The 121,896-nt window shown below is 42.9% G+C and overlaps 1 protein-coding gene across 1 annotated transcript; it reads left to right on the forward strand.

The window, feature by feature from the left end:
- The first annotated feature begins 53,921 nt into the window (after positions 1 to 53,921).
- Positions 53,922 to 114,590, forward strand: KLHL14 (kelch like family member 14). Its single transcript, XM_059815729.1, has 8 exons — positions 53,922 to 54,859; positions 70,678 to 70,799; positions 99,568 to 99,657; positions 104,156 to 104,234; positions 110,624 to 110,814; positions 110,958 to 111,116; positions 113,813 to 113,970; positions 114,450 to 114,590. The coding sequence occupies exons 1-8, from the start codon at positions 53,922 to 53,924 to the stop codon at positions 114,588 to 114,590; spliced, it is 1,878 nt and encodes a 625-aa protein (XP_059671712.1).
- Positions 114,591 to 121,896: the final 7,306 nt, after the last annotated feature.

Consider the following 121,896-nt stretch of genomic DNA (forward strand, 5'->3'; position numbering starts at 1 on the left):
TAGAGGGGGTGCATCTGAGAGCAACCCTGGTTAACCTTGGAGTAGGCTCAGTGACTCCTCAGAAAATGCACACCCTTGGATTGGAAAACTGCTGGAAAGGCCAAAGAACAGTCAGTCTGAAGGCTGACTTATTCAGGGCTTAGGATCTAACTCGGAGGTTTGATGCATTGGAGGTATCTGCCAGCACACACAAGAGAGGCTGCAAGAACTTGTGTTTCTGCTGCTTTTCACTTCTCCTATTTCAAATGCAGGCTGAACCCTTGCCAACAGGGAGGGACAACACCACAGTACGCAGCGAGGAGCCAAGTCTCTCCTAACTCCCCAGTGAAGCATTTGGGAGGGGAGAGCACGTGGTCAGTGTTGTTTTCTCCACATTAAGGACAGGCAGCGGCAGGGGCTCTTCCGCTGGGGGACTGCCTCACTCCCCCCCACCTCAGCTCCCAGCCAGCCAAGGGCACCGGGCAAAAGACAATGTGCGTTTTCCTGAGTTTCAGGACATATCTCTGTCTGTGCACCGAGATGTGTGTGCCTGTGCCTGCGGTGAGCTTCAGAGACCACATGAACAGCCTATGCTATTTGTCTCTTGGCACCCCAGTGCACAGCCACATCATGCCACAAAAGTACCTCGCTCCCCTCCTGTAGCTCCAGGACATTCCCACCTGGCACCAATACCACAGCACCTTTGCTATGAATGGGGTGAAGGATATCACTGAGGCTAAGGAATTAGTAGGACTAGCTACTGCCCTCTTCTTTGGGCAGCACTGGTGGTGGCAGCAGGACACGCTGAACTTGGTGTAGTGGAGCTTGGGCTGAGCTCTTCGCTTTCCTGACAATTAGCCTGGAAACCATCCTATGCTGATCATCTGCTCCCCATATTAACTGGCTGCAGGATAAAAGCTGAGGGGAGAGGGAGAAAAGAGCAAACTGCCATTTCTCTGTGGCTCTTGCCTGTCTCACGGGAACCCTGGGACTTTCCTTTTCCCCAGGGAAAGCCAAGCTGAGCTTGACTGCTGGCAGACAGGAAGGAAATACTGCCGTGCCAAGTTGACCTACCCATGTAAAATACCAAACAAATATGTTTGCTTGTGTACCATCTCAGCAGCAAATGCTCTCATTCTGGTCATGTATGACCAGATGGTGTTGGTTGATGGTTGGACTTGATGATCTTACAGGTCTTTTCCAACCGTAGTGATTCTGTGATTCTGTGATTCTGTGATTCTGTGACTTTGGTCTCGTAAGTCTCAGGAGCTAGTTGGAGGCTGCAGCTCCTTGGGTTTCTCTCTGGGATCAGCAGAACCACAGGCAAAGACCGTTCACGCACTTACAAGGCTGAAAGGAAAACAACACATCGTGTTGCACGGGGCTTGGGAGAGCCCATGTCCTTCCACGGGCTGGCTGCCAGGACGGACAGGGTCTGCCAGCATCTCTGCCAGCCTCTTCCCGCAGGTCATGGCACACAGCTGGAGTCCCTGTGGGACCCACTCCTGGGAGATGCACACGCATAGCCAGAAGCAGCACAGGGTACATCCTGGCTCTTCACCTCTTGGTGGAGACCTCACAGCTCACCAGCTGGTCTGCAGGGCTCTGCATTCCCAACATAATCACCGCACAAGACCCACAGGAGGGACAAATGCCATGGGGGCCACCAGGTGCAACAGGATCCTCACCACTGACCCCCTCCAGGAAAGCACTGCCCCCAGCGGCACTGAGGGTGCCAGCCCTTGCAGTGGTCTGCCTGTCCAGCCCATCTGCTCAGCAGCAATGCCAACCCCATGGGCACGTCCCTGCGCTGCTTGCTGAGATGATGTCATATCCCCTCCTAACACTTACTATCTTGCTTTTATCCATGGCTTTCAATGCTGAGACGGATATGACTGCTGCTTCCAGCTCCCCCAGCAACGTGCCACCTTGGCTTTCCATAGTTCACTGCTGAGCTAACATCTCTCCGTGAGAAAGGAGGGAAGTTTGAGAAAAGAGGGATGAAACGGAGAAAGAAAACTGGTGTTCCGTATTAAAGCAGACAACATACAAAATTATGTGAATGTGACATTGGAGATGTGAATGCAAAAGACCAGGTAATATAGAAGTTAGGCCCCTCACTTTAAAACAAGCAATAAATAATGTATTAAATTGCAAAGTGGCAATACAAAACACTCTGTCTGTCTGACATGATCTCTGTTCATGGATTACTTTGGTACATGTAATTGAGGCCAGGAGGAGAATCTCTTGGACATTTCTATTAACATTTCTTCTTCTCTCACCATCACTCTTTTTGCTTTTATTCTGATGTCTCTTATAGTTGCCTTTTGCTTGGCAATAGCGACACAGCATCCATACAAGATGCAAAAGCAAGCAGTCTGACAGTTCACTAATAAACATCTACATTTTTTTGGCGAATTGCACAGTGCTACGTGCTTCATTTGGATATGTTGGATTCAACCTTGCTTTGGTTAAAGAGGTGTTTAATTAAAAGGACAAAATGTTAGCAATTCAGTAAATATCACATTAATTTCAAAGAGTGTAATTACTAAACATGCACTAGTAAAAGAAACATAAATTATACTCACAGTTGTTATTTAAAAAATTGCTTAGCTCTGATGAATGATTATACAGTGGTTACAGTTTGTCTTGTTATAGACATATTTCAAGTATTTTATAGTGGGTTACCTGTTCATCACCAGCCATCACATTGCAGCATCTGTGGTACAGCAGTCCCTCCACTCTAGTTGCCATTTAAACCTTTGCTATAACGAATGCTGCCGTGACACCTGCAGTATCCCCCAGGCTGCCCACCTGCCTGCAGGACCCTTCCTAGTGCATCAGACATGCTCCCAGTGTTCCCAGCAGTGCTGCGTGGACTGGTGGTGTGTGCAGTGGTAATGATTGCTGGTGAAGACAGGATCATGAAGGTGTTAACAGAGGCATCATAACGAGTGTGAGGTAGTTATGTATGGGTTTCTTAATGCTGCTCTTCTGGAAAAATCTGACATAGTGATACCTCTTTCCACAGGGCGTTTACATCACACTATGTCATACTAGAAGAAGTGTGCGATATAAATGCTGCTTGGTTCAATAGGTTAGTTCTTCAGTTCTCCAGAATTTAAATAATTCTCCAGTAAATCCCATCTGCTATTCAGAGTAATTTCTATTGAATCCCATTGGTTTCACCCCTATTATCTTCTCCAAGTTCCACTGCTCATGGTGAGTCAGCATGGTCTAAAAGTCTGAGTGCGAAGAGCCAGAAATGAGACATTTTTCCAGGAGGAAAAGTACATAAGCAGGATGTCCTTTCCAGATGCTGAGTTAGGGAATTTCATTTCACTCAGCTAAATTCCCCTTGCAGTTTCTGGTAGGTGCAAAATTTTTCTTTATGTTCTGTCATAAACTCCTCTTCTGTTGTGCACTGCTGAATACTTTCCTCCAGCTCCAGGTTGCATTGCAATGGTAAGCAGAGTCATATTTGTTTCTGTTTCTTTATGTTTGTAAATGCTTTGGAGCCCTTCTACATAAAGGTTCTGCATAAAGTGTAAACTATATTTTAGTATTATGAGCACCATCACTTGGAGGGGAAGCTCTAAATATATTTCACTCTCATTGTAGTCCATCAAATTAATGTAATGATGAACATGAAGGCTTTTTATAAATCAGCTGAAGGATGCAAAATTTTTTTTTTATCCAAATCATATAGGATTTATTACACCCAAACGCAGAGAGAGTTCACAAAGGCTCATCTTAGTCTCCCTAAGATCTCTCTCTAAGATTTTTGTTGCTCTTGGCTTTTTTCTTAAAAAAGTACAAAAAGACAGGCAGTGGTAATAGGTTTTACAGTGTGGCCAGGTAGATGGCAGAAAAAGTCACCTCTGGAATTCTTCTGTACAATCCTCAAGGGTGAGGAGGTGAGGTTGGGGTTTTGGTTTGGGGTTTTTTGGGGGGTTTTTTGTGTTTTTTTTTTTTTTTTTGTAAATTTGTAAATTGGGTGTATATATGACATGATATGTATATATGATTTGGAGAAAAAAACCTCATCACCTCATCTCTGAGGCCAGCTGAGGATGCAGGAGCATGTCTTCATGCTCTAGCAGTTTTCCTATTGTGCCAAATCTGTAAGCAAATAGGAGTGACCCTCTTGCTAGAGGTTGTTAGAGATTGTAGAGATCTTAGAGATGGTGGAGATTATGATCAAGGTGGTGAATAGCCCGAGTGTTTGAGAGCCACGTTATAGCTATGCTGTCCACCTGAAGCTCAACTCTACATTATTTGCTTGGGCCACATTTTTTACAACTTTATTTGATGCAAGTAAGGGATAGGGTTGGTTTATGACAATAAGAGGCCAAAGAAAGCTTGAAGAGCTGTGTGGGACAACATGAAGAAGGCTGCTAGGACTCAGGATGAATGCAAAATCTGTATTCTGAATAGAACAGGCCAGGGGCTGTTTACCAGTCCCAGAGCCACGTAGAATGGCACAGCTTGCATCCACACACTTGGGCTCTCTCTGGTCTCTTGTCCATCCAGGACAGCATGGCTGTACTCAGGAATGGCCTCTGGCTCATGATGCCACTTCAGCTGCGCTGGAGGACTGCCTGGGAGAGCACTCCCTGGCATTGCTCTCATGCCAGAGAGCAATGAAACAGTATGGACAGGAGTGGGTAGTGCTTGAGCCAGCCCCCGGCTCTGGTTTGATTACTAGTACAGACACAGCTGAAGTGGTACTCTGGAGACCTCCTTGGTCTCTGCACAGTGGCAACGGATGGTTTAGATTAGTGAAACTAATCATATCTGTGGATAAGATGGCCAGAGCTCTTGTTAATGGGGTAGACTAAGGAAGCCGCAAACCTCCAGCAAGACGAGGGAAAAGTCATCATGGCATCATGGTGCACTGCTGCTTTTCTCCCTCCTGGCCCAAAGAGGTAAAACAGCAGCTGCCCAGCCTTGCAGCAGGTCAGTGTGCTACACGAGTGTTTGTCATCCTTGAAATCTGTCAGCTTTTTCATATGCTGGTGAGAAAATCCACTCTATGCTTGCCTGTTCCCTGATACCACACACACACACACACTACAGGAAAGACATCATCAAACTGGAGCAAGTTCAGCAGAGGCCACCAGGATGGTTGGGGCTGGAGTACTTGCCCTGTGAGGAGTGGCTGCCAGACCAGTGCTTGTCCAGCCTGAAGATGAGACAGCTTCAGGGGCACCTAACAGCAGCCCTCCAGTACCTATGGGGAAGCCATCAAGAAGATGCAGCTGGTCTCTTTATAATGGTGCATGGTGAGAAGACAAGAGACAACAGGCATAAGTTGAAAGTATGACATCTTCACACTGATATAAGGAGAAAAATTTCCCCGGGAACACGGTGAAGCAGTGCCACAGGCTGCCCAGGGAGGTTGTGCAGTCACCATCCTTGGAGCTTTTCAAGACCTGACCAGAGAAATCCCCAGGCACCTGATCTGAGCTCATGGCTGAGCCTGGTTGAAGAAGAAGGTTGGACTAGAGACCTGCTGGGGGCCCTCTGACCTGAATGACACTGTGATCCTACAGAAAACTTCTTCCTGGCAGAAGCAGTAATACCACTGCGGCAATAATTATGGCTAAACATACTGCCACATCATGTTTACATATAAATGTTTTCCAGGATCGTGAATATTTCAGAATAATTTTCTTTCTAAAACCCCTTTTTGTAACTTGTCCAAACTTCTAAAAAAAAGTTTTCCTGCGGGATGAAATGGAAACTGTTAGAAAATTGGTTTGCATAGAAAGAGGGGGCAGTTAGAAGAAAATCAAACACTGGGTGCTCAGCAGGTGCTAATTGGGTGGTTAGTTGTGAAGAAACTGCTTTCCCCAGGTACTGGGGGATAAGGCAGCACAGAAATTACTTGAAATATGGATGTGACCCAATACCTCCCTTTTAATTCAATCTTTTTCCAGCCCATCGCTGGAATTTACACAACGTTTTATTGACTATGGTATCAGAAGCTATCAATTTGCTGCAGCCTCATAAAAATAAAATAGTGATACCGAAGAGAAACTGCTGTGTCAGACACACTTCAGCTATTCCCAGCTTTCCTCGACCCTTTCATTTACCCTCTCATCATAAACATCACTATTCTGTTTGCCTCTTTCTTCTCCTAACCATTAAAACAGGGAAACAAAAACACAGCCCAGAAGCTGTTAACACAAGACCCAGAAATGTGTCAAATATCCCGTGTCTGAAATATTTGTTGGCATCAACTAGTAGGAAGGAACAAACAAGGAAGCAAACAGCGTAAAACCAGGTGTGTCTGTGGGTAAGAGTGAGATAGCAGGGCTATATATTTAAAATGGAGCAAGAGTGTTGTATCATACCCTGATTGCTATGGTAATTACCCATTTTAACGCATATTAGTGCAAACAGCTGTGCAAAATTTGTATAAATGGTGGAACATAAGTAATACTCTTTAATTGAAAAAATTACAAGGCTTTTTTTGAAGGAGTTAAATGTATTTTGCTCATCATGCTTGGTCCCTTATGACACCAATATCTCCCAAGAACAGTAACAGGGGTGCACAGTAACTGTTCACCTCTTGGTTTAATTGCACATGTATTAAAAATACCTTGGTTTGATGAATTCAGTGGTATGTTTTGGAACAATACCTTTGGTTTGGCCCTGAAAATCATAGACCTTCTGCAATACCAATGCTGTTTACCATATTTTATGCATATGCACACATCAAAGACAGAGCATTTAGCAAAAAATAAAATAGTTTGGGTTTGGGAGAGTTACAACGTTTCTGTTGTGACCATGCAAAGCGGCTCTGGTAAAATATATTTAACAGCAGGAGACGCAGGTATTTGGACCAAAACTATAGCCCTGGCTGACTGAAAGCCCTGAGGTACCATGACATATTGTTTTCCATAAAGAGACAAAAATGTTTCGGACAAAACATAAGATGAGCTCCTAAAGGTGTATTTTAGGGTCTGTGCCTAATAACAGCTTGAGGGGAAGCTCCAGAGCGTGGAGCCCCTGTTAACCTCATTGCTCAAACACTGGGGCTTGCAAACTTCCCCCGGAAGTTTCAAGTCCTTCAGTACATGCATTTGCCGATGAGAATTGTTCCCTTAAGTATATGCCCAAAGAGATAAACTTTATGCCGTATGCCAACTTTATGATGTGATAAAAGTTTGTGTTTGAGGTACCTTACTGATTATCTGTTAGGTGGAAGAAAAAGAATAAAACAACCAATTAAACAGTAGCTCTTGTATCTGTATCTTAGCTAACCTGATAATTGAAAAATGGCCCCCATTTTTCCCTCCCCCACCCATTTCCATGTAGCATTTCAAGAACTCTGTCCAAGAATATCACTATATGAAAAAAAACATCATCTCAAAATTATTAAAATCTCTGTGGGAATTCATGATTAATTTTAAGGCCTGGCAGATTAAAATACATTATTATGTACACTCTAGTGCATCCTTTCAGATATTTTCAGAATCTGATTTTGCTCTCTTGATACACACCAATGATTCTACATGTATCTAGTAGATTGCAAGGAATAGATTAGCATTAAAGAGGCAGTATTGTGTTGTTAGGTTGTTATGTGTAACTTGTGCTCATACATTAAGAAAAATGTAGCTGGCATTCCCTTGGACATGACCAGACCCCTTCAAAAAAGGAGAGAATTATTAATAGTTGGTTGTAAAGCATTTGTAGAGCACTTCTGAAATTTTGACCTTTAGTACATTAACTGGCTGTTTTTATCCAGCTCCCGGGCAGAGTAAGATCTACAGTAGCCTGCTTAGGAAATGGAGATAATGGGTTTATTAGTAGGACTTGTTAAGCTTTCAGTTCCTGAACGTTCTACCTTTAGCTCTGGACCTAGCTTTGCAATGGATCTAGCGAGCTAAGCAGCAAAATCAACAGCACTCAATGTTAAGAAGACAGAAGAAAAATGGTTTTTATTTGGGACAGACTGACCAAATTGATCATTACTGCAAAGTCATTCATTCACAGTTCAGCTTTACAAATGTTAAGGTTCTAGCTTTGTCCCCAGCAGCTGGGTCCTGTTGTATTTCTGACTAGAAGACTGAGGACCCATCTAGTATCAGTTTTCCACCATTCAGAAACATCTTTGTCCTCCACCCTGAGAAGGTAAGTAGTTAGAGATCCTTAAGTCTTTTTTATTAAGGCATGTTTTCTCATGTAATTATAGTGTAATTATCTTTGACGCTCTTTCATGTTCCACCTATAGCTTGGTATCAGCCTGTCTGAATTGTAGACACATAAACTGGACAAAGGACTTTGACGGCATTATGTTTGACATAATCAAATCCCTCTGTCACTGCATAGTCTCTTGTTTATATGCTCAGACACCACACCGAGTGCAAGACCAGACTGGAGTTCACGCTCAGCTGACCAGTCATCATGGCTCCCATCTTTTTCACCGCCACTGTTACAAAGATGTCCCCTCTCCTTCAAGTAGATACTGCACATACAGCTGCACAGAAATTACACTGTTTGTTTCTGCCCATTGTCCTAGCAATCAGACCCTCCTGCAGCAGAGATCTCTCCAGTTCATTATTTAACATGGCCCCAAATGTCACGTCATCTGAAAACTTTATTGTAATGATTTTATGTTTTCTTCCATGTCACTGATAATGTTAAACGATACACAGCCAAGAACCAATCCCTGCAGAACCCCCCTAGCAGCAAACACGGTCAGTGGTGATTGGTGCTTATAATTACGTTTTGAGACATATCATTGAACCAGTTTTAATGCATTTAACGTGTGCCACATTGGTTTTGTATTGCTGTAGTGTGTTAATCAAAATACTTTGAAGTACCATGTCTAATACTTCACAAAAATTGAAGTATACTACATCAATATAATTATCAACTAAATTAATAATCTCATAAAAATGTTAGGAAGTTAGTTTTACAAGAAATGTTTTCTATAAAACCATGTTATTTGTCACTAATTACACCACATTATCTATTACTCAAATCCTCTGTCAATGACCCCATTTCAAAACTCTGGACTGACATCAGACTGAGAGGCCTGAAGCTAACGGAGTCATAGTACTTACTCTTTTTTAAACACTGGCACAACGCTGCCTTTCTGTTCCTCCTCTACAACATCTGGATTGTTTCAAAAACCATTGAAAATCAATGCTAACAATCTAAAGAGATCCTTGGCTAGCTCTAAATAAAACATCTGATGATTTTAAATATCTAACCTTTGTAATGGTTGCCTACTATCAGCCTTACATACTGTTGGGAATGCTGGAAAACAGTTCAGTGGCAGTTTCATATCATATGAATATAGATCTACTTTTTTCCCCAAATGAAAAAGAGAGATATTTCTTGAATGCTTCCACCCTTTCATATTATAAGTGTTTATTCTAATATTTCCATCTTCTTCTTTAAAAACACCCTTCAGTTCGGACCCTTTTGATTCCTCTAAGTCTAAAAAGATTCTTCTTTTATTTTTCTTTTAACTCCTTTATCCATAGGTTTCCTCTTCACGTCCACTAGCTTTATTATTCAGTTTTCTGTATTTTTCTCCTTTTAATGTATGTTCATTGCTATTAGCATCTCATTTTTTTAACTTTTTCTTTTTGTTTTGGTAATTATAGCTGTTTATACTTCCATGCTTTCTTAGCTCATACAGCCTTTCTTCTGGACTTATGTGAATTTGGTGAGGTAACTATTTCTCAGACGGTTTACTGTTATCATTCTTATTTTTCTGCTTAAATTACGTGGCTTAGATATTTTACACTGTGTAAAATACACCTTTTCTAAAGCACCAGATAGATGTATTGAGGGTTCGGGCTGTATTCTGTCTTCACATAACAAACACAGCCAATTTACAATCCTGAGCAGTTGTCAGATTTTATTTCACACATAAATTTCTCTTCTTCTGTTAGATGAACTCCAGTGTAACTTTCACCATGTTGGATACAACCGACATGGGTTTTCTATTTTTTTTGAAGTTATGAAGTTGTCATCCATGCTTTTAAAAAATTCCAAGGACATTTTAGTTCTGCCAGCCAGATACTTCCTGCACATGTCAATCAGATTGAAATCTGTTCCTCTAATACAGTTTTTCCCCCCCTACATCTTATATGCAGAAAGATGTTTAAGGGACTGGCCATCCTCTTCTCTTGTGTGATTGAGTAGCCCAGAGTAGTTGTCAATTGTCACTTCATCTTGTTCCTTATCTGCTATACCTTTGATCATAAATCTTATGAGGGGTGGCTGAGAGAACTGAGGTTGTTTAGCCTGGAGAAGAGGAGGCTGAGGGGAGACCTTATCTCTCTCTACAACTACCTGAAAGGGGGTTGTAGCAAGGTGGGTGTTGGTCTCTTCTCCCAAGTGACAAGTGATAGGACAAGAGGAAATGGCCTCAAGTTGCGCCAGGGGAGGTTTAGGCTGGATATTAGGAAAAATTTCTTCACTGAAAGGGTTGTCAGACATTGGAACAGACTTCCCAGGGAAGTGGTGGAGTCACCCTCACTGGAGATGTTCAAGGAACACGTGGACGTGGCACTGCGGGACATGGTTTAGTGGGCATGGTGGTGTTGGGTTGATAGTTGGACTTGATGACTGTACAGGTCTTTTCCAACCTTAGTGATTCTGTGATTCTGTGGTTGAGTCACCATCCCTGGAGGTATTTGAAAGACCTGTGGATGAGGCACTTAGGGACATGGTTTAGTGGTGGACTTAGCAGGGTTACATTAACGGTTGGACTTGATGATCTTAAAGGTCTTTTCCAACCTAAATGATTCTGTGATTCTATAAGTATTTGAGATCATTTCCTTTAGAGCTGCTAATGGCTCAGAAGCAAGCACTGGTGTAGTTGATGCAGAGTGCTTTTCTTCCTATTTCTTTGAGTGCTTTTCTTTCTATTCTTTTGCTCATCTGGTTCTTCCTAAAAAAAAAAAAATCTTAACATACCAGGCATGAAGTTCTTTCTATTTCATAAAAACCACTAGGTCAAATAAGAGAGTTGTTTAGTAAGAGGACTGGGATTTAAAATCATGGGTTCTGTTGCTACTGATTCGCAGAAACATTTTCTACATAGCTTTACTTATAGACTCAGGACATTGCCACACCGGGGGGACTGTGCAACATATGCTTTGGTCTCATTGTGCAGACATAAGTAACAGCAAAGTGCAAGACAATGCAGAATCAGGCTAAAGTGAGGGTAAATTACACACAGTGTTATTTTCAAAGGTGGCTCCCTTTCTGAGTGCCTCAGCCCCTGTATCTGAGCAGCATGAGGGTATCTGCACTGTCAGAGGCATTGTACATCCCAGTCCCACTGTAACTTATTAAGATCTCTGAAGTGCAAACTCTCGGACTGGACTTCATTCCCTCCTCTCTCAACCTTAGGTGTCCTCAAGGTAGAAGTCAGACACTGGCCATGTGAACTCTACCTCCAATCCCTACTCATGAATGCAAAATGGAGACTGTTTTTGCTAGTGTGGCTGTTTTCCTCCCTATGCTTCAATGCACTTGCTTCTATGAAGCAGAAATGGTGATAATGGAGGGTGTGGAGAGATAATACTGTAAGGGTTCTGACATCCGAAGAGATGAGCACCGTAGAAGTATGATTATGGGATGTGCTCCTGCATCTCCAGTGGTACCTTCTGAAAAATATATAATGTCACCTGCTGTGAAGGTCAAGAGCGCTGATGACACTTAGCATCTTGCAGGAAATGACCTATTGTCACCCATTACTTTTTTTTTTCTTTCCATTACCTTGCAGATAAGTTATGTCTGTGTCTTACCTAGTGCGGCTCTGAAGAAAATCTCTCCCTCCTCTGCGTTTCTAATTGCCTGAACTTTGGAGTTCAGCTGGATCGCCCCAGCATTTTGGATGATTCCCACAGCTAGGCAGATAGAAGGGGCAGGACAGTTTTATATCCTGTCACCCTCCCATAATGACCAGGTTGACTGAGCGAGCAAGAGGAAGGAAATAACCTATACCTCTTCACTCAGAGAAATAATGTATTTATCCCTAAATAATGGTTGGAGAAGCTACTCTGCAAGGCATCAGATCTTGGGTTAGAACAAATTTGTGACACTTGCTCGCTACCCAGATCTGAGACTTGCATCCTTACTACAGTTGTTAAATGAAAGACAGAAGAGCAGGTTGATGGGCTGATGCGGTATCCTGTGCCACAGGGCTCATCTCCTCACCGGCAACCACAGGAGAACTAGAGATCCAGGAAAAATGATGAAATGGTAGGGCAGTGATACAAGGTCAGTCCAGACACAGGAAAGAAAACAGAATAAAATCAATAAACAGATGTAGTGGTCACTTCTTGAGACGTGTCTGAAGGTGTGCTTTTGAGCTATACTGCAAATTAACTGAAAAGCTCTTTTATTTCTTTTTATTTTCTTGGCTATGTGGGTCAGAGGCTGAAGAAATGTACGCAAGAAAGTAAGAGGGAAAACTGAACGTAATCAGTCACGAAATGGAAATGAAGATTTATAAGAGAATGACATGAGAATCTGCCAATAATTCTTACAATCACTTTGATTTATAAAAAAATAGTTCTGGCATTGGTGTATATTTTATTGCCCTTGAAATATTTTGAAGAATTTTTTTTTATTTTTTATTAAAAAAAGCCCTGCAAGAACTCAAACAGTTTACAGTCTGGATTCTTTCCTCCACAATAAAAATGGCTGATTTTTTTTCTGTGTAGAAAACACAAATCAACACACTGCACCATCTGTCTGCTGCATCTCCAGGACTCTATCCACTTCAGACAGACCTCCTCTTCCTGCCAAACATGTGAGACCTCATCTTCTCCACCAACCTGTCCATGCCTGGGTGGGAGGTACCATTATTTTGTGCTGCTACTTTGCACCAAAACTGAACCTCAGTTTCATCTGCCAGGTGGGAAAAAAGAACTTTAGATATACAGCATCTGCAGTGACTCAATAGGTGCATTTAGTGCTTAGCAGCTTAAATATCTCCACAAGGAGTTTCATCCTGGGTACTTATCTGTCAGTGACCCAAATGGACTAGAGAGGAGGGATTTGGGCATGGAGGAGGTCAGGGTGTGGAAGTTATACTACTCGTGTCAGGAGGTGATCAGAAAGCTGATGCTGTGCACTTTCCGGCTCCTCAGTGAACTGATTCACTTTGAATGGTTCATTTATTTATGTGACCATCTAGGGGGAAAAAGTCTTTAATTGCAGGCTCCATAATGTGTTCTTCACATTAAATTCCAAAGTGCTGATTTCAGTTGATTCTGTTTAGAGGTCCATATAGTTTCGTTGGTGAGCTGTGCTCATTCTTTAATTCTCTTGGTTTTGGAGACATTATATTCTTTATAACAACATAAATCACCTTTAGAAGGCAGCTAAATATTATTAACCCCTTTGTACAGGAGAAAAAGAAGTTATAACACTAAAAAAAAGTAATGCTAATTTGCCCCAATATGATCTACATAGGGATAAAGTGTAACTCAATGTAGGAATAAGAAGTGAATTCTGTATTTTGGAGTAGAGATCACGTTCTCAAGCCCTAGTGTTCATGGAGGAAGATCCATATTTTGGCAAAGGTGGATATATTTCCTTCTCTTTCCTGACCCAAACTTGGACGCAGCACGCAAGACTTGTTTCTCAGAGGTGATCTGTGATTAGTTGCTTTGAAATTCTTCCCATGACAGCTTGAATATCCAGGAACTGTGCAGTGCTGTTGCCTCATCCCTCTTCCCACCCTTCAGCAAGTTGGTTTTTTGGCCCCCAAAGATATTATCTTTCCATGTGTTTCCACTGCTCTTGTAGCAATTCTTACAATAACCAGGAACAACTGTGCAAAAAGGCCATCTAAGTACTTACCTTCTTTTGCTGCAGCCAGGGATCAGTCTCCAGAGTGCAGAGAGACCGTCATAAGGACTAAAAAGCAAAGATCAGTCTTGGAAGGTCAGCTTTTCCCAATGTTAGAGATTAGTTCTTCAGGAAACAAAGCCCTGCCAAGGATTGTTCTGACACAAGGATGTTTATTAACGAGCAAACTTGCTCACATCTTTTTCCAGAAACCCAAATATTGTATCTGACACATGACCCATCTTCTAGGTTGTGAACTACACTTAAGCTTCTGTCAGAGGTGCTAAACTCAAGGGTGACAGAGAAAAAAACAGTAAGGTGATCTTGCCGTGCAGCTCAAGATTTTAAAAGCATAATAACTGTACTTTTTAGATAGTCAGAACTTAGTGAACCATTGAAAGTGACCCAGTTCATTGAGCGGAGCTGAACAGATGGAATTCCAACCTCGCCATGCTTGGGTGACTCTCTGAACAATACAAAATCTTCCTTCAAAGCTGACTCCACCAAGCTTCCTGCCTCACACACATAACATTTGGGGATGTTCTGGTCACTTCTCAGTTCAGCTCACCACATTTTGGGGTAGAGCAGTTGACAGACTCTCAGCATTGGGCTATTGCTTGGGGTTTTTCATTAGGGCTTTTAAAACTTCTGCTGTTTTGTTTCAGACTTTTAAAAAAAAAGAATCCTATAGCATGGTCTTTGTTTGCTGGAGAATGTCTCACCAGGCTCTAGACCCTGAAATGCAATGGCTATTTTTCTCTTTTTCCATTTGACTTGCCTAGCACCAAATGCTGACAAAACATATTTACTACATTTTTGTGATTTGCAGCAAGCCCCTTGCTCAGCAACTCTGAGGGACATGGTGGCCCCATGGCTGCCAGACAGAAACCACCAGCATCACCTGTGAGCTGGCTGCTACAGCAGGGACATGAGGGGGAAGATAAAGTATTTATGGGGAAAGTAAGAATAAATACGATCAGAAAGCTGCCATCACTTCCTATGTGACAAGAGCAGAGAAAGATGACAGATGGAAGGCTTTGGGTAAGGTATTGATTTGCTAAATCAGTGCTGAGCATGGCAGAGACCGCCTCTTGGAGCTGCAGTATTGCAAGTTCTCCTAAGAACAAAGTCTTCAGGGCTCTGATGCTCATGGACTGACAGCAAGAAGCAAGCTTCTGTGAGGCGTGCTTCAAGCTAAGTTCAGGAAGGTGTGCACAGAAATACTGTAGGGCTTTAATCTTCCCATGTGCCTGAATACCTTAGAAAACTGGATCTATTTCAGATTCATTCTGAAGTGCCTGTAGCAAGCTCTCCACTTCTCTTGGTTAGAAAAGTTTTAGGGTCTCAGTGTTTGTTTCTTTTATAGTAAACTGGGAGTTTATTGATTAGATATGGCTTGGGAAGAGAAGGACCTGTAGTAGTACCTCAAAGGGTGACTACGAAAAACCAGAATGACGAAGCCATGCAACCTGGAACATATTAGATCTTATAGCTGTGACACAGATAGGGAAATACTCATCCACTGTGCAAGGCAAAGGCATCATCTGAAATAGTGAGGTGATTAAAACCCCAACAAAGGAACATGGTCTGAGCAGGTGCAGAAAAAGGCTGGGAGGCTGGTCAGAGGAATGAAGATCTTTTTGTATGTGAGACCAGAAGGTATTAATTTGTGCAAAAACCAAAGGCTCTGAAGAGATATTTTCCCTCTGGTTGTGTGCATCCACAAGACAAGAAAAAAGATAAACATGGGGATGGAGAAGAGCTGTTTAATCTAAAGGACAGTGTAGGCAGAAGCACACATGGGTATAGACTGGTTAGGAGGGTTTCTAGCGAACTAGAAGGTGGCTCTGAACCACTGAAGATAGTTCACTGCCTTCCTGCTAAACTGGGGCAAGCAAGACCAAGTAGAGCTCAGTGGGTGTATCTGGCATGGCTTCTCACGAGGAGGGGCTCCCTGACCCCGGAGACCTTCCACTCCAGTCCTTGAATAAAGATGCCCGCACCTGTAGCTAGTACTTGGTATTTCTCCTAGTGGAGACATCTAAAAAAAAGACAAAATCTTCCCTCTTTTCTGGGTTGATGTGATGGCCCACTTGAGAGGCAATGCAGACCAGGTTTTGTCACCACATTTGCTATAGCCGTTCAGCAAATGCTTTTCACCTGCACTTTGTTCACTGACTTTTCTTTAAGAACAGGTCTCTGAAGTCTGTCTATGTGGTAATGGGAGACAGTAGAGGTACCTGTAATCTAATTAACCCCAGCACCAATAACAGTTGCTAATAACCTTAACTAGGTCCTCGGCATGCGAGCAAGTTCCTATCTTGCTGGAAAGGTTTTAATCAACTTGTACAAGTCTCTCCTCCTGTTCCACTTAGTGTGTACAACAGTTAGGTTACAGATAGCTCTGCTGCATGCAAACGGCTGCAGCCACATCTGTAACGGCACTGTTCATCACACAGCCTTGGTCAGCAGTCCCTCCTCGAACAGGCACCCAGTGCTGAGTTATGAGCACATCTGCTCTTTTTTGGGGAGTTGGCAGAGGTACCTGCTGTATTACCTCCTGGCTGAACCAAGAAGGGAAATTAAATGCAATGAACTTATTGATCATCAAAAATAGTAACTCACAGGAGAGGAGTTCTCCTCTGGTAGCTGTCAGCTCAGACTATAAAACACTGGAGGATGCTCCAGTGGCTGGGTGAGGTTTATATCCATCCCCTGAACTCACCAAGTACTCCTGTTTGGGGTACTGGGGGATTTATAAACACTAGGTCAGCCACACCAGAGCCCTCTGTGGTAGGCAAGGATCATACAGGTTTATTACCACACACCGCTCTGTGGCAAAGCTGAGGGTAACGTGGCCAGACAGGATGCTGGGGTAGCCTGACTACTGTCTCACAACCCTGTTTTCTGTCCTCTCTGAACCAGGACACTTGACAACAGGCTATCCTAGCTCCACTGCTACATGCAGCCCCTGAACCTTGCAGCAGGCACCCTGCAGTCCGGGGGGCAGCCATCACCAGCCCCCCACCATTGGCACAGCCAGGGTTCGACTCGCCGGCTCATAAACCCTTGGATGTGCTCTCCTTGCCAGACAGAGGGCAGGGGAGGCATTGCCGACTGCCCCTGTCCAGAGCACCTTCCCCTCTCGGTAGGCGGAAAATTCTCTTTTGGAGGCAAATAATCTTTGCTAAGCCTCTGCCCCAGCCACAGTGTATCCATTTAACAGATAGAGAGATGCAAAAAGCAATCATCTTGTTTGATCCAGCGGGAAGCTGGACAAGGAGAAACTATCCCCAGTATATTAATACTTGGCATGAGCCTAGTAAGTGTTATAATTAGGTGGCATTAATTAGTGCTGGAAAAGACTGTCTGTCATGTTTTATACCAAGCTTTTGGTTAAAAGATAGGAGCAGAATACTTTTCTTGAAAAAATTCCATGTATATTTTCTTGTTTTACTAGTAGGGATTTTTAATCAGTTGAATGAACTTGTATGTACTAGTTAACTTTGCTGGAGTTTAGTGGTTGTATTTAAAGCAGATTTTATCCTAGAATGATATTAATTTGATAGGATCCCTGATCTGTAAAACCATTGGTTATCTTGGTCTCTCCTGATAAGAAAAAAAAAGTGCCGAGGGTTTCCAGTTGGTGAGCACATTTGGGCAGAATCTTTCACACGTCACAAATTGCAGATGGGAGGCAGTGATCTCGAACATGCAGTCACATTGCGTGACCATCTGACACCTTCCATTTAGAAAAATAATACTTTCCTCACAGCATACGCTCCCTGCTGCAACCAGCACCAAAAATTATGCCTGGGAGAGCTGTTCCTCCTAGACTAAGGTCTTAAATATTTCTTAGGCTGCTTTTAAAAGATTCATGCAGCAGCACCACCTCACTCACATCCTGCTAAACCAGAGAAAATACTGAAATTCTTCCCCAGACAGTGTTAATCACAAAATAGCTGAAAAGAACAAAAGGGGGAAAAAGACAGCAGGAAAATTATATACTCACACTAGTGAGGTGAACAATGGAAGGCTCTTGTTGTATGTGTAATTCAAACATGCCCATGTAAAGCACTACATGGAGTTATTTCCTATCGCTACCAGTTTCTCAGCTGCATAAAATCCCACAACTGTGGGGAAGTTCAGCTTTCAAGCACCCTGGTTTTGTGCATAATTCCTTTTGACAATGTGGTGTACTGACGCTCATTCCTTTGAAATAGCAATGACCATTTCAGGGTGTCCTTTGCTATATATTGAGGTGTCAGTAGTGATAAAAAAAATCTTTACTGTTTAAGGACAAAGCCATGTGAATTTAAAGGCTGACATCTCGCACTAATCTATTGTGTTCTCTTTGTTACTATGTCCCGGTAAATACCAAGAATAAAAATTAACCAACACTCACTCTTTCTACCCAAATTACAAGACTGACTAGGAACACATTTTTTAGTCTATGATATTATCAGCATTAGGGTGGTGTGACCTGAAACAGGAGGCAGCTCCTGCTGTCCGACCTGACCTTACCAAGTGTAGCTATCTTAAAGACTGGGCCATGTCTTCCCGTTCATCTGCCGAGCAGATGTGCCCCAGCAGCCACGTCAGCCAAGCATTTAATTTCTGCAGAGTGCCTTCCTCCCCACATCACACCGTCACCATTTCAGGTCTGCCATTCCGTAACTCTGTTCAGTCTCTGTGTGCCCGAGTGCCATTGATATCCATGAAAAAGAGGTGCCCGTGTAGCTGTTAAAATGTGGGTGTCTTCCTAGAGAGTGGGGCACTGGTTGGTTGAATTTGAAACTGAAACTGGTGAAATTTAGCAAACTGATGGTAGGGCAAACATCTCTCCCCACTCTATACAGGGATATGCCCCTCTGGCTGCTGTGAGTGTGACGTGAGCCACGGCACAGCCCTGCAAGAGCCTCGCACACCCACCCCGGAGGGCTAACTCAGGCCCCAGAGCACGTCTCCTCCCACCCTCTCAGGGACTCCCCCAGCCTCCAAGAGTTTTAATGACGGTTTTGTCTCGCGGCAGATTTCTGGCCGTCAGGGCTGGCCTGAGCCCACCAAGCAGTGTTACAAACACACATCATGCAGAAACAGCAATTAGTGTCTGCCACCATGGGCCAAGTTTTGACTCACGGACCAGAGAAGAAAGGGTCTATCTTCTCTCCTGTCTTCTGGCACAGCCTTTCAAAGCCTCGAACCCTGAATCAGCTCTTCAAGAGGTGAATCTTGTACTTTCCAGCCAGGCCTCCATACACCTCCTTCTTCCCACAGCCTCCTCTCCTGCAAGGTCCTCCTTGCTAAGCAAGGTGTGATGCTGCAGCTGTATGAAGACTTTGTGCTGCTTTCCCAAGGCACACGTGAAGTCTGGGCATGGTGTTACCTCCTGCCTCACTCCCGGCTGAGGACGGTGAGCTCCCTCGCTGGCAAAACAGTGTGTGCTGCACCTGTGGGCTGAGGTTACATATGGTGTGTAGATGGTGTGTCTGTACCAGGACCTACAGGCTAGGGCAGTACCGTGCATCAAAGCTGGGAGGACGGGGAAGCACTGGTTCATGGCAGACAGCCAAGATCCATGTAAGGGAGGTGAGCAGCTGCTTAACTACTCCTCTAGCCCCTGCTGTGGACATGCACACCACCATGGCTGGTGCCAGCGTGTCTCTGTGCATCTTCACAGGTGGGCCTCACCTGTGTGTGTCTGGCTAGACAGAGGCTCCTTCCACTAACATTCATGCTATATATGCTGCTGCTTCTTAGCCCCACAATTAGCTCCTCCATCCAGCTACGTGTTCATGAGACTGCCTCGTCCAGCCTTCTCATAGAGCAGGGGTTGCAGTTTTAGGGTGTTACAGGACTAGTCCACTTTGGGCACCAAGACAAAAATTCTCCCCTTGGAGCCAAAAGTGTTAGATCCTGATGTATCTCCCTCCTGGGACTATTTAAGCAGACTATGGACTTCAACCTTTTTTTAAACAGTTTATAGACACCTATTTAGATCACCACAGCCCCTGACTGTTGCCTAGTGAGGGTTACAGGCTTTGGGTTTAGTTCCCAAAAGCAAAGGTCAAGCAGTGGTCCTAATGTTCATCAGAGAAAAAAAAGACCTAATGACTTCCCAGAACGAGCCCTCCTTCTCCCTGGTGGTACCACCTGCAGTGGGGAGCCTGGGAGGACTCAGAATGAGAGCCGACTTCTCCCTGTGGCTCAGAACAGCCTATGTTACTTTGGGGCAGATGGTTAGACACCCAAACCCCAGATTTTCCCCCCTTGAATCTCACTTTTGTGATCTGTTAGCTTAAAAGTTGTGACCTGCTGCTTATATCTCATTGTTGCACCTGCCAGGAGTCATTGCCGTGTCTGGATCAGTAAGGCTGAGCCAAATGGTGAATTTGTCTCATTATCTTCTTGCCGAAAACTTACAAGCGTTACTTATTCTTGGATACTTGTAGTATTTATGCTTTTCCTACCCAGAAGATTAGCTCAGGCATAGCAGAGCTCAGAACACAAACCCATCTTTTGGCATTAACTTAGCCTGGGCTGGCTGTCATTTTACAGTAGTTGCACAAAAAGAGTAACTAGCAACAGCACTTAGAAATCATAGATTATATTGTATTGGTTTAGCTCATATTGTTTGCTTTAAATTTATATTGTGCTTTAAACGTCAGCCATTAAAATTATTAGGGCAAGGTTTGCCCTCAGTTTACAGCCCCTCTCCCCAGCAGCTCGTAAGAGAAGCTGCTGTGCAGTTGTCGTCGTCTCACTTTAGTTGTGCAGCAGAAGTCAGAGAGAATGTCCAGAGAGTTGTAACACAGCCTGGAGCTGTTTCCCTTCCAGACAAGATTTGCAATTGGAAATCCACGTGCAGACTCAGGCAAAGTGCATTAGAAGGCTGCATTTCATTTGATCCACATATTCACCCCACCCTGACCCCCACCCTAAATCCTTGATGTCTGTCTGGGTGCAGTGATGCAAAAGGGAATAAGGGACTAAAAAGCTCCACCTTGTCTTTGCCGATAGGTTATTTTGAGTCGCCATCTAAGCCTAAGGAAGACCATTCATTCTTCTAGCGGAGTATTTTATTAATGTGTTCTTTTTGACTGTTATTATCCTCTCTCATGTGTTGCTTTGCATTTTTCTAGTCTGTCCTCACATTTCTTGTAAAACACAGTTCTTAAATAGCTTCAGCTGTGCATACAGAACTTTCTGTGGATGTTCTTCATCTGTGAAAACAAGATCTGTAGCAGAGAAACTAATGCAGCCCTAAGCACAAAGATGCCGGTGACACTTCTTCAGGGCCTTTAAACTGGTGAATATGATCTTATTTTGGCTTGTGAGAAATCCCAGTGATGAAATGTCAGCAGTGTTTACACAGAAGTCTCCCTATCACAGACAGTGCAGAATTAACCCTTTCCAGCACCATTGCCAGGACAGAACAGAGCTGTTGTGTTCTTCTGCGAGGATCAGGCCGGCGGAAAAGAAGGAAACAGGCGTGGAAGTATTGCCAAACGCTGACCTGGAGGGCAGAGACCCTGTGAAACTGACCACACGGTGTGACAAACTGCACAATATATGAGTTGCTTGAGAGTTGTTCCTGGGCAGAGTTTTCCAGACACACCTGGTGAGGACAACATCACAATTTGTCCAGAATTCCTCAATGGAAGTTTGAACCAAAATCACAGCTATCTTCCAAGCTCAACTTTGCCATTACATATGCGATGCCCAGATCTCTCAGCTTCCGTAGGATAGTTTAGGTGTGAGACAAAGCTGGACAAAGTTTCAGAGAGGAACTTGTAATATGTTTTGCCACGTAACCCTCCGACTGCGCATTAACAGCACACATGGTGGTCTAGGGACATAAAGGCAGACACAACCCATCTCAAGGAGCAGGCAGTGGAGAAGAAGCTAACAGGATCCCTCTGTTAAAGGTCCTGACTTTGTTGAGTATTAGGTCTACAGTGTGTATTATATCACTACAATGACTGAAAAAGTCCATGAGAGAAGCAGAGGATCTGCAAGAGCAGCAAGTGGGTAGCCAGAGCTAAGCGAGCTGGCTGGCGGCAAGGGAAGAATACACAAGTGGTAGAAAAGCACTAACATTTGCCTCAGGAAGAAGCCCGTCAAAAAGGCCTAGGAGAAGGTGGGACCTGAAGATCCAGTGGTTAGAGAGCCAGTGGAGGTGTCTAAGTGAGGAGAGCTGAAGGCGTCCGCACAGGGGGAAAGCAGCAGTGGTGCCCTTCGTGAGGTCAAGGTAAAGAGGCAGGCAGGAAAGGGAAAAACCAAAATGTTTTGTAGAGACATGACACAGATGAGAACTTTCTGTAACTGCAGCAGCAAAAAAAACCACAAGGAAAGAAGACGATTTTAGGGGCGTCAGAGAGGGTGAAAGGGTGGAACTGGGCCCCACATGGGCCTGAGAGAGCAGAGAGAGGACACCTCAGGTCTGTGTGATGGGGCAGCACAAGGAAATGGCAGCAGCCCAGCCATGCTGATGAAAAACTCCTCTTGTCTCATGCTTTTTGCTGGAGGTGGAGATGGAGGTCTGGCAATAGCTTTGGCTGGAAACTGTGCTGGAAAATCACAGAGCCTCTCCTGCACTGCAGCAGGAGCAGTTTGTGAACTGTGTCACCCTGAGGTCAGGAGATAACAGGAGCAGAGGATGCCTTGCACAAAACAGACAAACTTTGGGAGGCAGAAAGCCTTGTGCAAACCTGACATTTTAGTGTTGCTATCTAAAATAGCCTTAAAGCTGAATTGTAGGAATAGGCCAACTTTGAGCTTATGTAGCAATACACATATAGGATTATAGGCTTTGTTGCTTTCTTGTAGGCTTTGTTTGGGACAAAGAGGAGTGCTAGCTGTGCCTGGGAAGCTGTCATGTTCCTTAGACTGGTAAGGGAGGAAAGTGTTAACAAGGAAAAATTACTTAGTCAGAGCTATTATCCTAGCTCTTTCAGAGACTTTATTACAGCATCACCATCATTCTTCCTCCAGATGTGCTGAGCAATTCTAGTTCTTGTGAAAGTTTAAGGTAGGTACAGGCATTTAGTTGCTTTGAAAATTGTGCAATATCATACTCCCTATGTGAGCTCAGTCCTTAAATGCTGGATGGACACAACTGCCCTATGCCTCTTGACTCTGAAATGCAAGCTGAATTAAACATAACCACCAAAGGCAGCTTAGGTACATCCTCTGTGTCTCAGCTCATGCTTTGGCAAAATGCAGGCACCTTTTACACACAAACAAGTATGACAAAGCACAAAGCTTCATAGCTGATGCAAGACACACTGAAAAGCCAAAAAACAGTGAGAAGAAAGAGAAAAATAGCAATAGGAGGGCTAACAAAAAAATGGGTGAGAAAAGCAAAATGAGTATATTGAAAAAAAATTTCCTGTATAGGGATGGAGGAGAGGCACAGATAAGGGTCAAGCTGCTGCCGACAGGATCTTGTTGAAACATCCCATAAACTTTCCAGCGAGCAGGGAGCAGATGCTGCAGGGGCTGAAGCCTGCGGCAGGTGGGCAGGGCAGGAGCTCCTCGACCAGTCGCAGAGCCCGGCTGTGCCTGCCGGCCACCGCACAAACACTGCTTTCCGACTGGGGTGAGAGTCAGGAGGTGATTCACTATCACGGGTTCATTAAATTGTGTGATTGCATATCAAAAACATTCAACAAATCCAGCCAGTGTTCTTTGTGCTGTATGATATCACAGGGAAGAAATAGATGAAACATGTTACATTGGGGACAGGAGGCGTCTGGATGCTCCCTTCCCAACACACTTTTCCTTTTTCAGGGTTTTGCTTTAGGTTTCAAATGCCCTTTATCGAGAGAGAAACTGCAGTCCTGTTCCTGAGGCTTTTGGGTATCCACACTCCTCTCTCCTTGCTTTTTGGTCACTGCTTGTGCTCCTTGGAGGCCATTTCGTCATCTTGTAAGGTAAGACAAGGCTGTGACCTAGATTCTGGTCTCTTGGGTGCTGTGGCTCAGCTGCATATACTAATGCTGCTTGGGGTTTCACTGTTTCCACCCTTCCTACTGTTCTTGTAAATTTGATTTCCCACTGCAACACATAAAAAGCAACAATACATGCTCCGAGGCATCGTCTCTCACCTCTTTGTCCTCAGCCACGAGAAAAAGTCCCTTTTAAAAGCACTTTGATTGTATTCATTTGGCTTCTGCTCTTTTTCATATTATTTAAAATTTTCCTTGCATTTTTTCCTATGATTCTTTCCCCAAGTCCTTAGATAAACCACAGAACACTAAACAGAGCTGCAGTCACTTCCTAGGACAATAAAAGGTAAGGGTCAAATGAAGAAGAAAACATCACTTCAAGGTAGGCCTATAAAATCTCGTGCATTTCAGGGGCAGCGCGGGAATCTGCAGTACAAATGTCTGGCTAACAGCTGGTTGCCATGTCCTACAAACGCTTTTCCTGCTGCAAGAGTGTTGGAAGGAGTTTTTAAGGCTAGTGCCAGCTAAGGAGAGTCAGCCCAACAGGCAGCACCGAAGAAGCACAGGAGTCCTAAATGCAGAATAATTCCCTGAGGAGCCTTTTGTATTTCACATGTCATAGAATTCTTCAGAATTTCATAGTACTTTACACCAAATAACAGTATGTTTCACATGTGTGGTATTCCACATTTTTCACTGGTTCCTCAGAAGGCCCTCTCTGTCCCTCTCCACTTGTTTACTCAAGGGCAAGCAACGGGAATTACATATCCCTTGCACTCGTCAATCAAGAGAACGAATAATTGCCTGCACATCTTTCTGGTTACCTACGGAGCAGGGAGAGCAAAACGAGCCCAGTGCCAGGCACGGCATTAGAGGAGAATCCCCCTCTTTAGAGTTGTGGTCAACTTATTTATTGTCATGAGAGACAATAATAATGCTAAAGGTGAAACAGACATTGTGATGACAACTTTGGTTCCTTAGAAAGGGAAAAAGAATTTTAAAAGATTCCAAAATATTTTCCAAAGAAATCACTTTGCCCATGTCAGAAATGTGGCAATTGAGGTGGTAGGACACCACAGATGAGGAATAACACTTCATTCCAGTGTCTGGAAGGCACATATGACCATCTGATCCCATTTTAGAAAATCATCTTCTATGCAAAGCTTGTGTCTATTTGTTGTTTCTTTCTTAACAGCAGAACAGAAGCTTCTGAATGTGTGCATCTGCCCCATGCTAATATGTTTTAAAGGCTTTAAGGTTTCTGCCCAACATCATCTCAGTGTGAAGTCCCTTTCTTCAGACAACTCAAGAATACTTTGCAAATATTTTTATTGTAATTCTGGTGGCCGCAGCATAGGGAGCATTCAGAAGGACGCAGCTCGCTGGACTGGAGCAACGGGGAGGGTGGAATTCAGCCCCCCGCATGCTTCACCAGGCTGTGCCCTGCCAAGCTTTCTTCTGCCTTGCCTCTTTGGAGCTGCCCTGCGCTTGCAAGTTAAAAGAAAACTACAGCCATATTACGGAGGACAGCAGCATGAAAGTACAGTGCGAGAAGCACTTGTCACCATGAATAAACAGTGAAATGCATTTTTTTTAAAGTTGCTAATTCCACTTGGCATTTCTGAGCCCAGTGTTGGAAACATCCATCTTGTTAAAAAGTGATGTCATTTGTGACACTAGTAGTATTAGAAGAGACTGCAAACGAGCTTTCAACCTGCTTTAATAATGATTTAACAACCAGGAGAATAATCAATATTTTAGGGATACATTTTCCACTGTGCCTCTAGCAGACTCCATTTGTGCCCATACAGAACCATGTCTACAGATCTGCAGGTGAAAATACCTGAGTGCATGTGTGAAAAATGTACACGTGAAATATTACACCTGCAACACTTACTGCCCAACACAGAGTTTATATTACAAACTAAATGAAAAATCCCTTTGTCTTTCCCCAGTCTCTGATAAAACCAATTCCACCTATCTATCTCTTGAATGAATCTACAAAATAAGTCTTTATACCTGTTTTCTCTTACATATTTTTGTGTTTAAAAACAACAGAAAAGCTGGGGAGTTTTTGATATAGCACAATATCTAGCACAAGGCACCATAAAGTCATTTACTGATAGAATTGGATGGCATTTGGATTTCACATCCTGGTCACAAAATGAGGTTATGGCATTCTAAACTGCTTGGGTAATTGATGTGCAGATGCTTTTTTAAAAAGTGGATAATCCAAACTGATTGATTTACAAAGGAAAAAAAAAAAAAAGGGAGAGGAGCTCAGGTTTCTTCCTTTTTTAATGCTGATTCATTCCATAGCTATGCCACTGAAAGCAGAAGGCTTTGAAATGGCTTTGGGGTTTTTGTTTGTTTGTTTTTGCTGAGTGAATTTTTCTTATGATATAATTTTACTCCTACATAAGAAATCTAAGATTATGTAATCACAAGCAAAGTTCCTGAAAATGTCACAGGTAAGTGTGGAATTTACATCCTCCCTCAGGAGAAATAGACTCATATCTTCTGAAGTAAGTAGCAATTAGATTATTTAGTGTCTTTAATTAGCCCTTTCTTTTCCTGAATAGATGCTCTGAATTTCCAAACCTGAGTCACTCAAAATCACTATTCCACTCAAAAATCTTGGTCTTGCAGCAAAATTGTATGTATGACCTCATTTTCCTAAGGGTCTTTTTAATATATCACCAAGGTAGATTACTTCACTTAAGGCTCAAAAATACTCACATTATTATTGATCGTAAGTCATACTAATACTAATAGTGGGATAATGAACTTTGGTTGCTTTATGAGAAGCTTAAAAAAATATTATATTAGATAATCTTTTAGATAATCAGAAAATAATTACTCAAAGTATATCCAAAGGGCCAATTTCTGAGGGCCTTGCTCCATATATGTTCAATTTATTAAGTCACATTCCCACTTTGAAGTTAATGGGTCTCTTTACCTATAGCACTGTAGGATTTGACCCAGGATTGTGGACACCACGATATTGATGAAAAATTTTGCCAGCTTTTTTCTCACAATTAACATTCTTGTGGGTATTTGGCCAGCGAATATCTCGTGGTGATAATGCTTAAAATGATACATTTATGTCTAGGGAGAATAATAGCTACATTTTCATTTTAGAGCACATATGATAAATATGCCTTTTGAAACTGATGCTTAGCTCACCTGGAGCTGGATTAGTGACTATTATTAGTGGCAAAGCAATTGGGTTATACCACACAGGAGCTGCTCTGAACTTTAGCTGAAAACTTGGTATCATATACAATAAAGTGTAAAAAGAACCAAAATGAACTTTCGCTTCTCTTTTTCTTCAGACCTTCACAGTCTGGAGGTGGACCAGGTGTCATGAAACACAACCGGGGAAGCCAAGACCACACGGCCAGGTTTATGATGGGGAGGCTGGGAGGGCAGGGAGAGGGTGGCAGAGCTGCCAGGGAGCTGCTGGAGTCCCCAGCTTTGGATGCTGGGCAGAAAGCCTGGTCCAGACCACAAGACACAGGTGGGCACTCCTGGGCTAGGCATGGTGGAAAGCTTCATGCGTGATGGGAAAGTGATGTGCACTCGGGGAGGATGTTGTGTGCCTGTCTGTCACTGCGTGGCGGTCAGCTTTGCGAGAAGGTTAGGTGAGAGGAGAAGGAGTCCCTCACCTACAGGACAGATGTGGGGTGGAGCAGCATTTCCTAGCAGGTGGGAGAAATGAATAGGGAGGTGGTGACCAGCTGTGGATAGAGCACAGCACGAAATGGAGACAGGCTGCAAGTGACAAGTGAAAACTGGGAAATCCTGATGCTGGGATTTTGCTTAAATGATGTGCTATAGTAAAAGTTAGCTCAGGTGGGGGATCTGAGATGGAAGTTGACAGTAGGAGTCCCAGAAAGCTAAATGATTTTTTTCCTTTAGTCTTTACTCTAAATTTATCTCAGATTTCATTTGAAACCAGAACAGTATGGAAAGGAACATCCTTTTTCTGACTGACTTGCAGTAATCCTCAGAAAACAACAGTTATGACCCTACCTGTCATTCAAGGTACTGTTGACTTGGAAGATTTGTGTGCCCATATACATGTGTGGATGTGTGTGAGCAGGTAGGTATGTGAGATAGTCTGTACTCCTATCCCTAGTACAAAGCACCAGCCTGATATTTCTAACCTGACAAATTTAGGAATCTGTGAAGTAGAGAAAATGTTTTCTTGTGCATGGTGCAGAGAGACCCTTTTGGGAAGTAGAAAAGTTTAGGCAGGATGTCACAGGTATGAAGACAAATGTTTCAGTCATCCTTCCGAGCCTGTTTCTAGTTATTTAAGTGAGTGTCTACTTGTAGTCTTGCAAAGAAAAGCCTTCAAAACTTGAAGCAGGCAGTGGCCCTTGCTCCTGGCAGAGAGGCCGATGCAGATGAAGGGAGGTGCAAATGGCCCTGGTCCATGGTGCAGGCTGCAGCATGGTGTCAGCTTGTCCTACCACCCAGACAGGCTCAGCAGCCAAACAGGGGGCCCAGTCCACACTTAGATGGGAGATGACTTGGGAATCTGTGGTGTACTGTGATGCTGAGGAAGCTCCAGGTTCCCACTGAATGGGAGAACAATGCCAGGCATAGGCTGTTGCCCTGCTGAGCTATGCAAGCCATGCACAAAAAGGGGATGAAATTGAATCTTGGGTCTCCACATTGGGCTGGTGGGACTGTCCAGTCAACCTAACACTGCAGTATGATGTTCCAGTCAGCCAGCAATGGTGGAGTCTTATTTGTCCCCTGAAGAGTCCTGGTAGAAGTTATATTGAAATGAATCTGACAAGAACATTTGCCAGAGCAGGTTTCCACTGGAATATATTACTTCCATGAATTGGTATCTTCCTACAAAATATGCCCCAGAGGTCTTCACTAGCTTTCCCACCTTATTTTCTGAACATGTGAACCCACAGCCTCCCAAAGTTATCCATTTGCCCGTGTTTCCTCAGACTACCAAGCAAAACATCTGCAAAACACACGGCTAAACCAGAACTTTAAAAAAATTTCTTTTCTGTAAGAAATGAAACAACGCAACCCCACACCCCAGCAAGCACCCCAGTTTGGAAATTTTCATTTTTATTTGGAATAAGAAGTATTTTGAATATGTAAGCATCCCTGCATGACTGTTGCCAACTTGGAGGCAAATGAGGATATTTCAGCTGTCACTATTCTTAATATTTCTATCATGTGTCCTAGAAAGGAGGAGTGGGTATGAAGAGGAGTATAACGTCACACAGATCTAGGGGTTCACTGAAGGGCAGAGAACACTGCAGAGAGGAGACAGCCACGGGACTATACAAACATAGGCCATTAGTTACAGGCTGCAAGGTTCATGATGGGCTTTCTGTCATCTGATTTTGTTGAAGGTGTGCTGGGCCTTTGAAAGCCTAAAAAGTACAGGAGCAAGGGGTGACAAATGGTTTAATGATTACAGGATGGTACGCCACATCACATGTTCTTGGTCCTTGGCCTGACCCAACTCCTGACGTGTTACATGACTGTAAGCAAATTCTTTTACTGTTCCAGTCCAAATCCTTCAGTCTGCACCCAGGCAAAACAGTTACTGCAATAAAATTCTGTCTTGCTGAATGTTTTATGGGTAACCACAATAACACTGTTTCCTTCCTCTTGCCCACAGCAAGATCTTCTGGTACCATAGTCCTCTGAGGGACAAGGCTAAATGTGGCACAATTTGGTGACAGGCTGTGATCCAAATCAAATCTGAACACCAGTCTATAGCAGTAGTGACCCACTTTCACTCTTTATTTCCTCCTCTCATCTGTGGTTCTCGAAATACACTTGCCGCTAGCATTGTCACTTCTTTAACTCCCAGCCTAGAAGATCTGCTGTGCCAGAGCACCCCATGACTCAGAGAGATCCGAAAAGCCTGAGCTTAGCAGCATGCCTACTGAACTGAGACAAATAAGATGAGCAGGTCAGTCTGACGAGCTAATCAGAACTCTCCTCTAGGAAAGATTATGCTTCCAGGACATACTCCACATATTGCAGAAAGCATGTGGAATAGAGCCAAGGCAGAGATACCAACTCCAGCATAAGCCATGTTCCCTCAGTCTTGCACATCCTCAAGGACAGTTTGTCTTTTGACCTAACGTTCAGAACCTTTATAAATACAAAATCTCTTCCCTTCCCTTCCCTTCCTTCTCAGTGGGGGAGTGTTTCTTATCCCATCACTTTTTCTGGTCCCAACACTGGGGATTCTGCAGCGACTGAAAAAATGTCTCCAAGTGCCCAAGACAGAGTAGGTACAAGACAGACCCTCTGATATTCCTTACATCTCCCTGTGAGCCCTTAAGCCCTGTATTTATGACCCTATTGAGCCTTGGAAGGTTACTTACCTATGGCAATAGGACTGAAGTTACTACTTCACTTCTCTGTCTCAGGCAGCAAGAGCACATGATGTGACAGAAGAGCTGTAGATGGTACCTATCGAGTCTACACAGCTTCATGAATGTTGCTTCAACTTCAGTTCCAGGAACACTGCTGAGGCAAACATCCTCAAGTCTGAAACTCATCATCCCTCTAATTTATTTTTTTTCTTATACACCCTACAGCACGTTTCTCAGTCTTGAAAGCACAACAGAGGATCTCTGTTGAAGGAGCAAATAAGCTGTTGATTTACATTCCCTTATTTTCTAATCTGAGCTCCTCTTACCTAGACAGCCATACCAACACTTACTGTTTATCAGCAGTCTTGCTCAAATATAAAAAATATAGCATATTGGCTAAGTGGCACTCTGGGACTGACCCACTGTTCAGATCTAGCAGCGGTCATCTCCATTCCATGCACAGTTTGGCCTTCTGTGGCTTTGGGAGAATGGCAGATAACTGAAAAACAGCAGCCCCCCCTCTGCCACGGAGCATACTGATCCACATATGTCCGGCTAACACATTTGTGAACCCCTTTGGAAAACAAAAATCGCACAGCCCTTCTAAGAAGAGCCATTAAATGAGGTGGCAAGATTTTGTTTCGCTCTGCTTCCCTTATGTTTTGCTTAGGAGAATTAGTGCTAAGCCTCCATTTCAGAATTTCGAAGATTGCTATTTTGCTCTGGGTCACAAGTGAAACAGCCTTTCTTAGTTCCATTCTTTTTTATAATTTTTGCATTGGACAGGAATAGTAAGACTTTGCAGATACACGCATGCTAACGGAAGATCTGTAAGAAAAATAATGCTGATCTTATCTTCAATATGCCTTTTTAATAAGTCTCACCTACCACTGTTCTTCAGTTGTTGTAGCACCAAATTCACATGCAGGTCTAACACTGAAAATAAATAAGCAGTGTGTAGTATGGCAGATACTGGGGCAGATCGTCAGCTGGTGTAAATCAGCCTAGGTCCATTGACTTTAATGGAAACTTGCCAACTTACCCCGGCTGAGAATCTGATTATTGTTTTGCAAGTTCTTGCATTAAAGATAAGCATTCACATTCTGCTCTGTTACACTGGTGTAAGTGGGAGTAACTTCACTGAATTCTCTGGAGTCTTGCTAGATGTACCTTACCTGGAAAGCAGAATTCAGTTTGAAATCTCAGTGACAGTTAAAGCAGTTTTTACCTTTGTTAAATTTCATCTCTTCCCTTTTCCTGAAAAAAAAAAAACAAAAAAGGAAAAAGGAAGAAATATCAGGCTGTCATGGAAATTCTCAACTAAATCTTTTTTCTCTGACTCTCATTTCCAGGCTTTGTGCAAATAGTTTATTTGATTTGACACCTACTGTACAAAAGGTTGCCCCTTCTGTTCTATCAAGGCTGGTATCAAGAAAAGAGAGAGAAAAATCGCACAGCTGGTAATACAGAGAACCCAAAAATATACAAAGACGTACCAGAGGGAATAGTCATCAACATAAAGTGAACAAGCACCCAGACTATTGATTACATGCTGCTCACAGAACACTAGGCATTTCTGCCAACTTCTTTCCACTCTTACACTGAGCTGCAGACAGCATGTTGTACTTTGCATCATCAGTTTTGATGAATAATGCACTGATAAACACTGCAGCCAATATTCTGGAGGAGCTGAGAAGCCAGATGTCATCTGGACCTCCAATAGTTTTAACCCTGGGTCTCTGACAGACACTGAAATAAACACTAGATATGCACTGCAGAATGGGCGATGCCCAAATGCGAGGTTAGGTAAGCTGGCAGGCATATGAAAAATGGAAGGGCATTGTAATCCTTTCACGAACAACTTCCAGAGGTGCTGAGTAGTGAGAAAGCAGCACCCCGGCGTGAGCCACCCCCTGGAAACACCCACCAGGTGCATCATCCCTGTGTATGTAGGAGTGCCCAGACAAAAGAAATGCTGCTAGCTGTGTCAACTCGGCCCTGCGAGCCACTGCCTGGCTCCATTTTGAAGGGACCGAGCGAAGGGCTGGGCGGACTCGGCCCCTGGGGGAAGCGGGATCCCTGTTCGGAAGAGCGGATGCGTTCTTCCCGTGGCTGTGGGCTGGATGTGTTAGGATGGCAATCGGCCGGGCATCCTAGCGATACGCCAGAGCCTTTCTGCTCATGGGCAGCAATGCGTAGCAAGGTTTCTCAAGCCCGTAAACCTCATTTGGTATTTATCTTACATGTATCCTCACCAGTGAGGCCTGGCTTTTTTAAGCAACCTCTGGGCCCCCTCAGTCTAATCACTGATAAGGTCAGTGCTCAGGGGACCTCAAGGCCTGTGAAGGTCTCATTTCAGCGCGTCTCAGCAGCACCAGGTACCCTTTAAAACCTCACACAGCTTAACAATATAATCAGTGAGATTATGCAGTTTTGAAAGTAAACTATTCTACCCACCCAGCCCAATAATCCAGGATCTCAGCATGCCAGGTAAGAGTAAAACTTACTTTTTTAATAAACGAGGGGAAAGTCTCTACCTTCCCCAGAATTACAGTGTAAAGGGCTCATTGCTAACTCAAAATTCTGTTTAAGGAAGATCTGCTTATATAAAAAGCCAAATTAGGCTCTCAAAGGCTCAGAGTATGCCTAAGCAATGGAAGAGTAGTTTCTCTCTGCTGGCACTGCAACATTGCTAGGGTCAGGAAGCCCCCTCATGGTTTGCTCACCAGGAGGAGAGTTGTATTATTTGAAGCATCCTAAATGTCCTGCTTTATTTTATCACCAGAATTTCCCAAGAAAAACTGCATGTAGAAAAGAATATATATGGCTTAAATATGGAGGGGGAGTGTTTTCCCACTATTTACTTTCTCCACTTTCTTCTGCACCTGAGCAACCATTCTTGGCATAGCTGGCAAATGCTCTAAGACGTGCCCTACTCCCGCATTGATGGGAAATCCAAAAATAGGTAACATGCTCCTTATAATGCTATTTCTTTTCCATTCAGCTTGTCAAATAACTGACAAATGTGAAGCATGAATAAGGACCTCTTAAAGGTATGAAACAATCCGAGAAGAAAACTGGCACGCACCTAGGAAGTGGTTGAAACAAAGTAGCAGATCAGGAAACGCTTACATAGATAAGGTGTGAGCTGTAAAAAGGCAGAGGCAGTGACTATAGTGGAATTTCAATTATACTGACATTGATGGGCATAGCAGTAGTGGAGTCATTAAGGATGGATGCGTGTTTCCGAGTGCGATACCAAACTGTTTTTTCGGTTTGAGGAGCAATCAACAAGACCAGGGGCTATTTTGGACTTAGTCCAAGGAAATGAAACTAGGTGAAATGAATAATATAGAAGATAATAAACCCTTAGGGCTAGGTTATAATATCATCAAATTGGAAACACTTCTGAAAATATTTGTGAATGGTTATAAAAGTACAATAATTTTGAGGATGGAATGAGTTGAAGAAAGTTGATTGGAATCAACTGTTTGTGGACAGTAATGGAAAAGCATGCAGTATTTAAGAAATGGAGAGACTGCTATTTCTATTCAGTTTATTATAATCAAAGTCAAAATGATAGCAAAAACAAGCTAATGTGGCCTCAAAAAATGTAATAAAGGTATCAAAATGCTTTCCTTTATTTAAAAGGCCAGGCATCCTTGAAAAATGGGAAGGTTTGGCAGTTTTAAAATGAATGAGAACAACATTGAGAGAATACCAACAATGAATAATATCCATTAAATATTTCAATCAAGACTGAAGCCAAGTTGCTCAAGTGTATGCATGCAATGTAAATGGTAAAAAAGAAGAAGAAGGAAAAAAGAAAGATGATAATGAAACATGGAGCACTCATTCGTATCTATTTCCACAAATAAAAGGACCAGTGCACAGGCTTTCATTCAGAGCGCAGTTCCCGTGGCTGTGCAGAGTGAGGATACGAGTTATGGCTATTCAGGGAGTGTTCCCTTAAGGAAGCTGAAGGCTGCTGGTAACCAGAATAACAACTCTGGTGCAGAAGGTCTGATCCCACTCTTGCAGTGCTAAAGACCACTTACAAGTGGCTGTGTAAGAGCTGGTGCAGGGTCTACCCTGGCAACGTTGTGGTTATCCTCACTTGCCATGACTACCTGGAAGATTCAAGAGGAAGAAGTACATCTTGATCCATACAATTACTCCAAGGGCATGGTCAAATAATCGGAGAGGTGGTTCAAGCACATGCATTTAATTTCATAGAGAACAGCCTCACACAGACACAGTCAGGCACTCTGCCTCTCCTGGGATGGCCACAGCTTCCAGATGAGGGGGGCAGCAACTTCTCCCAGTAAGCTAACTCAGTCCTTCCCAGTTTACCTAGGTTTTCAGCTGCCATTTCTGAGCAAACTCTCTGTATCATCTCCCAAATGCCAGTTTGTCACACCAGAGAGGACCCTTTTCATTCTGCTCAACTAGCAGTGGAAGGGCCAGAGTCACCTGGCTAAATCTTACCCTGGGAAGGAAACCAGACATTGCCTATAGTAAGAGTCTCAGCAGAGAGACAGACAGACAGCAGAAGCGTGCGAAAATGAGAAGCTGTGTGGTGAGTAAGGGGAATGTGCTGAGAGAGGTACTTTGCCTCTTCCTGGGGAGAAACAGGATGTCCTTGGTGAGAGCATGCTGCAGTCAGCAGAGAGCCTGGCCAGGCAGAGACGGGGCTGGCCATGCCTGGCTGAGCAGCACTTCGTGCCCCCGTAGGGATGTGTTGTTCAGCTGGCAGCAACTCCTGCTGCTGTGCGGAGCCCGTGACAGGGATTGCTGCTTCTCCCAGAGAAGGAGGTGCTAGAGCCTTCCTCCTTCATTCCCCACAGCCCTGTATTTCTCAGCCCACATCATCAGCCAGGCATACCATCAAGTTGAACTCCAGCCTTCTCCAGTATCCAGAAAGGATGGAATTACTTATTTCAGTTCAATCTTGCAAAGTGCAGAGCTGAAGATGCCAGGGTGCTTTTTATATCCCAGACTTCAAAGCAGGCCTCACGTCTAGCCCCCAAGCTCCAAGACAACTCTTCTTATTTTCCAGCGTGCTTAAGCTGAGGACAAAATGGTGAATTTTCCTATGCTGCACTGATGACTCACGAACAGCCTCAGAATCTAGAAAAGGACCAATTTAAGTGGTTTTATTCCTATGAATTTTGTACTCCATTCTCAACAGGTACCCTCAGAACACAAGACTGTTGATAACAGAAAAAGGGCTTTTTGGGAGACACCAGCTCTCACATGGGTGAACCTCCTTGTAAAATGCTGAAACCATGTGAGGACGAATCCTGAAGACAGGTGGTTTCTGGTTTTCATGGTTTGAAGGACATCTAATGGCTGCATCGCACAGTAAGCCCCACTCCCAGGTTTCTATGATGAAGGCCAAAGGCAAGAGCAGACTGAGGAGAATCACAGATGGTTTCTGGACCATATTGCCATGGTTCAGTGGGAATTAGGAACAAAATTACATTTGACAGAGCTTTGCACTGAGGTAAACATGGTGCAGGACAGAGAGGAGTCAGGCACTTAACCTGGCAGAAAATTGTGGTTTTGGCTTCAAAGATAAAGACGAAAAGCAGATTTTGTCCAGTTACATGTTGCAGAAATTAATCCAGCCCAAATATAGCTTATCAGGTGACCCAAGCTGTAGATGTGGACCTTGCAATTTTGGACTGGGGTGTTAAACATATCCAAATTTGAGTAAGATCAATCCTTTGCATGTCACCCTTCACCCATCAGTGAGACTCCTTGGAGGGAGAGGATGGCCCTGAATGGAACTGGAGTTTATTGCATGAATCCTCTCTTCTCAAACAGTTTGGCACCTACCAAGAACTGAGCATCCCCCATCTCCCCCTGCAGCTTCCTCTCCCTGTGACGGCTGCACCACTGTTTCACATGCCCCACTGGAGCTTGCAGGACCCCTACTAGCCTCTACTGTAAACTGGCCTGAGGAGATGGTTTACACTGTGCTCCAAAAGCCACAAAACTCGGTGGAAATTTCAGCCCTGTGATAATGATCCAAATTTCCATGAGCCCATAAAGTGCTCTAAAAAATTAGCAGGGCGAGTGCAAGATCATGCATACCTATGCAGAATTACTTGTTGCCTAGGCAGGGAAGCAGAGAGGAGGATGTAAGAAGAGCAGGGATAAGTGCAACAGCAGCAATGGTGCTGGGGCTACATTTTTCTCTCTAGAAAATTCAGAACTACGGAGGCACAAACAACTTGTTCCCAAAGAAAATGGCTACTTTTTTTTAAAGTGAGGTCTGAGGAAAACAAGACTGACAGTGATCCATAAAACCCTGGGAAGCTCAAATCAGGGTGTCCTCCTTTTCTCCAAGCATCCATTTAAAGTGAGGAACAAAGAAAGGATTGCACAAGTGTAGAAACCAGTGTAAATTTTTTTTTTAAATCCTACCGCACAGCCTGGCCGCAGAGAAGAATGAGCCCCAGCCTTTGTGGCAGTAGAACCTGCCACATATTTGCCCTGGGTAATGAGCTCGGAGGAGGAGTTTTGAAAGAAGACTTTGCATTGTTCAAGGAGGGTCTGGAGCAGAGGGAGGGTGGAATTCCATCTGTTCACTTCCACGCGGTTCAGTGAGCTGCTTCACTTTTAATGGTTCACTAGGCTGTGACACTTAGCAGAAATTACGGTAAATGTTTTTTAAAACCTTTACATTATCATTTAAGAAGCCTCATGACAAGATCACTGAAAAGCTAACCCTTTGATCTCTGTCTCTTGTGAGGTTTTTTTGTCTGATAATGGAGACAATGTACCATGTGCCATTGAGGCTGGGTAACGTGTTGGTGTGCTTACATTCATTTTGCCCCCTGTCTTAATGGTGTTCTCTATGGTCGTTTTTTCATGCCATCACAAAAAAAGCAGATTATTGCCCTTAAAATCTACAGCCACCTCAGCAGTTCCCATATAGCTCTTCACATGTTAGGAGAGCTGACAAACAGCTCACATGCCAGCTCAGATAGGAAGTACCCTATGTTACTGATCAGGTGGAATTCCACTTTGCCTGCTTGAGTGACTCTTTGAACAATGTAAATCATTAAGTAAGTCTTTGCAATGGTGCAGAAAGGTGATGGGGGAAGGGAGCTCTGTATCTGATGCTTGTTCAATGCAGTTTCACAGGAAGTCTGTTTATTTTCCATAAACCTTTGAAGAAGACCAAGTGGTAGTCAACAAGTTCAGTTTGACTTGAAGACAGGGGTGGAAAGTCATGGTAAATTTTTCTGCACTTCTGTGTTTAATCAGCATTTAGGACATTTTTTCTCCCTACATTTTCTCCTTACCATCAGAGTTTTCAGCACTTTCTTGTATAAATCTATCTTTTCTATCTGGAGGAAAGTCTATGGAGTGTCTGGAAAACCTGGAGCAACCATTTGGATCTCTTCACTGCTGCAAAAATTTGCCCTTTCCGTACCAAGCGAAAATCTTTATCTTTTTGCAAAGAAGAAGGGAAACACATACAAATGAAGTCAGACTCCCCACAGATCCATGGCTTGCAAAGCTTTCTGCTGCCTTTGCTCTAGTCAAAGGAAATGGTTTACAGCTTCTTCAGACAGACCACGCTCCCCTATCAGTTACACTGCACAGGTGGTATGTCTTAAAAACAAGCAGCCTGAAAAACAAATGGAGGCTACAGATTCCAGCCCTTAGAGATCATTCTTATCTTCTCCAGCCTTCAATAATTAAATACTAAAGCCTGTCTTGGTGTTAGGGGGCAACTATGAAGTGCAGATTTAGAACAATTTTTTTCCTTTTATCAGTTGTGTCTGATCCAGGCTATGGGCATGAGTTCACAGCATGAGTACAAGCCCTTCTCTATGTGAAGACATCCCATAGGAAATAGATATCTCAAAGATAGAGATTCTGAACTGGGATGGTGTCCACAGCACTGGCTTCACTGTGCTCACATTTTACCAAGGAGCATAGTCAGCACACTTTACAAATAGGATTTTAGCCATCACAAAGGAAAATACTGAAGTAAAATGTAGTTAAATGACTGCAGTGAGTTCTTGCTATAGCTCTGCTACTGTGTAGGCCCTCTTGCTGAAAAATGTCCGTTTTTCTCCTACAAGGTGGAATCTACCAGAAAAGCAGAAGGATGTCCAGACCATTTAGGAGAAGGCTGATAACTACTTACTGAGAAGAGACAGAGAGAGAGGTCACCAGAGAGGGAGAGGGAGAAGGAAGCAAGGACTTGAGCTGAATTTCAGATAGAAGAATACGATCCTTTGGACAAGCTAGTAGTAACCAAAAGGAAGGAAGTAGATGGGCTGATTTTGATTCCAGCTGCCAGTAGCTTCATATTGTCCCCTCTAGCTGCCAATTTGAGTAAGGCATTACTGGCCTTGAAAACTTTCCTGACATCTAAACCAGCATAAATAAATTAAGCAAAGCAAGCAGCTAAATATTGGCACCACAGACATGTTTTGCATTGTTCCCTGCATCACGTCCATGCTGCGCTCTGCCCATGATCCCCCACACAGCTCAGGATCATCCAGGCTGGGGAAGCCCTCACATCGCACTGTTCATACACTGGCTGCCTCTGGCTGTCTCTGACTGGTCTCAAACAGGAACAGAGACGGTGAGATCCACCCCCTCCGCCCCCCCTCAACTGTGCTGTAAGTCCAAATATTTCTTTTCAAGCAGTGCCGAAGTCCCTGGTTTTTTTTCTTCCTCTCTTGGGGATTTGCAAAAGCTCATTTGAACTCCAGTATCCCTGTACCAGTGCAGTGGCCAGTGAATGCTTTATGTTATAGGGACATGCTACCTCTCAATCTAAACGTGGAATCCTTCCTGCAGAAATATCCATATCTCATGAAGCTGGAAAAGCATGGCCAATATAGAGCAAATAAATCTATCTGCATGTGGACTTTGACTGGTATCAAACTGGCTCATTTATTGCCACAACTCTTTGCTGGGAGATTTTTGTTCTGCTGTAGAGCTGCTAAATTCCCCTTGAGTACTATTAGTGTTGCTGCTTTTTATGTCTCTCTCCATGACACTACTCAATGCAAGTTATAATTAACTCAGAGGAAGTAGAAGGGGATGGACTCTGTTTAGGGGGAGATGGGTACAGAACAGGAAAAGATAATGCCAAATAACCTTTGGGCTTTCTAGTATCCCCTGAACACTTGGGCCTCGGTTATTTTTAGACCTCACCTTTCTACTGAGAGGCAGCCCAAAGCCTGTTGTCAGCTGCAAACTATGGCAATCAGGACTAATTTTGGGGGCTGAAGGAGGACTTGAATAACTTGACTTGCAAGACCTTTGCACTGGCCTTTTGCACAACACTGGTTTTTGGCCTTGAAGAACTACAGAAGCCACCCCTGGCTGAGATCCTAGTATCAAAGGTGAAAATGTGTCTGTTTTCCAGCAACACTGGACAATCCAGAGAACGATTTATTGCTTAACTAGTAAAGATTTAAACATCAAATGCAGGACCTACCCTGACTCTGCTAGATCCCCACATTTGTGTATGCACACACAAGCTGGAGGGCTAGTATGCAGCTGAGGCATGCAAAGGCAGGCTGAGAGAGGGTAGCACAGCATTTCTGAAGGTGCATGGACTTAAACAGGATCCTGGCAAGTTTTCTTGCATTTTTTAAAGTACTGCATTGTGGAAGAAGAAAAGGATAGAAAAACTAGCAGAGTGGTGATCACATTGCACATGCTTTGGACGCAGAAATAATTCCCCCAGCAGCAAATAGTGAATGCTAATAGGATCTTAGTGATCAGCTCACAGAATTCTTGGAAATCAACAAGAAAAAAATTAAATGTCCTTACTGACTTTGACGTCTCTCCTGGAGGTACATACAGCCATAAGTAACCTTATACAGCTGAGCAAACCTACCGAGTTCAGCAGGACCACTCTCATGTGTACATTACTCACCTGGGTCGCAGTAATGTACGCTCACAGTCTAAATAGTTCATACTTTTGAACTATTCAAAAAGTGAGTTTCTGAACCAAGAAGCCATTTGAATAACTAGCATGCTATTTTGATCTGCATTCTAATTTGAAAACTCATCATTATTTACATGATAAACACAAATGGTGCATTTGGAGTTGTTATGGTCCATCATGTAAATCCGTATTTAAGCATTATGAAAAAGAGGATTTGTGACTCAGTAGATCATATTAGCTGTAGAGCAGCTATTCCTGTTGATCAAATCTATTTTCTTAGTGCCCAACATGCATCAAGTCCATGTGATAAAAAATCCTTATGACATATTTACTGCTGTGTGAAATGATGTGGTCATTTTTAATTTCTTTGTATTTTTCCTATCATATTCTAAGCAGCTTGGCATTCTCTGAGGAGAACAGCAGTCTTACTCTAGGTGGCCCTACTTTGTTCTCAGCTAGGAGACCGTGAGTAATGAGCTCCCACAGGTTTAACAAAGGTTCCCACAAATATTTTCCCCCTCACTTGGTGATGCCTGTGATGTTCTGTGGGCATGTCCTCCTCACAAAATACCATGACAACTCCATATACTCCTTTCTCAGCCAGAAAACATCAGCTCCATACTCTCATTTCCCCTGTTTTGAGCCATTATCCTACTGATCCATAACACTTGCTCATCCCAACAACTTGGTAGCATTTAGAGCTGTTCTCCTTGCCCAGCAACTGTTTTGCAAAGTCAATTCAGCAGAAATTAGCTTGGTGGTCTCTTGTCTCCACTGCTCCCTGAAGCACTGAGTTCTCCTGCCCACGCCAACCCTACAGTGGTGGCTCAGAAAACCGCCGGGTCTGCCCTGCTGCAGGAATAGGTAGTCAGAGGTAGACTCATTTTTCCTTCTGTTCCTCAGGCTGATAGTCCCACGCAGACAAATAAAGGTATCTCCCAAATGCCGGAAAGATCTATGCAGCTGGTGCTGAAGGGAGAGGCAACAGCTCTTCTTGTGCATGGCAGTACACACTTCTCTTGCTTCATGCTGGGCCAAAAAGACCAATTTCATTCTTCTTGCTGCTGCTGTCAATGCTGCATCAAATACATGTGCATTCAGACAGGGCTTTAAATGTAAACTAGAGAGATCAGCCTTAGCATTTGGCCATGAGCTGGAAATTTGTTCTTTCCACCCCAAGTGCAATCAAAAGATATCTGCAATTACCGTGACTTTATTTATATGGCACAAAGTTTTTAGGGACTGTTAATGAGCTAATGTCTTTAGGGCACTCTTAACTGCCATCTTTTTGTATATATTCCCCATGTATGCCTGGCGGGGAGATAGAGGCATATTTTTGTCCGCTCAGCCTCCTGCAGCAGAAATACTCTTTATTCTTTCCACTGTCTCCACTTAGGTCACATTTTTAAGGCCTGTTTTGTCAACTAAGGGGAAACAAACTTCAGTCCAGATGATCAAAGATTTCTAGAAACAAATATATTTAAGAAAGCCAATGCTTCCTTATTAAACCTGAGATAATCTTTACAAAGCCTCAACTGTTGTTGCTGTTAGTCAGAGCTTGTAGAAGACCCCCACAAATCCTGTTTCCATCTTCAATGAGGACAGCAAATAGTGGGGTCCTACCCCACGTGCTGCTGTGCTTTTTTACCTTCTTGGGTGACATCCATCGCAGTGTGAAACTGGGACATGAGTCAGAGAACAAGGAAAAGGTGAGAAAAATGAAATAGCAAAACAAGGGCAATGTTCTGCCTAGCAGATGTTCGGTATTCCTACAGTCTCGTTACCTTTGTTTAAATATTTGAATCAATGCTCTTAGTTTAATAAACAAAACAGGTGCAAAATTTGCAGCTAAGTGTTAGGAGTGAATGTCAAGGCACAGCGAGTGATCTGCATGTCCCCTGGGACTGTGGTTTTTGGTCCAGGATGGGAAACCTGTTGTTAGAATTGTTCCCAGATTATATCCCACTGGCCCTGATTACCTTGATGTTGGGGAAATGTCTCGAGGGATGTAAATTGCCTAGAATCATTTGCAACAGCTGCCAGCAACTGCGATTCTATGTTATTACAAAAGCAATCTCCCTTCCTGGGAATTTGATTTGCAAAAGTAGAAGAATAAATAGAAATAAAACGAAAGGTTTTAAAATAAGATCAGTTTCCAAAAACCAGGCGCCCTTTTTGACACAAGTATCCCTTATGCTCTCAAATGGGAGTAATTACAGAAACGACTGTCACAAGATGGTACCTGCTTATGAAAAATAAATCTCTCCCTTGAATTTAGAAGGCTCGAGTCAACATTTCTTGCAGAAGAAATCTCTCCTTTAAGCTCAGTATATTTTCTGGAACAATGGATATTGAATTGTGTCTGTTAATATAATCACTTGACATCTACCGTTTTGTATATTTCGTGTTCCAGTGAAACCTTCTCTGTATTGCTAATGAAATAATTTTTTTATGTTCTCAATAATCATTATTCTCTTTAATGAAAAGTTAGGGCAGATCTTTCAGTCCTTACATGTGGGAATAATTTTTACCCTCACATTACTTTCTTGAGTAACTTAAGCTGACTTGAGTGAATTAAAGTTTTGTAGGGATGGCTTGTTCATAACTTAAGTGCTAATTGACATCTATTTCAGAACACGACATTCCGGAATAAACCCTACTTTAAGACATTAATGCAATTATGGTTTTTATAACAATTAGTATAATTATGTTTTGGGTAATAACTAATAAGTCATTGCAGTGGAATGTAAAGTAATGTTTCCTGCCAGCTGACTTCAAAAATCCTCTGTCAGAGGCAGTGAGAAAGATCTATCCTGAGTCACATAAAGCATCTCCCACAAACAGGGTGAAATAAGAGAATAGGAGACATAATACTTCTGTCTCTTAATTTTGAGGCACGACTAATTCTAGTGCTTGGAAATTTGGGAGTTCTAGTATCACGAATGAAACAAATTGTTTCATTTTAATGCCTTGGCATCAGAAAAAGAGTCAGGTCCAGATACAGTGGTCAGTCTAATAAATGATTAATAGCTAAAGTGAGCCGCTGGTACTTTATTTCCTATCCCCTGCTCTGCCTCCTCTTTAACACTCAGGTAACTGTCAGAAAGGGACCCAGCTATTACAGATGACAAGGGGTAAATGCCTTCATGTTGTCCTCCAAAGGTTAAGGTTTACCAACCTCAGTTGGAAGCCACAATCTCCAATAACCATTAATCCACTAAACTCCAGTACGAGTGAACATATTTATGGCTGCAGTCACTAAAGGGTGAAATAAAGATTAGTTTTTAGTTAGGAACGCAAAGCTTTTTAGATCAATACAGACCCACTGCTGAAATCAATCTAAAGTTTGGAATTTTTAAGTAAAGATTTACTGGGCTTCCTTGTACAGTTAATTTTCCAAAGGGGGAATAGTCTCAGCAATGTTACATAGTAATCAAATTGAGTAAACACTAGTCAGTTCGTAAACTGACCTCAGTTATGCGCATAGCAAATGAGTGTACAGCAATAAAAACACCCATAATGTGGATAGTAAATTTGCCAATAAACAGGTAAAGCCAAAATGCACATATAGACTAACATGATAAAATATTAGTAGCTACATTTGCCTATTTGAAAACATAAATAATCAATAGACATTAATAATGAAGTTGTTCATGCGTTTCTTTATTACTGTGCATATTAAGTGTTTCAATTATTTCTACTTAGTTTGATAGATAAATGTATATGCACATTTTATGCCTTGAAAAGAATGTAGGATTACTCTTCAAAACAAAAGCTACTGTTTAGATGAAAGAACAAGTGGACTGGAAATACACAGCTTGTTATACCCCTCTGCTGTTCATGTTTGATGCATGTATACAATTTATTATACAATTTCTTGAGATTTGACAAAGTAATTGTCTGGCAAACCATAGCTTTAATGATGGTTTTTCTGCTTCATACAAAAGGTCTGAAGGTAGTGTAGGAAAATGACTTAATAGATCAGTGTCTATAAATGCTGTTAATGCGTATTTTTTATATATATATATGTATGTGCGATGGTAACCCAAGTTATTTTCTGAGTTACCGCACAATATGTTGTGAGATTCCATGTGGTAAATTCGTTTTTTGCCATCAGAGCTGCTGCATGAAATCTCATATGTTGAGCTGTAACTTCCAAAATAACTCGGGTCACTGCCCTAGCTTTAGTCTTGGTGTCTGTCACTGGGAGTTCTTGATGGTGGACCAAGGGCCATGAAGAAGCCTGGATGTTATAATAGTGCCATGGTAGCTTAAAAAAGCCAGAATTTCCATTATTAATCCCGCTTTAAAGGGCTTGTCACTTGGCAGTTAAAATCCATTCAGGTCTGAAACCAAAGTCAAGGTGCAATATATAAATTTCCTTTTAAACATATTCGGTTTAAATCATTGTGGCTATTCTTAGGATAAGGAGCACAGAAATCCTGAAGTTTTATTATTTTGAACACTTTTGCAGTCTTTTGTAACTAAAATATGTCTAATTTTAAAAAAAGAAATTTCTCAGCAGAGGAATGTTCTTCATTTTGCCTGTCTCCCTGTTTTATCATCGGTAAAAGACTATTGGCCAGATTCATGGCTTGTGTGAGCGAGCACTGGGTCCACTAGGACCGTCCTTTTACATCAGCCATGAACCTTTGTCTGCTGATGAGCTGTGCTCAAATGAAGCTAAAATGGAAACCTTTTTCATTTTTCTCTGGTGTCACTTCTCAGCCCTAGGATATTTGGGATGTTTATTTATACCTTGGTGTAAATGAGTATGAGGCATTGGGCAGACAGGAAGATGTTATCTCATGAGCAATAGGTATCTGAAAATCATCCAGGCAACTTGAGGCAAAGAAAAAAAAAAAAAAGATGAAGTTCTGGTGACTGGGCTCCAACATCAAGTATCGCTTTATTCCAGTTAATCTCCATTTTTTAGAGTTAATCATATCTACCCTCATACCCGCTTTTTTGCCTCCCATATACAGCTCATGAATGAGTTTGTTGATAACAGGGAAGACTAAAGTCTCCTCTTAATCCTCTGGTACAACAGAAATAGAGCTAGTATTGATTTCCTTACATTCCCCCTTTGGCACTGTGGAAATATTCGAAAAGGTGAGGGGGGAACAATTTCCAGCTGCGAACGGTTGGCATATCCTTCACGCCAAAGCAGACCACAGATGATCAGCTTGTATTCCAAGGCAATGTCACTCAGAGCCAAATACAAGGATGTTTTTATTATGTGAACTAGATGCTGGCCTGAAACAGCTGGCTGGTGACACATTGAGCCTTGCCAGCCATTCAGTGATGGCTTCTTTTTGGTCTCTACTGCCTGGGCCAGATTCGAACCAGGAAGCTGGACACAACTGTCCACTTTGCTGAGAAGCAGAGAAACACTTCAGAAAAGGAAAGGGATTATTTCCCTGCTCCCATTTTCTCCTTATTCAGAGTACCTGCTACCGAAGTTATATATTCCTTGACGAAAATATGTATTTTTACAATGCTACACCAACCTCAGGTTGCTATTTTGCAGTTGGACCTAGTGGAGACAAGACAGAGGTCCTTGTTTATCTGAGTAGCTAGCTGGATTAAGTCGGAGTTCACCAAAATCACCCTCACCAACTAGTGAGGGTCAACACCAGTTAGGGGAATAATGCTTGACCTTCACTGGTTACATAAAGTTAAAGATTACCTGGTTTTAATCTCATGAAGCCCTGTCTCCATGTTTTGTGTTTGGGTTTTTTCTCTCAGCAAAATAGCTAACTCGAGTTAGCAGGTTCTGACTTTAAAAACACAGTTTACAATATGGGGGAGAAGCAGCGCATCATTGACTATTTCACAATGGTGAATAGGTCTGGTTACTGAGAAAGCGATGATACACGATCTCCGTAGAGAGATCACCTTTTTCCCCTCTGCAGCAGAACAAGACTGTACTATTTAAGCACAGCCCTACTATTTAAGCAGCCAGGTCAGAAGGTGCTCTGTGTTATCTTAGAAAGATGAAGTAAAGCAAGGGTAGACTGTAAACCTTAGCTCACATTTCCTTTGCTTTTTTATACTTTAACTTATGCCCCCCAAATTATGTTAATGAGTAAGTATTTGGTAGTCAAAGTTAACGCTACATTCTATTTTAAATCATTATTTCCTCACAAGGGAGTCGACACCCAGCAACTCCTCTCTGCTACATCCAAAGGGAGGAGACAATCCTTGGACAGTTGAAACAGAGCACTACAGGAAAGATTTCTTTCTCCAGAGCACTTAGATATGATGAAGAACAAAAGTCTTTGTCAGCAGACTTTGCTTGAAAGGGAATTAAAAAATTTTCACAACTCTTCTCTCCCTTAAAAACTGTTAGTGCTCCCTTGGGGCTTGTGAGAGACGCTTTAAACCTATGGATTATGTATTACTTCAGTACAAAAATGACTCTAAATAGACTGCAATCCAGCTAGTTCCTGTTGCTCTGAAGCTTGCCCTTTCCCCCATGTGTCTCTTAAATGCTGCCTCAAGAAACTGAGCAACTGGGATGGAGCACTGTCCCACTGGGGACGGCTCCTTACAAAGCCTGACCATGACTTCAGAGCAATTGCGGTGCCACTTGTCGCCAACGTATCCTCCTCCTAGTTTTGCAAGGAGTCCTGTGTGCACCAGGCTGCGAAAATTCAGCCAAACTGAATGGTGAATGCAAACACATGTCCCACATCAGAAAAGCACTCCCTTTCAAGAGAGCACTTAAGAATATGCTTTAAGAAATGCTTAAATGCTTTCCTGAACAGAAATAGACTTAAGCACAAGAGAGTATCCCTTAATTGGGAGTACAGTGCAGACACAATCACTAAAGCTCGTATTATGTGCCTGAAAATCGAGTCCCAGAGCGTAAGCTTTTCCGAGTGATGGTTAGAAGGTTCCTCGTTGTAGCACGGTTCTGTACAGAAGGATTTGCTTAATCCACCTTGCTTTTAGATTGCAATTTCCCCAAGCTTAGCTGCTTCTTTTAACAGTTCTGAGTTTTGCCCCCCCAAAGTTATTTTAATAACTCTTTCAGAGGCAATACCTTATATTCTGATTTTCAGAAGCTGCCGGTTTTCTACAAACTTTATTCATGTCATCTTGATTGCACAGCATTGCATTGAATGACTTTTTTATTTTTTATGTAGTTTACCTTATTGCCATTTTGGGGACTGGGAGAGGAGGAAGAATAGTTTCTCTTTTGGTGCTCTTAGGTTTATTCATTTAGGCTCCTGTTTAGCAGCTCCCAGTCCACCCCCATCAGAGCTTTGGGTAAGTAAGGCAAAAGTGTGAATACGTGATGGTATCACGACTCCTTGTTACAGAAAAAATTCTGTTCTGCATACATTCAGGCATAGAAACAATACTTCACGATATGCCTGCGTGTATAAATAAAAACAGTTGGTATTCCTGGAGGAATCTCAAAGCACTAGGCAAGCATGGATTAACCAGGATGCCTGTGACACCTGTGACAGGGGCCAGTTGGGCCAGTCTCTAGAGCCACACGGTTGTGGCAGCCACTGGCATAGCACGCGTAATAGTAAACATTCAAAAGTACCCAGTGGGGGGGTGGAGCTGGGCAGATGTGCTCAGCAGGGCTGAGGGACCACAAGCTGGGAGAGCCTTGGACTGCACTAATGAAAACCCTTTTTAGCATTTGTTAACTGAAGCACAGAGATATTAAAGGATGCACCTGGGTCAAGGTTGTTACATCTGTATTACTAGATCCAAGATAACTCTTGATTTCAGATCTCTCTCCCTCCCAGCTCCTTGCAATGCCTCACATCTCCGTGGTTTCCAGGGAAAAGGCCTCCTCAGGGAACAACAAGGCACCTGTGAGCTTTGGATGGTTCTCAGGCCCTAACCCCAAAGTGCGCAAACCAGTGTACATACAAGCACTCTGTGCCAGTGGTGGGAATCCAGACGTCCAGACTCGTGGGCCCTGGCTCTAACAACTACCACTGCAACCTCCTGAAATCTTCCACTCCTGCCCTGCCCCTAGACTGATACTACCTGGCAATGGATGAAGTGAGTAGTTCATCTGTACTCCAGGAACAGTGCTGCTGTGATGCCAGGTCTCCCTTCAGAAGTGTGAGCTTACAAACTTCCACCTCAGAAACTGCACGGTGGATGTTTGGCATGAGTAGCAACGTTATTGGTAACGGCCAATACCGCTGTTGCTCATCTATTTGTGTAGTGCTCGCACTACAAAAGGGACCTGTGTGCTCAGATCTGTCCAAACACGTAGTATGGCATGTTGTCCAGCAAAGAGGATCCAGATTACCTGTAGCCTTTACCTCTCTGGGAGGTCCCCAAGAGAACTTTCTTTTCCTGTGGTGAGAGATCCCATCCACATACAGGTGGCTCTGGTGAGCGCTATTATCTCTGTTCTACCATTTGAAATGCAACAGTGGCAGAAATGCAGACTACTGAGAGAGTTCAGCAGGCCAGACAATGTGCACAAAGGCAATTTCTGTGCCCCAAGCAGGGGAGCCAGCTGAAGTTCAGTTTCAAACAACAGTGTCAATGGCAAAGTGGCAGGTGTTCAGAATTGACATTTATTTTCGTTCTTAATAATTAAGATACTGTGCATGTAACTTGATTTCTGAGCTGTGCCAGGATATCAGTGTATATTGCAACAACAAAAACTGCAAAAAATCCCCCACAAAACATCAGTTGTGCAGAGATATGTTTCATATTACAAGCACAGATAATAAAGGGGTTCTAAATTTCTCTTTTTTATATAATTACTCTTAGTTCACCTTGCTTATTTACCAAGTTTGTTCCCCGGGATTTTAATGACAATGCCTTACACTTTCTTGATGAAGGCCACCTCTGCATGAGGACCTCTTCCTTTAATTGCAAGATGTGATTCGGTTCCTTTTGCAGTATTGACCTCCCTACTACAAGTCTCTTCAATGAGGCTTTGGTAAGTTGAGGAGTCTGCATGGAAGGAAAGAGATGAGCTAAGGGAAGACAAGTAAAAGCACAACATCTACTAACCTCTGGCTTTGAAAAGGTGAAAGCATGGGGCACTGCCCACTGTTCTTGGGAAATCCTGCTTAGGGAGAAAGCCCTATAGCTATGATAGGGAAGGCTCGGGAGTTAGTATGTGTTCAGTGCCTCGAGGCAGATGCTTTTCGCTCCCAGCGGTTTCCCTGAAGTCTGTGATGGTCTTAGGTTTATAAGCTAGAGACATTATGTCCCTGCTTAAACCAAGTGGCAAATACATCTAGTTTTGTTCCACATTAAAAACCGGATAATTTTACATGGTGCAGGTCAGGGAGTAACTGCAGAAGAAAGAAAACACATGGTATTTTCTGCTGACAGCTGCTGCCTATAAGAGAGGAACTTTAATCTTCTACTTTGCAGATATAATCTGCAAAATTTTGAAAAGCACCCAAGTGAGTTAGAAACTTCGAAGTCTTTCTTCAAAAGTGCTCAAGCCCATTTAGAAAATACCATACCCAGGAGTTTTGGAAATATTTGTCCAATGTAATTCATAAGTGACCACAAATCATATACATAAGTAAGACTGAACTTTATTTCAACTTGAGTTAGTGTAGCAAAGTTAAATAAAAATTAACCAGGTCTTTTCACTAATGAGCAAAACATACCAGTATGCTAGTCCCAGGAACCTGCTACACATTGGCACAGACCTATTTTAGCAGCTTACAGTGGTATAGGAGTATGTGACACATCATTCAGTGAAAACTGATACAAAACCCCGTGGGGATTATTTACAGCCATTACAGCAGTAAAGTTCAGCAGCACAAGCATGATATAAAAATTGTTCTTCCCATCTACTACAGTTGGGAGACAACTTACATCACTGAAGACACCAGCTACTTTTGAAATGGAGGCATCTTATAATTCATGTTTCTCTTCACCTGAACAGGGTCAAAATCTGGGTGGCCAACAGGGTACAACTGGGAGGAAGGGGAGGCACAATGGGAGCAAAAGAAAGAAAAGGGTTTTAGAAGCAGCATATGATGGTGTCATTTTTTTGGAAGAATACCGTGCCCTAAAACATCAACTGCCTAATCTCTCTTGGAAATTTCTTGCAGAAATAATTGTCATCCAAGGGAGGAGGAAGGGAGCTAACTGGTGAGGAAAAACAGAAAGGTATTGCAGAACTTCTTTTTTAAGGTCATCAGAAAATAAATAAAAGCAAAAACTGCCTTGATGCCTTTCAGTTCCAGTCCTTTGCATTCCTGAGCAATCTGACTCCAACTCTGTAAATGCATTGGCATCCTTGGCCAAGTCAAAGAGAAAGACCATGAGACCTGGCATTCAAAGTCCCACTCCTGGTGTGTATTTTAATTAACAGGAGCCTGAGTATTATCTGGGAAAGGGGATGGGGCTCGTGGCTTTCACACCAGGTAAAACTTTCTGTAAGTGCTCACCCCAGTCTCCTTTCATGTGCATTTCATTCAAGGGCATACATTCCACCTCTTTTTTTTTTTTTTTTTTTGACAATTGGAGGTTTGACAACAGAAGAACAGAGCTATAAATGTGAGGGTGCCATATATCATGAGATAAAATGTGGAGAACATGTCCTCTACCAAAATGCCCCTTGGTGGAAAGAAAAAGCCCAAAGTGCCTACAGTGAGAATTCCACCTGCTCGTTACAACTATAAAGGAGCAAAAACCAAATCAAAACCCCAACCCATGAGCTGTGCTGTGCACGTTTCTAGGGTACCAGCTCTGGCAGAAAGTTGAAAGGTTACGTTTGTGAAATAGCAGCTGCTTTCCTGCCATTTCATTCAGGCTTCTGCACGGCAAAGTCTTGAAACCGAAAGACAAATCTGACAATATGCTAATCTTCCAATAAAAAAAAAATGTGACTTCTGAACCCTTATCTGTTGAAGAGCTGACAGTGAAGTTCAGAGACGGTTGTCTAACCAGACAAAACGATAGAGAAAATATGCCTTCAAACAAGATCATAAATCTTGAACAGCGCAGGGGAACAAATGTAAAGGGAACGTTTTACCACTAACACCATTTAGTAGCCTCACTTTCTTTCTCTCCCCTCCACCCCTCCAGCCTCATCATACTTGCAAGGAAGGAGGATGTATCCTGTCAAAGCAATAATATAAATATGGGGGGGGGAGGGGGTGTGTGTAACAATATATCGGGTACTGAAATCAGACATTATTTCCATCACATCCGGGGTGCGGGGAGAGAGCAGAGACACAAAACAAATACTGTGCAACCTGAATACAACAGTTTTACCCCCCACCCCCCCCAGCCCAGCAAGACACACACACACACACTCGCACACAAAAAGTTTGCATATTGCACAGGGCGCTTGAAGATCATAAATCTATGCATGAGAAAGATGTAGTGGAAATTTTTGGGGGGATTAGAGTTTATTTTTGTCATCTCTGTGAGACAGCTACTCATTCATCCAGATCACAGCTAAGAAAAAAGCTGGTCACAGAAATTAGCAGTTTCAGCTCAGCAGCAAAGTCGCCAGCCTGTGAAGGCAGAGAGAAATTGACTAATTAGCAATGCGCACTAAAACTTGACGGTTCTTTATAGAGAGAGAGAAGAGAGAGGGAGAGCGAGAGGGAGGGAGGCGGGGGGGGGGGGGGCCTCGCTTTTTCCCCTTCTTTCTTCCAAAGATGTTTGAAATCGCAGTCATTTACGCTCGACAATTTTTACAATAGCCTTGAGCCATAATTTTGCGAGTCTCTCCAGCATCCATCCCCCTGTATGGTCTCTCTCCACTGGCCATGCACGACCGTTTCTCTCCCCAACCGTGGATTTCCTATTACTCTCGTTACGACTCACTGAGCCCCAGGCCCAAGGATAATGATGTGTTGTTTCTTGGTAGCATAATTTGTCACACGTACATTTTTTCTTCTTCTTCTCTTGCAGAAAGCTCTGCGCTCTCTCTCTCTCTCTTTCTCTCTCTCTCCTTCTCTCTCTCTCTCGTACATTTTCTTGCTGTTGCTAATTCATGGTGATCAAATGATGTACGACAAAATAAATTGTAAAGAGTGACTGCTCCGAGTTGGGAACCAGAAGGTGGTTTTTTTTCTTTCTTTCTTTTCTCCCCCTCTTTTTTTTTTTTTTTTTTTGGAAGGAGCGAGCAAACCTTTAAAAAGGAAGGACAATTGATTTTTTTGGGGGGGAGCTTAAGTGAACCTTTACTTTGGCAGCTGGTTGTGGAGCAGGTAAGTTTCTGGCCTTGTGTCTAACCGTCTCTGTGCATTTTCTTGTGCCTCCTGATTTGTTTGTTGTTGGGGGAGAGGAAGGGGGTGTCTGTGTGTGCGGGTGTGTGTGCTGGAAGTGTGTGCGGGGGGGGCAGTTGTGTAACGAACGCGTTTGCAGAATAAACTCTGATTGCAAGAAATGGGCAAAACGAGGAAGAAAGAAGGGGAGGGAGAAAGAGGAGTGTGTGTGTGTGTGTATATATATGTGTGTGTGTGTGCATGTATGTATGTGTGTGTGCGGTGGCGGGGGGGGGGGGGGGGATTGACCGGGTCCACTTAAAGGGAGAGGCTCCGGGAGGTTTCCGTAGCCGGCGGCGGGGCGCGGAGCGGGGCTAAGCGTCGCCGGGGCAGGGGAAGCGGCTGGAGGGAGCCCCTCGCTGTGCCGATAAATGGGGCGGGGGGGGGGGGTGTGTGTGTGTGAAGGGAGGCAGAGGAAGCCCAGCGCTGGCGAGGAGCGACTGAGCGCGCTGCAATGGCAGGAGCAGGTCTCGGCGGGATCCCGCTGAGGAGGAGGAGGAAGAGCGGCGGCGCTCCGTGGGGCGGGATGCGGCCAGCGCGGGTCGGTGGCTGCGCAGCCTCCGCAGGTGCGGCCGCAGCTCGGAGCTGCCCCGCCGCCCCCCCCTCCCCGGGGCGGGCACGGGACCGGGGCAGGGGGGGCGCGGCGGAGCCCGGCCGGACCGAGGGGCCGCCGGGCAGGGCCCCGCTACCCGCCGCCCCCGCCCGCCTCCCCCGTCCTTCCCCCAACTTGAACTTCACGTAGTTACCGGAGTTACGGCAGCGGCGCCGTCTGCTGCGAGGAGAAGCGAGCCCGGCAGGACAACAGCGGGCGGCCCCTCGCCGGGCCCGGGGCTGCGGCTTCCCCCCCTCCTCCTCCTCCTCCTCCGGGTGCGAAGTATTGCAACCCGCCCCCCCGCTGGGGCGGAGAAAGGGGGCGCCAACTTCGGCGCTGGCCGGTGCCGCGGCCCCCGCCCCGGGCACGCCGCCCCCCAGCCCCGGGGACGAAGCGGGTCCCGGAGCCGCCAAGTTGCCAAAGCGGGCGGAGGGGGCCGGGGACTGGCGGCGGGCAGCGCGGCAGGGCTGCTCGCCTTCCCGGCAGAGTTTCAGTCACTTGGTAGTTTCTCTGGGCATCGCGGAGTTTGGGGGGGGGCTTAATTTGTGTGCGTTTGATTGCTTGGGTGGATGGTGGCGGTTTTTTTCGGGGGGTGGCTCAGCTTCGAAAACGTCCCCGGCTTCCTCGCTCCTCCCCTGGAGAGCAGCCCGGTTTGCACCGAGGAGGGAGGAGAAAGGGGTGGTGTATGTGTGTGTGTTTGGGGGAGTGGGGGCGGGAGAGGAGCCGGGGGAGGCCAAAAAAATAAATCTCCTCCAGCCCTCCCAAGCTGTGGCCCCTCCGAGCAAGCCCGTCCGTGCCCGGGGCGGGGGGGCGGCTCGGCGGGCAGAGGGGAGCCCGTCCCCCGGCTGCTCCCCCCGCCACCCGTGCGCACGCGGCCGGGATGCGCCCTCCGGGCCTCTAAAGCTCTGTGTTTATTGTTGTGTCGTCCCGTGTGTCCCCCCACCCCGCTCTCCTCCCCACCCCTCTGCCCAGGTTGGAGGAGGGTTTAAAAGGCAGGTGTGTCGGAGGCCGCTCGCCATGTCCAGATCCGGGGACAGGACCTCCACCTTCGACCCCAGCCACAGCGACAACCTGCTGCACGGCCTCAACCTGCTGTGGAGGAAGCACCTCTTCTGCGACGTGACCCTGACGGCCCAGGGCCAGCAGTTCCACTGCCACAAGGCCGTGCTGGCCTCCTGCTCCCAGTACTTCCGATCCCTCTTCTCCAGCGGCGGCGGGAGCGGCGGGCACCCCCACGCCCTGGGGCTGGGGCCCGGCGCCCAGGACGGGCTGGGGGGCCCGCCGAAGGAGCCGCCGCCGCCGCAGCCGCAGGAGGAGCCCGGCACCCCCTCCTCCTCCCCGGAGGACAAGCTGCTGGCCAGCCCGCGGGCCATCAACAACCTGGTGCTGCAGGGCTGCTCGTCCATCGGGCTGCGGCTGGTGCTGGAGTACCTGTACACGGCCAACGTGACCCTCTCGCTGGACACGGTGGAGGAGGTGCTCTCGGTCAGCAAGATCCTGCACATCCCGCAGGTCACCAAGCTGTGCGTGCAGTTCCTCAACGACCAGATCTCGGTGCAGAACTACAAGCAGGTGTGCAAGATCGCCGCCCTGCACGGCCTGGAGGAGACCAAGAAGCTGGCCAACAAGTACCTGGTGGAGGACGTGCTGCTGCTTAACTTCGAGGAGATGCGCGCCCTGCTCGACTCGCTGCCCCCCCCCGTCGAGTCGGAGCTGGCGCTTTTCCAGATGTCCGTGCTCTGGCTGGAGCACGACCGGGAGACCCGCATGCAGTACGCCCCGGACCTGATGAAGCGTCTACGCTTCGCCCTCATCCCGGCGCCGGAGCTGGTGGAGCGGGTCCAGTCGGTGGATTTCATGCGCACCGACCCCGTCTGCCAGAAGCTGCTGCTGGACGCCATGAACTACCACCTGATGCCCTTCAGGCAGCACTGCCGGCAGAGCTTGGCCAGCAGGTGAGGGGGGCGGCGGGGAGGGGGCGCCTTCCCTCACAGACGTCCCCTCGGCGGCTTCTGGCCGCGGGAGGCTGGGGGAGCGGGGAGTACCCGTGGGGCCGAGGCGGCGGCGGGCAGGGACCCCGCAGGGCGCGGGGCCGAGGCGGCCGGCCGGGCAAGGACCCCGCGGGCGCCGGGCCGGGCGCCGAGCCGGGCGCCCTTCGGCGGGGCAGGGGGCGGCGCAGCGGCCGGGCCGGGCGGCGGGAGCCCGCCGGCGGCGGCGGCTGCAGGGCGGTGACGGGGGCGAGCGGCCCACCCCCAGCACCGCCAAACTTTTCGTCCCTCCCCTCGGCCCGGCGGTGCCGTTGCGGCCGGGGGCGGGGGGGGTGGCGGTTGGCGCCCCGCGGCGCTCCGCAGCGCCCCTCCGGCCGCCCGCCCTCCGGCGCGGGGGCAGGCCGTTGCGCGGAGAGCCGGCCCGGGCAGGGGCGCGGAGGGGGCCCCGCGGGCCGCCTTGCCGCCAGCGCGGCGCTAGGCGTGGGGGGCCGAACCCCCGGTAGGGCAGCGGCGGGGGCGGAGGCCGCGTCCGAGGGCGGGAGGCCTCCTCGGAGCGGGGAGGCCGTGCCCGCCGCGCTCCCCGGCCCCCGGCGTGCTGGCGGCGGTCGCTGCGCGCTCAGCCGGCGTGCCTGGTCCGTGGGGCTAACGTGCGAATGTGAGGCTTCACCGTGCCTGTGTGAGCCCGCGCCGCGCCTTGGGAACCTGTTGTAATTGTTTATTGTAGGCCATTTTTACTTATTTTTTTCCCCCCAGTGTTACTCCTTGACAAGGAGTTGCGTCTTCAGGGCGTTTTAAGCTGTAATATCCTAAATCTAATTAATTATTTTCATAAATAACTGCATCATTCGTGCACACCCTGGTGTTGCTGATGTTCAGGTGGTGTCCGTATTGTGCGTGGGAACTTGTGGCTTCATAGTCCTCACACCTATGACATGTCAGTTATTTTCATTTAATAAGGTAATGAATCATGATGTCAAAGATTGACAATATGAGGTTGGTGTTAGGAACTGAAAGCACAGCATGTAGTTTAATGAGCAGTAAATATACCCGAAATGAAGGGGATATTTATTTTTCTCCTTTTAAAATATGTTTATACTTCATTTCATTCAAAAATGGAACGATAATACCATGTTCCAGTGGTATTATTATACAGTGGCACAGTAGTGCAGAAATCAAAGCACACTTTGTATTATTCAGCTTTTTAACTAATAGGTGGATGTTATTAATGACTGAACAGCAGCAAGAAAAACTAGTACATTATTAAATATTTTAGATAGTACACTCTGTTAGCATTAATGCGGAGGATTCATCAGATCTTCATTTAATGGGTACCCTGATGATTTAACTTTGGAAATGCTGTGCCTTCTTTTATTATCTCTGGCTAGCTCGCTCTGTTAGTGTTTTGTCGTGCTTATCACCTTGCTGTCTAATCGATTCTCACTACAAAGTCCTACAGTAAAAAACAAAAACCAGCATTTTGCAGTGCAAAGTATTTTTGAGATGCCGCTTTTGTAGCTGGTGCGTACCCTTTGCATTTCAATATTCAAAACTGTTGACTTTCAAAAACGCGAACCCCACCACCTCCTTCTCAGTCAAGATTCTGCACGCCGCTGGGGGCATGCCAGGGCTCGTGTCCTGGTGGATTGCTGAGATACCAGCCGGCTTGGTTCAGTGAAGACACCTTCCAGCTTCACTGGTCCATGTCATTTGAAGGATATGTAGTGGTGTTCTGACCACTGAATGCTTACAAGTGTCATGGATGCTGCAAGAATCTGATACCCTGGTGCTGGGAGCTGGCTTTCCCTGTAAGCGGGAGCATACACAAAAGGATTGCACTTTAAGTAGACCTAGATTAGATTCTAAGTTGCGTTTACTTAATGACTTCCGGGGGACTCCAAATACCACAAATACCACATTTTTTATTTGTAATAGCTCTGCACGTCTGTGCAGTGGTATTTCAGAGACCCTTAATCGTAGTGGGTGAAAACGTACCGTCACCTTCTCAACTTTAATGTGTGTTTAATGACAGCATCGTAACTAGCTTCTCTTGATTGGGTTCTTTGGTGGCAGTGAAATCGGAGCAAAAACATTTAGATTTCTCTTGTTTATAAGAAGGTGTTAGAGTTTACTCAAAATTTTAAAATGTTGGAGATGTTTAAATGCTCTGTGATACGGAATGCAATTGGTATATTTTCATTTTTGGTCTTGGATAATATTCCTGGGAATTCATAAAGGTCACGAAGGCCCATCTTTGAATCAATCACCTAAAGATTTCATCAGTCTGCCTAAGTGTACAAATGCCTTCTTTGACATGAATGAAGAAACAAAAGAAACATACCCAAGACTACAGAGATTTCCAGACTTGTCCTTCCTGTTACCATAATTTCTCTAAAGTTGCAATTCTAACAGGTTGACATTTATTCAGTAAAATTTTATTTTAAGGAAGAAAAACTGCAAAGAGTTCCTTAAGTTACTAATTTGCTGAAGGAGATCTTAACTAACAGTGAAGTACGTATGCAAATAGATAAAAATTATTACACAGAAAAGAACTTTAAAACTTTACCTTTTCTGTGAGCAGTGGTGACCTTGGTAATTTGGAATTTAAAGTTTAATGAAAGGTCATTCACGAAAGATTTACATGCTTTTAGAAAGAGATTAACTGTTCGTCTTGTGCAGTATAATATATACTGCACAGTACAATATGGGTTGGTGAGAAATACAAACAGCACAGTGCCATAGCCACCTGCTTACTGCCTGTTGAAGAAATTAGGAGAATCGAACTCAGAATTAGAACTTGCCAGTAACTTTACTGCATTTTTAAAAAGAACATTTTTTTTTGTAGCATGCTACTTAAAAAAAGTGTGTACACATACGTACATACACGCCCTGCCGCTTTGGAGTACTTTGGAAATGGGGCTACTTATATATCTTAAACAAAACAAGTGTAATGGGAAGCTCGAAATACGGTGATTCGCCTCTGAAATGTAACTGTAAAAATAGCACTGATTGTTTCTTTAAACTTGTTCTTTATGTGGTAAATCACATGTGCTCGCTTTTCTGACAAACACAAGTTTTTGCTGTTGTCAGGGCTGGAGGAAAGCGATTTTGGATTGTAAGAGCCAGTCTGTGCACTACGAGCAGAGTTATTTATAAAGTTTGAGCTACAAATGTAGATCCTGCAGCACAAGTGATGCTGGGGCTAGACAGCACCCAGGTTGTCTTTTGTGCCGCAGTGAAAAACGCTGTTTGCCTGCAGGGAGAGCAGATTCTTTTTTTCATGAAATTTCCTGAGGGAAGGTAACACTTGAACGCCCTCATGCATTTTTGTAAAACTATTTTTCAAAGCACAGCAACTAAACGATCATAGTTTAAAAAGTTGAGGAAAGACATTCCTGACTTGTGAACCTTGCCATGCACTCTGAGGTTTAGGACTTGACCACAGAGGGTGGGTGTTTTGGCACTGATCGGGCGTTTGATCGGGTGCTCAAGTCTAAGCAAAGTTAGTAATTCTGTTGATTTTGATCTCCCTTTTCCAGGTTAATGTTGGAGCTTTCCGGCCTCTCTGATCCTCACCTACAGTAGGGCCTCAGCACCCAAGCCACTAGTAAAGCCTCTTGAGGCACAGTCAGTTTTGACATCAGTAGAAAAATCCCAGTTGATTTCAGCGTGGAGTGGGTTGGGCCTATTACGGTGACCCTGAACGTTATGCTTAAATGATGTTTGTCTGTCCCTGAGAGACACAGATAACTCTGTGCTGTGTCATGTTTTCTGTCATTCTGGGAAGAAAATGCATTTAGATAGAGGAATGTTTGTCTTCCAGTTATTTGTTTGGCTCTCAGGACTTCACTACAGTATTGAGTTGATTAAAATGTCTCTGTGCTTTATTGTGTAACACAACATTTTATATAATACACGGTATGTGTTTTCAATTTTTAAAAAGTTCTGAGTTAAAGCATTACTGTGTTGCTGGAAAGAATTTCACTTTTAAAGATGAGTGAGCTAGTGAGAATTATTATTGCTTCCATGTTTACTTGCAACAATGAAAATGGTTAAAAACACATCGCTGCTATGAAACACCTAGCTTTTAACTTTGGATTTTGCTTGTGCTAATGCACAATATAGCTGTAGACAGAGAATGGGAGCATTATAGAAAAAGTATTGAAATTACGGGGCTTATTACTAAATGTTTTACCTAAATATTGTTGCCTTTTTATAGAACATTGCCATGATTTTATGGTTTTGCTCGCCTGTAACTATTGACAATGACATGAGAAGGTAGTCTGTGTGGGAAGAGGCAGCCCCTTACCTCCTGGGAGTTGGGAGTTGTTTGCTGGCTGCAGTACACATGCAGCTCCTCTCGACGGCAATGGGTGTTTGGGCTGGTCAGCTCCTCTCAGGATTTGCAAGCAGAGCAGCAGTTAGATGTCTGTACAGCTGCATCAGGTACCTGAAGGCAGAGGAGAGTGAGGAAAGTAAAGCTGGGGGAGAGGGGAAAATGCAGAAGAAGAAAGAAATTGAGATACCCCAGGGGAGAAACAGGACATAAGTAGTGGAAGCAAGGAAGTACAGATGAGGGAAAGGGGGAGAGAAGAACAGTTTTGAAGGGAGAAAAGCGAAAGAATAGGATACCAGACAGGAGAGGAGACAAGCAAAACAAAAAAGACACCAGCAGATAAAAAGAGAGGGAAGGAAACAAAAGGAAAAAAATAATTCTTGGCAGAAACAGCATCTGTTGTCAATAACAGCTGAGTATTTCAGTTTCTGGAAAAGCTATTTCAGATGTGGGGGAGGAAAAATGGATGAGGATCAACCAGCTGACCTGAGATGGGAAAAGTCATAGGCAGGAAATACAGAATTAAAGAGTAAAAAAGAAAGGAGGAAAATAAAAAGACAAAGAGATAAGAAGGCTAAGCCTGACCATGCTGTTTTCTGGGTTCAGCGAAGTCCCAGCAGGTACAGACCCAACTGTTTTTCTATACTTTTGTTCCCTGGACTACTAGACATTGGGGAGATTAGAAGTGCAAATTCTGGTCCTGCCGAAGCTAATTGTAGACGTTTTTATTTTTCTTTAATTTCAGCAGGGAGAGGGTGTCATCTAGACTGTTTGGTATTAGATAATATTAGTGAAAGTGACAGCAAAATAAACAGTGACAGGTGATGAAGATGGTACTACCAGTTTTCACTCAGTAGGAAGGTGGTGGTAACTGTTGATGAAGAAGGAAAATGTAAAGTGATAAACAGCATGAGATGCTAGCGTTTGTATGGAAGACATATATACCCAGTCTGTTTTACTTTCTACAGAGGAGATTAAAAATTTGGAGGAACTGGTTACATCCCTTGGCAACTAAATAATTTCCTTCTTGAATACTATTTGTCTACAAATCTCACAGACTGTAGTTCAATTTGACTTCTTTTGCTGCTAAGATTTTTGTAGGATCTCAGTAGGGCATCTTTGGTGGTTGTAAAAAAATTTGCTTGTTTTTTCACTGAAATACATTGTTGTGTGTTCTAGTAACAGCCACCTGCCTGTCCCTTTGTGATCCTGACACCAATATTTGGATTTTTAACTAATATTTGTACTCATGGTTAATTGCAAGAGAGAAATATTTCAGCCCCCAATTTAACATCCAGATAAAAAACATACCTTAAAATGCATGTGAATTATTAACATTTGCATTACAGTGTGGATGAAGTGAACGTGAGGCTCTGGTTTATTTTAGTGGGCTGTGGATCAGGTCTTACATGCCTGAATTAATAACAGGAAATTGTACCTGTGCCAGGACTCTCTCAGCTGAGCTGCAGAAGGGAGACTGACACATGAGAGGCTGTGGGGAAGTGAACCACAGACCTGTAGTCAGTTTAATCTAGTTAGTCTCACCTACTTGCCTTACTTGCCTTATGTGCATTCATTTGCCTTTGGAGACAGGCTAGTGCTGAAGTGTAAGTAGGGAGATGTCCGAGTATCCAAGAGGGAGGGAGGCCTGGAGCTCAGGTTACTGTCAAAGGCAGCACCATTGTCCTAATAGGACTGCTGTGGGTCAGGACAGTCCTTTGGAGGCTACTTAAAGACATGTATGTCCTGGCTGGTAAAACCCTTGAGACCTGTGGTGGCATTGGTGATAGCCAGTTTCTTGGCCCAGTTATAGTACTTGTTAGGAGAAACATAATTTATAAAGAGTGTTTAATGGTCTTTCTTATGGGCAACTGTCTTTCCAACAGCTGTAGATGGAGAAGGGGTGCCAGGTAACATGTGCAGGTACTCCCCTTCCCCTGCCAGTTGGTATCCTGATCAGATATACTAGCTGGGGTAGTCTCCTTTCTGAACTGCCAGCCCCTCCTCATTTATGTCCTTAGGCAACACACAGTCCCAATACTTCCAGCTCCTTCCCCACCTCCTGCCCTCTTGCTCCAGAACTTCAAAATCCCCTACTTCAACACCTTTTGAACGTCCAAACTATTTGTTCTCCTTTATCAGTCTGCCTTATAGGCTTCTTCTTGCTCCCAGGCCACTCTGCCAGATAGGACTCTTCCCCAGATCTGTCCTACCTGAGCTTCACCTCCGCCTGCTCCTTCTCTCGATTCTTTGCTACCGTGGCCCCTGGCCCCTCAGTGCCCCTTCCACCAGACTCCTTAACTCACACATACCGATACTGACTGCTCCAGACCTCTCAGCTTGGATCTCCAGAGGCTGCTGCAGGTGGTTGGGCTGTGCTGCTCCTCAGCTTTCCTTCACCCTGCCCTTTTTACCACTTGAAGCAGCTTCCTCCCTCTCTGTGGCTGCTGCAGCTGGCTAAGCTGGTCCTTCTCCTTCAACTCCTGTGGGAGTGATGCCTGCTTTTGTTTCTTGCAGAGGGGTTGGGAATGCAGGCACAGGCTGGGTTTATTAAAATTCACCTGGCAGAATAATGAAGGCAGAGAAATGGAAGATGTAAAATCTGGTACACCTGGTACTGGTGCACAGGATGCTGGTGGGGATGCTGTTTGCACCCTTCTCCCCTTTTATATTCTTAGACACAGAGAGACGTATCTGCATCTCTAAACTCTTTTTCCAAGAGGGGAAGTCTTTCGCTGGATCTCAGGTCACCTTGTTCTAGAGGGAAAATGAAGTTAGTCTAGAAAAAGTAATCTTACTAAGCCACTCAAACTGAGGGCAAAGTGCCTGGGAAAATAGGAACTTCCTCCTCAAATGCTGTACTTAAGCAAAGGTGCCCCTTTCTACCACCTGCAACAGTCTGTGAAGCTCACTTACAAATCCTGCAGGTGCCTAAAAGAGTGGAGCTGTCTCCCATGAGGTCCTGTGCTGTTCTTGCCCATGCTTTGGCAACACAGTCCAAGGCAGTCCTGTGAGGGAGAACATGAGTCAGAGGTGGTGCAGAGCCTCATAGATAAGGAAATTCCCCCTGAAACAATGTCCTCCTGGTATACTTAGGGTGTACCTTTTACAAATGGAGTGCTGTAGGATCATGGAGAGCATCACACACACCTGTCTGCCTTCATGTCCTATCTGAGGCTTTTCTGTTCACTCTTTGCCTGATGTACATCCCTTTCACGTGGAGAGAGGAGATAGATACAGAGGAGAAGGTCTTCGAAGACACATTGTGGCCTGGGATCACTATAGTTTTTTCCTTATAGCAGAAGAATACAGGGGTTCTGAGTCTGTAACTGCTGAGCAGTAAATGGAACAGAGCTGCAATGCTGTAATTGTTTGGATTTGTACTCAAAGAGAAATTACAGTGAGCCTTGGGGGCAAAGGGAGTGAGGAGAGCAAACCTGGAATGCAAAATCATCAGAAAATAATTTGCCAGGAAAAAAGCTTTGGTTCTGTTAAACTCGCGTTACGGAAAAAATCCTTATAATCTGTAAAAACACTGTTTTATCTTTTCAAACAACTCTTGTGTTTTAAAAATCAGAGCAGTTTTGTAACCAGCACAGTTTGTTATTATCCTTTGCAAAGTATGGCCCAAAAAGCTTGAGCATGGAAGTTAATAGGAATCCTGAATGAAAGTTTTGAGCTGGACTCCACTGCTCTGTACACATCTCTCTGTTGTTGGTTTTGTTGAAACAGATTGTGCCTGGTATCGCAGGTTTGCCAAAGGACCATCTCAAGAAATTAAAGAATATGGGAAGTTGAAATCCATTAGTAGATACTTCCTGGCATCATTTTTCGTATTTGCTGTGTTACTGAAATTTTCTTTAAAGACCATCATGCCTGGTACTTAGTAGTCAACACTTCTTGCTATATTCTTGGAAAGCAGACAATAAACTTGGAGCAAATATTATCAGCTGCCAAGTTCAATGGAAACAGACAATTTGCACTGAAGCTGGAAGTAAATAGAAGTTGGTGCCACAGTTGGTTCTTCCTGTCTTCCCGGACTGCCGCCTCCTTTCAGGAAAAAAAAAAAAGCAGTGGAAAAGGTAACCAGTCATCGCTTGGATGAGGCAGCAGCAAGTTGTGTTTTTTCTCCTAAAGAAAAGGAGCCTCAGCTGGGGAGAACACAGCCTCTGGTGCAGAGACCTCCTGTCGTCATGGACATCCGATATAGAATAAAACAAAAAGGGAACTTCCTGACTTTTCACAGTCTGAACGTCAAAAAGAAGAGTTGATTGAAATTTCCTAGGGGAGAAATGAGGATTTGGCCACCCTGAAGCATTCTATAAACACTTCCATTTTACCACCTCTATCTAAAACTAAAAAAAGGAGGAGGTGGGGAAAGGGAAAGCAAATTGCAAAAGCATCTAGCTTTGACATTTTATTCAGTTCTATTTTGAAAAGTATTCAGGACCAAGGGAATTTCTTTAAGATTTTTCAGAACTGCCAACAATATGGAAAATCAGTTGTTTGCATAGTTTTGCCAATAAGATTCATGACCCGGGAGGTTTTGTGACTCATTTACCAACATAAACTTTGCTGGCAAAATGCTCTTGACTGAAATCCCTTACAATGCAGCAGATATTCACTCTATGGCTACTAAGGATGTCTTTAGCATTCAGATCTCAGTGAATTTAAAGACTTGTGTTCAAATGATCTATTTGTGTATGTATCATCAATGTAGAAGTACTATCTATGATGTCACATAGGCAATGAATCTATTAAAGCCTGTCTGAAGGTATAACGAACAGTGGTGTTGTATACAGATACAGCAACCTTGGCAGGACTCCGTATGGGAAAGCTGCTGAGCATCTTTCTGGGGAACCGTACCAGCCTTCTGTCAACATGAAGAATAAGCTGGTAATACCGAGAGACAAAGATGAGAAGGACATTCCTGTGTGTTCTTCCCAAAGGAACACTGATGGTAAATGCCACTCTTCCAGGAGAGTTGCCCACCTCTAAGCTATCTGAGTTCAGGGGATCTTATCCGAAAAGGAAGGGACATTAACTTTAAAAAATATTCCAGCTAAAAAATACCCTAACTTATCAAGATTTACTTAGCATTCTAAATTGGTAATAGCAATGGGATTGGATTCATAAAGAAAAATCAGGTATTCAGAGCTCCAAACACATTATAAGTTATTTTAATACAGGGAATGGAAAATTGCTTGGCAACTGTAGAAGTAAAGGCATTTAAAGGAAACTAACTTGTCAGGTAACTTTGCAACAGTTAAGTGTGGCCTGTCAGACAAAAGAGTCACTTACCCTTAGACTTTTGCTTTTTAGACAGAGACAAAAAGGAAAGAGTACTATTGGAGCAAACAGGGACTCTCATTTTTTCCTATGCATTTTTTTTTAAAAAATACACATTGGACAAAAATAAACATTTGAGTAGATTCAGAAGACAAAAATAACAAATAATGCAGCAAATAATTCCCGACTTAGTATTTATGTTCCTAAACTTCAGTCTGTCAGTGGTCAGCAACATGTATTAAATTAGCAGGAGACTGGGTGCATCTTGGGCATCACCGAACCTCTTCAGTAAGCGTTACTGTGAGAATGCAATGAAAACTTGTACTCAGAGCCTTCTGCTAAGCACACCCACATTGAGAATGAAAAGATGAAAACCAGAATCTTTCTGGCACTAAAGTGAATGATAATACTGGGTTTTGGGCACAGTATTAATAGAATTTTTTTCACATTCTTTCAGGTGGACCTTCGGCAATAGCTGCCTTAGAAGACTCAGAAAAATCCATTCATAAAGCAATATTCATACATTCAACATATTTTTAAACATATTTTAAACCTAAGAACTAAATAATTTCTTGGTCATAATTTGCAAGAGACCTAGATAATCCTCAGCATGCTTTAGGTTTTGACAAAATCAAGGTATTTTTTTAGGTCTGTACTTTGTGCATAAGGAGAAAGATATTCTTGGTGGGTCAGAGTTCCAGCAGAAGTCTGGATCTGCAGGACTTGGTTTGGCGGCTGTGAGAGCTCAGGTCCTTCCCCTGGCAGTGCTATAGGGTTAGGAAGAGATTCTGGATGCATATTTACCTATAGGTTGTGATGTTCATTAATTCATTTTATGTGATAGCAAAGGCTCACAAAATTTCCCTGTCCAAAATAAATTTTACATTGTATCTTATGGCTTTCATCAAGTTCATAGTTAAACTCCTGGATAATGGTATTTTCTCTCTATTAAACATGTTGCTAATCATGGCTATCTTTGCAGTCAACTGTGTGCAGAAGCCAAAATCCTTTTAAATAAGCAGTTTTCATATGACACTTTTGCTGCACTGAAATGGCTGTCGAGGAGCAGGGAAGGTAATCGCCAAAGATCTCATCACATGTTCTGTGATGGCAAAACAGTTTCTTCAGTCACGGGCAAACGGATGCCTGCGGCATCAGTTCAGATTTGCAGACTGCAGCTGGATTTTCCATTACATTTTTGCTGGACACAACACTCCTTCAGATGCCTTTTGGGAAGAAAAAGGTTGCTAAGGACTGTCCTGGTTTCTGAAGATTAAGTTAAGTCTTTATTGTTAACAAACAAAAGGTCTGCAACTGAAACGCTGATTGGGACTGTGTATTTATCTCTTTGCCTACTACCTTGAGGTTGGTATCTAAACCTTACTGCAATACTTTGTTTCTGCTGCAAGTTAATACAGCCACTTTTTTCTGAGATTCTTGCTACTTGTTGTTTTGACAGTATTACTATGTGTCGGCCTCCAGTTTCTCAAATCCTGTGATGTAATGAGATTTGTGGCTGTAGGTAAAATTCACCACCCATTCACCTGCTCTTGCTGGATCTGGGCTGGTCTTCTGGCTGTTTTTGTTTGTGCCTGAGTTCAGTGAGCAGATACCTGAAGTTTGCTTTGGCTTTGCTGTGCTGAAGGTCAGAGCTCAAGCAGGAGCGAGGCATTCCGTGTGTGTGAGGTCCCTGGTCCGAAGAGCCGCCTGGCTCATTCCATACTCAAAGCCATGGTGATAGCCTATATTAAAAGAAAATTGATGATCCAGATTTTTGCTTTTATTATAGCCCTGGGTTAAGAGGAAAGTATAGTTGGATAGTCTTTTTTAATTGATTTCTGTGATCACCTGGATGCCTAAGATGCAGTTTTCTTTCTGATGTGTAACACGACACCAAATGCATTAAGAACCACAGGATGCCACTTCATCATTGTGTTCTTTCCATTTCTTTGCATTCACTAATGCAGAGAGGAGAGCCTTATTGCATTGTTTAAAAACTGGAAGAGTCTGGAGCAAACCTGTTGTTGTTGGGGCTTGTTTTCTTGCCAGCCTTAGTAGAATGAACTTCTACTAACTGCCCAGGTAAGGAAAACCCATCAGTGCAAGATTGATGGATATGCTAATAAAGAAAAACAATGTACAAGAAGAGTATTTCCCATTCATGCATTTTCCATTAACGTGAGGCTATCAAGGTTGCAAAAGAGCTTTGGGTGGGAGTGGTTGTGAGGAGTATTGAGGTCTGTCACTGTCTTTTCTACTGATTCCTTGTGAGTTGATAAACTCTCCTGGGCTCAGCATTTTGCCCTTTGTGTTCATGGTTAGTTTAGACTATGGACTAGTGACCTGAGTTTTAGAGCTGATGCACATCTGCTGCTACCTTTGAAGTGAATAGGACTTAGGTAGGTTGATGGGTATTCAGCGTCTCTGAAGACAAAGTCACTTATACGAATTCTCAAATTCCTAGGTTGGTGTGCCTGAAGGAAACCATACAAGTTTGAAAATGTTGACTTGAAAATATACTTTGGTTTCCAGTCTTGTAAATAGACAAAATAAATTTCACACCACATGGGGTACTCAGGAACTTAATTAAGGTGAATTAAGTGTTTTAAAATCTTTGCAAAACAGAAACAGCAAAGTGTATGCAGAATAATAACAACAGGTGTATGTTCATCAATGAGAACTAGAGTTTTGGATTCTAGGTGTAAGAAATGCTTTCGGGATAAGAGATGGGTAAGTTTGTCTCAGCCTTTTGCCATGATGTCAGCCTGCCTGGTCACGGTTAACATTATTTTAGCTTTCCCTGACCAGGACCTGCTACTGTTAATTGAACACAAGATGACCATAATAGCCTTGCTAGGGACACTGTGAACTACAGTATGTAACTGAATAGTACATTACACTGTGAAATAAGGACTATGAAAAGAGAGTGTTTCAGATATAATGCAGAACGTTTCACATGGTAATCTTGAGTTATCCAAAAAGCAAACATGTAATAATGCAAGAAAAGGAGAAACTTTATCTTGTTAAGGTATTACACATATTTTTAAGTCCTGCCTTCATCATAGTCTTTCACTGAATTACATTTTTATTAATATTTGGAAAAGTCATCTGCATATAGGCAGTGATCATTTCTATGTCTTTCATATTTTAGAATGTATTTTAAGATTTTAACAGTACTGCTCAGTGCAATATGAAGCACAAATATAATGTAACAAAGATAATTTTTTTTCAAAACCTAAAATGTAGCAATTCACACCAAAACTTAAAAAGCAGAATTGGCTCCAAGAAAACATATCAGTTTAAAACATGCATATCTTTAGTCACTGTATTATCTTTACTTGTTTCACTGGAAGGGCTCTCAATATAGATGAATTAAACACTGAGTAAAAGAACTTGTCTCGTCTTTGCCATATGAGAGTTCCCTGTGCTTTTGGTAGAGACTGTGCTGGCTATTAAGTTCTTACTAAGCTTTTATTAAGGGCTTCTGTTCTTGCTACTTCCCATTTTAAACATGTAAAAATACTAAGTATTTTTTAAACATTCCTATATAGCAGTGCTGCTCCTTCTCAAGAAACAGTAGCTTCTCGGATTGTTTAGCTGAAAAAGTAATGTTAAGGATAGTTGCAGCTGCCAAAGTCTGAAAACTCAGAGTTACATCTGACATTTCATTCTTCACCTTAACTATTGAGCCTTGGCCATTCATTGGTTTTTCACAGTGCTTTGGAGTTAGAAGGGAGTTTTACAGATGAAAGATGAAAATCAAAATAAACTCCTTTATCAAGTAAACCTTGCAAGGGCATTCTGAATTTTACAATACACAGGGAGTTGATTGTGATATAACATACAACGCAAGAGGGTTGGAATAAACAATTTATTCTCTATCGTTAGGGATGGCCATGCATAACTGACTTATGGCTCTGGTTTGCTCTGCCACTTGTTACATGTGCAGTCATCCCTAACTCATACCAAAAATAGTTTATCATATTGCTGTGTTGCATTGTTTTTATCAAATGTTCTCTCATTAAAAACTTTACCGGAGAGATTGAACATTTCAAGACGCTGGCAATGCTTATGAAAGCTTTCCCCAGAGCTTGGTCTCACTGAGTGGAGTCTGTGCCGACAGTGATCATGAGATGGTTCCTGATATCCTACACAGATACAGTCTGGTGGGCAGGTAACAGTCATCATTTGACATTACATAGCAGGTTCAGTGTAGAGGTCAAAGGCTGGCTTGTCAGAAAGACTGAAGGACCGCAGGAACTCCCCCCAAGTTGGGAGCGAAGCAGGGAGGTAGGACAGCGTGGGGAAATATTGCAGTGTCACTGCCCCTGTGGTCTAACTCCTGCCCCTGCAGTGAGGGTTTCATTTCCTCCGCTGTCAATTCAGGACCTTTCCTAAGCCCTAAATCCATTTAAAAACAAACAAGGCCATCTGCCAGATAATTCCCTGGCCATCCTTGTAATAGATATATATGCAGTCTGTAGTTGTCTTTTGGATAGCCATTTGAAAGGTTTTATTCCTAAGCACTGTGTGGATCGAGGCTTCAGCTGTGTGCCCCCTTCCTGAAGGGGGTTTCTTTTGGGTAGTGCATGTCCACAGCACAGCCTAGTCCATTCTGCCCAGTCTTCTGAAGAGAGGATGCAATCCTGGTGGAAATGTAAATTGGTGGGTCCCCAACACTGTCTAGGTAGTAGTTGGATCTAAGCCACTGGTGTGCCTCGGTGGAAAAGCACCCACTGCTGGAGTGGACTGCTGAGATTGGAGCTCCTGGGCTGTGGTTTTACCCCATGGCATGCAGCTGTGCTGGTGGGCTTTGTTTCATGGCATTCTGTACCTTTCTTGGCCAGGAGTGTTTGCTGTAGGCTGACACACAGATTGCTACAGTGATGTCGTCGTGCTTGGAAAAACATAGGTGTTTGGCAAGGGTGCTTTCCATCAAATGCATGGTCTCCCTGCACGTTCATTTGTATCAATGCATTTTTTCCAGGCTACGTCACCTTCCTACTTCACGGGAACATTTTGAGCACAGACCTTTATTTCAGCATTATCACACCCAAGCTTAGTATAACTGATGAAAGTTCAATTATATGCGAAGTGACTATTAAAGCATCAGGGCTCATCTGGGGGTCTGGGCCTCCCCTCCCCTTTTCACTTACAATTGTGCTAAATCCCTTAATGTTGCAAAGAAATCGTACGTTCATCAGGTGGAGCGTTGGAGGCCAGGGTGCAGATAACTGCTTTTACTGCATATGAGACATTGCAGTCCTGTTCTTAAGAACTGCCAGGCAGATTGGGAATCACGGTCACGGTTAATAGCAGCGAATTGCCAGCTCTTGATGGGTGGGTAGTCACTCCTTTCAGTGGTTGCCCCCTGGGGGAGAAGGTAGAAAAACAGAGGGAGGGAATTAGAGTGACTTTGCACAGTTGAGCAGGTTCATGCCGCTGGATCAGTGGCAAGCATTGGCAGGGCTCCACTCTGGGGAGGCTCACAACAACATCACAGTCTCATTTTTACCAATTGGTGTTGCTATAGCCAGTGGTGCACAGGGGGAGAGCAAAGAGAAGGGGGGAAGCCGGGGGGGAGAGTGAAAGCAAGAGTCTGGACTAAATTAAACAAACAAAGTGCTTGTAAGTAGCATTTAACCCATAACCATTAGCCCAGTGCTGCTAATTGTACTAAACTATATATCCGAAGTTCAGTGTGTGATTAAAGAGTTGGCTCACAAACTCTCTGCATAACCTTAATTTTTTCAAGGTTCTTTGAGTGTAGAATGGCTTATAATAATGATTTTGACTAATACGATTTTTGACATGCAACTTTAATGCTTAACCTTAGTACAACTCCAGAGCATTTCATGTGTATTCAGCTGTAAAGAGTGATGATTTAAAGGGATAATATAAGAAAAAGGTCGTTCTAGAATGAACCTCTAACAAATTGCATAAAGGAAGCTTATTATTCCATGAGTAGAGAGATATGCAGCTTTTCTGATCATTTTTCTGCTTGGTTCAAAAAATTGTTGAGACATGATTGGGGAAAGAAACACAAAAAATGAAATAGAAAACTGCAAGCAGTGAACATTCTTTTGATGGTTATGATTTTGTTGCCACTAAAAATACTCCTCAGTAATGTGGTTGTTCATCTTTCCTCTTGTTTTGGGTGAAGAATTCGTTCCAATAAGAAAATGCTGTTATTGGTTGGAGGATTGCCTCCCGGACCTGACCGGCTACCCAGCAATTTGGTTCAGTATTATGATGATGAAAAGAAGACGTGGAAAATACTGACAAGTAAGTGGTTTATTTTTGTACAGTTGTCTTGATGAATTTAAAAACATGGTTAATCAAATTAGACACTTTATTGATTTGTTTCTCTTCAGAGATTTGTTTATGTATCACAAGAGGCTTCACAATGGAGCAATAAATTGAGATTGCAGAAGATGCTAATTTTATAATAGGATAGGCCTAAATTAACATTGGCTTAAAATCATTCCAGTAAGTTTTTTAAGTAAACTTGTAAGTCTTTTATACTGTGACATGAATACATGCATAGTTATGTACATATGAATAAAATCTGGTTTAGGAAAAAAAAAGGCAATGTTCGAGACAGTTTTCTCAGAGTCACATCCCTGGTAAGCCATAGTACTAGAGCACACCTTTGATTCTCTCTTGCATTTTCATTTCCTTCTTCCAGCTTTATCTGTTGTCCACAATCATTAAAGAAAGGTTTCCTCTGTACTGCTCTGTGTCCATTGCTGACAGAAGCATTGGTGGAATATATCAGCTACAATAAACAGTGCATGGAGGCTCCTATCACAAAATTCTTTCCCACCTTCTTTTAAAGGTTGATTGTGTTTTAGAGTAAGTATTTTGCCTCGAGCATCAAGATTTGGAACTTATTGTTATGTTGGTTGCGATTCCCAGTCTGACTTGGTCATGGAATCAAATCATAGCTTCTTGAGTGCAGCAGGCTGTGTGTGCATTAGTCCCCTTGTGGCTAAACTGGCTGCATTGGTCAATAAAACTAAATTTTAACTGTCAAAATTGCCCAAAGCAGTATAGATAAAATAATAAATGAGCAATTTTGATCCATAAATCAAAGCCATGCTTCTAAAACTGGACAACTGGTAAAACCTGGATTTCTTAATAGACCTGCTTTTTTTCCCCAGTAAAATACATTTTACAGAACCCTGCTCTTCATCCCTTATCCAAAGTCCTTTAATGGGATACATCCACATTAATATTATATGCACAGGTTAGGATGAAAAAGAATTAAAAAGACTGCTGTGATGCAGGACTTGAAGTGATGCCTTTGCAAATTGCTTTCTCCCATGGAAAATTTAGGAGCCTTTCTCAAAGTGCTGCAGCATAAAGACTGCTTAGGTATAGATGCCCTGGACTAACAGTTGAGAGTATGGTGTATGAATGGCAATTACAAAACGTTGTATGAATTGTACATTAGAAAAGTCTTCAGCATCTATATAGGGAACGTACTATGCTTCACATTTTTCAGAATAATGAGATATGATACTCACCTTTGTACGCTACTTCTAAGAAAATTCTGAAGATGGTAAGTCAGTGAAAAATCAATGATATTATGTAAGGCAGAAGTGTTCAGGTTTTTTGAATTTGTTGTGTCTAATCCAGTGGCTTGCCGGGATAGGCAGGAGAAATGGATCTCTTGCTTCAACATCTGAACTTTCCACTGAATTAAAGTAATAAAATTTATTCCGAATCTTACCTGTCTGTAGATGTGTCAGATTTTGTAAGAATGAAATTTATTCAGGTCTTGGTTACTTACATTGTGATGCTGTCTCCAAGACTGTGGGAAACTGGACCCAGAGGCTTGATGCCTAAATGCTCTGGTTAAAAATCCATCGCTAGTATTTGAATAATGCCACCATCTATGGTGAGTGGTGTTTCTGAATAATTTTATGTAATTTTATCAAAAGAATGTAGTCTTTTCTGTGTTACCTCTAACAAATAGTAACCAAAAATTCTCCTTCCATTCCGGTTAATACACGTAACCTTCTGTGCTGTGATTAAAAGATAATGCATCTGTTACAGTCCTAGCTAGCTCGTGTTCAAGCACTTGGTGCTCAGCACTGGAAGTCCTGAAGGTCCCAGGATCTCTCAGTGTCAGCTGAGACAACGGCTGTCAAATATACAGCCCTCTCGTGACATGAGTAATCCTGTTCTTACAAAAACTGCTAGAAAAGGATGTCTTCTTGGCCTAGACTACTGTTCAAGGATGTCTTTTCACACTGAAAAAGACTAAATGTTAACAAGCATGATTTCTTAGAAAATATTATTACTATTCACCAAATAGTAGCAATAATTATTTTTTTAAAAAAGTTGAAATAAGAGTTTCAAGTATCCCCTGCTTTATTTTCTAATTTAATATAAGAGAGGATGGGAAATGGAGACAAGTTGGAGTAGAACTTTTGTCCTGTCCTTTCCATAAAACATTGAAGGACTATGCAGCATAGGAGTGCAGGGACTTGAAGAACTGTGACTGAGCAGTTTTAGAGAAGACCACAAACTAATCACATTATAACACGGTGATAGTTCAGTGCAGTCATGGTGTTGTATTAACATACTATGACATTTACAGTGTGTGGGAATTTAAGGACATTGTTCTATCTTTATTTTTCATGTACTTTTTGCAATTTAGGAAGGAGTACATTTATTTCCTTCTCTACCCTTTTACCTCTATCCCAGTCCACAGTTTTGGAAAATAATTGGTCTGTTTCTTCTTATCAGAGATGTACAATCAGCAGCGAAGCAGGAAGATTATTTTTGCTGTTTCTTTTTCACTTGTTTAGACAGTGCTGTCAGTGCTGAGGTTGCAGTTCACCCCCAACTCGTCAGTGCAAATAAGGAGTTTGCTTCCTAGTGAACAAGGACAGAGTAAAAGCCATGTCCTGCTCATGAAGTTCTGTGATGGGAAGAATCTCAGTCCTTGTAGTCTGGTATTTCAGGGTGTTCTATCTTATTATCACCTTAGGTGTATTTGATTTCCTCCTGTACTAGCAAACATCTGCAAAGTCTTTTCTTTAACCTTCTGCCCTCCAGTAGACTCCCCCCCACACCAACAAAAAGCCAGGTTTTGCACTTAGAGCCTTACTGATCCAATATAAATGTGCACAGAAATTCCCTTTTCCCTCCTCCAAACCCATCTACATTACGCATTTTCTGCTCTCCGTGCCAGTGGCACTTGGGAGTAGGGAAGGTGGGAAAGAAGCTTGCAAACATTTGGTCCTGGGTACAATGACATGGCCATTGAGGAGATAGATGAGAGGAGACCCAATCTCCTCTTGTCACCCTCCACTGCGAGGAGCCCCAGAAGTTACTCAGCAGGGCCTGCAAACCTGTTTTAGAGGGAGCTGCTTGCCTGTTGCCCTTTTCCTTCTCAGTGTGGAGAGTGGTTGTTGCAACCACTCAGTTGCTTAGGGCTCTATGTCCTGCCTTGTGTGATGTGTAAAGAACAGCAGAAGATCAGCCATCAGAAACTACTGGCTCCATGTAAGCTGTGGCGCTGCAGTTGGAGCTATGAAGACAGTTGCAGGTGGAACAGCACAAGCTATCGAGTATGACAGCTCAGCAGAGTACAACCTCATTTTGTTCCCACGACAAGACTAGACCTATTGGCAGGGGATACTGCCCACCTCTCTCTGCCTGGCTACCCAAAGCACCAAATGAATCAGTACTAACGGGAGTAATTCTAAAGGTATCAGGAAAACAACTTGCCTTGTTTATAGATCCAGAAGAGGAGGGGAAGCATGCACCCATTTCCAATTTTTTAATGTCATCATCTATAGGCAAGAATGCTATGGGTCAAGGGGTCAGTAGATTTTTCACAGTCTAGTATTACTGTGTATTTTTCCCGTCTGGTATTTCTCAGAGAATTATTTTTTCTATGTTGGCAACAAAGAACAGAGACAGAATAAAGAAAAAAAAAGCGTCATTTTACAAACATTTTCTGCCACCTAATTTTACTTGATGTGGGCACAATCCTAATCTGAGATTCATAATGTGCACGTTGCTGTTTAATTTGAAACACTACTTATTGCACAGTTGTGCCTGAGCAAAGTAGAGGCTTTCTTTTATAGACTGTATGGCAAAGTACAGTGAACAGATCTTCACTGCGTCGTTTCTTTTCAGGGTTGCCTACACGTGCACAAACACCAGTTCATTTTTTAACTGGGTGCTACCTATGTCACGTGGCAGCAACAGGCTACCACTGCCAGTGACACAAACTGAATGGCTGATGGATGGTTGACAGTCCTTAGTAATAGCAAAAGTTCTGCTCTATTAATGGGGTTTCATTATGCCGTGATACTTCACAGTCCTCATAACTACTTACTGGATGTGGGGCAGTGGGGGGGGTCTCTGTGTCACCACCTCATGCCTCACTGCTCAGAACCAGCCACTGCTGCTTCAGTTTTAATTACCAGCTACGGTCCTGCCAGGAGTCCTTGTTTCATCCTAGGACTCCTTTGGTTGTTTCTTTTAACTGCAAGGTTTAAGATTAATTAAACTTTAAGGGAAGTGAAACAATGTTTTGTTTGTTAGAATTATTCTATAATAATTGCAAGTTTCAAAATCCAGAGCCTATAAAGATTTTTTGTGTTCAGAATTGCATAGCTCTCCCAAAAACCCTACTGCTAAGGCAATGATGTATTACTTTCACTTCCATTATATGTTTTTAATCAGAGCGTGACTTCACACTAGACAAAGCGATGCTTTATGCATGGTCTCCCTTGTTTTTTGCTAAAATCTTTTGACATGATTAATTTTACTTTAATGCTTTTGTCTTGTTGTAATGGTAAGGATGATGGGTATAAACCAGGGCAAAAAATACATGCTTATCTGTCATAATGCCTCTAAGCATTTAAAAAATATATTAAACGAAAGAAAAAAAATATCACAAGAGACTGATCCAACTGGAATTAAATTTCTTGCTACATGAACAGAGAATGCAAGAAATAAATAAAAATGATGCAGTCATTGTTTTAGTGGGGTTTTTTTGGTATTTTTTCCATAGCAATGTATCCATCTGTCTGATTAGAAGTGATGGGTAGGAGAGAAATTGTGTCTTACAGATTTCTAGGTATACAGTGAATCCTCCTTTCAATGCAAAATTCCTTTTTCTCTAAAGCACAAAAGGGTAAAACATTGGAAACGTTACTGAACTCTTACATGGCACATTCCATCCCTGTGAAGCTGCAGCTGCAGCAGATCTTTCTTTCATATCGGTACTTTGTTTTTCACTATGATGCTAACAGTAACATTCCTTAACCTCCCTAGCTAACCACATCATCTGGGTAAACCATGGAGAGGATTTGGTGAGCATCAAAATACTGGCAAATACATGTATGGGTAATAATGCATTTATACTTGGCTATTGCACTAGGTTTGGATTTTAATCCAATGTAAAAGCCAATGTCATTGTCCAATGAAAAGTATAATATGGGTGATAGATTTGGATAGGAGAGACAGGGAAATGTCCAGAAGATCACCAGACTGCAGAGTTTAGTCAGGATGACCAGCGCCCCATTTCTGGGTACTTCTTTTCCTAGTTATTCCTTAGTCTTACTTTAGTTATCTTGACCTTCCTGCCCTTTGCTAGCTATATTTACGTCTGCTGTGTTTGGTCCATGTGTAAGGACAAACAATGAATCAGGCACTTCGATTTCCTTCTCCATCTCTCTCCTTCATGCCAGCAGCAATCACACAATATCAAGGAGCTGTCATGTATTTGTCTTCCTCTGACTCGCTGATCATAACAAGCAGCCAGGAACCTTTTCATCCTCAATGCTCTCATAAAGGTGGTCCACCTTCTCCTTCCTTCCCCAGGTTGGCTGTGCTTTCATTTTCATGTGAGGCAATCTGTACTGCAGGTAGTCTGGTCTGAATACATCTTTTTATTTCTGCCATTTTGACTTTTTAAATTTCCCTTGAATATGTTCTGTGACAGTACAGCCTCCTGTACAGCAGTCTTACATCTTCAGTAACAACACCTTGAATGTCAGCCAGCACTTAGGCATACTGGTGGTTCTAGAAACCCTTTCATCATCATTTATGCATTTTATCCACAGGGGACTTAAGTAGAAGGAAGGTAGAATGGTTTGCTTCATATCATAGTCAGCATCAGAGAACCTGGGTCACTCCACTCCCCAGCCTACATCATATCTGCTCAGTTGGGTCAACCTTTCCTATACAGAATGATACTTTGTCCTTCCTGGGCAAGTTAATAACAAAAGTCCTGTTCCTCTGTTTTTCTGAAATGGCTTTGGAGTCACTAAGAGTTTCTTGGTCCTTCAGGTGTTGGAATGCTTTATCCAGTTTTCTCTTTTCCAAGTTGGTTACTTACAAGACAGTATGATTTATACGCTCACATCAGAGGTTCTTGGGAGAAACTTTCAAAGGCATAAATGTCAGTTTAAGTACCGCTAGATGCCTAGCACATATTGTGCCTTTGGAAATGTTACGTCTTTTAAGTAAATAAATTCATCCACTGTAGAGCTTTTACTTTTTAGAAGACTGATAGTGTGTTAGAAGCAAAGGTTTCCTCCTTCAGTTTACCCCCAATCAATTGGTAACTGAATAAAAGAAGTGGTGTTTGCAAGAAATGAGTCGAGTCAGATGAACAGGTTAAATCTCTTGACATATGCCAGTTATAATTTCTTCCCCCTTTTTTTGTCACTTGTGAGAATAGTGCACACTTATGTTAATCAAAAATGTGTCTTGATGAACACTTCTTGGCAGCCCTGATAAATTTCATCCCTTTTACTCCATTTATCCAGCAGTCGGGGATGCTGCAGCTACTGCTTCAGTGCTGTGTCGAGGATGGTTTCCGCACTGCATTGAAAAGCTTGAGCAAGCATTAGCATATTGCTAAGGCAGAAGTCTTGATATTTTCCACTAGACAGATTTAATAAATGTGGTAGGTGTATGTAGCAGTTGTGCATGTACAGGTATGCACATGCTCATATGTATCCTCCTTCTTAAATAAACACACTGATTGCATTAAAAGTTAATTTTAAACATAAATTCCATCTGTATTTTCCATTCTTATATTTAGCCCCTTTTAAAAGGTTCAAAACCAGGAAAATACAGTCAGAAAAGAAGAGAGATTCATAAATAGAAAAGTTGACTAATCAGTACAACTATCCAACTTTAAGCCTGGATTTAGGAGATTTATTCAATGTGGTCAGACACTGCCAATAAGCCACATGCTTTACACATACAGGGAAGTGAGAATATATAAGTGAGAAACAGAAATATAGTGAAGAGTATTTTTTTACATGTGACATCCTAGAGGTTAGCCACAACTCCCATTCTGAGCATGATGCATGGGAATTCAACCATGCAAGTCCCATTAATGGTGCACGCCTGCATATCTAAGAGCAAGACAGCGCTCTAAGAATGAGTGAAAATGTAGCATGTTCTCACAATGAATGCTGTATTTGTGCCTTAAATATTGTTTTCTTTTGCACTACCATTTGAGATAACTTTCAAGAAATGTCACCTCTCTTTCTGTGCATTTTTCTTTTTGATTGCTATGTTGTTAGCTTCTGCTTTTACACAGGTGTTACTTGACTGTATGTATCTTTTGTGATAACCTCTGTACTCTGTGCCTGGCTTGACCAAGCAACCTGTTCAATTCACCTCAGAGAATGAAAGGCTAGTGTAAGTAAATTTTTCACTTTTTTTTTTAAATTATTTCAGTTGAGACTTTGCAGATTGTTCTGCATATTCCCCTCTTATTTGTGAGTGTGATATATTGTAGATTCTGGATAGCTTTCTCTTCCTGTATTCCCAGTCCCTTTCTATCTTGCTAGGCTGTGTCTTTGAAATGGCCAGTCTTAACACTGCATTCAGTCTGTTTGTGCTAAAGCCCTCAATAGTCTTTCAGCTTCTCTTGGCTACTTTCTGCCCTGTGTTATGGACTTGTGAACACCCACCTCTCTGGAAACCAGGCTGTTCATTTTCTTCCGCATATACAAAGATGCCTGAATCTACTCACCTTCATCCTCAGAAACTCCACTGGCAAACAGTTGCTTTCAGGTAGAGTCCGGAAGTGTTACCCAGATGTCCTGTTCCCTGCCTCTGCTCAGCCAGGACCGTTTGTGCTTGAAAACCTGAGTGGGACAAGGCACAGACTGTTCCAAGACATCTGTAGGCAGGGGACCAAGACAGTACAGAGTGGAGCTGTGGGTGGCCCCAAGAAGAAGGCTGCAGGTGTAAGACAGATGAGTTATTGGATGATCTGTGCCATTTCCGCAGCAGAGGCTGATGTCAGGCTTCTGCAGAGACATCTGACGAAGAAAGCTGCTGGTTTCTGGAGAAGCTGGTCCCTGCTATATCCTTGCAAGTACATCAAAACCTTTGACTCAAAACCTTCCTCCTGGATCACAGAACTTACCTTTTTCTACCTCATCTTTCAACTTGTGTTACGCAACTTTACAGATGGCTTGAGGATGACCATTCCATTTTGCAGCAACTTCCACAGCTTTGTTCCAAGGCAAAATGAAAACAAATTCCTTCAAATGTTTTTCAAAACCAGTGTTGTATCAGAACATCCCTTCTCATCTCAACAACTCTTGTAGGGTGGGGAAGAGGCAGGCAGCTGAGGTTTGAGTCCCTGCTTTGCTCAAGTCGGAGTACAATTTTTTAACTTCTGAATCCCTCATGTATGTCCCAATGGGCATTGCACAGCCCCACCAGAGAAAGCTTTGTCCTGCTTTGCAAGGCTAACTGCAAACCAGAAACTGCCGGTTAGCTACAAATAACAAGTTGCTATGACTTCACCGGTAAGTCCAGGTGAGCAACAGAGCATAGGTACTTGGGCTTAATGCAGCTCTAGAGGATCTGCAACATTTTGAGCCATCTCAGCCTATGGCCATCGTGTGTCTGCTATGAACACACGTATCCTGGTGCAGTAGGAACTGGGAGCTGCGTTGTCCTGTCTTCTGTCAAAAGCAAGTGTCCCACGTGGCTAGATACAGATTTCAGTGAAGTCACATAATTTCTAGTGAGAGGAAATAGCGCCAAAAATGTTCTCACCAGATCTGTTTGTAGAGGTCCCTTAATACTATTTGGCCACTGTCTCTAAAAAATCAGCCATCTGGAATAACTTCCACGCAAAATTATGTGGCATTGTGTGAATTTAGTGCTCACTGCAAACATGGTTTTCTGTTTCTTAGACGATTTCAGGTAAAATTTATGTGTTTATTCTTATCTAGTTGCTCTGGGATTTATGTAGCATTAATGGGAGCTAGGCATGTATGGAGAAGACAGTGAACTCTGGTGTGTTTCTAGTTGCTTACTTTAGAAAGCATTCCCTTTTTTCATTATCTAATGTGACATTTTATTTAGGTACAAATGGGTTGCAAACAGGATGGCAAAGCACTGCTAGCTGGGCAAAATGTAATCATAAAAAATTCTCATAGAAATCCTCAGACTTTTTTGAGAAATTGAGACACGGTTTATAAATTTTCTCCTCTCAAATGTTCCCAAAACAAAAGGCGGGTTCCTTCCAAGAAGTGTTTTGTACACAATTATTTGCAATACAGATTTCAGAAGCCTGCCTTAGCTTTCTCGGTTTTGTAAGTGCTATTAATGGCAAGAGGTGCACATTTTGCATCCTCATCTTTATTTGCTGTTGTATGTCCTTACTGCATTGTGGTGGCTCATTGTTTGTAGGAAGTCATTCTCTTTTCAATTTTCCTCTATTTTCTCACACCTTGATTAAGTTCCTTTCTCCCTTTCCTTCCCCATCCATTCCCCCTTCCCCATCTGCCCCCCTACTCCTGTACCTTCCCTCCGTTTAAGACAGAAATAAAATTTATTATGGACTTGAGAGGGGTTTTTTCTAAGCTTTCTGTCTCATACCAGGTGTTGTATGAGCTACTGCTTTCATTTAACTGAATGCTGGAGTAAGTATCTGCAGGAACAGGCTAATGCATATTTACGGGGATGGTTTTTGGTATGTTGTTTTGTCATATTTATGTATTGTGATTCTACTCCCAAATGGGGATTATGCTACTATAGGGTATGCAACTGCAGAATGACTGTTCACACCAAGAAAAAAAAGTGTTAACAAATTGAATAGTAATGAATTAACCTGCAGAAAAAGCATTTTGCCCTAGTACACAGAAACCCTGCATAACTAGAGCATATAATTTTAAATGAAGCAGGCTCTAGGAATGCCTCAATGGGTGTGATGTCGACAGTAGCTCATAATTCATGGATATGAATTATGGCTGAATATCAGGAAAAAACTTCCTGACATTGAGATCTATTAGGTTGTGGAATAATCTCCCATGGGAAATGGTGGAAATCCCATTGCTTAAGATCAGACTGAGCACTAGGAAAGGTACAAATCCTGGCCTGGCCTCAATCTTTTAGGGCAAATGAATTAATTGCTTTGACATATGCCTTCCCCTCAGTCTAGACAAGTAATGTCTTCTGGTATTTGTCGGGCAGGAGCAATAAAAGCAGCTGTAGTACCAACTACTCTACCTTGCCCCATGACTGTGCCCCCTCTGCTTGTGAATAGATCACACCCAGGGGTAAAAAATACGGGTGACTTTGAGCCCCCCAGGGGCTGCCCTGGAGAATCGCTGTGCTGGCTTCATGGGGGCTTGGCTTGAGACCTGGGGCTCCCTGCTTAGCTTGCAGCTCTGCTGCTGGGGGGCTCAGACCCACCCTCCGCATGTGGTGGAGGATGCCTTCAGTCCTCCATCTGGGTCTCCGCCAGTGCTGCCCTAAGACACCCACTGCTCTTGTGAGTTACCTTAAGTTAACGTGCATGAAGGGGTGGGAGGTGCTGTCACAGCCTCCCAGAGCAGTCTCTTTATAACAGGACACCAAGGCACGGTGTGGAATGCAGTAAGTCATGTCACAGGGTGTTTGAGGGTGCAAGGTCTAAGCAGGTGGTGTTGGTGGACTGGGGTGTGTGGCAAAAGCCTGATGGGGGTGGTCTTGTCTGCAGCGCCCGCGGGAGCCGTGTGTGAAATAAGCTGGGCTGTATTTCTGGCACGGAGGGGGCAGCTGGTTTCCAGCTGAGGTGCCCCAAGCTAAGCTGCATCCGTGAGGGCTGAGGCATGGGAGCGAGCCCAGCATCCCAGCCACTTGGCACGAGAAACCTCCACTCAGGCGTCTTGGGAGCTGTTGAGAGGGACAGCAACAGGGAATTGAGATCTTTTCCACCATGTGAACATGTGTTATCTGTGAACCTGGGTAAGCCTACCCAGACGCTCACTGAGCTCAGCAAACACCCAGAGCTTCCAGTGGCTGATGTGAGCCTGTCATTTTCAGTAACAAATTATCTGTGACTGAATTATTTTAAAATTTCCCATTTTGTTACAAGTAGATAATGTATTTAATGCACACGATTTAGCTTTAATTTAGGGGGAAAAAAGTCTTCGACTCTGAGATAGCTACAGCTACAACTATTAAATCATGCTTGTTTCCTTGTGAGTAAAAGCTAAACAGATGCAAGTGGAGTGACTGTTTTGCAGTGATGACAATAACCAGCACCTTAATGTAGACGGGTAGGTCAATGCTTTGATTGTTCTGATTATTTTAAAAAAATGGAAAAAAAAAAGGTTTGTCTCCAAAACTTGAAACTAGGAGATGGTAAATGCTCTTCCCTAGGTTAAGCAGGAAAGGAAAAAATGAGAGATATGTGCTTGCATCACTTTTGGGTGGGGAGGCTTGGCAAATTATGTTATTAGAAATGATTAAAATAGATGTAAATAGAATTACCATGATAAGTGGTGTAAGAGCCACGTTTCTTCTTTTCCCGTCCCTTCCCCCAGTTTTACACGCAGAAGAACAGAGTGCATGGCTCCGATCTGTACTCACCAGCAGCTGTTCTCTTGCTGGTCAAGAATTACAGCTGCTGTATGTGCACAGCCTTAACAAACATATATACCATATGTAAAAGATACTTTTCGGATTGAAATGACATGAAAGGAGTGTCAAAGAGCTGCCAGATCAGATCAGAACCAGATTTTTTTCCTAGATGAATCATTGAAGACTAACAAAAACGAAGTCCAATTAAAGATCATGAGGCAGTCTTCTGCCCTCATGCATGTGAAAGGCATTGTGCAGGCATAACTAAGGCAGAATTTGACTCCCAAATTAATTCATTTGCTGGATGCAAAACTGAAAGAAAATCCTTATGACCAGCTTATAAGTGTATATAATGAAAAATTACAACAGCAGAAAAATGTATTCGTATCATATCTCTAATTCAGGAAAGAATTAATCACACTGATGTTCAGCAGTGTGTTTAAATACATACTTAAGTACTTTACTAAGTACTGCCTGTAAACAGTTCTATATGACTGCATTAACATAGGGCAGAGTTTGTCTCTATACTCTCTCCAGAGAACTACAATTATTTTAAGCATTGTGGTAGCCAGTAGCACAGAGCTGGATGATCTGCAGTGTCCAAATCCCAGCCTTCTGGCTAGTCCCCGTGCAGTCCTTGTCTCCCAGCTGCATTACCACTGATGTCTGCACAAGCTCGTTTAAACATTGTTTTATTCAGCAGAATCACAACTGCTGGAATCAGCTGGGCATTTACTGTCTCCCATTAACTTCAGCTCCAGGAAAGAAAGATACATCCAGGGCAGAGGTGCCCCGTGTAAGGGTTTGTACAGTGCTCAAGCCTCCAACTTAAGTCTTGTTAACGTGTGGGGTTTTCAGGGGCTTTCTGCACTGGGGCACATTTCACCCGGCAAGGTTGGAGCCACTGTCCTCCTGTCAGCTCTTGGGCTGCCTCCAGCGCAGCTCCAAGAAGTGATCATTTCAGCACTCAGAAGTTTGATTTTTCTTAACTGCAAAGATTTAGGACAGCAATAAAGCCCTGACATAGCATCCCTTTTCCTGAAGCCATGATTTGGCTTCATCCCAGCTGCTTGATCTTAAAAGCCTGGCCTCTCCTTTCATGGAGGCAGGACTGCTGTGGAGAGGGGTTTCCACCCAGGTAAAACAGCGTTGGCACCCACCTGAAGCAGTTGCAGTCACTTGAGGGCTTTCATTTGATACTTTTAATATTGGAAAATAAGTTATTGTCCTCAGGGAAAATAACTGATTCCTTAAGAGAAAAGTCTTCTGGCTTTACATGGCACAAAACAGTAGCATTCAATAGAAATTAAGATACATGTTTAAATAATAGAAGGATTTTTTTGAATAATGCTAAACTTGCTGTTTCAGGAGGAAATTTTTTTATACGGAAAACTTCTATTGATCTAACACCTTCTATTGATTTAAAAAAAAAAAAAAATTTCCAGGGCTGGCCATTTAACTGTACGATACCATGGTTATTTGCCTCTGCTTCTGAAGTCACTAATTATCTTTTTGCAGTATGCAAAAAGTGTTCTTGAGACCTCTGCATTTCCCCTGATGCACAGAGGCTTTGTGGGGTGCTGGAGCTGCCCGCAGGTGCACAGCCGGGGACAGAAAGCCTCCTCCTCTTTTCAGAAGCAAGGCTGTAGAGGTAGCACCAAAGTACTGGAAGGCTAATGATTGCGCACTAATTCTGGGTGTAAGGAACCCCATGGAGGGTGCAGGCAGGGTGAAGGAGTGGCTGGTCTTGGTTGGTTGGGTTCATTGGAGGTTGAGGAGTTGGATGAGGAGGGCAAACGCCAGAGCTGCCTGTTGGATCTACAACTGGAATTCGTCCTGGGTGCAAAAATGTTCTGCAAGTGCGACAGGAAAAAACCACAAGCAGAGGAGAGTCTGGGCTATTAGAGGGGAGAAAAGTGAACTGTGTGGACCAAATCACACCACTCCATGAAATCTATGGATGAAATCTATTATGAATTTAATGTCCCTTCTACTTTAAATGTTTGTGGTTGTCCACTGGAGCAACCCACAGACAGATACTAAAAATCTGGAAAGAAGTATTTGATTTACCTATTTGTTGATTGTTTCTATAGGCCTTTTTAACATGTTGTTTCTTGCCACCAGTGCATACAGCACCTACTGAACTCAGGCCCCAGACCAACTGGGACCTTTAAAACAAAAGAGAACCTGAGAGTACACCAGTTCAGGCTAAGTCAGTAGCATGAAGTTAGTTCAGATATCGCTATACCATACCGCAACAATTTTGGTTTTCACAGTTCTACCCTGGGACTGTCCCCTCAGAGCGCAACAATAATACTGCCCTTTGTCATGTGTCTAAATAAAGCCTAACTGAGTACCTAATTCTGATTATTTCAGGGAAGTTGCTGCAGAGTTGCATTAGCAGTGTTGCCAACAATTTTATCCCTGATATTGCACATTTAGTATATTAAGACAAAGCTTTGTGATTCGACTGATTATTTTTTAAATGGGAAGGTTTGATCTTATTGTTGAAAATTAAAAGTAAATTTAAAGTAAATTGAAGAAAGTAAAATTGCAGGGGCATCAAGCATATGTAGTGTCTTGGATTTAGTGGTCTGGATTGTAATTTTTGAAAATGTTTTGGCTTATCAAGACTTGTCCTGTAGAGTAGGGAGCAAATAACTAAGCCCACAAGATTTATAATGTGATTTGAAGGCAAGATTTTTGCAAAAATGCTTAGTATTCGTGTTTATCAAAGCTATGTTTATGCACCCTGGTACTGCAATAGGAATGAACGGATTTGTGAACCTCCAGTGACACTGATCTCAGCAAGTGTCCCAAACAGGTTTTTGTAATTGCTCAGAGGTTCTACATTTTGCAGAACGCCAAGAAGTACTTCTTTATGTCAGAAAACAAAATAAATCAAAGGACTTACAATTTTGAAGTCTACATATAGCTGATCATATGGAGCTGTCTTTGCAGACTCAATGTCTGAAGTTCAGCTTTAAGGACTCTACAGAATTTTAACGAAGGTATTTCTCTAATAAAAACACCACACTGCTTCTTTGGATATGTATAGTCAGTGCAAAATTTCAGTGTTTTTGTAGTGCTTAAATAAGGTACACTGGCATAAGGAGTAGGCTGATTTCACCAGCTCATTTTGCAGGTAGTTGCTATTATTGATTGATTGTCATCTGTGGAATTTTTCTGAGTCTAAATCTTTTGTGATTTTGTTACGGTCAAAGGATTGCAAGAGATCCAGCTCATCTACCTTTCTCCAAGGTAGCACCTGCTAGTTTAGCCACAATGCCTGCTAGTACTCATATTCCTAGGTGGTTACAAATGTCAGGTAAAATGTGCTCTTTTAAACGATCTAATCAGTGCTTTAAGGTAGTTTAAACCAGTGGCTTTTTCTAATTGTGAGAGACTAGAAGCAATTACTGCTGCCCAGCTGATAAGTGGTGACTTTCACAAGCATAGTGCTAAACCAAAGCAATTGCATTGATCATCTGTGCTCTGTAGTATGAATCAAAACTGTTTGTATCAGTGGTAACCTAATTTGTGTAAAAACATATTTATTTTAGCCAGATGTGGATTGGCAGTGTCCATATGAATATATATGAGCAAATGCACTGCATTTGGGATTATATTCTGTCTTTATTAATTTATAGGAAGACTGCAAACTCCTCAGACACGATCGGTCTGTATTAATGTCCAGTAATGATGCACTGCACATTTCGTCATTCTTTTTGCAATGAATTAAAAAAACAACTCCTCAAGTGCACTTTTTTAAAATTTCCTTTGTATTTCTTTTTCTGCCACATTTTTTTCATCTGTTTCTCTTTGTGAAAATCTAAATTCATCAGGAATGAAGGTCGAGTTGAGTTTTCATCTGCAGGGTATGTGACAGGACATACAGACAGCTCAAATCTGTCTGCCCATGCCCATCTCCCAGTTCACAGCTAAGGTGTAATCCTGCCTAATAAAGTGCTGCATTACCACTTGGGTGTACCCCTGTGTGTGGCTCTTTCAAGATGGCTTTTGAGACACTAGCAGGGATATAGGCCTGTGCAGCGCTGGCTGTGACAGGCTGCAAAATGCAAGTTATCCTGTTGCTGGAGTAAAGACGAGAACTGAGGGTGTGCTTACCCTTGTCAGTACTGCTGCCCCATGTTAGGAGCATCCCCAGCAGCTGCCTTCAGGTAGTCGTCTTCTGCTGAGTGGGAGGAGGAGTTTCTCTACCCACACGAGGAAAGAAAAATAAAAGACTGACTTCAAAATGATCCTGGCTTTTTGCTTTCCTTCTCTTGGCCATGAAGAAGAAGAAGAGTCTGCAGGAGCTTGCAAGGCTGGGACGGGTTGTGAGAAGGTGCTGTGTACCGGTTCTAGGATAACTGTGTTTTCGTAGGAGGCTGGAAGAAGCTGGATGTTGGGAAGGAGTGCTTGGCTGTTTTTTATGTACAGATTTAATAATAAGTAGTGTTACTGGGATGGATGGTGCCTTGAGAGGGACAGTTCTTCTTGTAAGCAGTTGGGAAAGAGTGAGAGAAGGTGTAATTCAGCACCGGTGCGTACACAGGTAAATACCAGTCCATTCCCACATTCCTGATGGAATAGGCACGCTTCAGCTTCTGCGTGCCTTCTCCAAAAAATCATTCTTCAGGGAGACGAGAAGAGAGCTGTAATCTGGCTACCTTTATGCAGTCCAGTTTGGGATTAACCTTGAGTAAAGCACTGTGTTTTCATTGGAAAGGAGTGACTATTTTAGAAAGGATTCCTTTTTTTCCCTGTAATTCTGTAGGTTATTTTTTTGTATCACAGTTTCCTCACGTCCTCTTTCCCCTTCCTTACCCCTGTAATGAGGAAGCACGCTCTTTGTCACAAGCGAGCATGTTGTTTTACCCAGCTTCCAGATCATTATTAAGAGAGAGAGGGAGAGAGATTTGGCGGCGTATTGGTGGGGAAGGGAACTGTGCCTGCTATATTTCACTGGGACTGGCGCGTGGAGTAGAAAAGCAGATGTGTGTGGACTGCCAGAGAAATCGCTGACTGATCCTCACGCAGTCTGGGTTCGGGGAGCTGAGACAAGACGAGGCAAAGCAGGTATGACTGATAACCGTGCCAGAGCCTGAGCACCCGCCGTGCCCATTACAGGCAGCGGGAGCTGGGGAGGGCTCAGCATCCGCCAGGATTGATGCGCTGAGCGTTCGCCGGGGTTTGCGTACTCCGTTTGATTTCTTCCCTTTCACGCCGAACAGGAGGAACAAGCAGAAGTTAACTGCTTGGGAGGAAGCCGGCTATGTCTTTTTTTGTGCAGCGTTTCACCTCTTTGTTTTTTGGTTGGCTGCAAAACCTGAAGCCAAAAGATGATTGAAATGCCTCTCCCGGGGGAGGGGGGAGCCGAGCACACCGCGCCCCATCTAGTGGCTTAGCCTCAGACTGCCGGCGAGAAGGAAATGCGGCAGGAGGAGGAGGAGGAGGAGGAGGAGGAGGAGGAGGAGGAGGAGGAGGAGGAGGAGGAGGAGGAGGAGGAGGAGGAGGAGGAGGAGGAGGAGGAGGAGGAGGAGGAGGAGGAGGAGGAGGAGGAGGAGGAGGAGGAGGAGGAGGAGGAGGAGGAGGAGGAGGAGGGCTCCTGCAACTCCGGCCGTGGGCTCGGTGGACTTCGGACTCCACAGCAACTGGGTGGGGGATCCAGAGATGCTGAAGCAGCTGCAGGATAAGGAAGGCGTTAGCTGCCTGTCAGACGTAGGGTGGATCACACACAAGGGACTTGGACCAAGCTTGAAAAGAGCGTTAGACAGACGGTGTTATACCAAGCCCTCTGGAGTTAGGAAATGTGAGAATTAAGCTGCTTCTGCAACCTTAATTTGGCCTCTGTTTGCATAAGCATTAAGATACCATCTCTAATGATATCACACACTATTCTTTGTCACATGTCAGTGCACAGAAGGGACCGTGCTGAATCTCTGCCCACAGTATTTTGTTTTCTCTGTTGTTTGGCAAGTAGATCCTGTCTGTCACACGCTACCAAAATCTTAAGAAGACAGAATTTTTTCACAAGGTTTCCTTTATAGTGTTCACAACCACAGGGACCAACTGCTTCATTGGCATGTTACGGTATTTTTGCACCATCTTCTTTGTGAGGAGCATAGTCTGTCATTGTTCCCATTCTGCAGATGAGGAACAGAGGTGCAAGGAGGTTAAAGTCAAAGGTACCCTTTATTTTGGGGTGCCCATTTCAAGACCCTTCAGACCTTGCTTTCTAGTCTGCCTCTCCCACCTGCTTCAGTTAACAGCAGTGAGCACAGAGCGCTCCTGCCTATCAGACACAGGGATCAGATCAGGCTCTCCGAAAATGAAGCACACATAATTAGTGTTCTCAGAACAGGGGAAGCAGGTAGCTGTGGAAAAAATTAGCTTAAGGGACTTGTCTAGCACTACAGTAAAATCATGTGGCAAAGGCAGGGACAGGATCCTGTCCTCCAGCTCAGGGCACATCTGCCTTAACTGTGAGAAATCCCATCTGCTCCTGCAGCCCCCAGCCTCTCCCTCCACACCTTCCAGAAGTGAAGCAACCTCTTGCAGTCAGAGGTCTTGTTAGCTGTTACCTGGTTCATTCATAGTGCAGCTTCATCCCCTGTATGGCCATATGGTAGGTGAAGCTGTTGCTGGTGTTTCAAGTTCCTTTCCACCCAAACCCTATCCCATGGTCCCGTCTCCTCCTTCATGTCAGCGCTGGAACTCATGGGTGAGCCTGCTCAGGCCATTAAACCAAAATGGAAATATACTCTCTTGTTTTCTGGGTTATTTTTCCATCAGATTATTGCTTTGAAAGGGCTCACTGAGGGGTGCTGAGGAGAGACTGTGCTGGCACAAAGAGGGACCTGAATTGCCTGGGCTGTGAGAGGAGCAGGGCCACAGCAACATTGGGTTAGACCCATTCAAAGGGTTTGGTATCATGTGCTGAGGTTCTAGTTTCACAACTGCGATAAGCGTATACAGGCTGGTGCTGCTGATGGTACATCAGTCCTTCCCTACTTCTCATGGCCTTGCACTCCTACTAACTCCAATTTGTGAGGCCAGGCAGGGAAGCTTAGTGGGGAACAGATGTGGGTTAAATTCAATGCACCTTAAAAAAATAGTGTGGTTTCTTGCTTGTTTATTGCTTGGCTGCATGCATGCATCAGCCATCACAAGGAGTGATGGGACCTGGGACAAGAAAGGACGGAAATGTTTCTTGCAGTGGCAGCTTCTGCAGGTCTCCGGTGTTTGTGGGACTGAACATTCAACAAGATGGGCTGTTGGGAAGTGTCATGGTTAGCTGTTCAAGGGCCATGCCAGCATAAATAAACAGAGAGGTGCCAGAGGAGATGTGCGCTGCAGACTCTCATAATGGCAGTCCGTAACTTCTGAGTGCCCTACATCTCCTCGGCATTTTCATAGACTTGGAGGTGAAACTGCCTTTTCAAGGTATGCCAAGAAACAGTGAGTCATGTAGGCCGGCTTTGTAGATCTGCTGTACATATCTCTGTCTTTTGAGTTCAGGCAGTTGCTGGTCACAGTGGAGGCTATGCGCCTTGGGAACAGCGCAAGTTTCCACCCAGATGTGCTGACAGCAGAGGAGTGTGAAGAGTGCAGGACTTGGGGCTCTGGATCAGTACGTGCTGCTGTGTTTGCAGATTTTGCCATCTCTTCCTCCAGTCTGGGTCCCTTCTGCCATGTCCCCTCCAACCTGACCTGACCCATCCCTGTCTGTTCATTTCAGTTTCATTCCCTTCTTGAATTCAGTCTCCACCAGAACCTGGTCCAAGCCATGGTTACTAGCATAGGGAGTCCCAGTTTCGTTCATGCAGACTCTGTGTCTCAGTCCTTGCTTCCCTGCACCTAACTAACTGAAAAGGAAACTTTCATGTACAATACTGTTTGCAAAATTAACTTCTTCAACAAAAAATGCAAGCCAGTTGAGGATACTTAGTTATGTATATTTTAAGTATTCGGGATCGAGCACAACAACTTTGATGTACTCTACTGTACATGTCGAATCCTGCAGTCCAGGCATGGCCAGTGATTTAAATTAACCTGACCTTTCATCCTGTTTGTCAGCAGTCCATGACCATGCACTAGTGTGTGATTTGTGAATTATTTGTGATTCTTGAGCCCATGAATTTTGACACCACTTGATTTAAATAGCAGCTACTTGTGCTATGATATTCAGCTTGGTATTTAATTTTAAGAAACATGGTTTTGCTTCTGTTTCCTGACTGGATGCTTTCTAAATCCGTAAAGAGTTTTTGAGGAGACAGAACAAAATTTCTGGTATGAGTGCTCATACAGAGTGAATTTTTCTGATTGTTATGATTAGGCATCACAACACATTTTTCACAGCAGTTTTTCTGAAAATATTAAACAGTACTGTTATTATAGAAAGCAAAAGAAAATTAACATAAATTTAGTCCAAATCTATTAATAGATTTTTTTTCAGATATACATTCTGATTTAATCTTCTATGTATAGATTTACAAAGTAAGTGATCTGTGCCAATTTTACATAAGTGTGTGGTTTTGCTGCCCAGGTCAAGTTTCCTTCCCTGAATTTGAAAATTGTCTGTGGGTCTGCCATTTCCCTTCCTTGGGAGCCCATCTGTGGGGAGAAGTCTAGCAGAGCAACATTTCTGCCTGTTTTCTGTTGGAGAAACTACTCTTTGGTGTTACCTAATTCATGTAGATTGATTCCTGTGTTTCCTTCTGTATTTGTTTGTCCAGTGGTTAGTACATTTTAAAGTGCGCTCTTCTTGCCCATTCTGAGCAAAAAGAATCGTCCGTCATGGAAAAAGTGTCGACAGTAAGACACTCATGTCCTGGTACTTGAACGACCATTTTGGTGGTGATGAGAACATTAAGCTTTGCCGGAGCATCTCCAAGTGCTTTTTTTTCTCAGGGGGCTAGCAGGGACGTGCAGAATCGAGGGAAAATCTGGGCTGCAGTCCTTGCTCAGACAGCAGCGTTCCTGCCTATGGGTATGTGTCAGGGCACAGCGGGGCTGGTGGCTCCATGAGGACAGACCTCAGCATGGGTCTAAAGTCCATCCAGGAGACAAGGCCAAAGAGGGGACTGGAGACATGCTGCAATGTACCTACATGAGGTCCCTCCAGGCCAGGTCTGGGTGCCCAGGCCTGAATGAAATGGGGCTCCTGCACGCGTGGGCAAGTGGTGTTGGGGGACACCCCAGGCTGGTCAGGGCCATTAAGTCCTGTTGGTGCCCTCAGCACCCTGGCAGTATGTGGTCTGAGTGGCCTGTCCATTAAAGATAAATTCAGCCTTCTTGTGGTCCCTGGCAGGGATTCCCGAGCTTTCTTAAGGCAGCCTAGGTGTGTTCACATAACACTGCATGGACATTTCTACTGCTGCATGCTGTGCTTGAGCATGCTGGAAGTTAGGCATGTTGGAGTTTCAGACTTTTCTTCAGATACTTTCAGATACCCAGATGTCTTCTGGGAAAAAAAGCATTTTTTAAGCTTTTTTCCTGGTGGTAAGCACTGGACAGATCCTTCCACCCTCCTTTGCTTTATATCTGATGCTTTAGGTACGTGCTGGACTCTCTTGTAAACAAAACCTTTTGTTTGCAAATACTGAGGTATTTAAAAGGAAGAGTCCAAAAATCCATAGCAGTGCAATTCTGAAGGTTTCAATTTATCTGTTATGACTGAACTTAAGTGTATCGAAACTGCTATTTTAATATGGTGAAATATGGGCACATTCCTCCTCCATGTAGATTTTTCCAAATGGAAAATCGCATTTTTCTTCTTCTCCCGGAATGATTTCAAGACTTAGTGGGAAGAAAAAAGCCTTTTCGTTGCTCTAAAATAATATGTTGATCAAGAGGGGAGAGCAGCATAGGAAGTACTGAGACCGAGAGAGAAAATAGTGAAAGATTCAACTTTTGGGGCAGTGAGGATCAAGTAAGATCTTGCTGCAAGTCATGAATTCTTTCAAAGACCCTGAATTCTTGTTAAGTCCCTGAGCAGCACCAACAGGATCTGGCCAGGAAAACATAAGGAGTGGTTGTGGTTGTCCTGAGCTTGGAAGGTTACCTTCAGAGGAGACCAGGAGAATATGTGCATCTCAGGGTCAGGTAGAAATTGAGCCACGAATGGGTGCAACTAGTCACAAGCAGATGGGCATTAACACACCACTCCTGGTCGGGATCTTCCGTCCTGTGGCGCTTTTAGAAAAGGGAAAGCGTGTCCTTGAGATGATGTCTTGGAGGATCTGAAAGCCTCCAGTGGGACAAAATAGTATTTCTTTCTGGAGCTTTCTGGTAACTCTGACGTGGTTTTCTCCCATCAGGGACTATTCATCATTTTGTTCTGCGAAGTGTCCCACATGAATGTTTCATCGTGAGACTGTTACAATGTGATGAGATGTCATCCCCCAGTAATATATGTTGGGCTCTACTTTAGAGACCATAAATCCAGGTCTGAGTAGGCAGGTACACAGCATATTCTACCAGGGAGCAACCATCACTGACGTAACGTTGCATAACTCGCAGTGGTGGACAATAAATGTCTCCTGATAAACGGTGTGTGAGAATCGGTGGGGCATCTGGGTAGCCAGGGGCAGCCTTCAGCAGGTTGGCAGGTAAGTAGAGGATAACAAAACAAGAGGAATTGTTGCTTTAAACCTTCCCACAGGACCGTGCTCTGCGTCATGCCGAGAAGTTTGGTGTATTCACTTACATGTGCTTCTCAGACGCTGCATCGGCAGTTCAGCTGAATGGAGTCATTTCCATGGGGGAGGCGGCAAGGGGGCGCAGCAGAGTGTGCATAGGTTTGCTATACACTGCACCAGGAGGATTGTGTCAGGATTTTGGAACAGGAACATCAGTTTTTAAGGTGGGAGTGCAGGATTGTCCTACTTTATTCAGACACTGTTGGTCCGAGTAGACAGCTTTATTTTATTATTCAAATGAAATCCAAATGGGTGCCTGCAGCTTTGAAAATATATGGGTAAAATTTGTTCTTGCAAACAGCCAAATGTATGTGTTGCTGAAAACCCAATAGAACATTCTGCCATAGGGTGAATTTCACCCATGGAAGCAGACAGGTCTGTACTCAGAACTTGCATCCAAGTAACTTTAAAACAATTTATTTCAGGGGCGAGCTGACCATGCCAGCTATTCCTGATGTTATTTTTGCCTGATCTGGTGCGTCAGCATGAATTTAAGTGTCTTATTTCAGATACTTACATATGAAAATTTTAGCCCATTAAAACAATTAAACTGAGAACCCCGCTGAACAGGTCTGGCTGGTGTTATTCCAGAGAATGTATCAAAATAATAACTCCTGACACTTGAGTGAAAAATGTGATATTTTCATTAATAAGTAATATCTTCGTCATGTGAAATACCTTAATTAATACAAAATACCAGTCACTATGCTGTGAATTATTCCAAGGACTTTCATCTGCTCAGATAACTTTTTCTTAGTGCTTTTGTTATCCTGAACTGAGGATAGGTTTGGGGTGGCATTTTGCCTTTGCTTACTTGCAGCCTCAGGTGAAGTAGAGGCTGTGTCCTAGATGAACTCTGCTGGCCTGTGTCCAGCTCACATGTGATGGCTTGAATGAAGTTGCCACAAAACTGGCACAGGGATGAAGAAGAGGTTGTGAAGTTTCTAGCTGAGCTGATGGAGTTCTCTGTGGTGCAGCTGGACCACTTGTTTTTTCTCAAAGATGACTCTGAGGCACAGTGCTTCGTCCTGATCATCTTAGCATTTTCTGCTTCTGGTGACTGTTGTTGGCTTTTCCTGGGCTTCCCCCACTGAGTTGAGCTCAGACTCAAGATTGGCATTGGTGTGTTACTAGAAAAAATACTTTCCAAGTATTTGCTTGAATTTGAGGTGACAGGGTGCAGTTTGTCCATAGGAATGTTAACAGAGGTATTTGCCATCTACTGTTGATTATTATCCTCTTTTAACTTTGTTTCATTATCTTTTGAGCAGAAAATACCAGTGGGTGAAAAGCTGATGCCTTTAAAGTCAACGGCAAAATTCCCACCGTGTTCACAGAGGCTAGAATTTCATCCTTATTGTGGTCAGTCTTTCCCCACAGTTATTAAATAACAAACAATTGAAGTGAACAATTCACAGAGGCATCCTAGCGTTTATTTATATAACCTCCTTGGTGAGAAATAACAAGTAACATACACTAATAAATGCATAGTCTTCCTGCAAATGATCTATGAACCAAAGAAAGGTGAACAGTAGCTGATATTCTGTTCTTAAGAAATAATTGGACCAGCTGTGGTCTGGCCAGCATTTTGGGGAGAGGGTTGGAAATGAAATGAACATTGTGTTGGTGCCATGAGCACACCACAGTCTCCTAAAGTGAGTTTGTAGGTGCCTTCTGTACTGGAAAGAGACATCTTCTCACGTTACTCTGCCCTCTGGAGAGCCTTGGAAGTAACCAGGTTTCAAGTAGCACTAGTTGAATATTATGTAGCCAACAGGTTAGGCTGTTAATATTGTGGAAGGTCATTATTGACTCCATATGTCCTCTGGTAATGACATCCTGGTTCTGGAACCACGCTCTTCTCTTGTGTCATCTGCACAGGTCATTAGACATGATAAGCATGACTTCTTGGTGTGTACTGAGTCTTGAAGGGGCTACGCTCAAGCTCTGCATTAGCTGCGGAAGAGATTTCTTGGCTTTCCTCACAGTACTTCCTGTATGCCAAGCAGCTGAACGGTTCAGGGCAGTGAAAAATCTATGGATTTTTTTTTTTTTTTTAACTTTGAGTAGAAAAATCAAGTGCAGTTTCTGAAAGGAGGTTTTAGCAGAGCAGGGGAATGGCTATGGGCTGTATCACAGCTTTCCAATCTCCTGGGACTGGAGCTCATCACTACTTCTGTCTTGAGAAATGCCATTCCTGTTCCTTCTTCTTTCCTGCTAGTTAGTGTTGAAGTGATGACAGACAGGGGAAGGTAGGTTGTAAGGAGAAGGAGGAACTGATGGCCCCTTTATGGAGAACAACCAGATGCTGTTTCCTAAATGTGCAATTGTTGGCAGAAACCAAGCAAAACTGCACACATTATTGTTTGTTAGGTGGGTGAGGTGTGTCACTGCCACCCCCATACAAAAGTTGGAGGTGCCTTTGGAGCATCATTGCATCTGGCTGACTTCATAGGTATTATGGTTGAGAGTGTTTGGTTTCATGAGCGTTTGGCTATAAGCTGTAGAGTCTGTTTTTGAAAGTAGGTCCCAGAACATTATCTGGTGCCTTTCATGAACTAAGGTTTGGCATATGTGCGGAGGTTTTGCCTGGGACAGCTATCCTGATGTGCAGAGTGCTGCTGTGTCTTTCACCTGCATCTGCGTTTGAAGAACGTCCATGAGTGTCACCTCCTGCACAATGTCTCTGATGTTTGTGTAGTGAAATATTTTGTAGCAAACACCACTGCAGTCTTGGACTCCACTGCCTTCCAGATCATTCTCAAGTATAAATTGCCCATTTGGTTTTGACCTAGAAAGCTCTGCATGTTACATATCTGTACCTGAGAAGTTGTGTCCCACCTTACTGAGGGTCTGCTACTGATCATACACAAATTGCATGGGAAGGGACCTGGTGGGGGTGTTGTTTTCTGTAGGGCTGTTTCGACTTGTTTGTGCTCTTGGTCCAGGAAAGCACAAGCTTGTTGACCGGGGGCCTCCCGAGCTTTGGGAAGTGTGTGTGAGGGGCAGGGTCTTAGAAGAGGTGGCTTCTACCCGCTCAGACTAACGTGTTTATATCTGTCTGTCTCACATAATTCTCTGGCACCTGTCACCTTGGTAGCTAAGCATGTTTCTCAGATGACCATGGCTTTTTTTCATCTTCTCCTCTTTTTAATAGACTTTTCTCCTTCCTTTTAAATCAGTCTTTAATAAAGTTGAGAATTCTTGCACAGGGTTTTATAAACATGTGTTATTAAATTTTAAATCTGTTTTGAAAGTGCCTCTATCCTACTCCCTCCTAGTAAAGTGACCTTTTTAAATGGAGGGAAGTGGGTTTAGATGACAGTCATGATAAATGCGGTCATGTTCACTCAATAAAATAAGGCCCAGTGCATTTGAGGATAAATCAGTGAAATGTACAGCCCCACCTGTCTGTCTCCATCATTCATTTCCACTGTCACTTTCACAGTGGCTGATGGATCACAGTTGCTGTAAAATTAGACAGCCTTTAATCTCATTTCATCCTGATTAGCTTCTCCTTACCCTTTCCCTCTAACTCACTGACTGACACGCTAAAAACTCACACCGGGCTGTGTTTGAGCGTGGCGTACAAACTTCTCTTCAAATACCCTTTTTGTGGGGCAGGCAGGTGTTCCACTGAGTTGAAATCGAAAAATGAGAAGATGGGATTTTCACATTATTAAAGCAAAATAGCAGACAAAGGCTCATATAAAATTAATGAAAGCAGCAGCCTGGCCAGACCGTGTGATGGGCCAAATTCTTCCTGTTACACCCTGGCAAGCCCAGTGAGTCTGAGAAGATTCTTCCTACTAGAGGCTGAATTTAGCATGCTCATGGCCACATAATTTTGACTATATCTATGAAAAGTTATGTCCTGTATGGGAGTGTGTTCATAAGGAATTATGGCTTACAGCACAAGTTTTCTGGTGCTTTCAAGGGGCGTTTTATGGCGGTAAAAAAAATTGCTCATTCCCATAGTTTTGATTTTTGTGTAGAACTCATGATTCTGAGGGACCCTGAAAATGGTCAGGGAGAAAGACTGCCATGTTGGTGATTTCACAATTTCGGTGCCAAAACTCCCTCTTTCTTAGATGTCCACAATGTTGCTCTGTCCTCTCTGTTTTGTCCAGCCCCCTCCAGCCCCGTGGGCAGATTGACGTACAGAGTTTTCCCCAAAGCTCTGTGAGAAACAAAGGTCATAGTAAAGGTCTGCAGTGTTTTACTGCAGTCACCTTACCTTCTGAAACCCAAATACTACCCTCCTTTCTAAGGCAAGCTTCCCTTTAGCTTTCCTGTGAGCTACGGATGGTAGTTTGGGTCATTTGGGCCCAATCCTGTATCAGTGGGAATGTTGCCATCAAGTTAAGTAGGAGCCAGGATTAAGCCCTTAGTTTTCAAAGTTTAATTATCACCATGAGTGTGGGAGTCTTATTGCATAGTTTATATGCATGGGAACAGCAGAAAAGCTTAAAATACAATTTCTTCCTCTGCTGGCCCTGTTTGTGTCAATATGGAGGATAAATAAACAGAAGTGTTTGTAAAAATGAAAACACAACATGTGAAAAATACGCATATGTGCTGCCTGCAGACAGTACTGATAAATGCTAGATCTCTTCAGATTGACCAAAGGAAGAGCCTGGTTGGGAGTACAACCACTGGCCTGGACCTCATTTGAAACCATAATAGAGCATTGGATGAGGTAAGAATTGAAGCCCCTGTGGACTGATCCTGGGGATTCTCTTCTTGAGAGGAGGGTCCCAAAAAGCATCTAAGGAAGACAGCAAATTTCCCATGGGAGACCCAAATTCATTCTGTAGTACAAGCATCCACAAAATCAAGGGAAGTACTGGGTTTTTGAAAGAGGTAATTTTAAAATGAGATTGAAGAATGCGATAAATAGGATATGGGGGGCTAAGAAGATAACAAAAATCTTTTCATTCTTTTATCCCACTGTAGGAATCTATAGGTAGTATAAAATCTTATGCAGTGCCTAGTATACGATTACTGTCCAGTTATATAAAGTGTACTAGTAACAAATAACCTTAATTAATGAACTTTCACTGTACCTGGCTGCCCAATTTAAGAACTGCTTCACTTACATGACTTGTAAGAGCACAGACTATGAAAATGATATTCGACCTTTACTAGAAACTAAAAATGTACCTTACTTATTCATCATTGCCTTGGCAAAAACTTCAGTAAGAAGCTTAAATGATCCCACTTGATCTTTAAGAAAATGTGTCCTAAATAACAAAGCTGTGCGTATATCTTCTTATTATTATTTGCATATGCTATACTGCACAACTGCATTCTGAGAAAAATAAAAGATAATAAAACAAATGAAATGAGAGATATATCACCCAAAATAATCCAAGTGTGAGATAGGCTGCCTCTTTTTTTTTTTTTTTTTGGCATTGGCAAAAGAGCACAAAGTAAGAGCTGGCCCTGAGTCATATTGATTTCCCACTGCACTGGTTTCCTAAGTGCTCTGTTGATCCGTGTCAAGCAATAAGTTCCCTGCCTGTACATGCACATCACCTCCCCATTTGTCCTCACCTAGATTTAAGGTGCCCATATGATGAGCTGAACAAGGACATCATTTTTCCTACTGGTGTCACTGGGCCAAAACTACTCTATGTGGTATGATAACTAATGCTGTGTAAGTTTACATTTACCCTATAACATCACAATAGTGCTGTATGGCACACCGTAATAATATGTGCAGATTATGTGTATATAAGTCCTTATTTTTGTGTCTTAGCATTTTCAGTGGAAGATGTAAATTTGAAAAAATAGATTATTGTGACTCTAGTTAGTCCATAGTAATTGCGACACCTCCAAAAAAAAGCGATATTGCAAACCTAATGCCACAGTTTTGATCTTTGTTAACAAAGGGCTTCCAGATTAGATGAATAGAAAATGTGTGATTGTGCTGCTAATGACATTGTACAGGAAATTAAGCGTATACATTTGGAAAAGGCATTAAATCAGCAGGACCTTAATTTAAAAACTTAAAACTGTATGGAAATGCAGCTTGTTCATTGCTGTGTAATAGAAAGCTACCGAACACACTGACTCTTCTTGTAGAAACATTACCAGCAGAACAAAGCTGGGCTGAGTTTTTTTTAATGTTTCCTAGCATACTAGCATTCCTAGCATCTGCTTATTTGCAGGGAAGTATCAGGCAACTTCACCCCTTTTTACAAGTTGTTTTTAGAGCAGCATATACGGCAGTTAGGCAGGTGGCAGGGCGCCGAGGGACCAGAATTCCAGCTTTTTTTCTCAATTATTTGCAAAATTGAGTAACGTAAGATTACTAATAAGTGGCTTTGTCTGCTGCTACTTCAATGGACATACACACTTGGGGTGATGCATTCCTTTATTATTTCATATAGATTTAATCCCAGTGTTGTATTTTGTACCTTTGGAAATATTTGATGGAATCAGTGCCCTGAGCTGACAAAGAATTCTTGCTTTACTTGCAGTTATGCCATATAACAGTGCCCATCACTGTGTCGTGGAAGTGGAAAACTTCTTGTTCGTGCTGGGAGGAGAAGACCAATGGAACCCTAATGGTATGTATAGAATATTAAGAGGCACAGGCAGCATCTGCCTTCCTCTGTCTGTCTGTCCATCAGGTCAGCTGATGTAGTCATTAGCAAGGGATTTTGAGGACCCTTAGCCTAATTGTTGAACCTAGTAAAAGCTACTTTTAGATATTGATGTAATAAATATCTGTTACTTTAGCATTAGCATCTCTGTCATTCATCAGCTCCCACATCCCTTGAGAAATGCCACAGGCAGCAGAACAGACTCTTTCAAGTGCATGCACCAGCAGCAGCTGTTAAGAATTTTAACCTTCATTTCCAGTCTCCTTCCAGTCATAATATAATAATGCAATTGCAGTAGATGAATGCTTCCTTTCTATTGTCAAACCAGATACTCGCAGCTAAAGTTGTTAATGTGTTAATTATCTAGACTCTGAGATTCTTAAACTGGTCCTTTTTTTAGTCTTGTGCAAGAGCTTCTCATATAGATTATCTGCTGCTACCTTCTTTGATTTGATTACTTCATAAATTTACTGCAAAGAGAAATTAAACAATTTAACAGGCTTCTGAGCAAAGCAAAAGGAGAATACCATGCCTTGCAAAATTCACAAAATTGTCAAGACATTGTTAAAAAGCTTGCACACGAAGAAAGGGTTGTAGTTGTAGCAGTCTGTGTAACAGAGATAATTATGACTGAGAAACCATAAAACAGCTTGCAGGTACACATTTTTACTTTAAAACACCAGAGGATCCAGCTGAAATTACATATACTGCATATATTTTATTGTGAATGCCCCATTTCAGCATCTGCACTAAACCAAATTATAGAAAATTGTTACATCTGTTCACTTCCTAAAACCTGAGACAAACAATCCAGTCCACCCTATAAGCATATTTCCGGTGTAGTTAAAAATATCACTAAATGTCTTAGGAGAAGAGCCCTTCAGTTCTATTGTTGAATCTCCTTTATATTAGAGGAGATACCGTGGTATCATTAATGACAATTATTAGTAGTAGCATCAGCCACACCAGCAACTGAGGGCCCCTGTTGTGCTTGGTGGTAGGCATATGGATAATAAGAGGCAGACCTTGTTCCAGACAGTTTATAATTAAATAGCCATGTCACATGAAGGATGAAAGAAAAGAAGTATAACTACCCACAATTTAAAGATGTGGAAACTGAGTCACAAGATGATGGAGAGATGTAAGAACGGGTTCACATCCTGCATCTGAGATAGGAGTCAAGCATAACTGTGAGGTGGATAGTACCTTAGGTCTGAGGTCGACCTAGATCAACTTCTGAGCTGAAGATGTTGCCATCGGATGTCTAACAGCTTCCTTGTTCTATGAATACCAGAGCTATGATTTGTCTATAGAGAAGATAGGAATAAAAGAGGTGGGCACATTGCTGATACTGATCTCTTTATGAATTTACCCCAAGAAAAATCGATCTTACTTGTCACAAGAAGCGGACCTGAAAATCAGAAACTGCATCCTGTGTTATTGCTGGGCTAGTTCTTTCTTGAAACTGATTTGCTTTAAATGTGCAGCTATATGGGAACTGCTCGCACATACCCACTTGAATTTAAGTAAAGGCCCTTGTCTGCTATCCTTGTAGTACAGAAGGGGCTTCATATGTGCCTAGCTGGAACTGTCTTGCCAAGAGCATTGCGAAGCTTTTGATTTGAATGAGAACATGCCAGGTATTTTTCCAGTGGACACAATTATCCTTGAGATGAAGGCAATGGAAGGACCACGATGCGTTTCTTTAGCCATCAGACCTGCAGGTTCTTGAGAAGCCGGGTTGACCCTGAGGGGCGCCCGTGTACCCCCCATGCTGCTCCTGTGACTTCCTGATAACCTAGAGAGTGTGGGAGACATTTTTTCTCTTTTTTTTACATCCTCCTATGGCTACGCCTTTCCAGTCACAAGGGATCCCCACACGAGTAAATGCTGATGACAGCAGGTTGTAGAACACAGGCATGGATTAAGACCAACCTTCAGAGCCCTTCACCTTTTGGCATGGCTGCAGAGACCTTCCTGTAAAGAGCAGAGAGCAGCAGCATCTTCCTCCTTTTGTCCCATTGTCCTGATTTGCTAATCCTGATTTCTGTCTACTCGTTACAGTTTCTACGTTCTGACTGGTGCTTCCTAACATGTGTAACCTCCTGACTGATGAGCAAGCCAAAATAATACATTTGTCTTGCAAACTGAATTCCAAAATTAAACTGGAGTCAAACCAGTTATATCAGGCAGCTTAAGTAGGTCATCAAGTCCTTTTCCTGCCATCACAGGCATCATATAGTCCCATTTTGTAAATTTTCTAAGCTCCATTCGAAAAGCAGTTGGATTTTTAGCCCATACTACTCCTGTTGGAAAGCTGTTACAGAATACAATTGCTTTAAATGACTAGGAGCCTTATTCTAATTTCCAGTAAAATGTATTCTTTGACTGTCTAAATCACCTTGTTCTCATGCCAAAGTTGTCCTTTAGCTTAATAGGTTTTCCCCTCCTGGAGATTTGTTCCTCTGATGTATTACAGACAGCGCTCCTATCCCCTTTCAGCTTTTGTTTTCCTAGCCAAGTTATTTGTCTCCCGCCATAAGATAAGCTTTCTGTTCCTCCTGTCACCATAGTAGCTCTTCTTTGTGCTTGTTCTAGTTTGATTTCATCTCCCTTCCTGTAAAGTGACCAGATTTGTATCTTATGTTCCCACTCTAGGCTCACTAAGCCCTTCTCTTTCTACCCTGTACAATCTTCTACATACGTGATATTTGTAGTGAGTATGTGTATGACACATGCTATGTAAGGAGGCCAAGGTCCCCAAATCAGATGTTTGTATGACATAATTAAAAAGCTGCTATATAACCACTGACCACTGAAGCCCCCAATAACTCTGAAAGATGTAGTGAATACGGCAGCATTAAAAGCTCCTACTAGAAGTCCAAACTTATGATCAATACTTACAGTGTTTTGAAATTCTGCTTTTTGTAATAGAAATAGATTAATAAATGTCCTAAACAGTGAGACCTAGAGCTGGTCAGATGTTTACTGTTACTGCATTTACTGTTCATTAAATCTATAGCTCCCAATGCCTCTTTTTCTAAATTGTCTGTATAGATGAAGTAATTCAGATAGGGACCAAGAGCAAAGCCTCGCTTCACTGAACCCGGTAGCAAGATGACCAGTTGCCCTTAGTGTATGGGGATCTCACCCTGTGTCTTGAGATGTATTTGAGTGGTGCTCAGCATAAAGGCCTTTGCTCCTCATTAGGCACCACGCTGGATTTGAAGGGAAATGCTGCATTATTCATCAATATTCTGCTTTACCCTCCTCATATGGAACATGCTTATAACATAGCGAGGGAATGAGTTTGCTTCCAGATGGAGTGGTCAACATGGTTTCTTTCTCTGTTTTCTTGTAGAACATGATCTTAAATTATTATGAATATAAATTCTAGCTGTATCGTTATTCTTCTCTACAATCTTGATGGTCTATTTACACATGCTGAAGTAAGTGTGGAATGAAACAAGCAAAGCGAGCCAATCCTACAGAGGCTTTTCCGATGCAAAAATATTCACCTTGTAGAATACTCAGTGACCATTTATAGAACTGCGACATATACAGTTGGGTTATTCTGCTGGCCTGTGAAGCCTCTAATTCAATTTTTTAGTCACAGATACATAAACAAAGGTTTCTGTTTCCGAGATCCTCATCTGTTGAAGTCTCAGGTGTTACAGGAAATTGCCATACACTCTCTTGCTTCAGTTTTCTTGCTTTGATGTCAATCTGCATGTAAAATAAGGTGAAATCTTAATATCGTGAAGACGTGAATACAGTTCTTGGGCTTGACAGCAAGGATAAGCTAGTTAGCTGGTGTATGTTGCTCATGTTTCATATCTTAGCTAACACACTTGGAATAAAACTCTAAGAGTGTATTCCCCTTCGATGCACATGTGTAATTCCTTCTAACTTACACTGAAAGTACATGGTAGAATAAACCATCTAGTGCAAACACTGCATACCCCATGCTGATGTCTTATGCAGCTCCTGGTTATTTGCACAAGGTTTTTTTACCATGTTCCACATAGAGATGATTTGAGGAGAAAGAAAAGCACATATTCTCCCTTTGATTTTTTTTACCTGACACAAAATACTCTAGTCATAAAAATACTGTGGGGATGCCCTCTTTTGGGCAGTAATTTTCTTTAGTGCTGTGATTTATTGTGGCTGTGAAAGCTCCACAGCATCTATAAGTAAATTTAAATACACATTTTCAAGATCTTATTACAGAAAGCAAGAATAATGTCTATCTGCTTTTACTGCTAACAGTTGCTAATTCAAACCTTGTAGTCCCCCATTTGTTGAATTATTACTGTACACATAGTGTAATCATACCTTGTTGTAAAAGGGGGAACCCTTCATAAAAGCTGTCAACTTGTAAAGTATATGTAATATATATTACAATCATGATGTTAAATACATGAAACAAACAGCTGAGTGTCAAAATAATCTATCTTTACAGGGAAACACAGTACAAACTTTGTTAGCCGATACGATCCCAGGTTTAACAGCTGGATACAACTTCCACCCATGCAAGAGAGGTAAAAACCTGCTACGTGTTTTTCAATGTATGTTTTATCATCCTAGGAGCAGCTGAAGTTTGGCTTAGTTCTGGGAGTAAGGCCTACAGAAGCACTGAAAATACTGAGATAAAACTGCAGCATGCAGTTGCTTCCCATTTGTCTCCTGATTTTTTTAAACTTTCCAAATTCAAAACTCCAGATGCCAAATCCTGCAAGGCTAACTCATGCTAAATAACCATGGACTTTGTGCAATTACTGGTTGCCTGAGTACAGTCTGAAGGATATTTCTGAAATCTTCATAGTGTTCTGTTATGTTCCCTGATTGAAGCGTCATGATGAGTTTGCAGTAAATAAGCAGTATAGTCAGGTGTCTTATAGGGAACTGAAACCTTCACATGTTGACTCCATCCTGTTTCACCATGCCAGCTACAAAAAGCTCTCCTTAACATGTCTCGCCTTGTCAGAGGACTCTTAATCCTAGGTGGTCTTTGAGTGAAGTTGCTGTCAGCTAATGCATATTAGAGTAGCACACATTTTAATCTTAACTGTGTACCAGAGAGCAGAGGTGCATATAAACTTAGCAATGACCAGTAAAGATGGTGTAAGCTTAACTGTGGATCCCAAATCCTACCCTGGCAGGTAAGAAGTCCCCCCAAACTGAACCAAATTATGCATATTTCCTAAGAAGAATCTCAAAGGCAGAAGATCCGAGGTTATAATGTTGTTTTATGAAAGAGCGTTCAATGTCCATCCTTCAGTTCAACACCCATCTTCTCATAGGTCCAATGTACAAGAGCTCTCACACCACCTTCCTAAGACACTTTCCTTATTCCATGTGCTGTCAGTATTATAGCTCTTTTTCTGTTGGCTGCCCCCAGTGTTCAGGTGTCTGGCAGTCATAAATACATCAAACTTAGTGCATCCTTCCGATTCAAGGTGTGTATTACAACATGCATGGAAATAGGGCTGTCCTTTCAAATTTTCAGAGGTAAAATGTCAGTCTGAAGAGTTTTTGAAGGGCCTTTGTTTAGGATTCAGTTTGACTGACCTAAGTCCATATGCAGACCCATGTGCAATGATTGTCACCAAAAAATACTGCATTGTACCGCTGCATGAAAAAGATCTGAGGAGGTTCCCTGTTGGAGCTGAGTGAACTGATAAAATTAGCCATAAAAATAGGGATAAAAAAGAGCATCACAGTTCATTATAGTCTCTGGCTTTATTAGTAACATCATCCTTTACTTTAAAAATCCTTTACTAAAACTCCTTTTTCTTTTTTAGTTGTTAATAGAGCTAGATCAACAGCAGGCTTTAGCTAAAGAGGTGGCCCTGCTTTGGCAACCCCCAGCCTTCTCGCTGACTCCTGCCATCACTGTAGGGCGACCCCACAACTGGGTTATTTACCTTAAAACAAAGGGACGCCTTCCCCTCTGGTTCAGCTCCCCAGACTGAGTCACCACCGGCACAGGTGTTGGTACCTGGGGGGGACAGGAGGTGTGCATGAGATTGCACATCACTGTGCAGGTCATCCTCAGTGAACTGGGAGGCTGACTGGTGTTTGTATCAGAGGCTGGAGCTCTTCTGTGGAGCCTAATCTGTGTCCTAATTAGTCCCTCTGGGTATCTGCAATCAAAACTCCTGAGGGGCACATGCGGCTGGCTGAACAGTTGGGATTATTTGTCTGACAAAACTTAGAAGGCAGAAGCAGGTAGCTGAGGGTTGGAGAAAGCAGGCAGTAGGAGTTTTTCCACCTCCACAGTGGCCAGTTGTATTTCACTAGAAAATCAGTTTATAATCGCAGGTGCGACATATGATTTGCCTTGTGCTATGGTGGAAGCTGCTGCCTTTAGCCAAGAGTCAGATGATCTGCTGCACATTGTGATTGCTTAGCAGCTGTCCGGTAATAAACTGTAATGTATTAGCATCTCAGCTCCTTACAGTATTATTTAAATGTAATGGTCCACTCAAACATAGTTCCTTCTGCAAGGGGCTTTACTATGACAACGTTAATTGTCACCTCTTTTGTTCAGGATACATAACTCATAGGCTTGCCCATTATTTCTCTATAAAGGCTCCTAAGCATTGGGGCTGTTGTTGGAAAAGAGAGATTTTCAAATCACTTTCTAAAATGTTTTAATGGTTTATTTGCTTATCCCTAATGACTTCCTCAGACTTGTTGCAGCCTTTAGAGGTAGGGTTAGGCCCAGTTTTTAGAAGATCATACAAACAAGAGAGAGCTTTTATGTAGTCTCCTTTCCCAGCTCCTTTAGTCAGATGAAGTTCCCATTAAAGTCAACAGGCTATTTTTTCCATGCCAGGAGTACAGGGTCACGCCCTGTCTCTGCTGGCATAATGCAGGCACCATTGACAAGACAGACTGTTTAATGGATTTTTTGGAGTCATTATGGTCCATCAAGTCAAAACCTACTTAGGAATTTTAGTCTGAGAATAATTGGCTGGATAGACTATAATAGCTCCTTTGAAATGACTGCCAGGTAAATGTAGGTCTCATTCACAGGCAGTATATTCTCAAGCTGAAAATCTGGATGAAATATTTGATGAGTAAACTTTTATCTCATATGCTAAAATCCATATCTGATTGATTTTACTGTATGAGCTATAAAGAAAAGTCTAATTCCATTATGGACTCAGAGCCGTCAGTGTGTTTTTTCTTTAAAGCCAAGTTTGGTTTCTTTTCATTTGAAGAATATCTCAAAAATACATGCGTTCGAAAAGTATGTACTATTTTCAGGAGTGCATTGTTTAGGGAAGCAGCAAATGACTCAATGGCTTTTGAAATACACATCTGCCTGATGATGCAATAACAACAGGATGCTTTTTGGAGAGCAGTTCAGTTAGACTAGCACATCTACTGAAGGAGTGGTCTTTGTAGCGGACGTATCTGAACTTGTGGAATAAGCCGGACACCTCAGTCAGAGTACTGTTGCATCTTGCCAGCTCAGCCCAGAGCTGGATGAGGTATTGGGAATATAGTAACATTTAAAACATCTTCTTTATTCTTACATCCTGAGTTAAAAGGTTTTGTTTAAAGACCAGCAAAAAAATACAGCATTGTACCAGGGCCCGAAGGACAAGTGGAATTGAGCAGGTCAGCATCCTCACTGAGGCTGAGTGAACTGAGAAAAGAAGCCGCAGAAAAAGAGATAAAACAATTTCACATTTTATTATAGTCTTTGACTTCAATAATAGTAATGTTAACCCTTACTAAGATGACTTTAGTTATTAAAAGGCAAAGCATACACTCTAACAGTGACCCTGAAATCAGGTCCAGATATTGCGATGACCAGTAATAGCATTGGTAGTTTTAAACCTCAGACTGCTACTTGTATTTCTTGTTCCAGGGCATAAATTCATCATCTGTGGAAATCAGAAACTCTTCCCTTTTATGTGTGTGTACTTATGGGAAGTTAGCTGGGTTGATTATTGAGTGAAGGGTTGTGAAGGAAAAGCATTTCAGAGACAAGTTAAAATCAAGGACTTGCAATCCTGAAGAAAACCACAAAATAATTGTCCATATTCAGATCTTGAGGTGGATTCCATTTATCTCATTAGAATGGATAGTCTCTTCCCAGTTTTGTGGGGAAAGTTGTCATGCAAAGATTGCTGTATTATATTTTAATCTGAATCATATTTTACAGCAGTTTAAAAAGTCATCACTTAACAGCATGCCCCTTACACACTGTATCACTGAAAAGTAAAAAACCAAAAAGCTTAAAATATTTGTGACAGGCGCTACTGAGTGCATGTTCACATCCAAGGAAAAGGGTGAAGTGTGCTGACGCTTTCATTTTTGCTCCTTACAGTGACACTGTGTGGATGAAACCAGGAGTACATGTACAGAATAACGTCAATGAAATGCTGGTTAAAGTAGTAATGCCTGCAAGTTGTACCTACCTCTGTTTATTAAACCTGAACTCAAAAACCCATGCTGAGAGCAGTTTGTTAACGGGTTCATCAGAGGAGGCGTGTGAGGACAGACGAGTGGAGGCGTGAGCACCCCGAGAATCGATGCCAGGCATCCCGTGGGTTTGTGCCTTGTGGCTGCTGGACACAGAAGGGTCAGAGAACGTGTGCCTGTCCATGCAAGCTCTCTGATGTCTAATAAGATGTGACCTCTGCAGCTTTTCCTATTTTTGGGGCCAGTAGAGGCTGTCTTGCTCATACTCTCATACTCACTTGTCATACTCTCAGGAAGCATATAAGAACTTAATTGCCTCTAACACCTATACCTTCTGTCAAATTAGAGTGAAAACATCCAGCAGGTTTTTGTTGAGGAGACAACACTCAGGCAGACATGGGTACACCTACAGTGTAATCAACTAAGCTTTGTTTCCATAGAAAATCAGGCTAAAAACATAGATGCACAATTTGCTGCCCGACCATGCAGGGCAATATATGCCATCAGCTTCTATCTGCCCATTGACAGATAAATTAAATGGTCTTATTTAATTCATCAGCTGAGCTTGAGGCACTTAGCAGCCTTCCTGTCCTCCTGTTTGCATATTTTCTTTTGGTAGCCTTATCCCTGTGCCAGTGTTCCTGCTCAACAAGGGATGCTGTCCTGCACCGTCCAAGTTGCCCATATGCAGGCAAGGTGAAAGCAAAGAGGTAGACAGGAGGTGCTCGGTGACACAACTCCTCACCAGCCGGGTGAGGAGCCCTGTCAGGTGTGCATGAAATCCAAAACATAAGGCCGGCAACAGGCAGCATTGCGTCAGGTCTGCTCCCTGAACGCCCAGCCAGCTCTGTGGTTTCCATGGCTGTATCTTCGTGTCTGTCTGACCTCTTCTCCAACTTACAAACTACCAGCCAGTCTCAGTCACATTTAACAAAGAGGGAAATTTCTCCAAAACGTTAAAGCATACTAGAAATTTTGTGAAAATAGGCAGCTGGGTAAAGGAGAGGGATCTTAATCATGCCTTCACTGACGGAAATGCTTCTGAATGCATGCCTGGCTAGATGGCAGGTTGGAGGAATGGCACACCAGGCTTTGCTAGCTCACCTGGTCATGGGATGACTATAGGAAAGCCTGGGGAAGAGTTGGGACATACCAGAGCTGTTCATTGCAGGGTGTTGTGCTCTGTAGGTGGACCACCACTCATCCTGAATGCCTTGCAGCGGTCTGCAGGATTAAGCCCTTGATGGTGCAAGTGACCATCAAGCCCCCAAGGTTTACCGTGCAATTCAGGAGTGCAATATGCAGCCGCTCCCAGATTCAAATTTGGGTGCCTGGGCAGGAACTGGAGCACATTGTGTCAGCCACAGAGGGGGTTTGGCAAGCTGCAGCCACACTTCAGCGTGCCTGCTTTGCAGGAGCTGTCAGAGCTAGACCTTGCCATGCCTGACCTGCCTGCTTGTCTCTGGGCTTGCACACCACTCCAGTTTCATGAAGGAGAAAATTTTAAGTTTGGGACTGACAATTCTTGTCATTCAACATTTTGTACAGGTCTTTGTCCTAGCCTAGCTGTGCTCTTTTGCAATTTTCTTTCTCATATCATTGCAGCTTAAAATTAAGGGCCTCTACCCTAGCAAACCCTCCTCCTGCTGAATAATCTGGGGAGCTTTCCCTGAAAGTGAATTATACCAAACAGGGTCTCTCCAAATAATCTACTTTTACTTCAGCCACAGACACTTACTGTTAATTTTGGAGGCACGAGGAACAGGAACTAATATATGCCTAGCAGTCCTGACCGGAAAAATGAATTCTTTTCCTGCATACCTGAGTTGCGCATGAAAGTGGACACATGGCTAAAACTTTTCTTAGAGTTAGTTGGATGGAGACGGACCTCTTTCGAGTTAAAGGGTGGAAATGTAATATTGTGCCTAGCATAAGGGAAGTTGTTCTATTTGCAGTACTGCAGAAAGAAGAAAAAAATTATAATTGAAGAAAAATTTTGATGATGTGGTTCTCTTAGTAAATTGGGAACAATGACCCTTGAAGGACCATAAAGAAAGTGAATGTCAAGATAATTTATTATTGTTACATTATCTACCTCATTTTTCACTTTGTCTTACTGAGTTGTTATATCCCTTACAAGGTAATGCTCCAAACATTAATGAGCACCTTTTTATCTTTCACGGGTGTGAAAAAGCAACAAACAGCTTTGAAAAGGCGTATTTTCTGCCAGATTTTTGTATGCTTAATTGTTTTGACACCAAAAAATGAACATTTCATTTGATGTGGAGCATGTATTTGATTAGGAAAGCAGCACAGGCTCTAGGATAACCGTAAGCATGTGAAGCTCCTGGACACTTCTCTCTGAAGTAGCGTTTGAAGGAGCCACTACCTTAGTTCAGGGAGTCAGCTGGAGACAGAAAAAACATGGTTGACCTGGCTAATTGGTGTGTTGGTGGCTTGTTTTGTTTTGTTGTGCCCCGTCCTCCAGGAGAGCCAGTTTCTATGCCTGTCGCCTTGACAAGAATTTGTATGTAATCGGTGGAAGAAATGAAACTGGCTACTTGTCCAGCGTGGAGTGCTACAATCTGGAGACAAACGAGTGGCGTTACGTGTCTTCGTTACCACAACCATTGGCAGCCCATGCAGGAGCCGTTCACAATGGCAAGATATATATTTCAGGCCAGTACCTTTTATAATTCCTGCTATATAACAAAAATACAACCCAAAACAACAACAAAAGCCTAGAACCCAGAATCATAAATTCCTGCTGAAACGCAATGTCTTTATTTACATTAATTAACAGCAGTATGTTTACTTTGCAGGAGGTGTTCACAACGGAGAATATGTCCCCTGGCTGTACTGCTATGACCCTGTGATGGACGTCTGGGCCCGAAAACAGGACATGAACACAAAGCGAGCAATCCACACTTTGGCTGTAATGAACGATCGGCTGTATGCAATTGGAGGAAACCATTTGAAAGGTCACATTTTTAATAGCGAAAAAGCATTTCAGTGTCCCTCGTCTCCTGATAAAGAATATTTTTGTTAGACAGTCATTGTTAAATACATTAAAAACCAGGCAACACAATTTAACAGGACACTTGAGCCAGCAATTTTAAAAACATTTTATGCAAATTATTTTAAAATTATAACAGTACATTAAATATATGAGTAATGAATGCTTTACATAATAAAAATGGGAGCTTCCATTACTCAAAGGCATGGACAATTTGTCATTACCAAGAATTCAATGAAACAAACAGATTATTCTTTGACCCGAAAGTACCAGCAATATTTTCCTCTGTAAATCATTTTCCAAAATGTGCAGTTAGAGAGTGCTTTATTCAGAGCAACACACAAAAACAAGCTCCTGATTTAATGAAGGAAAAAAACCCCAAACCTCCAGCCATTAAATATTAGGACTACGGTCTTTAGATCCCTTTTTAGTATTAAATGTAGCTTGTTAATTATAATTCTTTTTAGAGGTCTCATTTTCATCTTTTGAAAAGGTCTCATATTAAAATAACTACTGCTTAGGCATCTGGTCTTTTTGTCTTAATACCTACATGCCATTGCTATTACTGCTAAAGAGATTCTGCTTAATCCAGCCACTTAGACAAAAAGCACAGCTCCTGATCCTTTGTCCCCTGACAATAATTGACACTTTATATTCCCTTTTTTTTCTTTCTCCTTTTGTACTTGAAAAAAAAAAAAAAAGAAAAGTGTCACAACAAAAGAGAAAATTGTAATGCAAAAGAAAAAGCGATGTTAACTGCCAGCAACACCAGGCCATGTGCCTGGATGACTCCAGTACCCAAGTCCTTGTGAGGGTCTGAAACCACATGCTGCATTTGAAGATCTGAATGCCTGTGGAGCATGTAGGGGACAAAGTCCCAGATGTAAATTTTCCCTGGTAAATAGTAGTGGTGAATAAACCCCTGCAGCTGGGTGCAGGGCTGCTGTGCCTCCACTTCCCACCCCCAGTTGTGATGAATGTTCCTGGACTGGACCTTACAGGGTCCAGCAAATTTTTTAGAGGTTGCAGAGCTCCACAGTGTTGGCTTTTTCTCCTACTAAAGTGAAAGTTAATATGTCACAGCCCTCCTATTGCCAAAGCAGATGCTTTGTTTTCATAGGCTTGAATTGTTTCCATCCTGTCTTCTCCTTCTTTCTTCACCCAGTTTTACCTACCATCCTCTGGGAAGGAAGGAACTTCTAATATACATGTTATGTATGAATTGCTTGCTGTTGTGAGAGGTATTTAACATCCAGGCTTCTGGAAAGCCACCTGCTGTCTGGAAGAAGGGCTTTTTGGAAAACTGGTTTCTTCTGTACAGTGAAACAAAAGGAAGAACTGCAAGGAAAGGGAGGAGGGAGGGGACTGAAGTGCAGATGAAATGTTACAAATTCTCCAACCGAGTGGCAATAGCAGGGCTCCATTGCAAAGCCCTCCTTTGTGAAGCTGGATCTGTATACTAGTGTCAGCAGTGCATTTACCACATCGCAGCTAGTCATGTGCATACTGCAGTTTATTATGGAGCTTTTGACAGATTCTGGGTGCACTGCGGTGGCCTTTTTATGGCCCCTTGAAAACTTTACAGCAACAAAAAATTATTTCATCACAGCTATTCGTTCCTGACATAAATAATACTTGTATAAGCAGCATCATTGTGAAGTACCAATATCACCAAATGCCCTTTTCCAGAAAATCTAACTTCTCTTTTCTATCATACCTTGATGGAGAAGACAGTAGTGTCAAGTAAAGCATCCGAGCATATTAAGAAAGTCATAATTTTACTGCAGTGCTCTGATAAAGAAAGTAGTTTAAGATAGGGGAAATGTCTAAATATTGGAGAAGGAACCAGGACTCCTGGGTTCTATGTCCATGTTCAGCTCACTTAACTGGTACTAAACATCACAGCTTGAGAGTCTTGAGCTGAGACCCATCTGCCCTTTGGTGATTACAAAGCAGCAGTTGCATGGAGCCTTTTTCAGTCTGTCAGGGAATGATGGGGCCACCATTTTTTTTTTTTTTGTTCCATTTTCTGTCACCTTAAAGACTTCGTCACATCACAGCTACTTGCTTAAGGTAACAACTTAAATCAGCTTGAAAATTGAAGCTGGTCCTTAACATCATGTCTGTCATGCTAAGCACCTTGTCCCTCTGGAACCAAGTGGCATCAGTTGTCTAAGGTCTACCTTGAGTTGTTAGGCATTGATTTCTGAGCAAGATTTAATCTGTTGACTTTTGAATAGATTAGATCTGCTGACCTTTGAGAAAGACTGCCAGGACAGTCTTTTCATATGTGTTCAAACTCGCATTAGCACTGATAGATGAGGAGGAATATTACTTGAATCTGCTTGCATCGTTGATAGGTTATTACTGAATGTTACTTTCTGATCTGTTCAGGTTTTATATGTACTTGTGATTTGTAGAAGACTGTAGAACTAATGGTAAAAGCTTTCAGCAGATTTATTTGAACTGAAATAATGAGACATTAATGTTACAGAAGATGGCTTGAATATATATGGTAATATTTTCTAGAAGAAAGTTTAACAATGATGTTATAATTGCAATAATAGAATTCTAACTGTAATTTAATAAATTTAACAGTAAAACAAATAATAAACCAGTATGTCATAACACACATTCTTTTTTCTCAATGCCCTCATCCAGGTTTCTCCCATCTTGACGTAATGCTTGTGGAATGCTACGATCCAAAAGGTGACCAGTGGAATATCCTCCAGACTCCTATTTTGGAGGGTCGCAGTGGCCCTGGCTGCGCAGTCCTTGATGACAGTATTTACCTTGTAGGAGGCTACAGCTGGAGTATGGTGTGTACCTGCTTTCTACAGTGACCCTTCCACTCCTGAGCTCTTGCAGCCAGTCTGTATATTCCTCAGATGGGACAGAGAGGAGACGAGGGATGAAGTAGCTGTAGGGGCGTGTTTTGGTTTGGTTTTCAACTTGTGGAGAACATGGAGTATTTTTTCACCTTTGTGTGTTTCTATTTAGATGAGTTATTACCAGATTGTATTCACGATATGGAGTAATATAAAAAACAGATGCAATTTGGCAAAAGTGACTGACGGGTCTGTATGCCTATAGCTCCGCTTATAAGGTGCTTGTGAAGGAGCCTGATTTGCAGCGGCTGGGCGCTCAGCCCATATGAAAACCAAACCTCTTGAAGGTCTCTTAAATTAGGGCCCAAAACCATGAGTCACTTTCGAAAGTGGCTTTTCATCTTTAAAGCTGATGTGTGACTTGGATTTAACTTAGGCCGTATTTAATATGACTTTTTGTTCTATTACAGGGAGCCTACAAATCTTCTACTATTTGCTATAGTCCTGAGAAAGGAACTTGGACAGAACTAGAAGGAGATGTTGCTGAGCCACTTGCAGGACCTGCTTGTTCAACTGTCATATTGCCAGCCTGCGTACCATACAACAAATGATAGTCAAGGCGCACTGACATGAACACTGATTGCATTTGGGAAAATAATGACGGGTGACGTAAATATTTTATTAGAACAGGATTCATGTTAAAACAAAGCTACCATAATTGACCCCTTATTCCATATTTATGCTTTAGGAGCAGACTAAAAGAAAACAAAAAACAAGCATTGTCCCATCTCAGATAGATGCCGGTGTCTTATGAAGCAAGTAGCTAAAACACACCGAACATTACATGCTGACAGACTGCCATTTCAGACTGATTTTAGCTTTTTTATGCTGCAGAGATGTTCCTCACGTCAAGTTTAACTTTAAAAAAATGAAGGCTAAATGTCCGAATACAGCCTGAAGAGACAAGATCAGTATTGTGCATTGTATCTACCTGCATGTGATCTGTGTTGAAGTCATGAGGATGTTGTTTTCATGAATGCTTCAGAATTCAGAGAGTGAAAAGCTCACACTGCATTGCAGAATTGTCTCCTCCTCTGTAATCCTAACCCACAGCTACTTCACATGCTCTGCAAGCAACACAGCATCAGAAGATTATAAAAGGTAAAGAAATATCATTCAGTTTTTGCACAGCTTGGCATCTAATACACTCTGCCTTCAAAGTCCCCATGTGTAAGTGCAGCGGAAAGCAGACTACAATGAAAGCCATGCTTTACAGAGCACTTCTTGCAATAGCAGCTTAGGGATTAGGATCAAATTCTTCTAATCACACTTGTGTAAAGTCAGAGTCATTTCACTGAAATCACATGGAATGACTGTTTTTACGTTAGTATAACAGAAATTTGGTCCTACACCTTAAATTCTGGGTTCGTAAAGTAAGTTATTTCTATGTCTGCTTAACGAAGCACCAGAACCCTTACTTACTTTTCACTAGCCTGTTAGATAGGAGCATCTGTGCTAGTTGCTTCCAAAGACAAGAATACTGCATTTAACTATAAATGTATTACGTTGGACTCTTAAATGATTATGCACAATTTTGGAGAGACACTGGTAAGTATTTAAAATAACTCTTGTGTGGTTGATCTTAAAATGTACTCTGAAAGATTTTTATTATTGATCCAAAGTAATAGGAGGCTAGACTTTCCACTGCCTTATAGCCTGTGTAGTCACTTACACGTTGCAAAGCAAGTTCAGAATGCTACCACATGGGATCAGTAGCATTTAGGACTCACTTCATATGAACCCATAGTTGCTTGCACAAATTAGGCTGTCCATGTTTTAAGCTTATGTCTTTTTGTCCTGGCTTTGCAAAAGCAGTGACAAAATCTGAGCCTGGTTCTTCACCACCTTGCAGTTAACATAATCATCTACACCTCAGCAAAGTATATGCATAATTCTTCCATTGTGGTTTAGTGGTGCTGCATCCTTACCCTCAGGACTGTCCTCTTCGCTGGTGTAAGCTGACATTGCTCCATTGAAGCCAATGGATGTACTTTGGTTTGTGTCAGCTAAGAATCTGGCCTTTAATTTGCCTAGCTGTAACTGGCTGCACCAGATAAAAGGCAAAGGAGACTCAGATCCTGCATTTTCAAGCCTGCGCGTATCTTTCACGATAGGAGTTAATGCTAGTGCGTTAAGGAAGGAGCAGGCAACTACTGGAGGTTGGTTTCTGCTGCAGAAGCAGTAGCTGGAAGGAATAATTCATTATTTGCTTTGCAAAATAGAAAGAGGGCAAATGTACACAGAAATTACACTATATGTTGATGCTTGAGAGCAATATAAATAATGAAGAACATACCATGGGACTGTTTCTCTCTGGCATCAGTCCAGTTTTACTGCAGTGCAACTCCCTTGCTTGCAGCAGAATTACACAGTTGTAAAATTGGAGTAATGCAGTAAAGACTGGTACCATACAAATGCAATAACCCAATTGATGAGGTAGCTGCACGCCTGGAAAAAAATTGCTTAAACAAAATAATTTTCTAAGATGCTAATATTTGAATGCGCCGTTGGGGAGTTTTCCAGTGAGCATCACTAAGGAACTTATAAAGGTGGAGTGTATATCCTGAAATCTCAATCCATTTTTACTATATAGTGCAATCTTAGTTGGTTTTCTATTTATTTATATTGTTCAGATCCAAGGGATCCCTTGTAAAATATATTTGGTGCAATCATGACTTTTTTTTTCCTTTCCTGTTGAAAGTATATAAATATAAATATAAATATATATAAAAAGGAAACTGTTAAGATACTAAATGAGAAAACGTTGAATGACATTTAAGATCAGGATAAGGTCTGCCATTAAACACTGACTGTCACCTGTCTTTACTAAAACGTACCATTTTTAAAGGATATTTGTTGTCCTTTTAAGTGGTTCTTTTTTTTACCAAGATAATTTAAAGATTTATGAGGACTGTATGTAAATCTTTCTATCTTTCAGGAAGGCATGACCAAGAAAAGTGCTAACTGAATAAGTCACACAAAGAATGTAAATTTTGTACAGTACTAGACTGTGTAAATGAAGCTTGCTTGTAGGGGGGAAACTTTAAATAAAACTTTATGTACTAATTCAACTGTCTGCCATATTCCTACTTATAAAGTGTATGTATAAATAATATCTACATTAAATTCTTTGGAACTTTTTTTATTATGTAGATGTGTAAACTTCTTTTATTTTGTGGCCGTATATAATGTCCTCATTGTTCTCCAAGTGTCATTACTCAGTGCTTGTAAACGCAGCGATGATGCAGTAAGAGTCAGAGTCTGCCCCTGAGCCCACATGCCTGGCCTGTGCTTCCAGCAGGGAAAGCCCCACCTCCATGCCCGTGGGCAGGGTCGGAACTCAGAAGCCTACCGATGCAATCTAACGCCTGTGAAATGTCTCTGCCTTGCGCTGCTCGGCCCATTCCTCCGTCCCATGGTAAGATAAGTGAAAAGGATGCCCCCCAGTTAAATGCAGTCTTGCTTTGAGGAATTTAATGCTAGTTGTGGCAATTTCTTCCCTCTTCAAAATCTCCCTCCTGTGGTCATTGACCCTTCTAACTGTGGGTATTCCCATTCTTGGTGTTGCAGTGTTGAAGCTTTCAATGCAGGGACTTCAGCACAACAGAAATCATGAGAGAGGTGCCCAGCGGCACCTTTCTGCGGTGCCTGGGCTGCAGCAAGCGCCCAACTACAGCCAGCACCTGTGGCAAGGGAGGAGAGCTGCCGCTGGCGGTGAGAAGCAGATGTGTTGGAAGTCCCAGTCCCCACTGGGCTGGAGGGAAGCATCTTCTCCATTTCTGATTCACAGATGAGAGTCGTCTTTGGGATTTGGGACACCTGGACTGTTCCTCTGTTCTCCTTCTCTGCTGTCCTTCCTGCCAAATATTAATCTACTCTTTGTCCTCAGCATGACAAACTTGCCTAGGTACTTTTGCGGAAATGGGCCTGGAAAACAACAGACCAGTGAACGGAGCTATTTCCCTGGTCCTAAGCTGTGGTCCTATCCACTGCTCGAGAAGCATGAGAAGGCTGGTTTGCTGCTGACTTGCAAGCCATGCACATGCCCTTAAGGAGGGCAAAGATGGCATTTCAGAAATATGCTTTTCATTGATTACAGCACTGTCTTCAAAGGCACTGTGCACCCACCTCCCAGAAGCTGGCATTGCTTTCCTTCATGTGTTTGTCCCCCTTCCTGCTTTTAATATAACGATTTCTTCTGCTAGCTGCATCTGTGAGCCCATTTCTGAGAAAAATCCATGCCAAACCTCATTATATACACCGGTTTGTATTGTATTATAATCACTCACCAATATAGTACTCTAGTTCTCTTGCTTTTAAGGGACACACCATGTTTCAATTTAAATGGAGCTTTCTGGGTACAGACAACGGAGACAGAAATCCCAAACAGTGCTAAAAAGGCCAAGACGATAATTGCCAACATACACATTCCTGAGCAGTTTAAGATACCTGTTCTCATTTCTGTTGTTAGTGCGGCAGCGGAAAAGAGTCAGTGTTTCAGCCTCTCAGGTCCAGATCAAGGAAGCAGCAACGGCAGCGCTGGAGGTCAGAGTGGTTAGCGGGAAGGGAAGGTGCACTAATGAATTCTGGAGGGCTTGTAATGCCATAAAAGATTCAGTTAATCTGCAGCATAGATGTTGATCAGCGAAACTGAACCTAACTCTCTGGACCTTGTCAGATGTATTCTGTGCATGTCAGTGTTCCACACCAATTACAGATTTTAGAAGATGCTCTCATGCAAAACTATGTGCCCTAATATATAAGCCAGCTCAGATGTAACTAAAATTAAAATCTGACTGTGGCAAATCTCTGTGATCCTGATATATGAAAATCCGAATAAATGATTTGTTCCCAGAAATGAAAAATAACTTCAGCAGGAAATTTCAAAATTACTTATGCAGGATTAATCCAGTTCAATGAATGCATCTTGTGTTGATTAATAAAGCATTCCTGAATTGCAAAGTAAAACGAGAGGAGACTTCTGGTGCTGATACATTTGTGTATTTCTGAAGCTAGAGAGAAATGCGTGCTTGCAAGAGATGTGGTCAACCAGTGTAAACAGAGATTGAATACAAATAGTGATTTTCTAATTGTCTGGTTTCTCCCTGCAGCAGAAAACTACCTTTGTGTCATTGATCCTTTCTTGAAGAACACAGGTACTATGTTACCTGCCACAATATTGAAGGAGAACAGGGCATCTAACGCGATTGTACAATGACACCAATTAGCATCCAGATGACATCTGCAGTCTTATCTAGCAAATAAAAGCAAAACTTGAGCTACTTTCTGCTGATTTTCTTGCCACATGGAGTAGAAATTTTGGTCAAGTAGCATTAGCTTTTGTGATCTGCTGCCTTTGAATTTAATTGGGCTTAGAGGTGAACAGATACAGGGAACCTATTTAGAAAGTGAAAACAAGGGAAGGAGATTTAAACAAATGTAGCCTTTTCCCAAATTCTTCTTCAGCATCCACACACATAAAAAAAATAAATTTAATTTATTTAAAGTGGTCTCATCACTTAATCTAAAAATCTGTTCTTCAGTTTGGAGAACTACCCTCAATCATTGCAGTGTTTTTTAAAGGAGTATTTATTAATGGTGGAGGTATTTTGCAAAATACCTTTAAAATCCTTATGGTTTTATCTTTAAGAAATGGTTCCTCATATCACCCTTAAACATCTTCCAAAAAAACACACTGAAAGGATCGTATGTGTAAAGCTTGCTTAGTATCTCGGTATCTTCTGTGGTATTCAGTTCCTGATTCTCTGCAAACTCGTTTCCATTTTTGTTTGCATTTGTGCCAAACAATTCAGTTTTCAAAAAACTTTGGCTGATCAAGAATATTTTGTATGAATGTAGTAAGTGAACTCTAAACATACTTCACTGTGAATAGTAAATACCAAGACTGGTGATCCATTGCATAAACGGTAACAGAAAAATTGTTGCTTCCTGTGTATTTAGGGGTTTTGAGAAAGGTATATAAATATACACATATACATTTGCACCTGAAAAATGTCAAGTTCATAGGCCATAGCAAGGACTGCTGTGCCGTTGGTTTTGCTAAAACTGTAAATTCGGTAACAGCACTGAAACTTGGATGTTTTTCTTTAAAAACCACCTCTTTAACTGCAAAGATGCCATTAGTCACAGCAGGGAGCATAACCAGAAGGAGGATGTCTGTAACTATAGCAAGAGAGCACATTAAACTGTAGGTCAAAATCATGACTGACTGATTACCTTCAGGGTGAAAGTAAATCTTCAGACTTGCTGGAGTGATAGGAAACAGGACTGACTGGGACTTGCCGAGGTCATCCCCTGCCTCCCCCACACCATGGCAGGGTTGGCAATGCCCAGCATGCTCCCAGCAGACATTTGCTGACTCGCCTAACCTTCGTAGCGATGTGTGACGGGATGTAGTCATCGTCATCATTAGAAAATGCTTCCTAATGTCTAGTTTAAATGTCTCATTAGTTTAAAGACATGATTCCAGGAAGAACCTAAAACAGAAAACAAGTATTTTCCAAAAATTTAAGTCCACAATTAAATAGTCTAAAATTTTCACACATGACAGAGCCTTCAAAGCTGCTTTTCCTTCTCCTGCTCTCAGTGCATAAGGAGAACTGTTTATTCCCACTCTTTTTGCAGCAGCTTTTTTTTGCAAACCCAAAGACTACCAGTCTTCACTTTTCTCTAAGCCTGTTGACTTAGTCTCTCCTCCCTGACTATGGATTTTACATCTACCAGCAGTCTGATTTTTCCCTTTCTAGCTGATCTCCAGCTGGCCCACATCTTCAGCTGCGCATTGACCAGTGCAGAAAAGACCAGAAGATTTCTGTCTAACTTGCAGTAATGCAGCCCAGGGTTGCAATGGACTGAAGCTTTGCAATGAGGTCTTTCCTTCGTTAGTAAGCCTCCCTGTAACTTGCCCAGGTCAGAGCCGATCAGACTGGTATTTTGGAACTATTCAAGATGACACATCCTCTTCTTAACAGCACTTCCACTGATGGTGAGGATGAAAGCCATAATCTGGCTGTGCAGGATGCAGGTAGAGTCCAATCCAATAAGCTTTAGTGTTTACATACAGGATTGCATGAAGATTAATTAACCTGCTGTAGGAAAGGGTGGCACTTTTATCAGCGGCTGGGCACTCAGAAAAAAATACTGTTGTCTTTTAAGCTCTTTTGTTTCTTTTAGTGGTATAAAAAGAAAGACATTTGTGAAGAATTATGTCTGGCACACCACCACCTCTTGTGAATTATTCTCCAAGCATTCACTGTTGCAATGATATATTCCACTGCCTTCAAGAGCTACTGAGCACTGCCAGTACCTGAAATGAAAAGCTACAACATTTCTTCAACAGTGGTCTGTTATGACTAGCACAAAGGTGTCATGCTCTGGATTCCCTCCTCTTGTTTTCAGACGGTGGCCTGAGTGAGAACAATTTTCATAGTATATGTATTCATGCTTCCGATCACAAAAACGCCAGCTCTCCTGTTTGTCCTGTAAAAAATGTTGTTGGACATCAACTTCAGTTGATTTCAGTGTGGTTACTTATTCTGAGCGCATTTACCATCTCTGTGTCCATCCCTGGCCCTGTAGCTCAGAGTTTCATCAGAAAACCTTCTGTTGCAATCCTTAGCGATACTGGATGTGGTTATTGAGTCTTTGCATTCAGGGTTGCAATAACACGGGCCATTCCTCTTACAGCGAGAAAAAAAAAAAAAAGGGTGTTAGCCTTGGCTTGCAAAGTGAATTGTGTATTAGACTCCATGTCTAGTCCAGCTCGAAATGTCGGTGAGTGAAGCCGCAGACTAGCCTACACCTCGGTCACTATAAACCTCGCATTTCTATGCTAGC

Source organism: Gavia stellata, chromosome 3 (assembly GCF_030936135.1).
Source record: "Gavia stellata isolate bGavSte3 chromosome 3, bGavSte3.hap2, whole genome shotgun sequence".
In the NCBI taxonomy this organism is placed as follows: domain Eukaryota; kingdom Metazoa; phylum Chordata; class Aves; order Gaviiformes; family Gaviidae; genus Gavia; species Gavia stellata.

What these genes read in the sequence shown, in the direction of transcription:
- KLHL14 (XM_059815729.1), top strand. Translation starts at nt 53,922, where the DNA reads ATGTCCAGATCCGGGGACAGGACCTCCACCTTCGACCCCAGCCACAGC. An exon ending in CTTCCACCCATGCAAGAGAG is followed by an intron (nt 104,235 to 110,623) that starts GTAAAAACCTGC and finishes CCCGTCCTCCAG; the next exon opens with GAGAGCCAGTTTCTATGCCT. An exon ending in TGGCAAGATATATATTTCAG is followed by an intron (nt 110,815 to 110,957) that starts GCCAGTACCTTT and finishes TTTACTTTGCAG; the next exon opens with GAGGTGTTCACAACGGAGAA.